This window comes from Hyperolius riggenbachi, chromosome 8 (genome assembly GCF_040937935.1).
Source record: "Hyperolius riggenbachi isolate aHypRig1 chromosome 8, aHypRig1.pri, whole genome shotgun sequence".
Classification (NCBI taxonomy): domain Eukaryota; kingdom Metazoa; phylum Chordata; class Amphibia; order Anura; family Hyperoliidae; genus Hyperolius; species Hyperolius riggenbachi.
Genome location: NC_090653.1, coordinates 25372714 through 25516892, shown reverse-complemented (window position 1 = coordinate 25516892; position 144179 = coordinate 25372714). Strand labels below are relative to the sequence as shown.

At 47.1% G+C, this 144179-nt stretch overlaps 3 protein-coding genes across 17 annotated transcripts in view; 1 reads left to right on the top strand and 2 right to left on the bottom strand.

The window, feature by feature from the left end:
* Positions 1-69492, bottom strand: part of GIPR (gastric inhibitory polypeptide receptor) — a 309157-nt gene extending 239665 nt beyond the window's left edge. For 2 of the 15 annotated variants that reach the window (XM_068250104.1, XM_068250120.1), the window contains exons 1-2: positions 33974-34089; positions 2476-2580 (exon numbers count right to left, since the gene is read on the bottom strand). In XM_068250104.1, the coding sequence (XP_068106205.1) occupies positions 2476-2580; positions 33974-34040 (172 nt within the window). In that variant the 5' untranslated portion in view covers positions 34041-34089. The other 13 variants (XM_068250112.1, XM_068250105.1, XM_068250107.1 and 10 more) reach the window with 13 other exon arrangements.
* OPA3 (outer mitochondrial membrane lipid metabolism regulator OPA3) lies at positions 58535-63783 on the top strand. The gene is made up of 2 exons (XM_068250128.1): positions 58535-58752; positions 63283-63783. The coding sequence occupies exons 1-2, from the start codon at positions 58611-58613 to the stop codon at positions 63594-63596; spliced, it is 456 nt and encodes a 151-aa protein (XP_068106229.1). The 5' UTR covers positions 58535-58610; the 3' UTR covers positions 63597-63783.
* An 11779-nt stretch (positions 69493-81271) lies between the features above and the next one.
* VASP (vasodilator stimulated phosphoprotein) lies at positions 81272-143818 on the bottom strand. The gene is made up of 12 exons (XM_068250098.1): positions 143414-143818; positions 129251-129419; positions 120292-120460; positions 120114-120171; positions 118097-118134; positions 115370-115662; positions 114045-114184; positions 113706-113791; positions 93764-93809; positions 93600-93678; positions 92546-92603; positions 81272-83672 (listed from the first exon to the last, which is right to left on the bottom strand). Exons 1-12 carry the CDS (start codon positions 143416-143418, stop codon positions 83635-83637), a joined length of 1179 nt encoding a protein of 392 aa, XP_068106199.1. The 5' UTR covers positions 143419-143818; the 3' UTR covers positions 81272-83634.
* Positions 143819-144179: the final 361 nt, after the last annotated feature.

Sequence of the window (144179 nt, the reverse complement as noted above, 5' to 3'; positions counted from 1 at the left end):
CGGTGTAATAACCGGGACATATGGGTAAATACAACACGTGAGTTATAATTATGGAGGCATGTATTATTTTAAAACTATAATGGCTGAAAACTGAGAAATATTGAATTTTTTCCGTTTTTTTCTTATTCTTCCTGTTAAAATGCATTTACAGTAAAGTGTCTCTTAGCAAAATGTACCCCCCAAAGAAAGCCTAATTGGTGGCGGAAAAAACAAGATATAGATCAGTTAATTGTGATAAGTAGTGATAAAGTTATAGGCTAATGAATGGGAGGTGAAAATTGCTCAGATGCATAAAGTGAAAACGACTGAAGGCTGAAGTGGTTAAAAACCGTGGGAAAAAGCCCACCGGAGACAGACTTGGCCTAAGGCCTTGTTCACATTATAAATCGCCAAAACAATATCGCAAGCGCTGAGCGATTTATGGAGCGATTTTGAAAGAGCTTTTCTAAGTGCTTTTGTATACCAATGTTTTTTTCACTTCCTGACGTCAGTCAGGAAGTGAACTCCTTGCCTCGGAAATGAATAAATACAATGTATTTATTCATTGTAAGCACTTAGCAATTTCCCTATCCTTTCTATTGAATCACAAACGGTCAGGAAATGGTGCAGGAGCCACGTTTGTGATTGGATAGAAAGCTCATCGCTCGTGTGAGAACACTCACATAGAACAACACTGCAGAGGCGCTTGGAAGTCGATTAAAAATCACCAGCACTTAAAAAAAAGTGAAATTGCTCCAAGTGTGAGTGAACGAGCCCTTACAAGGCTTGGGCCAAAAATTCCTTCCTGAATCCAGGTGGCACTCAGATATAATCCCTGGATCAACTCTGCTGGGAATTACCTAGTAGTAATTATAGCCGTGGATGCCCTTCAATGCAAGGAAAGCATTAAATATAAATAAAATATTTCACATTTTAAAGTGGAGCTGAACTCTCGCACAAGACAGAAGGAAAACAGAGAGAAATGCATCCTGTATGTATTTAGAGAGTTTAGCCTGTCTAATCCCCCCTCATCTGTGACTAATCTCTATTGTAATTTGATCTATCAGCTGTGTCAGTTCAGGAATTTCCTCTGCCACGGCAGAGCAGCTAATTTGTAAACACAGGATGTTAACAATATGTCTGCTTTCATGAAAGCAGGAGGTAGATACACTGCCGATGTGTTGCAGGATTTGTATCAGCTGTAACAAAGAAATGTTTTATTTTCATGGTTATTATGCTGTTGCTTATTTTTTTTAGAGCAGAGAGGAAGTTCTGAGTTCAGGTGCGCTTTAACAACTCTTAGGGCCGGGTTTCCACTGAGCCGGTGTGCGTCTTGTGAGGCTTGCGTCTTAGGGCCGGTTTCCACTGAGACAGAACTTGCAGAGATGTGGTAAGCTGCAGCATGCCGTCCAGAATCGCACCGCCATGCAATCCGGATGGCATGCTATTGTACGGAATAAGTATAGTTTTTCTGTCTGGCTCAGATGCGGGAAAACGGTGCATATCTGTAGGTAGTGAAAATGGGCCCTTAATGTGGCCATACATCAGGTGACTTGGCGGCCGATTGTCCATCCCATTCGATTATTATAATTGAATCGGAAGAATATCGGTGCCTCCAAGTGCATGCCGACTGATAATGCGACCAATGTCGGTTCTGAAATTGGTCGCATAGTCGATCGCGCATACTGCAAGATGTTTGGCCAACTTGCTCGATAAGGTGCGCAGCGGTAACAACATGCAATTTCACAATGATAGAGGAACGTGTCGAAACACCCGGCGCTGTCCCCCTTAATGATAAATGTCAGGCTACCTATACTGGAGAGAAGGGGGGAGGGGTCATCTCGCTACCTATACCGAAGGGGGGCGGCTGGTGACAGTGGCCTGGGACGGTAAAGAGTACAAATCCGGCTCTACCTTTCCGCCACCTCCGCTTGTCTACGCAGGCTCCGGGCGCACTCCATTCGCCATACATGCACGCCCCACGTGGTTTCCTAGTAAGGGGCGTGCATATGATATCAGCTGTCATACACGTGGCCACGTTACTAGGCAACCACGTGGCGTGTGTGTATGATGAGCAGAATGTGTCCGGAGCCTGTGGGGACTAGCAGAGGCGGCAGAAAGGTAATGTATACCTTGCACTGGGCACGTTTTTCATTAGGGGGGCACAGCATCGGCGGCGAGACAGACGGATGTGGCGTGCAAGGCCCATTCCCGAGAGATGATTGGGAATCGGCCTGTGGTGTATGGGCACCTGACAGATCTCTCTCTTTTCAGATTCGATTAGAAAGAGATTTGTCTCTTGGCCAAATCTGCCCATACATCGCTAGATGTATGGCTACCTTTACTGTAAAGAACCCCTAAATAGATGTCAAAATCTTTTTTCCTCCATACGCAGATCATGTCCTCTAGTCCTTTGTACAAGCCTAGGGACACAAAGCTCATCTGCCAAGCTTTTGTATTGCCCTGTGATGTATTTATGCATGTTAATCAGGTCACCTCTCAGCTGTCTGTTTTTCTCCATGCTTGATAAGCCCAGTTTGTCCCGCCTGGTAAGTGAGATCTTCCATCCCTCTGATTGATTTAGTTTTCGGTCTTTGTAACCTAGAAGAAAAGAAGCAGAGATGTCAGGAATTGATACTCTGCAGGTGGAGCTGCACAATGTTCTGCACATTGCTCTGTGCCATCTGTCTGCTGAGTCAGTGCAGCTTACGCACACACCACATCCCAGCCTGCCGAGGCAATCGAGTTACATGGGAACAGAGGAGAAGGTGAGCGAGGGGTACACAGCTGTTACTGACGGTGGCGCTGCCTGCGCTATGCCACAAGTTTACTAAGCAGCAGATCAGGTTTCTTCCTCTGTGGTGCCAGGCTTCTGCCTCTGCTCGGGCCACACCGGCTGCTCTGCTGCCCCTCTGATAATCCTATCACCAGCTTCATGTACTGAGCCGCTCGCATGACCTGCGAATGACAGATCTCCTGGTGGGGACACGTATCAGGAGACAATGGGCAGAGACAGCTTACATAACGAGGACAACGTATAGATTGCAGCTTCTCAGGGGACATGGCCGATCCCTGTACAGAAGTAGGAAATTAAGCCCCATACGCACACTCTACAGCGGTCTTTTATGCAGCAAAATTCTTGAACAACTTTTGTTGTGAAACAAGTTGAGACTGCTAAAAAAAGTATTTTGCTATAATTGTTCAAAAAGCTGATAAGACTGATAAGAAGTCAATCCAACAGTTGTGCTGCATATAAGACCGCTGTTGAGCATGTGTATGGTGCTTAATACTGGCCGAAATGTGGGCACCCCATAGGCACACATATAAATGATACTTTATAGTGTTACATTTGTATGGGTGCCGATAATGATTGTTTTTGCCGGTTTGATTATCGTGTATGGGGGGGGGGGGATTTGACAGACAACGAGATAGGGGTTAAGGCTAGGCATGCGTGGATGTGCCTTTAAGGTTGGGCAGGGGGGATGGTTAAGGTCAGGCATGGGGGGGGGGGGGTGGTTACGGTTAGGCATGGGGGGGGATGGTTACGGTTAGGCATGGGGGGATGGTTACGGTTAGGAATGGGGGGGATGGTTACGGTTAGGCATGGGGGGATGGTTACGGTTAGGCATGGGGGGGATGGTTACGGTTAGGCATGGGGGGAATGGTTAAGGTTAGGTGTGGGGCATGGTTAAGGTTAGGCATGGGGGGCATGGTTAAGGTTAGGCATGGGGAGGATGGTTAAGGTTAGGCATGGGGGCATGGTTAAAGATAGGCGGCGTGGGGGCATGGTTAAAGATAGGCGGCGTGGAGGCATGGTTAAGGTTAGGCCTGAGGGGGATGGTTAAAGTTAGGCGTAAGGGTTAAGTTTAGGTGTGGGTTTGGGGGGTTTAAGAAAAAGCATGGGGGGGTCTTTAAGTTTAGGCATTGGGGGATGGTTAAAGTTAGGTGTTGAGGGGATGGTTACGGTTAGGTGGGTGGGGGGGATGGTTACGGTTAGGTGGGTGGGGGGGATGGTTACGGTTAGGTGTGGGGGTGTTTTTAATGTTAGGCATTGGGAGCTTAGGGTTAGGCATCGTTAGGGGGTGCTTAGGCCTAGGCATCAGTAGAGGGGGGGTCCTGTGTGATAGGATTAGGTTTAGTTGTATAATATTGTATAATATTGATATTATTTACAGATATTTTACTATCATAATTTACACTTTCAAAATGTAGAATACTTGTAAATTTACTGATATTCTACCAGCCAAAATTGGGTGATCAAATTTCCCTGCGCCTCTTTTTCATGCACGCTCCTTGTTCCTGGCAGCCAACCATATTTCTTGTTTCGTCCCCGGTGTAAAGGTTACAGTTAGAACAGATGGGTTGCTAAGGGTGACAGCCTACATTTCATATAACAATACACCTGGACAGGCTTATCAAAAACAATACAACTGATGTTAGGGTGGAGCAGATGCCTGGGTCACGGATTCTGATTGGCCAATCCAAGCATCTGACCCACCTTAGTACTATTTTTGCATCAGGTTTTTTTTTCCGGTCCTCACTGGATTGGTTTCTCTAAATCTTCCCCACTGTCTGGTAATTGACATTGCCACTAGTCCCATATACACAGCCCATGCGTGCCTAGGAGGAGGACAAGTGCTGATACTCTCCATAAATGGTTCACCAATGTTGATCCTACATACACGGGACATACATGCCTTTGAGGAAGGCCAATGTTGCACCCCGTGAATGGTGTTCTAACATTGGTCCTACATACACGGGCAACTTCAGTCAAGGCGAGAGTGAGCAGTTGTCAACCTCCATCAAGGGTCCCAGCACTGGTCCCACATACTCAAGGAGGTGGAAAAACTGAGGAAATCTGCTGGCCAATCAGCAGTCAGGACCCGTTCACATCTAAGATTCCCGTTCAAGTGAGAATGGGCCCTAACCCTGTGTTACCACTCCCAATAGAAACCTGCAGCAAGTCTTCACTGTGAGCAGCAACACCTGATTACTGCTGCTTGGCCAGCAAGTGGATTTCCTCAGCTTTTCCAGCTCCCAGTCCAACACTGCTGGTCTCCCATACTCAAGTCACACATGTAGGAGAGTGGTTCTCACTGTCCATAAATGGTACACCATCGGTGGTTCATCATACACAAATTATACATGGCCAGGAGAAGAGTGAGTGATGCTCACTTTCTATAAATGGATTAACATTGGTCCATCATACAAAGGACATGCTGGATGTCCAGAATTGTATGATACAATACACAGTACCATTACATTTGTGAAGTGCTTTTCTCCCATAGAACTCAAAGCACAGATGAACAGTATGTCTCATATCAATACAGGGTCCGCAATAAACTTACAGAGGTCCACAACCTCTTCCTCTCCAAATCCCTCACCATCCTCGCACTCACTGAGACATGGCTCACCCCCTCTGACTCTGCCGCAGAGGCTGCCCTCTCATACGGGGGGCTTCACCTCAGTCACACCCCCAGACCAGACAACAGGACCGGGGGAGGGGTGGGTCTGCTCCTCTCCCCATCCTGCACATTCCGTGTCCTCACTCCACCTTCCTCCCTACAATTCACATCATTTGAGGCCCACACTATCCGCCTCTACAATCCCCTCCCAGCCATTGTTGCAGTCTTATACCGCCCTCCGGGCTCCACACGACAATTTCTCGACAACCTTGCCTCCTGGCTCCCACACATCCTCTCCTCTGACCTCCCCACCATCATCCTCGGGGATTTCAATATACCCATCAATGAACCCAAGAACTCTGTTGCGACCCGGCTACTCACCATAGCCAACTCACATGGCCTAGTACAACACACCAACGCCCCCACTCACACTGCACGTCACACTCTCGACCTTATATTCACTAAATCCACCACCATTGCAGACCTCGACATCGCACCATTTCCACCCTCAGACCATTACCTTCTCGCCTTCAACCTCCTCACGGAAGGCACCTCCAAACTACCCGCCCACCCACCTGGTCGATGGCAGCGAGACCTACGCAAGCTCAACCCTGGCGTCCTTGCTGACTCCCTCCATGGCCTATCCTCCACTCTCCCCACCCTAACCTGTCCTAATCTTGCTGCAGCTCAGTATCACCAAATTCTCTCATCAGCCCTAGAGAAAGCTGCTCCACCAATATTCCGCCGCAACCGACCCCCTAACCGCCAGCCCTGGCGCACTACCCATACTCGCAACCTCCAGAGGGAAACACGCGCCACTGAACGAAAATGGCGGAAAACTCGACTAAACCAGGATTTCCTACAGTACAAGACTAACCTGCAGCAGTTCCACACTGCCCTTGCTCATGCGAAGCAGGAATACTTTACCAAGCTCATCGGAGCACAAGCTTCCAATCCCCGGCGTCTTTTTAGCACCTTCAACTCCCTGCTTAAACCCACACCCCCACCTTCTGTTTCCTCCCTCTCTGCCACAGATTTAGCCACCCACTTCACCAACAAAATAGTCTCCATCCGTCAGGAAATATCCAATCTTCAATCTTCACCTCCCACCTGCTCACAACCTACTCCTTCTCCACCCTATCCTCCCCTCACCTCCTTCACTCCTACTACCACTGAGGAGGTCAACCACCTACTGCAGACTTCCCATACCACTACCTCCCCCCTTGACCCTATCCCTTCTGATCTACTTCAGCCTCACTTCACGGATCTGGCCCCAGTCCTCACTACCATGTTTAACCTCTCCCTATCCACAGGCACCTTCCCCTCAGACTTCAAGCAGGCCACTGTACTGCCTCTGCTCAAGAAACCCTCCCTCGACCCCTTGCTACCCTCCAACTACCGCCCGATCTCCCTCCTCCCCTTCGCCTCAAAACTCCTTGAGCGTCTGGTTCACAAACGCCTGACCCAGTACCTCAATGCCAACTCACTACTAGACCCACTGCAATCTGGATTTCGGCCTGCCCACTCAACCGAAACGGCTCTCACCAAAGTGGTCAATGACCTTGCCTTAGCTAAAGCTGAAGGTAAATACACCATTCTCCTCCTCCTTGACCTTTCAGCAGCTTTTGATACAGTAGATCATCCCCTACTCCTCCAGTCCCTCCAATCCATGGGCATTCACGATCTCGCCCTGACCTGGCTTTCATCCTACCTCTCCAACCGCTCCTTCACGACCTCCTTCAATGAGTCCTCGTCCACCCCCAACCACCTCTCAGTGGGAGTCCCCCAAGGTTCGGTCCTTGGCCCCCTACTGTTCTCCCTATACACATCCTCCATTGGCAAGGTTATCTCCTCCATGGGTTTTAACTATCATCTGTATGCAGATGACACCCAAATCTATCTCCACACCCCTGACATATCCACCACTACCATGGACAAGGTCTCCTCCTGCCTATCTGCCATCTCCTCCTGGATGTCCGCTAGGTTCCTAAAACTAAATCTAGACAAAACGGAATTTATGATCTTCCCACCCCGGTCATCCCTGGACCTCCCAGATGTGCAGGTCACTGTTAACCACACTACTATTCACCCTACCTCTCAAGCCCGCTGTCTGGGTGTCACCCTGGACTCCTCACTCTCCTTCACTCCCCACATCCAAAACCTCACAAAGTCCTGCAACTTCCACCTTCGTAACATCTGTAAGATTCGCCCTTTCCTGACCCCTGCCACCACCAAACTCCTCATCCATGCCCTCATAATTTCCCGCCTCGACTACTGCAATGCCCTTCTGTCTGGACTCCCTAAGACCCGAATAGCCCCACTGCAGTCCATCATGAATGCGGCTGCCAGAATTATCCACTCCTCCCATCGCTCCACCAGGGCGGCTCCCCTCCGTGAATCCCTCCACTGGCTTCCTATCCAGTCCAGAATCAGATTCAAGATATTGTGTCTGACCTACAAATCCATCCACAAAACCTGTCCAACCTACATTTCTGATCTTACTCAGAGATACACACCAAGCCGCTCACTCCGCTCCTCCAATGAACTTCGCCTGACCGTCCCCCGCATCACCCAGTCCCATGCACGCCTCCAAGATTTCTCAAGAGCCGCTCCGACACTATGGAACGCCCTACCTCCACCCATTAGGGCAGCCCCCTCCTTCAACACCTTCAAGAAGGCCCTCAAAACTCACCTTTTCACTCTTGCCTACCACCCCTCACAATTGCTCTAAACCCACAGCCGAACTCTGGTCCCCTACCTCTCGTGTCCCTACCTCTCCCTCTAGATTGTAAGCCTTTGGGCAGGGTCCTCACTCCTTTTGTGTCCTACCTGATCATGCACCTCTATTACTGTGCACCCATGCTATGCATTTGAGTGAACCTAACTTGCCTAACTCTATGCTCCCATCCAGTGACTGACTAAGCATTACCTTGTACTCATACTGTGCTGTGTGATCTGGTTTTCTTGTATTCCTGTATTGTCATATTGCTGTTTGTCACCCCTAAATATTGTCTGTAACCTAAATTAATGTCCAGCGCTGCGTAATATGTTGGCGCTTTATAAATACAACAAATAAATAAATAAATAAATAAATAAATAAATAGGGTTGCAGGGTGGACTGTGTTAGGCCTAGTCCACACTAGGTCCCGAAACTTATCTGTGGCTGCGTTTTTCAGCCCTGATGAAAAACGGAGTCCCGGATACTAATGTTAAAAATAGCAGCCATCTTTACCCAAGAAAAAAACGGATCGGTCTGCGTTTGCGGGGACCCGTTTTCAAAACCTGAACAGAAGGTCTGGATCTGCTGCATTTCACGGACCACGGATACACGGATGGGTAGTGAAAAGCAATGAGAAAATGCATCTCCATCTCCACAGGCAAAATAGCAACAAAAACTGATGAGAAAACGGATAGCCTGAACTTTATTATTGGCCCAAAAAATCCTCCCACTACCTTCCTAATGATAGAGACGTTTTCTGTCCGTTTTTCATCAGTTTTCGGTCTGATGGTACTTCCCCTGATCCCGGACTGCAATGTCCATCCTGCAACCGTGCCTAGTGTGGACCTAGCCTTACAGAGGAAATAGTCAGGTGCAAACCAAACAGGTGGTCTTTCATGCTTCCAGGGATGGAGCTGTCCTGACTGGATGTGGCAGGGAGTTCCAAAGTGTAGGGGCAGCATGACAGAAGGCTCTGGCTCCAAAGGTTTTGGAATGGACTCAAGTTATTATATCCTTTTGATCTAAGATTGTGGGGGGTGTGATGCAGTTGCAATAAATCCTTGAGTTATCCAGGGCCCATATTGCGCAAGGATTTGATGATGGGGTGAGTAGTGCTAAAGTCCAATAATAGCAACCACACCAGAACACCAGAAATGGTCTCTCCTACATAAGTCGCACATGTCCAGGATGGTTGATGGGGTAAGTGGTGCTACATCCCATAAAAGGTACACCAATACCTAGACCTTCATACACATCGTATATTGAGTAGGAAGGAGAGCGATGCCCACTTTCCATTAATGGTACACCAGCAGTGGTCCATCATACACAGGTCATACATGCCCGGGACAAGAATGAGTCATGCTACTTTCTACAAATGTTACACCAGCAGTGGTCCTTGGTCCAGGAGGTGGTGAACTGTGCTGCCCAGCATGAATGGTACACCATCATGGGACCTTCATACAGAGGCCGTACATGTGCAGGTGGGGGCTAGCAATACCACTCAATGAATGGTACATCAACATTGGATCCTCATTCAAAAGCCTTACATGTGCAGTAGGGCAGTATGTGGAGCTCAAACCCAATGAAGGATACATTAACACTGTTCCTTCATACACAGACTATTCATGGAAGGGGTGAGTGGTGCCATTCTCCTAGAATGATACACCAAGTACTGGTCCATGACATGTGTCCTGGAGGGGGAGAGTGGTGTCCACTTTATGTGAAATGTTCACCAACACTGATCCCTTACACACATGCTATAAAGGTCATGGAAAAAGAGAAGAGTTCCTCACTTCATGAATGATGCATCAACACTGGTCTCTCATACACAGGCCATACAGGTCTTCTAGAGTGTGACTGGTGTCCAATTTCCATAAATAATTTACCAACACTGGTCCCCCATACACCGGCCATACAGGTCTTCTAGAGTGTGACTGGCGTCCAATTTCCATAAATAATTCACCAACACTGGTCCCTCATACACAGACCATACATGTCTTCTAGAGTGTGATTGCCTCCAGTTTCCATAAATGGTTCACCAACACTGGTCCCTCATACACAGGCCATACAGGTCTTCTAGAGTGTGATTGCCTCCAGTTTCCATAAATGGTTCACCAACACTGGTCCCTCATACACAGGCCATACAGGTCTTCTAGAGTGTGACTGGCGTCCAGTTTCCATAAATGGTTCAGCAACACTGGTCCCTCATACACAGGCCATACAGGTCTTCTAGAGTGTGACTGGCGCCCAATTTCCATAAATAATTCACCAACACTGGTCCCCCATACACAGGCCATACAGGTCTTCTAGAGTGTCACTGGTATCCAGTTTCCATAAATGGTTCACCAACACTGATCCCCCATACAAAGGCCATACAGGTCTTCTAGAGTGTGATTGCCTCCAGTTTCCATAAATGGTTCACCAACACTGGTCCCCCATACACAGGCCATACAGGTCTTCTGGAGTGTGATTGCCTCCAGTTTCCATAAATGGTTCACCAACACTGGTCCCCCATACACAGGCCATACAGGTCTTCTAGAGTGTCACTGGTATCCAGTTTCCATAAATGGTTCACCAACACTGATCCCCCATACAAAGGCCATACAGGTCTTCTAGAGTGTGATTGCCTCCAGTTTCCATAAAATGGTTCACCAACACTGGTCCTCCATACACAGGCCATACAGGTCTTCTAGAGTGTGATTGCCTCCAGTTTCCATAAATGGTTCACCAACACTGGTCCCCCATACACCGGCCATACAGGTCTTCTAGAGTGTGACTGGCGTCCAGTTTCCATAAATGGTTCACCAACACTGGTCCCCCATACACAGGCCATACAGGTCTTCTAGAGTGTGACTGGCGTCCAATTTCCATAAATGGTTCACTCATAAATGGTCCCTCATGCACAGACCATACAGGTCTTCTAGAGTGTGATTGCCTCCAGTTTCCATAAATAATTCACCAACACTGGTACCACATACACAGAGCATACATGTCACCTGGATAGCGTACTGGTAAGGAAGGCTGTTGCCTTTGATGCAGGATTTGAGCCTTTGACCAGGGGTTCAAATCCTGGCTCACCTCGGGAAGGGAGACTCTGCATACTCTGGAGGCTTCCCCTGTCCTCCTCCACAGGCTTGTTCCAGTGCTGGGACCCCTAAAAATTGCTTGTCAACAGCGCACACATGTGCACTGTTACAGACCAGCTTGGGCTCTGCTGGAAAAGGCAGAGCTCAATCGGAATTGGCTTTTTCCAACGGAGCCCAAGTGGGTTTGTGTTTTTTCGGCTGCTTTTTGAAAGTCTCAGCGCTGGATTGAGCCGGTGGAGGAGGTCAGAGGAAACCTGCACTGGGATTCAGAGGCTTCGCACTTCAGAAGTAACTATCCATTTTGGGGCATTGCTATTCTCCCATGCTTGCTTCAAGTCCACCATATGAGAGGACTGCTTTAAACACACTATCAAATGGAATTAGCCAGGGACATAACTACAGGGGAGCAGCCCTTCCAGCTGCAGGGGAGCCCAGAGTTGTCAGGGGGCCCCAACTCCTACTTCACTCCCTCCTATAAAGGGTTTCATCCAGGTATTTTTGTGGCTACACTTGTTATGAGTCTGAAGATAACAATGTCCAAACTTGTTTTATCACCCTTGTGAGATGGGTCCCCCGGCTGTGAGAGTCACCAGAAGAAGGCAAGGGAAAGGGTATGAACACTGGGGGGGCCTCATGATTTGTAGTTACGACCCTGGAGTTAGCCATATGGGCCTTAGTGAGCCCCATGAAGGTGAAGGAGTTGGGCATGAACAGTTCATTGATATTAATTACCAGGCCCATTTCCAGGGCCAGGCAGACCGTGTGACCGTCCTAGACGCCGTGGCAGAGCGGCAGAGGGGGGTCGCAGCAGGAGGGGAAAATGGGCTTAGCGCTACAACTCACCTTCTGCGATCCACGCTTCTTCAGTCTCCTTCCTCCCAGGCATCTGTCGCGTTGGTAACAGCGCCCCCGTGATGACGTAACCGCGTGTCATCACTGGGCGCTGTTACCAATGTCGCAAAGTAGATTGAAGAAGCGTGGATCATGGAAGGTGAGTTGTAGCGCTATGCCAGCTCTCCCTCACAGCTGCCTAGTTACCTATATTGGGAGCACCTCTGCTTGGCTACACTGGGTGCACCTATGCCCAGCTACCTATACTGAGGCCACCTATACCTAGCTACCTATACTGGGAGCACCTACTCCTCCATACCTATATTGGCTGCACCTATTCCTTGCTACCTATACTGGGAACACCTATGCCTAGCTACCTATACTGGGAGCACCTATGCCTCGCTACCTATACTGGGAGCACCTATGCCTAGCTACCTATACTGGGAGCACCTATGCCTAGCTACCTATACTGGGAACACCTATGCCTAGCTACCTATACTGGGAGCACCTATGCCTCGCTACCTATACTGGGAGCACCTATGCCTCGCTACCTATACTGGGAGCACCTATGCCTCGCTACCTATACTGGGAGCACCTATGCCTAGCTACCTATACTGGGAACACCTATGCCTAGCTACCTATACTGGGTGCACATATTCCTGGCTACCTATACTGGGTGCACCTATTCCTCGCTACTTATACTGGGAGCACCTATGCCTAGCTACCTATACTGGGTGCACCTATTCCTGGCTACCTATACTGTATACTGGGAGCACCTCTTCCTGGCTACCTATACTGGGAGCACCTATTCCTCACTACCTATCCTGCGTGCACCTATGCCTAGCTACCTATACTGGGTGCACCTATTCCTCGCTACCTATACTGGGCGCAACTATTCCTGGCTACCTATACTGGGTGCACCTATTCCTCACTACCTATCCTGCGTGCACCTATGCCTAGCTACCTATACTGGGAGCACTTATGCCTAGCTACCTATACTGGGTGCACCTATGCCTAGCTACCTATACTGGGAGCACCTATACTGTGTGCACCTATACCTAGCTACAGTACCTATACTGGGGGCAGCTATTCCTCACTACCTATCCTGCGTTCACCTATGCCTAGCTACCTATACTGGGAGCACTTATGCCTAGCTACCTATACTGGTTGCACCTATGCCTAGCTACCTATACTGGGAGCACCTATACTGTGTGCACCTATGCCTTGCTACAGTACCTATACTGGGGGCAGCTATTCCTGGCTACCTATCCTGGGGGGACCTATACCTGGCTAACCGATACTGCGTGCACCTATACCTGGCTATGGTAGGGATTCGATTGGGAACTCCTCTGAGGGACAGTTAAGTGACAAGTGTAAAGGTACTGTGTAGCAACTCAAATGTCCGATTATACAGTGATCTGCAGAATCACCAATAATGCGGACTCTATACCAGATTATGTGATGACCTGCAGAATCACCAATAATACTAGTATAGCAGAGAATTACAATAATGTGGTGCTTGGTGCAACAGTAGTACTGAAAGGCTTAGCTGTACCTCTCCAGAGGAGCTGGAGGGCCCTAACAGTACAGAGCCCCTCACCAGAGACAAGGGCCCTCTGGTGAGAGTAGAGAGGTCAGACTAATCGAGTTGGCAACAGAGAGGTAAGTATCGGTACAAAATCGTAAGGCAAGAGAGTAATCGGTAATCAGGCAAAAGGTTCAGCAACAGATAAGGCAGATAGGCAGAAGTACAGAGTCAGGAAGCACGATCAGAGTCAGAGTTAGCCAAGAATCATACACAGGAAATCAAATACAATATAAGCAATGTCCTAGTCTTGGTGTGAAGTCCTTAGCATCAACACCAGGGATCTAGTCTAAGGTCGGAGCGCTAGCACACGAGGTACTGACGACAGCAGACAACCTGCAACTGACAGGCTGCCCGTATATGTAGTGAGAGTACTGTGCAGCCCTGCCCCTGCCACTCAGCCAATCCAGAGACCCCCTGGAGTCAGCTGACCGGCGAGATCAGCTGACTACCCTTCTATCTGCATAAAGCACCTGTCTCCTAGTGCGCACGCGCGTAACCCTCCAGCTGTGCAAGGAGGACAGACCAGAGGAGACCCCACGCTGTAGTTGTGCGGCCGAAGCCGCCGGCTGACATGCGGGCACCGCCCCCATGCCGCTAGTCTGAGCGGCGGTGTCTCCGCAACTCCCTCCAGTCCCATGCAGTAGCCGCGTGGCTGAAGCTGCCGGCTGACACGCAGACACCGCCGCCATGAGGCCAGTCTGTGCGGCGGTGTCTCCGCGACTCCTTACAACAAGACTATATACTCCATACAGCGTTGTCAGCGCTATATAAATACTAAATATTAATATTAATACAGGCTAGTTTATTACCTCCTGAGCAGGTGTTCCAGAGGAAACCGGATGTATGGAGGGAAGACTGGGAAGAAGTGGAATGTTAATCATGTTATTGAGATTAGTGTTGTCCGGATCATCTTTGATCCGAATCTTTTTCGTGAGTCGAATCATCCGAATAATCAAAATGATTGATTCGGATCACAAAGGGGGCGGGGCCAGGAGCGGCACGCCCCCCCCCTCTCAGCGGGCAGCGGGGTCCTGGAAGCAGAGCAGAGATGGATCGCTCTGTTGGAGGGGAGCCAGCCTTGCAGGGAGACAGGTAGATGAGAGAGAGGGGACATGGGTGCCACTGCCAGATATGTGTAGAGCACACATACTGGCTGAAGTGTGCTGCTCATTATAGGCTGTCTGTTCCGTAGTTGTGAACAAATGGGAAACTTGTCTCAGAAGTACAGCTCAGTAACTTTGTGGACAGCTTGCTGGGCTAGAAGGGCAGGCACTGTGATTGCTGTGCAATATGATCCTCCTGCACTGCTCTAAACAGCTGCACTTCACTTCTGGGAATGCTTTGGGGAATGCTTTCTTTATATGTAAAGCATATGATTGCAGCATGTGGGTATTGTGTGCAAACATTTCTGCTCTCTGCTCGTCCCTCCTCCATTCTCTGTCTACTCCCTGTCCACCATCTCCCCCTCTCTGTTCACTGCAGGGTAAGTCCGGTCCTGCTACTCATTTCACCCCCCCCCCCCTCCGAATGCTTCCCTTGTAAAATGATCCGAGATTCGGATCAAAGATCCAGATCTTTTCAATGATGCGATTCGAATCATCCGAATCATTAAAAAGATCCGAACTTCCCATCTCTAATTGAGATTACAGGTGTTGGAAGGAAAGTGAAGAATGTTTGTGCTGGGTGTAGAGAGGAGGGACTAGGATTGGGTGATATGTCCCCAGCACCAAGGAGACGTATAAGCCGAGAAGAGAGATGGCGATGGGATTATTATGGGACGAAGCTCTGTCTAAGGGAGGCTGAGGAGGGGTTGTGTGAGCTGAGAAATAAGTACAGTCCATGGATGGAGAGAAGGCGAAGGTCCACATGCAAATCACTTTTTCTCGAGTTTTATCCTAGGTGATATTTTCACACTTGTGAATAAAATGCCTTTTAACCACTTGAGGACCACAGTGCTAAACCCCAGGCCATTTTTTACTAAACCGGTCACTGCAGCTTTAAGGGCTCGCTGCAGGGCCGCACAACTCAGTACACAAGTGATTCCCCCGTCCTCTTTTCTCCTCACCAACAGAGAAATCCATCCCCCCCCCCCCCCCCCCCCCGCCCCCCCCGATGTTTATTTATTTTGGTACAATTTTTTTTTTTAAATAAAAGTGTGTATTTTACTTTAATTTTACCCGCCCTCCCTCAGCCTATCACTGCCAATCGCTCCTGTGTCCCACAGGGGGACAGCCATGTCACACGGCTGTCCCCAGTACAGCGCTGCTGCAGCGCTGTACTTAGTAAAAAGACGGTGGTTTCGCCGTCTAATAGTCTTTGGGCGGCGAATAGCGATCACCGCTGGGAGACCAAGCAGTAGCCGGCCCTAGGACTTGACGCCAATTGGCGTTAGGCGGTCCTGGGGCTGCCGCCGCGTTCATGCCCATTGCCGTGATGCGGTCGTTACCACCAGCAAGCAAGAAAATACTCAGAATTATTTTGCTAATACTTTTTTAACTACTTTTTGGTACTTTTTCCATTGCGAAATGTTGAAAGGTTATTGGAAAGAAAAGATGAAAAGTTATCTCCAAGGGGAAAACTCAGGTGAAAAAGTGAATAGCATATGGGCCATAAGTCTATGTATCGTGTAGTGTATGTATCATGGCCTTGGGCGGCCAATTTTAGGGGAAGCCGGCAAAACTATTTTGAGCACTTTCTTCCTTGCAGGTTTAAAGGACGTTTTATTGACAAGGGCCCACATGCAATTAACTTATTCTCCTGAGTCTTCCCCCAGGAATTTACCAAAATACTGCACTGCAATTCACTAAGATTCTTACCTCCTGCTGTATTTCATTCAGGTGTTTGATGGATAATTGCAGTGCAGGGAAAATGGATGATAAATGCGATACAGACGGCATAGTTTATTATTATTATACTGAGTAAAGTAAGTAAGTAAAGTGCAGGTCCAAGCAGCTTAAAATTACCATCAAATTTGTATCAGCTGAAAACCATTAGCTTCTTATTTAAAGAGGCTCTGTAACAAAAAATTGTTCCCATGGGTGGTACTCACCTCGGGAGGGGGAAGCCTCAGGGTCCCAATGAGGCTTCCCCCCTCCCCTGTAGCTGCAGGCAGTCCAGTGCTGGCTCCCCCGAAGCCTCCCACAATCCTTGCTTGACAAGCCTGACAAGGTTGTGCTATATTTACCTTCCCTGGCTCCAGCGGGGGCGCTGTTGCGGCTCTCAGCACAGAGATAGGTGGAAATAGCCAATATCCGTCGGGTCTGCTCTACTACAAAGACAAACAGTTATATAGCGCTTTTCTCCTGGTGGACTCAAAGCACCAGAGCTGCAGCCACTAGGACGTGCTCTATTGGCAGTAGCAGTGTTAGGGAGACTTGCCTAAGGTCTCCTGCTGAATAGGTGCTGGCTTGCTGAACAGGCAGGAGCTGAGATTCGAACCCTGGTCTCACATGTCAGAGGCAGAGCCCTTAACCATTACACCATCCAGTCACAAGCACAGGAGACTTGCGCCTGCTCAGTAGAGCGGAGTGGCAGCAATCGGGTATTTCCGCCTATCTCCATGCAGAGAGCCGCTATTACGCCTGCGCCGGGAAGGTAAATAATTACATCCCCGCTGTTCTGAGGGACACAGCGAGACCGCCGTGGGACACAGGAGGACGGGGAAGCCTCGATCGGATCCGGAGGCTTCCCCCACCCGAGGGGAGTACCCCCCAGGGGAACTTTTTCTCATTACAGGTTTCTTTAACTATTATTAATTACTACATAATACTATTGTGAAGATAGGGAAATATGGAAATATGGTTTTATCCTTCTTATTTTCCTGAATAGTGTAATTAACGTTCCCCTTTTCTCTGCTCTGTTTCCTCCCTTCTATCGCCTTCCGGATGGCTGTTAGTTGCTGACAGCTCCAGGCTGGAGACTCCGGACATCTCACTTGTGTCACCGCATGTGATAATCTCTGCGAATTGACATGTTTGTCTCTAGTCTGACCTCATGTGGAAAGAAAGGCTGGCCTGCACTAGGTATGGAGCTCTACCAATCTTAGAAAGAATTAATCTTCAAAAGAATTTATCTTAAAAAGAATTAATCCGCTAACTCTTAAGCTTAGCATTGGGTTAATTGTCAGCAAAACAGACATGGACAGGGTCTCTTACAGTACAGCTTTCAATACATCTCTTGCTTGTCTTGTAAGGCCCCAAATGAGTTTCCCAGTGCTAGATCTGATGGACACACAGTCTCCAGACTAACCTCCCACCCAGCACAAGCACACTGACGCCTGACCCTAACCTCCCCCCCACCATACGAACGCACTAACTGACGCCTAGCCCTAACTCCCCCCCTGCTCAACCTCTTACCTGACGCCTAACCCTAACCCCCCCCCCCCCCCCCCTGTACAAACACCCTAACTGATGGATGAAATGAAGTAGGTAGCGGTGGACTTACCCCTCCAAAACAGGCAGCCAGCTATGTACCGGACCACATTGGTGGACCTTGTTCGGAGTATGTAAATAAACTGATTTTTGCTTAAAACAGCAATTTTTTGTGTCTGTTTTGGAGGGGTAAGTCCACCGCTACCTACTTCATTTTATCCATTTTAAAGATGCCTCACTCCTGCGGTGTACGTATTATAACGCCGCCGGTGAGATAGGTGCAGGGTGAGTCGAATGACAGCTCACCCTGCTGCCGCTCAAATCCCCGGCGGTGCTAAATGCTATTCCCCCTCCAAGCCGTAACAACTCAGAGGGAGACTAGGGCCTCAATTCATCAAGACTTATCGAATCAATTACCGACAGCTCGGTAAAGTACCGAACTCGAAAAGTTGATTTCAGGATTCATGAAAGGTATCTACAGCTGTTAGTGAGCATTCGGTAATCATTCGTTAGTGATGCGATAAAACGGAAAAAAATGCAATTCATGAAAATGAAAGTGGGCGTGGTTTAGCGTTACATTTAGGATTAGTTATCTCCTTCACTGCTCTGTCGTTATTCCTGTCAGATCATTGCTGACAGAGAAGATGGAGCCATTTGAAGTGGTTATGTATCAGCTGAGAGTGATTCAAAGGCGCAGAAGGGCAAGAAGAAGGTCTAGAACCATATCCATTTGCAAGAGAATGGATTTATTTGCTATAACAGGACATCTGCATTTCTCTTGAATCATCTTGTAAGAGAACACAGGCAGTGCAAAGGTTAACTAAATTGCTAGCTGCACTACATTTTTTTCAGAAAAGGCTCCTATCAAGCCACAGCTGGTGAAATTGTGGGATTGTCCCAAGCCACTTCCAGAATTCTGGTCCGGGTGTTAAGCCCTATTCAGAATGTTGCTATGTGGTGTTCAAAAGGACTGCCTTTTACCCACAATTCCATGGGAATCTTATAGCCTTGTGTTAAATTACCGCTGTAAAATGGAAATATCGACGTTACCGAATGGTTACCGCATTGTTAGCGATATTTTATCGAAGTTACACCAAATGTGGAAAAACCTTGATGAATACAACTAGAAATCGATAAACTTCGAATTCGGTAATTTAACGAACTGGAAAAAGTTATCGCAAAGACAATGATGAATTGAGGCCTATAACAGGGATACAGAGGAGCCAGAAGAATAACAAAGTTTACATTTGTGGAGGCAGTGGTGGACTTAAAGAGACTCCGTAACAAAAATTACATCCTGTTTTTTATCATCCTACAAGTTCCAAAAGCTATTCTAATGTGTTCTGGCTTACTGCAGCAAGTTCTACTATCACCATCTCTGTAATAAATCAATGTATCTCTCTCTTGTCAGACTTGTCAGCCTGTGTCTGGAAGGCTGCAAAGTTCTTCAGTGTTGTGGTTCTGTGATGCATCTCCCTGCTCCAGGCCCCTCTCTGCACACTGCCTGTGTATTATTTAGATTAGAGCAGCTTCTCTCTTCTCTCTTATCTTTTACAAGCTGGATAAATCCTCCTCTGAGCTGGCTGGGCTTTCACATACTGAGGAATTACATACAGGCAGAGCTGTCTGCACTCTGCAGGAAGAAACAGCCTGACACTTCAGTGGAAGATAGCTGCAGGGGGAAAGAAACACACAAATGATCTCTTGAGATTCAAAAGGAAAGCTGTATACAGCCTGCTTGTGTATGGATGTATTTTCTATGTGTGGACATACTGTACATCAACCTACTTCCTGTTTTGGTGGCCATTTTGTTTGTTTATAAACAAACTTTTTAAAACTGTTTTTAACCACTTTTAATGCGGCGAGGAGCGGCGAAATTGTGACAGAGGGTAATAGGAGATGTCCCCTAACGCACTGGTATGTTTACTTTTGTGCGATTTTAACAATACAGATTCTCTTTAACTCCTCCAAACAGACACAAGATATGCCAACAAAGTTTAGCAGACAATTGGGTGTGAAGCAAGCACCCAGGAGAGGAAGTTGACGTGCTATGACTCCCAGTATCTCTGCACTGGATACTCCAACAAGCCAACGACAATCAGTAGTATTAAAGCTCTTTATTGTGCTAAAAGCAGCATGAGGTCTTGCTGTAACAGCTATCACAGCTTTCTTCCTTGTTAACAAAGTTTAGCAGAACAAATTTATTGACATACTCCAGGTGAAAATGCAATGCGTTTCGCAAGTATGACCCGGCTTCATCAGGCAATAGGTAGGAGAAGGTACAGTGCAGGTCTGTAGCTGGGCCAAGCACCTTTGCCAGAGGGAGAAGTAATTTGTGGTCCGGCGATTGACAGAACCCCCAAATACCCTTGCACAGGGGGCGTATGAGCGCCCAGCTTCGGCGATCAGTGCAGAAACCACCATCTTTGCTACTGCACAGTGGGTGGCACTGAGCCGATGCTTTTTCCGTCGACCCCAAGCGACTCCGTGTAACTGCACAGGTGCAAGGAATCCGGTGCAGCACAGCTGCGCTCCCGTTCTTAGATCGTTGGTCTCGAGGAGGACATGGGAACATCACCAATTGCTAAATAATCCCCATAAACAGAAAAGGAACAGCTTTTCACTGTCATGCGAGGACGCAAAAACGGTCTCCTCGCAAGGTGACACAGACGCCTCACCTCGGCGTGCCGGGCAGGGGGCGTGGCTGGCACGCACACAGACCATACACAGAGATGGAGAGATTGGCCCAGGCACCTTTTGTTGGCACAACAACTAACGCAGAGATAAATCAGCCGAATTCTCGGTTACGCTGCAGGCGGGAGGCGAGGGGTTAATGTTCCCCCGTCGTGCTGATGCCAGCATACCTGCGCCGTCAGCAGATGTAGTGCAGATGTCCTAACGCCCGCACTATACGGGAATGGGGTCATGTGAGGGAGACACGGCACGTGCAATGTACAGGAGGACACGGCAGGAGCAATACACAACACTGTGCTATATACTGTACAGGAGGACACAGCAGGAGCAATACACAACACTGTGCTATATACTGTACAGGAGGACACAGAGTGAGAAATACACTGTGCTGTATACTGTACAGGAGGACACAGCAGGAGATTTACACAACACTGTGCTGTATACTGTACAGGAGGACACAGAGTGAGAAATACACTGTGCTGTATACTGTACAGGAGGACACAGCAGGAGCAATACACAACACTGTGCTACATACTGTACAGGAGGACACAGCAGGAGATTTACACAACACTGTGCTGTATACTGTACAGGACGACACAGCAGGAGCAATACACTGTGCTATATACTATACAGGAGGACACAGAGTGAGAAATACACTGTGCTGTATACTGTACAGGAGGACACAGCTCTGTGTCCTGCTGTGTGAATGCTTCACTTTCCCCTTCATTATCAATGTTGGCTGTCCTCACTATTATCTGTATCCAAACTGATCCTGATCGATCATGTTATCGATCGGGAGCAGATCGGAGATTTAGGAAATAATTGTCAGATCCTGTCAGTCGGACGGGAAATTGCATTATGTGTACCCAGCATGATGTCCTACCATATTATTATACTGTATTGTGCATGACTGAGGGAGAACTTTCAGGAATCCCCCCATTTGAAAATCCTGGGTTTGCCCTTGCATCTACCAATTTCTGCAACAAGCATGCCCAATCAACGATTCAACTGATTTTGTGCCGAAATTACTCGAGTCCATAAATTCGGCATGCTGGAAAAATCTCTGTCGAAAGCGATCAATCACGTGTGTGATGGTAGCAGTTACCATACCGCGATGGCAGACGAATGTGACAACATCCTGGCCGCTGTTCCCCCGATGCTAGAGTAGTATAGAAACTCATCTGTCCACTGACGCGACTCCAGGCTTTGTCCACCGTCACTCCCGTGTGGCACCAGGTGGGTGTGAACGTCCCACGTGGTGGTGCTCGGTGGTGACAGCGGAGGAGGCCAAGAGTTGTGGCAGTGGTGAGACAAGTGAGATTTTACACTATGAGGCATGGGGGGTGGAAGGTCAAGTACACTTAAGGGCGGCCAGGCAGGAAGCGTTGTTAGCCCCCCGCCCCCAGTGTAAAATGCAGGGCTGCGGAGTTGGTACAAAAATCATCTGACTCCGACTCCTCAGTTTATGAAACCACCAACTCCAACTCTGATACCAGATACCCAAAATAGATTCGACTCCAACTCCTTAGTCTAATTCTTACTAGGGCCGTGGATTTGGTACAAAGATCATCCGACTCCTGACTCCAGGTGTCCAAAATTGCTCCGGCTCTGACTCCTCGACTCCAAAACACGGGTAAAATGTGACACATTTTCACATTAAAGGGGCAGTTTAGTGAAAATTATTTTCCATTAACCCCATATCAGTTATTTAATATGGAGAGCATACATTTCTTCATAGACCTTGTGTTAAAAAAGTAGATGATAACACCTTCTGCTTTTTAAGACAGCTGAGCTACGTCATTAGCATGCTAAGCGATGACTTCACTGATAGTAGCAGACACTCCATCTGATTTATAACTGCTGGCTCACTCACTACAGAGAGTTAACGCAAACGGCTAACGTTTGCGTTAACCAAGGTAAAAGTAAAGTCCATAGACTTTCATTTTACCTTTCACACCCGACGCCGCGTTTCGATGCGTTGCGGTTCCGACGCACCCAGGCACAGTTTTTCATCCAACGCACCCGCGAGCCAGCGTTTTCCGTCGGGTTTAATTACAAGCTACCGCCGCTGATTGCGTCGCACCGCAGATACCCGACGACACGCCGCAGGCAGACAACGCGTGCAGGAGAACGGCTCCTGCACGCGTTGGCTGATGTGAAAGAGCCCTTAGCATGCTAATGACGCAGCTCGGCTGTCTTAAAAAGCAGAAGGTGTTATCATCTACTTTTTTTTAACACAAGGTCTATGAAGAAATGTATGCTCTCCATATTAAATAACTGATATGGGCTTAATGGAAAATAATAATTTTCACTAAACTGCCCCTTTAACTTCCATGGTAACTACGACGTCCGAAGCTGAGCGCTCCTTATATGAGCAACTCTGCGTTGTTACGTCACTCTATGTCACTCCTTGACTGGTTTACGCTCAAATAAGGGGTGTTTCTAATTTCTTGGCCACTCGGTGTATATATACCTGTATCATGTGTTTATGAACTTATAGGCTGGGGATGGCTGGAGGGCTCCTTATCAGTGTCTCTGTGCTGCAGTGTCTCTGTGCTGTCATCCTGTGGTGGGTGGACCAGAATGAAGGATAGAGATTAGAATGCAGCAAACGCTTCCAGTATACAATCTCTCTGAAGACCATTTACAAAGCTGACACTCTGGTTACGCTCACAGAGCAGCTGGATTTGCATGATGAATTAAGCATAACTTGAAGTCATTAGTCAAAGTTGAGAAGTTTCATGTTCAGCGCTGTAGGGGGCTTTGTACTGTTTATGTCTGACGGAAAAATTCCAGCTGCCATCCAAAACTCTAGTGCAGCCTGTGAATGCTGAGAGATGCTGAGATGGTAAGGAAACTGGAGGCTGTGACTGCTGAGAGATGGTGAGGACACTGGAGGCTGTGACCGCTGAGAGATAGTGAGGACACTGGAGGCTGTGACCGCTAAGAGATGCTTAGAGTTGGTGAGGACACTGGAGGCTGTGACCGCTGAGAGATAGTGAGGACACTGGAGGCTGTGACCGCGGAGAGATGGTGAGTACACTGGAGGCTGTGACTGCTGAGAGATGGTGAGTACACTGGAGGCTGTGACTGCTGAGAGATGGTGAGGACAATGGAGGCTGTGACTGCTGAGAGATAACGAGGACACTGGAGGCTGCGAACCCTGAGAGATGGTGAGGACACTGGAGGCTGCGATCACTGAGAGATGGTGAGGACACTGGAGGCTGTGACCACTGAGAGATGGTGAGGACACTGGAGGCTGCGAACCCTGAGAGATGGTGAGGACACTGGAGGCTGTGATCACTGAGAGATGGTTAGGACACTAGAGGCTGTGATCACTGAGAGATGGTGAGGACACTGGAGGCTGCGAACCCTGAGAGATGGTGAGGACACTGGAGGCTGTGACCACTGAGAGATGGTGAGGACACTGGAGGCTGTGACCACTGAGAGATGGTGAGGACACTGGAGGCTGTGACCACTGAGAGATGGTGAGGACAATGGAGGCTGTAACTGCTGAGAGACGGTGAGGACACTGGAGGCTGCGAAGCCTGAGAGATGGTGAGGACAATGGAGGCTGTGACCGCTGAGAGATGGTGAGGACACTGGAGGCTGTGACCGCTGAGAGATAATGAGGACACTGGAGGCTGTGACCGCTGAGAGATGATGAGGACACTGGAGGCTGTGGCCACTGAGAGATGGTGAGGACACTGGAGGCTGCGATCACTGAGAGATGGTGAGGACACTGGAGGCTGTGACCACTGAGAGATGGTGAGGACACTGGAGGCTACGAACCCTGAGAGATGGTGAGGACACTGGAGGCTGTGATCACTGAGAGATGGTGAGGACACTAGAGGCTGTGATCACTGAGAGATGGTGAGGACACTGGAGGCTGCGAACCCTGAGAGATGGTAAGGACACTGGAGGCTGTGACCACTGAGAGATGGTGAGGATACTGGAGGCTGTGACCACTGAGAGATGGTGAGGACACTGGAGGCTGTGACCACTGAGAGATGGTGAGGACAATGGAGGCTGTAACTGCTGAGAGACGGTGAGGACACTGGAGGCTGCGAAGCCTGAGAGATGGTGAGGACAATGGAGGCTGTGACCGCTGAGAGATGGTGAGGACACTGGAGGCTGTGACCGCTGAGAGATGATGAGGACACTGGAGGCTGTGACCGCTGAGAGATGATGAGGACACTGGAGGCTGTGGCCGCTGAGAGATGGTGAGGACACTGGAGGCTGTGACCGCTGAGAGACGGTGAGGACACTGGAGGCTGTGACCGCTGAGAGATGGTGAGGACACTGGAGGCTGTGACCGCTGAGAGATGGTGAGGACACTGGAGGCTGTGACCGCTGAGAGATGATGAGGACACTGGAGGCTGTGACTGCTGAGAGATGGTGAGTACACTGGAGGCTGTGACTGCTGAGGGATGGTGAGGACAATGGAGGCTGTGACCGCTGAGAGATGGTGAGGACACTGGAGGCTGTGAACCCTGAGAGATGGTGAGGACACGGGAGGCTGTGAACCCTGAGAGATGGTGAGGACACGGGAGGCTGTGACTGCTAAGAGATGGTGAGGACACTGGAGGCTGTGACTGCTGAGAGATGGTGAGGACACTGGAGGCTGCGAACCCTGAGAGATGGTGAGGACACTGGAGGTTGCGAACCCTGAGAGACGGTGAGGACACTGGAGGCTGCGAAGCCTGAGAGATGGTGAGGACAATGGAGGCTGCGAAGCCTGAGAGATGGTGAGGACAATGGAGGCTGTGGCCACTGAGAGATGGTGAGGACACTGGAGGCTGTGACTGCTGAGAGACGGTGAGGACACTGGAGGCTGCGAAGCCTGAGAGATGGTGAGGACAATGGAGGCTGTGGCCACTGAGAGATGGTGAGGACACTAGAGGCTGTGACCACTGAGAGATGGTGAGGACACTGGAGGCTGTGACTGCTGAGAGATGGTGAGGACAATGGAGGCTGTGGCCACTGAGACATGGTGAGGACACTGGAGGCTGTGACTGCTGAGAGATGGTGAGGACACTGGAGGCTGTGACTGCTAAGAGATGGTGAGGACACTGGAGGCTGTGATCACTGAGAGATGGTGAGGACACTGGAGGCTGTGACCGCTGAGAGATGGTGAGGACACTGGAGGCTGTGATCACTGAGAGATGATGAGGACCCTGGAGGCTGTGACCGCTGAGAGATGGTGAGGACACTGGAGGCTGTGACCGCTGCGAGATGGTGAGCACACTGGAGGCTGTGACCGCGGAGAGATGGTGAGGACACTGGAGGCTGTGACTGCTGAGAGATGATGAGGACACTGGAGGCTGTGACCGCTGAGAGATGATGAGGACACTGGAGGCTGTGACCGCTGAGAGATGGTGAGCACACTGGAGGCTGTGATCACTAAGAGATGGTGAGGACACTGGAGGCTGTGATCACTGAGAGATGGTGAGGACACTAGAGGCTGTGATCACTAAGAGATGGTGAGGACACTGGAGGCTGTGACCGCTAAGAGATGGTGAGGACACTGGAGGCTGTGACCGCTGAGAGATGGTGAGGACACTGGAGGCTTTGATCACTGAGAGATGGTGAGGACACTGGAGGCTGTGACCGCTGAGAGATGGTGAGCACACTGGAGGCTGTGATCACTAAGAGATGGTGAGGACACTGGAGGCTGTGATCACTGAGAGATGATGAGGACACTGGAGGCTGTGACCGCTGAGAGATGATGAGGACACTGGAGGCTGTGACCGCTGAGAGATGATGAGGACACTGGAGGCTGTGACCGCTGAGAGATGGTGAGGACACTGGAGGCTTTGATCACTGAGAGATGGTGAGGACACTGGAGGCTGTGACCGCTGAGAGATGGTGAGGACACTGGAGGCTTTGATGACTGAGAGATGGTGAGGACACTGGAGGCTGTGACCGCTGAGAGATGGTGAGGACACTGGAGGCTGTGACCGCTGAGAGATGATGAGGACACTGGAGGCTGTGACCGCTGAGAGATGGTGAGGACACTGGAGGCTGCGAACCCGCTTGCGTGTAGGAGGTCAGGGGCTACCGTATACACACCTGATTATCGTCTGAGGCAGTCATTATCGGCCGCTTAAGTCAACTTTAATCAAGCAAGCTTGAGAGGTGGTGAAGACACCACATCCTGTGAATGCTGAGAAATGGGAGGACATCTGAGCCCCCACCACCTCACAGCGTTCACAATGTCCTTACCATTTCTCAGTGTTCAGAAGCCCCAAAGTCCTCATCACCTCACAGTCTCAGTGTTCAGAAGCCCTAAAGTCCTCATCATCTCACAGTCTCAGTGTTCAGAAGCCCTAAAGTCCTCATCATCTCACAGTCTTAGTGTTCAGAAGCCCTAAAGTCCTCATCATCTCACAGTCTTAGTGTTCAGAAGCCCTAAAGTCCTCATCACCTCACAGTCTTAGTGTTCAGAAGCCCTAAAGTCCTCATCATCTCACAGTCTCAGTGTTCAGAAGCCCTAAAGTCCTCATCATCTCACAGTCTTAGTGTTCAGAAGCCCTAAAGTCCTCATCATCTCACAGTCTCAGTGTTCAGAAGCCCTAAAGTCCTCATCATCTCACAGTCTCAGTGTTCAGAAGCCCTAAAGTCCTCATCATCTCACAGTCTCAGTGTTCAGAAGCCCTAAAGTCCTCATCATCTCACAGTCTTAGTGTTCAGAAGCCCTAAGGTCCTCATCATCTCACAGTCTCAGTGTTCAGAAGCCCTAAAATCCTCATCATCTCACAGTCTCAGTGTTCAGAAGCCCTAAAGTCCTCATCATCTCACAGTCTTAGTGTTCAGAAGCCCTAAAGTTCTCATCATCTCACAGTCTTAGTGTTCAGAAGCCCTAAAGTCCTCATCACCTCACAGTCTTAGTGTTCAGAAGCCCTAAAGTTCTCATCATCTCACAGTCTTAGTGTTCAGAAGCCCTAAAGTCCTCATCACCTCACAGTCTCAGTGTTCAGAAGCCCTAAAGTCCTCATCATCTCACAGTCTCAGTGTTCAGAAGCCCTAAAGTCCTCATCATCTCACAGTCTTAGTGTTCAGAAGCCCTAAAGTCCTCATCATCTCACAGTCTTAGTGTTCAGAAGCCCTAAAGTCCTCATCACCTCACAGTCTTAGTGTTCAGAAGCCCTAAAGTCCTCATCATCTCACAGTCTCAGTGTTCAGAAGCCCTAAAGTCCTCATCATCTCACAGTCTCAGTGTTCAGAAGCCCTAAAGTCCTCATCATCTCACAGTCTTAGTGTTCAGAAGCCCTAAAGTGCTCATCATCTCACAGTCTTAGTGTTCAGAAGCCCTAAAGTCCTCATCACCTCACAGTCTCAGTGTTCAGAAGCCCTAAAGTCCTCATCACCTCACAGTCTCAGTGTTCAGAAGCCCTAAAGTCCTCATCATCTCACAGTCTCAGTGTTCAGAAGCCCTAAAGTCCTCATCACCTCACAGTCTCAGTGTTCAGAAGCCCTAAAGTCCTCATCATCTCACAGTCTTAGTGTTCAGAAGCCCTAAAGTCCTCATCATCTCACAGTCTTAGTGTTCAGAAGCCCTAAAGTCCTCATCATCTCACAGTCTCAGTGTTCAGAAGCCCTAAGGTCCTCATCATCTCACCGTCTCAGTGTTCAGAAGCCCTAAGGTCCTCATCATCTCACAGTCTCAGTGTTCAGAAGCCCTAAAGTCCTCATCATCTCACAGTCTCAGTGTTCAGAAGCCCTAAAGTCCTCATCATCTCACAGTCTTAGTGTTCAGAAGCCCTAAGGTCCTCATCATCTCACAGTCTCAGTGTTCAGAAGCCCTAAAGTCCTCATCATCTCAAAGTCTCAGTGTTCAGAAGCCCTAAAGTCCTCATCACCTCACAGTCTTAGTGTTCAGAAGCCCTAAAGTCCTCATCATCTCACAGTCTCAGTGTTCAGAAGCCCTAAAGTCCTCATCATCTCACAGTCTTAGTGTTCAGAAGCCCTGAGGTCCTCATCATCTCACAGTCTCAGTGTTCAGAAGCCCTAAAGTCCTCATCATCTCACAGTCTCAGTGTTCAGAAGCCCTAAGGTCCTCATCATCTCACAGTCTCAGTGTTCAGAAGCCCTGAGGTCCTCATCATCTCACAGTGTTTGCAGATCCCAATGTCCTCACCGTTCTTGTCCTTAGAACAATATAAGAGATACAAAGGACCCCACAATCTGTAAATACTGAAAAATACCAAGATCTGTGAATGCTGAAAGATACAGAGGACAGGACCCCACAGCCTGTAGATCAGTGGTCCTCAAACTTAGGCCCGCAGGCCGAATGTGGCCCCCTGAGGCTTTTTTTTACTGCCCCCCACCCCACCCCCACACACACAGAAAATGTATTACTTATAGATGCGGTAAGCTACATTTTTAAATATTGGTGGTCTGCATATAGAATAGCAGTGCTGGCACCACCCATCCTCATGGAAGCCAGAAAGAAGTAATTCCGCTGGTTTCCAGTCAAATTCCACATCAGGTGACACTGCTGTCCAATTGGATTGCAGGTTGTCACCTGGGTATGCTTCACTGTCTGGCCCACAAAGACATCATTTTATGTATACTACGGCCCCCAGCAGTCTGAAGTATGTTGACCCGGCCCTCGACCCAAAACGTTTGGGGACCCCTGCAGTAGATGCTGTAAGTTACAAAGGTCCCCACAGCCTGCTGTAGATGTTGAAAGATACAGAGGACCCCACAACCTGAACATACAGAGGGACACTGAGCCTCTAAATGTTGAGAGATATAAGACCCGACAACCTATGAATGCCGGCGATATGGGAATGCTGTAACCAGTCAACACTGAAAGATAATAAGGTACTGAGGACTCAGAGGACCCCGCAATCCATGAACGAGCACAGGTCAGTCTCTGCAGCTTCAGGCTCTGCTCGCACTTGTCGTTGTGTAAAAAAGCAAATCACATTTGTTTCTGTGCTGATTAGGAAAGGCTGGTATCTCTAAAACCAAGGGCAATAAAAGCATGTGGCAAACAACATTAAACATACAAACGCGAGCAAGTGTTTCTATAGACAACCAAAACACAGAGCGGGCAAGCACCGTCCAGCAGAAATCAAATATCAGCGGTTAATGAATAAGTAAATCCAGAAATGGGCAGAACGGCATACAGTATAATCAGACCAAGAGCAACAAAAAAGCAAAGCCTCAAATACCGCACCAAATCGGAGTTATATGCAAATAGAAATCATTTATAGAACCACAATATCATTACATACATATAAAAACACTTGCACTTTACAGATACTATTTGTACACTGAGTTATGATGATCATTTCTTATGTTACAGTGCTTCATTGTTTACATGATTAAGCACTAGCACTTCCAATATTTCTCTGCTTTTTATATACACTCACCTAAAGGATTATTAGGAACACCATACTAATACGGTGTTTGACCCCCAGAACTGTCTTAATTCTACGTGGCATTGATTCAACAAGGTGCTAAAAGCATTCTTTAGAAATGTTGGCCCGTATTGATAGGATAGCATCTTGCACTTAAAGGGAACCAGAGACGAAGCACCCTTGTGTATTTTACCATATATATCAGTAAGAACATTAGAGAAAACACTTACCATGCTCTCTGTTTCATCCTCACTGCTAAAAGTGTCTGTTATCAGCTGTGATAAGAATCCCGGACTGAGCATTCAGTCTGGCTTTGCAGGGAATAATTATAGCTGAGTCATTATAGCAGAGCCACAAGGGGGCAGGCTTGGGCTTGAAAAGACACCAGAGAAGACAGACTCAGCTATAATTTTTCCGTAGCAAAGCTAGACTGAGTGCTCAGTCGGAGATTCTTATCAGAGGTGATAACAGTCAGATTAAACAGATAACAATGAAACAAAGTGCAGTTACCTTTTCTCAAATAGATCATCAGGGGGCTCTGTATGGCTGATATTGTGGTGAAAGCCCTCCCACAGTGTGATGTCATAACCATGGTCCTGACTGTTCGCTGTCTGTGAGACTTGTTGCATTGTGGGAAATAACAGCTTTTTCCAACTGCCAAGCAAACAGTATCTCTCTACTGTGCATAGAACTCTCAGTTACAAACATTTCGTACGGATCACCTAGCAGGAGCAAAGCTGTCACCACCAGTGATACATTTCAGAATGTAAATCAGGGAGAGGAAAGATTTTACAATGGGCAAACTGACTTAATAATCTATAAATGAATATTGTAAAAAATAAGCAATTTTATTCATTGGCCTCAATTCACTAAGCTTATCTCCTGTCTTTAATAACGTTTCTAGAGTTGTTATCATGGTGACAAGGCATGTAGTATTCAGGAAACATTTTACATCAGGCAAACCTAAAGTTAACTCTTCTGTCTTTAAGTTAACTCTCCAATCCTTAAAATAACTCCAGAGTTAAAGACAGGCTGTTAATTAACTGCATGTGAAAATAACTACAGAGGAGGTAACTTAAGGAATGAAGAGATAAGATAACTCTCTCACTGTGTGGAGGTAAGTTTTCTCTTGCCTTATTATCTACAGCATGATCTTAGTGAATTGAGGCCATTATGTTATTTTCACTTCAGTTGTCTTTTACGCAATACCAGCAGCTCCTTTATTGTTGTCGGTGAAAGGTCACATGTCTGTATGATCTTGGGCATGCAGAGGGTTAATACGTATGTTTCTGTGGCTGTGAGTACTGGAATAAAAGCTTGGTATGAGGCCATTGGGTTTAGGTGGTCGATGTCACGCCGTTCTGTTGTTGGGGGAGGGCACGACGTACTGAGAATGACCTTCTGTTCCAGGACACAGCAGGGCTCATCTATAATGTGGAGACTTTATACGGGTGACCATAGCGACTGACCAAACACCGCCATTTTCTATGCCACGCTAATCCGATGAAAGCTTCCTGATCTATTGTGTGTTGTAGGGAAAGGCTCTGCTTATTGAAGGACTTAGGTAATGCTATTTAGACATAACTACAGCAAATTGCCAGTAAATGAACAGTCTGGAGGTCACTCACACCACGGAGTACTGGGTAACATCACATAAAGCGGTACAGACTATAATAATGTATAACTCTGTAGTAACGCTAGTCTGTTGCCATAATGGCTGAGATGTGACCATACACATCAGATGCTGGCAGAAAGCACCCGTGCACCTGAATTAGGAAAAAGGGCACAGGAGCCCTTACCGGAAAAAGGCCATAGGGGCCTATTATAAAAGCAGAGATTTGCAGCAAAGAAGGCATATTTGGATGCATGACGGTGGCGCCCGCTATCAGGCGCCAAAATTTACCTTATTTGCTGCAAATCGCACCGGCGGCAGAAAAAGGTAAGTTTTGGCGGTAAAGGTAAATGCCTAACCCTAAGACCTCCCTCTACCTATGCCTAACGCTAAAACCTCCCTCTACTGGTGCCTAAGCCTAAGACCTCCCTCTATCATTGCCTAACCCTAAGACCTCCCTCTATCATTGCCTAACCCTAAGGCCTCCCTCTACTATCGCCTAACCCTAAGGCCTCCCTCTACTATTGCCTAACCCTAAGATCTCCCTCATCATTGCCTAACCCTAAGGCCTCCCTCTACTATTGCCTAACCCTAAGGCCTCCCTCTATCATTGCCTAACCCTAAGGCCTCCCTCTACTATTGCCTAACCCTAAGATCTCCCTCAACCGATGCCTAACCCTAAGACCTGCCTCTACCTATGCCTAACCCTAAGACCTCCCTCTACCTATGCCTAACCCTAAGACCTCCCTCTACCAATGCCTAACCCTAAGACCTCCCTCTACCGATGCGTAATCCTAGGAATTCCCTCTACCTATGACTAACCCTAAGACCTCCCTCTACCGATGCCTAACCCTAAGACCTCCCTCTACCAATGCCTAACCCTAAGACCTCCCTCTACCATTGCCTAACCCTAAGACCTCCCTCTACCGATGCCTAACCCTAAGACCTCCCTCTACCATTGACTAACCCTAAGACCTCCCTCTACCTATGCCTAACCCTAAGACCTCCCTCTACCAATGCCTAACCCTAAGACCACCCTCTACCGATGCCTAACCCTAAGACCTCCCTCTACCATTACCTAACCCTAAGACCTCCCTCTACCGATGCCTAACCCTAAGACCTCCCTCTACCGATGCGTAATCCTAGGAATTCCCTCTACCTATGACTAACCCTAAGACCTCCCTCTACCGATGCCTAACCCTAAGACCTCCCTCTACCGATGCCTAACCCTAAGACCTCCCTCTACCATTACCTAACCCTAAGACCTCCCTCTACCGATGCCTAACCCTAAGACCTCCCTCTACCGATGCCTAACCCTAAGACCTCCCTCTACCATTGCCTAACCCTAAGACCTCCCTCTACCGATGCCTAACCCTAAGACCTCCCTCTACCATTGCCTAACCCTAAGACCTCCCTCTACCGATGCCTAACCCTAAGTCCTCCCTCTACCGATGCCTAACCCTAAGACCTCCCTCTACCATTGCCTAACCCTAAGACCTCCCTCTACCGATGCCTAACCCTAAGATATCTCTCTATCGGTGCCTCACCCTAAAACATCCCTCTACTGATGCCTAACACTTAAACACCTCACCTCCCACTAACCTTACACTACCCCCACCGCAATTTGTTTTTTTTGGCAGTTATACAGGGCAGGGTCTAGGGTGGGTGTACATTATGAGGTTTAAGGTGGGAGTACAGGATGGGTGTAAGGTGAGTGTACTTAAGGGGGGGGGGGAGGGGATTGATAAGATGGGTTGTAGGTAAAGGTACAGGATGTAGTGTGGAGTGACTCCTAGATGACCACTGCCTTGCTAAAGAAACTGATGGTGAAGGTGCTGGACTGGCCAAGCATCTCTCAATACCTAAACCCTACTGAGCATCTGTGGGGCATCCTCATATGGAAGGTGGAGGAGCACAAGATCTATAACATCCACCAGCTTCATCATGGAGGAGTGGCAAGCTGTGACTCTCTAGTGACCTCCATGCCCAGAGAGTTAAGCAGTGCAGGAAAATAATGATGGGCACACAAAATATTGACACTTTGAGCAGAATTTTAACATTCTTCACTTAGGGGTGTACTCACTTATGCTGCCAGCGGTTTAGTCCTGAATGGATGTCTGCTGAGTTATTTCAATGGGACAGTACATTTACCCTGTTATACAAGCTGTACACTGACTACTGTACATTGTATCAAAGTGTCCTATCTTCAGTGTTGTCCCATGAAAAGAGATCATAAAATATGTACAGAAATGTGACATGAGCACTCGCTTGTGTGATATATTGTATATGGCTGAGACACAAAGTACTCCGATATTCACCTTGGATTCTCTGTACAGTCACCAATAGAAGTTTCCACTCCGTATAACAGGGGACACTGGAATCCATCAGTGTCTTCAGAGCCCCATAAAAGGTAAGCTTCAGTGACACCTCTCAGGCCTGATACTGGAGCACTTCCTGTTCCTCTGATGGTGAGTCTGCTTCATTCAGAACATTCATCGTCATTGTGCAATGCTAACTCGTCCCCTTCTGAAAACATTCATTGTCATCTGGGGTGTTCCTCCAATCTAATGCTAGGTACACACCATACAATTTTCTGTTAGATTTAACTGCCAGATAGATTTTTTCCAACAGAAAATTGTATGGTGTGTACCTAGCATAAGATGTGGATTATCACCTAACATTTATGTACACTTTCTCCAGTGACACCTGAGAGGTCATCTTTATCACCAGTGATATCCTATGGAGGCCTGAAAGGTCCTTTTTACCTTTCCTAATCTCCTATGTACACTTCAAAGGTCAATTTTATCTCCACCGAGGTACTCTGAGGTCCAGTAATGCTTAAAGTGGATCCAAGATAAACTTTTACTCATTGCATAGTTGTGTTCCTTTCCTATATAGAGCATTCCGCAAGCCAAATACTTTTTTTTTTTGTTTTAATACTCTAGTTCCCTATAAATTAAACTAGCCTTGCCCACAGCTTCTCCAGAGTGCCTTGGCACTCTGAGTCTTAGTAGCAAGGGCTTATGGGAGCTCAGTCTGGGCAGGAGGAGGAGGTGTTACTAACCAGAGATTGCAGAGGCAGAGGGGAGGAGGAGAGGGGAGTGAAGTTTTCACAGGCTGAGGGCTGGTGATGCAGATCAGCTTGCCTGTGTGGTGTGTAATGTGACAAACATAACTAGCTGCTCTCGTTGTATCACAGGAAGAAATAATCAATGGGAGCTCAGTCTGAGTATTTAAAAAACAACGGTTCTGGATACCTGAAGTGACATGTGACATGATGAGATAGACATGGGTATGTACAGTGCCTAGCACACAAAAAACTATGCTATGTTCCTTATTTTCTTTCTCTGCCTGAAAGAGTTAAATATCAGGTAGGTAAGTGGCTGACTCAGTCCTGACTCAGACAGGAAGGGACTACAGTGTGACCCTCACTGATAAGATATTCCCCTTTTTATCTCTAACTTGCTCTCAGAAGCCATTTTCTGCTAGGAAAGTGTTTTATAGTTGGAATTTCTTATCAGTGAGGGTCACACTGTACTCACTTCCTGTCAGGACTGAGTCAGCCACTTACATACCTGATATTTAACTCTTTCAGGCAGAGAAAGATAAAAGGAACACAGCCTAGTTATTTGTGTGCTAGGCACAGTACATACACATGTCTATTTCATCATGTCACATGTCACTTCAGAACTGTTGTTTTTGAAATTGCACAACATGTGTCTGTATTCTGGAGGTAAGTCCACCACTATCTTTATTTTTAAACGTACTTTAAATATTTTACTCTTATTGGTGCCTCTGTATCATCAATCTCAAAATCTAATAATAATACGAAGTCTGCACTGTGACGCTGCTATCCGGTGCATTAGTGCAGGGTTCTGTTTAAAGATCTCTAAACAAACTGACTCATCCTTTGTGAATGCAGAGCAAGCTAATGGCATATGGGGTCAAAGAACCCGGAGCTTTCTAGTGTAATCCTTTGTCAGCAGGGAATGGTCAGAGAGAGGTCTCTGGGTGATGTAAGCTGTGACCGTGAGAACAGAGGCCTGGGTGATGTTCCCGGAGATCCCCCAGACTACGCTCCATGTCTGCCCTGGTTACATTGCACCCCTCCTGCACCTCCCATTCTTCCTGCACCATGCTCTCTCATGCTGAACATGAAGCTAATCGGCCAGCATTGATAGTGGATTAGTCCTGTCGCTACATACAATTTGCACACAAGATGAATATACAGTAGTAGCATCCAGGCCCGGATTTACCTCTCTGGAGACTAGAGGCACAGATGTTCTGGCACCTTAGATTTTTGCCATTCTCACAGAACTCAAGCCAGAGTCCCCACACTTGACACAGTTGGTCACTTGGTGACCGCCGTTACAAATCCAGGAAAAGTGGGCGGGCATAAAACAGCCAATCAAATTTCAGCCATTCATTTTAAATGGTAAAATGTAAACTGCAGCCATTCTTACACTGTTAATCGCAGGGTTTGCAAACTTTGAACACTTGGTCACTGGGTGACTGGGATTAGTATTCAGGAAAGTGGGTGGCACCTACAACAGCCAATCAAAATTCACCTGTTGATTTTCAAGGTGAATATTTAAATTGCTGCCATTCTTACGCTGTTAATAGCAGATGCCTCAAACCTGATACAGTAGCTGACTGGGGGTTCAAATTCAGAAAGGGGGTGGAGCCACAAACAGCCAATCAGATTTGTTTAATTTCAATGGGAATATACAAATTATTGATACCAAGGACCCCAATGCTCATAAACTTGGTAATTGAGTGACTGTATGTAAAGGTTAAAAAAAAGTGGGCGGTGCCAACAACTAAATTTTTTACATGGCAGGGTTCCCAAACTTTGACACAGGTGGCCACTGAGTGACTGGGATTATTAAGAAATTTGGCTGGAGCCTACAACAGCCAATCAAAATTCACCTACTGATTTTCAAGGGGAATATTTACATTGCTACCATTCTTACACTGTTAATGGCAGAAGCCTCAAACCTGATACAGTCAGTCACTGGGTGACTGGGGTTCAAATTCACTAAAGGGGGTGGAGCCACAAACAGCCAATCAGATTTGTTAAATTGATTTCAACAATTATGTTATTGGCAGGGTTCTCAAACTTGACACAGTTGGTCACTGGTATGATTAGATTTAATATTCAGGAAAGTAGGTGGTACAGCAGCCAATTAAAATTCACCTAATGATTTTAAAGGGGAATATTTACATTCCTGCCGTTCATACACTCTTAAAGGGACACTTAAGTCAAACAAAAAAAATAAGTTTTACTCACCTAGGGCTTCCAATAGCCCCCTGCAGCTGTCCGGTGCCCTCGCTGTCTCCCTCCGATCCTCCTGGCCCCGCCGGCAGCCACTTCCTGTTTCGGTGACAGGAGCTGACAGGCTGGGGACGCGAGTGATTCTTCGCCTTCCCAGACACATTAGCACCCCTATGCTGCTATATGGTATATGATATATGCTATAGCAGCATAGATGGCGCTATTGTGGCCAGAAACGCGAAGAATCACTCGCGTCCCCAGCCTGTCAGCTCCTGTCACCGAAACAGGAAGTGGCTGCCGGCGGGGCCAGGAGGATTGGAGGGAGATGGCGAGGGCACCGGACAGCTGCAGGGGGCTATTGGAAGCCCCAGGTGAGTAAAACTCATTTTTTTTTTTTTTTACTTAAGTGTCCCTTTAATGGCAGAGCCCTCAAATCTGGTACAGTCAGTCACTGGGAGACTGAGGTTTAAATTCTGAAAAGGGCGCGGGCCAAAAACAGCCAATCAGATTTGTTTAATTTCAATGGGAAAATGCAACTTATTTATGCCAAAGACCCAAAAGCTCATATAGTGACTGTATGTCAAGTTTAGAAATAGTGGGCGTAGCCAAAAACAGTGGGTGGAGCCAAAGACCCCAAAGCTCATAGAGTGACTGTATGTCAAGGTTAGAAATAGTGGGCGGAGCCAAAAACAACAAACTTTTTACATGGGAAAATATAAACTTTTTCACTGTTAATGGCAGGGTTCTCAAACTTGACAGTTGGTCACTGGGTGACTGGAATTAATATTCAGAAAAGTAGGTGGAGCCTACAACAACCAATCAAAATTCACCTATTGATTTTCAAGGGGAATATTTAAACTGCTGCCATTCTTACACTGTTAATGGCAAAGGTCTCAAACCTGCTACAGTCAATCATTAAGTGGCTGGGGTTCAAAGGGGCGGAGCCACAAACAGACAATTAGATTTTTTGCTGGATAAACTGCTTCCATTCACACAATTTTGATGCCAGGAACCCAAAAGCTCAAAAACTTGCTCATTGAGTGACTGTGTGTCAAGGTTACAAAACTGGGTGGAGTCAAAAATAGATTTCCCTGGGAAAATGTAAACTGCAGCCCTTCTTCACTGTTAATGGCAGCATTCTCTAACTTTGCACAACTGGTTACTGAGTGACTGGGATTAATATTTAGAAATGTGGGTGGAGCCTAAAAAAGCCAATTAAAATTCACCTGTTGATTTTCAAGTGGAATATTAAAATTTCTGCCATTCTTGCACTGTTAATGGCACAAGCCTCAAACCTGGTACAGTTGCTCATTGGGTCACTGAGGTTCAAATTCAGAAAAGGGGGCAGAGCCACAAAGACACAATCAGATTGGTTTCATTTCACTGGGAAAATAGACCCTTTATGGTCCATACTCACGGGCTACAATTGTCGCCCGCAACACGCGGTGCGCGCGTGTTGCGGCGACAGGTAGCCCGTGAGTATGAGGCGCAACACGGGCGTGCACCCCGAACCGTCGCTCGTCGCCAGGCGATTGGTGCGGTCAATCGCCTGGCGACAGTTGCCGCCGCAACTGTTGCTAGTCCGCGTGAGTATGCGGACTAGCGACAGCAACATAATAGAAAATCCACGGCGCTTCCGGCGAGGGGGAGGAACGTCGGTGACCGCTTCTATCGCTTCAGTAATCCCTCTTCCGCGTGTGTACGCGGAGGGACCTGGCGACGAGCTGTCGCCGAACCTGTCGCGCACACGCGCCCGTGTGCTGGCGACAGGACAAAAAGTAGCCCGTGAGTATGGGCCATTAAACTCTCCTGCAGTAAAATCTTATCTCAAGCTGTCTCTGTTTCTTCTCGCTGTTTAGGTGCTTCAGAAAACAGGACTGCATTCAACCCTGTACCGCAAACGCTAGAGGTTTTTGAAGAGGTTTTTAAGAGCGATTCTAGGCATGTTAGAGATGTTTTCTAAACATGCCAAGTGGTTTTTGGAGCATTTTTGTGTAGCAGATATCAGATATTGTTACAGTGAAGCTGTTACTGAACAGCTTCTGTAACAAAAACGCTTGGAAAACCGCTCTGATGTAGCGTTTTTCAGAGCGGTTTTCCACTTTCCTATACTTAACATTGAGGCAGAAACGCCTCAAAAATGCTGCAGGACCCGAGTGTGCATTTGGGAGAAAAACGTGATGCTGTAGTGTGCTCTATCCCATTGACTAACATTAGCCAAGCGGTTTTCCCCCTGAAAGCGTTTTAGGCCCGTTTCCACTAGTGCGGTGCGATTTCTTTGCGGAAAACGCATAAACGAATTTGCATGCGGATGCGAATTTGCATGCGAATTTTCATGCGATTTCGTGTATTTTTGTAAGTTTGAGATTTTAACCATGCCAGTGCGCTTTTACATTGATTTTACACAAAAACGTATGCAAATGCGCATGGAAAATTCGCATAGGGAAAACGCATGCGAATCTCCTACTAAATACATTACATGCGAATCAAATCGCACACCAGCCTTGCGGTGTGCGAATTCTGATGGCTCCGCTGTGCAGATTTTTCCTGCACAGTCCATCGCACAGATTTCCTGACAAGTGGAAACGGGCCCATTGACTATTATTGGCTATGCGAATTTGTATGCAGAAAACGCATGCAGATTCGCTCTAGTGGAAAGGGGCCCTTAAAAACGCTCAGAATCGCTCTTGGTGTGCACCAGCCCTTACATAGATAACAACTGAAATGTTTTAACTCTTCCGGTACTGGAAAGCAATATGAGACTCTAGTCTTTTCTACTAATGTTCTATTTCTTAGCTGTAATACACATACTATTCATTATATCATACATTTATTTTAGCTTCAGGTTTGCTTTCAAGTATAGATTACTCTGAGAGTTCTACACAGTGCTGGAGGAACGTGTTCAGCAGAGGAAATACAAGCAGCAGCATTACACACTGCGCTGCCTACACATGTAACCGCAGCTTCAATCCCTTTTTTGGGATTCTGAAATAACTCCAGTTGTGTTGAGCTGAACTTGGCAATGGCTCTAAGGGGATGAACATGGAAGTGGACTGAATATGGTGACAAATCGTTCTGGGAAGCAGAGACTGATTACATCAGGTGACACGCATATGGCGTGGGAGTGGCTGCATCACATGTTCTTCCACACCAGAGAGAAGGACTACTTACATTCATGTCAAGGTCACGCCAAGTGCTCAAAGGCATTAATATGCACATATTTACAAGGATGCATTCAAGAGGCACCGCATGGCATACAGGAGAATATACTAAATTATTCAGGATGCCAAATTTGACGTCAATTATCCTGGTTTCAGGACCAAAATCACTTCCTATATCTATGCTCTGTATTGCTATATATTGGTGTGTAACTCCGCCCTCCCAGTGATGCATGATGTCACAGAGCCTTTTCATCCCAGCACACTCTGGGAGACTATGTGTTGTTTCTGCTCACTTCGGAACACACCACACACATTCCACAGTGATGCACCTTGCAGCAGTAAAGACGTCGGCACCGGTTATATATTTAAGAATGGCATCCCCTTCACATGTATGGTACATACCATATGAACCTGCAGTGTCCTTCTCTGTCCTCATGTCCTCCACTGTCCCCCTGTGTCCTCCGCTGTCCCCTTACGTCCTTTTCTGCCTACTAGGTCCATGTCGCGCTGTGTCCCCGAGCGCAGTTTTAATAGGCTAGAAGTACGGTAACCTGAATTACTTTGTTTTTACATGAGCTACTCATCGAGTGCAGTGATTGGCCTCAGTGACCGAGCCATGATATCGCCTGGAGGACACACGAGGCGGAGGAGGACACTAAAGATACACGGAAGACATGATAATTGGGGGGGGGGGTCCTAAAAACGCTCGTGCACCATGGATGCACCAGGTTTCGTATTTCTTTTTTCCCTTGTTTTTACCCTCTAAACCTAGGTGTGTCTTATGGTCAAGGGCGTCTTATAGTGCAATAAATACAGTCATCTATAAAATAATATTGTAAAAAATAAGCTATTTTATTTAGTAATGTGGGTTTGATGTGGCTGTGTAAAATGTAAAGCTACAGGCTTGCTATACACCAGCGGCTCTGGATGCTTGCTTGGCTTAACAAGGGTGAAAAGGGATAATTTGCATATTCAGTAGCAGTGTATTGTGGGTATTTATGGATGTTCTCCATAAATATATCTGAATTATTGCAGATTTCCTTCTGTTTTAAGAAGGCAAATTACACCAAGCTTTGCTTATTTTAGTAAGAGGGCTTTTTGGTCCCTTTTATCCCCCTATACATTCCTAGTAGTTTGGGTCACCCTGAGCTGCTTGGTTACTGTGTTTATTCAGTAAGCTATATTAACCACTTCACCACTGAGGGGTTTTACCCCTTGAGCACCAGAGCAATTTTCACCTTTCAGCGCTCCTTCCATTCATTTGTCTATAACTTTATCATTACTTATCACAATGAAATAAACTATATCTTGGTTTTTTTCGCCACCAATTAGGCTTTCTTTAGATGGGACATTATGCCAATAATTATTTTATTCTAAATGTGTTTTAATGGAAAAATAGGAAAAAATGTGGGAAAAATCCTTATTTTTCAGTTTTCGGACATTATAGCTTTTAAATAATGCATGCTACTGTAATTAAAATCCATGAAATGTATTTGCCCATTTGTCCCGGTTATTACACCGTTTAAATTATGTCCCCATCACAATGTTTGGCGCCAATATTTTATTTGGAAATAAAGGTGCATTTTTTTCATTTTTGCGTCCATCCCTAATTACAGGCCCATAGTTTATAAAGTAACAGTGTTGTACCCTCTTGACATAAATATTTAAAGAGTTCAGTTCCTAAGGTAACTACTTATATTTGTTTGTTTTTTATTGTAATTTTTTTTTTCCTTTTTATTACAAAAAAAAAAAATACATTGGGGAGTGTGGGAGGTAATTAGTTAATTTATAGTGTAAAAGTACCGCTGGTGGTAAAGTGGTTAAAGAGAAACTCCAACCTAGAATTGAACTTTATCCCAATCAGTAGCTGATACCCCCTTTTACATGAGAAATATGATGCTTTTAACAAACAGACCATCAGGGGGCGCTGTATGACTGATTTTGTGCTGAAACCCCTCCCACAAGAAGCTCCAAAACAGCTAGGAGCAGCTACATAACCTGCCCACAGTAAAAATGTCATCATGTAATAAATGTCAAAATGTGAATCTGGGAGAGGAAAGATTTTACAATGAGCAAACACTGACTAAATCATTTATACATAATTATGGTAAAAAATGAAGCACTTTTTTTACAACATTATTTTCACTGGAGTTCCTCTTTAAGTAAACTTCTTCTATAAGCCTTTTTTGGGGAGTGAAAATATCCAATGAATCTGTCTATGGAAGGACATTTACAATTGTCCCTGTTAATCTGCCTTAAATAACACCAGAAGTGAGAAGGAAATGGAAGCTGCCATACTTATTTCCTTTCAAACAACGCAGATTGCCTGGCAGCCCTGCTGATCCTCTACCTCTAATGCTTTCAGCAATAGCCCCTGAACAAGCATATGCAGACAGGGATGAGCTCCTGATCAAATTTGGATGAAATGCGAATGAGTTTAATTCAGTTTTCATCCTCTAATTAGTGCAGCTGAGCGTGTGTGTGTGTGTGGGGGAGGGGGGTAGTGTAAAACTTACACTGCAGCCTTCTTCTAGTTCCCATGCTGTGTTCCAAGCTGTGTCACGTGACTACTATGCTCCTTGAACCCGGAAGGAGGAAGTGTTTGTAGTCAGGTGTTTCTGACATTATTGTCAGATCTGGCAAGATTAGCTGCATGCTTGTTTCTGGAGGGATTCACACACTACTGCAGCCAAATAGATCAGGCGACTGGTGTTGTTTAAAAGAAAATACATGTGGCAGATCATAAGGGGGGGGGGGATGGGTCTGTGTGGCGAATATTATGGTGAAACCCCTCCCACAGTGTGATGACTTCACCATGGTCCAGACATTTTGCTGTCTGTGAACCTTGTTGCATTGTGGGAAATAAACGCTGTTTCCAGCTGCCAAGCAAGCAGTATCTCCCTCTGTGCATAGAACTCTCAGTAACGAACATTCTGCACAGATCATCTGACAGAATTGATGTCACCGCCAGTGATACGTTTCAGAATGTGAATCAGGGTGAGGAAAGATTTTGCAATGGGCAAACACTGACTAAATCTATAAATGAATATTGTAAGAAATAAGCACTTTTATCCATGATGTTATTTTCATTACAGTTCCATTTTAAAGCATACACCAACACTGTCTCTTCTTCCCCAGGCCGCTGGTCATGCTTTTACTGAAACTGACAGTTAGGTTAATGTACATCAGATGGCGAGCCTGCCACTCGCATGATTAAAGCACACCTGAACTGAGAGGAATATGAAAGCTGACATATTTATTTCCTTTTAAACAATGCATGTTGCCTGGCTGTCCTGCTGACCCTCTACCTGTAATGCAGTACTTTAAGCCAGTGTTTCTCAACACGTGGTTCGCGGACCCCAGGGGGTACGCGAGACCCCAGCCGGGGGTACGCAGCCAGGAGGGGGACTCAGTGCAAAACGGGGGAGCATGCTCACACATAGCGGCGGGGAGGGGGTCCACTCCCCCCTCCCTCACCTGGGCTCCCCCGTCAGCGCTTTCCCCCTCCGACACATTAACACCGGCAGCATGGTAAAAGGAACGTGGACTTACTTCCGCGTTCCACGCCGGAGATTCTTCTCTGTTAGCGATGACGCTGCTTCCTGTTTATCAGGAAGTTGCGTCAGGCTCAAAGAAGATCGGACCTCCAGCGTGGAACGCAGAAGTTTGCGTTCCTTTCACCATGCCGCTGTAATGTGTCGGAGGGGGGAAAGCGCTGATGAGGGAGCCCAGGTGAGGGTGGGAGGGAGTGGACCCCCTCCCCGCCGCTATGTGTGGGCATCGCTCCCCTCTCATGAGCTGCGTCCCCCTCCTGGCTATACTTGGGGCACCCACACCTAGCTGTACTTGGGGGCACCTATACATATCTATACTGGAGGCACCCATGCCTGGCTATACTAGGGGCACCCATACCTAGCTGAACTGGGGGCACCTATACCTAGCTATACTCGGGCCACCTATACTTAGCTATACTGAAGGCACCTATACCTGGGGGAACCTATACCTAGCTATACTGGGGCCACCTATACCTTGCTATACTGAGGGCACCTATTCCTAGCTATACTGGGGCCACCTATCCTGGGGGGCACTTATACCTAGCTATACTGGGGCCACCTATACCTAGCTATACTGAGGGCACCTATACTGGGGGGCACCCATACCTAGCTATACTGGGGCCATCTATACCTAGCTATACTGAGGGCACCTATACTGGGGGGCACCCATACCTAGCTATACTGGGGGCACCTATACCTAGCTATACTGAAGGCACCTACACCTGGGGGAACCTATACCTAGCTATACTGGGGCCACCTATACCTTGCTATACTGAGGGCACCTATTCCTAGCTATACTGGGGCCACCTATCCTGGGGGGCACTTATACCTAGCTATACTGGGGCCACCTATACCTAGCTATACTGAGGGCACCTATACCTAGCTATACTTGGGCCACCTATACTTAGCTATACTGAAGGCACCTATACCTGGGGGAACCTATACCTAGCTATACTGGGGCCACCTATACCTTGCTATACTGAGGGCACCTATACCTTGCTATACTGAGGGCACCTATTCCTAGCTATACTGGGGCCACCTATCCTGGGGGGCACTTATACCTAGCTATACTGGGGCCACCTATACCTAGCTATACTGAGGGCACCTATACCTAGCTATACTTGGGCCACCTATACTTAGCTATACTGAAGGCACCTATACCTGGGGGAACCTATACCTAGCTATACTGGGGCCACCTATACCTTGCTATACTGAGGGCACCTATACCTTGCTATACTGAGGGCACCTATTCCTAGCTATACTGGGGCCACCTATCCTGGGGGGCACTTATACCTAGCTATACTGGGGCCACCTATACCTAGCTATACTGAGGGCACCTATACTGGGGGGCACCCATACCTAGCTATACTGGGGGCACCTATACCTAGCTATACTTGGGCCACCTATACTTAGCTATACTGAGGGCACCTATACTGGGGGGCACCCATACCTAGCTATACTGGGGCCACCTATACTTAGCTATACTGAAGGCACCTATACCTGGGGGAACCTATACCTAGCTATACTGGGGCCACCTATACCTTGCTATACTGAGGGCACCTATACCTTGCTATACTGAGGGCACCTATTCCTAGCTATACTGGGGCTACCTATCCTGGGGGGCACTTATACCTAGCTATACTGGGGCCACCTATACCTAGCTATACTGAGGGCACCTATACTGGGGGGCACCCATACCTAGCTATACTGGGGGCACCTATACCTAGCTATACTGGAGGCACACATGCCTGGCTATACTGGAGGCACCCATACCTAGCAATACTGGGGGCACCCATGGCTGGCTATACTGGGGGCACCCATACCTAGATGTACTGGGGCACCCATGCCTGGCTATACTGGGGGCACCCATGCCTAGCTATATTGGGGCCACCTATACCTAGCTATACTGAGGGCACCTATACTGGAGCAGGCACCTATACCTCGCTATCTATACTGGGGGCACCAATACCTGGGGGGTGTATACGCACGCGCACACACGCACACACGCACACACACACACGTGCGCGCGGCACTTGGTAGGGGGTACTTGGCTCAAACTGAATTGCGATAGGGGGTACTTGGCTCGAAAAAGTTGAGAAACACTGCTTTAAGCCATAGACCCTGAACAAGCATGCAGATCAGGGGTGTGATTTAGACGCTATTGACCTGTAAGATCAGCCAGACTGCCAGGCAGCCGGTATTGTTTAAAAGGAAATAAATATGGCGCCCACCATATCCCTCTTATTTCAGATTCCCTTTAAAGGGAACCAGAGACGAAGCATCATCATGTATTTTACCATATATATCAGTGGGAACATTAGAGAAAACATCCACCTTGCTTTCTGTTTCATTCTGCACTGCTCAGCCTGCTTCTAATTAGCCCTGATGAAATCCCCGACTGAGCATTCAGTCTGGCTTTGCTCAGGAATATTTATAGCTCAGTCTGTGTTCTCTCATGTCTTTTCAAGTCCAAGCCTGCCCCCTGCTGGCTCTGCTCAGGAATCATTATAGCTGAGTCATTATAGCAAAGCCAGACTGAATGCTCAGTCGGGGATTTTATCAGGTCTGATAAGAAACAAGCTGTGCAGTGCAGAATGAGAGCAGGGTAGGTGTTTTCTCTAATGTTCCCACTGATATATATGGTAAAATACATGAGGGTGCTTCGTCTCTGATTCACTTTAAATGGGAAACAAGCATAAACCCCGCACTAGCACGAATTTATGAGGCAAGTTTTGGGAGATGATCAGATCTTGTAGACATCAGTAAGACACGTTTCGGAAGCCAACTCTCCACAATACTTATTTAAAAAATGGATGGACAATTCTCTCTCATACACTATGCAAAAACAAGGCACTACCAATTTCAGATTCAGGTCTCAATACAGGCATTAATGTTTCAGAAATATAGGCAAGTCTAAGACCATCAAGGGCGCAGGAGCCCTTTCGGAAAAAAACAGCGCCACCATAGGTGCCTATTAAAAAAGCCACGATTAGCGGCAAAGAAAGGAAATTAGGGAGCGCGATGGCCGCTATTGGGTGCCTCCAGGCGCAGAAATGTATCTTCTTTGCCACAAATTGCTGCTTTCATAACATATCGGTGGCCGATAGAATCCTGGGCACCGCGGTTTGCGGAAATGCAAATAGCGGCTTTGCGGAAGGTGACAAAATTGACCTTGTTGGCTTTGCAGTAGAGGGGGGAGGAAAGGTTTTGGGGGGGAGGGGGTTAGGCACCACCAGGAGAAGTTAGGGTTAGGCACCACCAAGGAGGGTCTTAAAGGGACACTTAAGCCAGGAATAAAAAAAAGTTTTACTTTCCTGGGGCTTCTACCAGCCCCTGCAGCCGTCCCGTGCCTTCGCGGTCACTCACGGAGCCTCTGGTCCCCCGCCGCTAGCTAGTTTCGTTTTGGCTGACATGCCGACAGGCCTGGCCACGTGTATTTTTCTTTCCATTGCCATCCGCAATAGCATCCTCCGCCTGTGCAGGATGCTACTGAGGACGGGAACATGAAGAAGGATATGAGTGGCCAAACCTGCGCAGGTGCAGAAAGCCCGCCGACTCCCTGTCAGGGTCTGTTAGCAAAAACGAAATTAGCTGGCAGTGGGGGACCGGAGGCTCTGTGAGTGACTGCGAGGGCACGGGAACGCTGGAGGAAGCTGGTAGAAGCCCCAGGCAAATAAAACTGATTTTTTTATTCCTAGCCTAAGTGTCCCTTTAAGACTAGGCACCACGGGGGCGGTCTTAAGGTTAGGCACCACTAGAGGGGAGTCTTAGAGTTAGGAACCACCATGGGCAGTCTTAGGGTTAGGGCACCACCAGGGGCAGTCTTATAGATAGGAACCACCTGGGGGGGGGGTGGCTTCTTAGGGTTAGGAACAACCAGGGGCAGTGTTAGGGTTAGGAACCACCAGGGGCAGTCTTAGAGTTAGGAATCACCAAGGGCAGTCTTAGGGTTAGGAACCAACTGGGGGTGGGGGGTCCTTAGGGTTAGGAACTAACAGGGGTAGTCTTAGGGTTAGGAGCCACCTAACCCTAAGACCCCCCTGTCTTAGAGGCACCACCCGGGGGCATCTATGGGTTAGGTACCACCAGGGGGTGTTCTAAGCTGGCCACTAACGGTCCGATTTCTAGCGAAAAATCATTCGATCGATCAGAAATTCTGATCGGACGAAAAATCGTTCGTTACACCATCAACTTACCAATCATTGCTTCCTATCTATCACGACCAACAAGAAAATCCAAATTTTGGTTCGATGAAAATTCAATCGGACGATTGTTTTTATAATCGTTCATTATCGATTGTGCCCATCAACTGAGATTATTTACAACCAATCCGATCAGAATTTCTGATCGCTTGAACGATTTTTCGCTAGAAATTGGACCGTTAGTGGCCAGCTTTAGGGTTAGGCACCAACAGGGGTGGTGGTTAGGGTTAGGCATCAGTAGAGGAAGGATTCTGTGAGAGCAGGGTTAGGTTTAGCCGTAGTAAAATATCAGTAAATATTACCGATATTTTACTATAGGAATTCAATAGTAGAATATCGCTAATTTGAGAAATATTCTACTAGCAACAAACCCCTGTGCCCCTTTTCCAGGTGCCTTTTTTTACATGTATGTGGAATAGGTCACGTCCAGCAGATGAAAGAGAAATCAGTGCGGGATGCTGGTGTACAAACACTCCTTCATGTCTTACCAAACCCATCGATACAAAACTCACTGCCCTGGGATATCAGAGTGTGGTTCAAAGCTATGGGTCTCTTCAACACACTTCTATGCACTAAAGGCCTGGAACCCACTAGGAGCGCTTTTCTGAGCACTTTGGGATTTGAAAAGCTGCTTGCTAATTTAATGCTATGGGTGTGATCCCACTACAGCATACATGTCAAACTCTGGCCCGTGGGCCAAATCTGTCCCTCAGAGCCATTAAATTTGGCCCTTAGGGGGTTTCGCCACTTTGCATTATGTTTGACCCACTCTAAACCACCAGGGAAGCTATTTTGGGGGGTGAAGCCCTAGAGCACCAGGGAAGCCATATGGGGGAGGGAGGGGGAAAGCACTAGACACCAGGGAACTGTATAGGGAAGGGAGGACCGCTAGACACCAGGGAACTGTATAGTGGAGGGAGGACCACTAAACACCAGGGAACTGTATAGGGAAGGGAGGACCGCTAGACACCAGGGAACTGTATAGGGAAGGGAGGACCGCTAGGCACCAGGGAACTGTATAGGGAAGGGAGAACCGCTAGGCACCAGGGAACTGTATAGGGAAGGGAGGACCGCTAGACACCAGGGAACTGTATAGTGGAGGGAGGACCACTAAACACCAGGGAACTGTATAGGGAAGGGAGGACCGCTAGACACCAGGGAACTGTATAGGGAAGGGAGGACCACTAGGCACCAGGGAACTGTATAGGGAAGGGAGGACCGCTAGACACCAGGGAACTGTATAGTGGAGGGAGGGGGTCACTAGACACCAGGGAACTGTATAGGGGAGGGAGGACCGCTAGACACCAGGGAACTGTATGGGGAGGGTGAAGGCCACTAGACACCAGGGAACTGTAAAGGGAAGGGAGGACCACTAGACACCAGGGAACTGTATAGGATTTGGGGGGGGGGGGGGCAATTAGACACCGGGGAACGTTATAAGGTGGCCAGTAGACATTGAGGCCCGCGGCTAAGTGTCAGTGTTCAAATTCGGCCCACTTTGTGTTTAACACCCCTGCATTAGAGGGATGTGATTTTATAAAAATTATCCATAGCATTGCATTAGCAAGAGCTTTTTTCAAATCACAAGCGCTTAGAAAAGGCTGCTAGTGGGTTTGAGCCCAAGGACGTACCACGTATACTTGTTGAAGAAAGCCCTCACTTTCTGGACGTCTGTAACCACGCCCACCTGGGGTGCTACCTCCGCCCACTGAGGGTCTTCTCAGAGTATTGGGAAATTCCAAGTAAGAAAGCCATTCCACCTATATCACATCCCCCTGACATTCCAGCAATGTATCTGCCATTGACTCCTTATGTTTACCAGGGGCAATTCTCATTGTGAGCATTTTCAGATATTTCAGACAAAGCCCTGTGTATACAGCATGTTCCAGCCCACGGTCCTTAAAGGGGTATTGTCACCATCAACTTTCAACAGCAACTGGTCTGAGTGTATAGAGTGATAAAGATGCTAATCCTGCATTCAAAACTCGCAAAACGTTTTCTGTCGTTATGGTTTGGAGTTATCACATACTTTAGGGGCACTGGCCCTTTAGTAGTCAGTGCCAAACAGTTGAATGCTGGGAGTTCTTTTTATCTATAATACATTCCTCCTCTTCCATTTATTTACCTGCCTAGCTGCTTATCTGAAACACGATCCCCTGCTCACTTGTGTTTACAAGCAAGGCTGAGGTGACTCAGCGATTGGAGGAGAAAAGAAAAAAAAAGACAGTGCAGTTGTTAGTGTACACCTTAGTGGGAGTGTCTGAAGACTCTGGGAGGAGGGCAGCTAATGAATACGCAATTAGCAAGAGAAGAGGGGGGGGGGGGGGGGGAAACAAGAGTCAGGGAGGATATGATGTCAGCATTAGCTTGGCAAGATGGCCACTGCCTAGAGTAGGATTTTCTGTTTTCCTTTGTAAAATTCACAGGAATCATTATGTGGATAGCACAATACATCTGTTATGTAAGTAGAAGTAGTATTTATCTACTTATATATGTGTTATTTATTTCTAGGTTAGCATGGGTGCCGCTTGTTCTTTAAAGTGAAACGGAGGTGAAAATAAACTGACAAGATAAACAATTATATTTATCCTCCTACTCAAAAAAATGACTTTTCTGGGGGGGCAGCAGCGGCCCAAGGCCATGGTCTATGAGGCGTTTGCAGAAACGCAGCCCTGGCCATGGTGGTCATGTATCGTTCCTACTGACTAAAATGGAGGTCTTATTCATCCAAGAAAGGAAATAGACTATTCTGTTTAATCAGGGATGGTGTCCCTTATCTATGAATCTATTTCAACCCCATCTGTGACAATATATTATTTATATCTTCTTCTGGGCTTCCTCAGAACACAAATTCCTTAAAAGGCAAGTCCCTCAGATTTGGCACCATGAAACAATGTAAAATATTGTGCCTCGGGTTCTTTCATCTGCGGTCTTAATATCTTCCCTATGATCATTTTATTCTTTATCTGTGCTTAGTCCTCTCAACACACAGAAGATAAAATGGATATTTCCAAACAGTAGAGCACATATGCAGTTGAAAAATTACTAAAAGGTCTATTTTTATGCATTTTATCACCTTCAGAACTCTCAAGTCTATAAGTACGTTCAACAAACGCCAATGCACATCAATAATTTTGATGTACTTCTTTTAAATAGTAGAGTCCTGCTGGGTGTTTTTAGACCAAGCCCAGGTTCCCTGGAGAACTTTGACCTTAGACTACAGCTTGTATTTCTTTGGAAGATGTCTTTGGTTTTTTGTCTACCCTCCTTCTGCCCATTTCGGAGGTTGGTTCTCTTGTTGTCATGTCCGGCGAGGTTGGCCACTAATCCATGATATTGGAACTTCTTAATAATATTTACAACTGTTGTTACAGGAACATAAAGGTACTTGTAGATGGTCTTATAGCCTTGGACTTCTCTATAATTTCTTTCTGCTCTACTCGGACAACTCATTGCTTGCTCTGGAGTGATTGCCTTCTTTCTCCGTGATCCCTTTTATCCTGTACAAATCTCCTCCTCCTTTACCTCAACCAACACAGCCCCAAACCATCATATTCCTCCACCATGCTTCACAGATGGCATCAAACACTCCTTCAGCATCTTTTTATTTGGTCTGTGTCTCTCAAACTTAGTTTAGTGTGACCATAACACCTTTTCCAGTCTTCTTTTGCTTTCTTTTAACCTTTTCTTTTTATTGACCATACGGAAATATGACTTTGTCTTTGCAACTTGACATAGGAAGCATCCTGGAATGAGCCCCTCATTCTTGACTCTGAGAAAATGTTTTGCTATACTATTTAATGTATACCGGACCAGAAGCAAAACTACTTAAAAGGTACCTGAGATCAGTGCAGGTCCCTCAACGTCGAGACTCGCTACCGGTAATTTCACAAGTCAGCACCAGTCGGCACAGGCGCCTCGCGCGCTCCCCAGTCGTGCTCCCGCAGCCGGAGAGCCTTCTGCCCATGTTCAATAGTACTGTGCAGGCGCAGAGCTCTCCCGGCGACAGGACCGCAACGAGGCGCACGCGAGGGGCCGCGCATGCACAGTAAGCCCAGACTTCAGAAATTACCAGGCCTGTCGCAGAGGATCCAGGCAACAGAGGAGGACAGTAAGGGACCAATCAGCCTAAAGGGGGCTGGAGGAAGCCTCAGGTATGTATAAAACACTTTCTTTTACTGATCTCAGGTTTACTTTAAGCCCAGAGCTATGTTCAGGATGGCTTGCGCCAGCGCAGAACAAGGAGCCGAAGCTCAAGCTTGGCAGAATAAGCCAAACCTGTTCAGCTCCGTGCTACTGCAGCGACAGGAGCAATCTGCACAGCGTGGCCGAGCTCTGTCAACAAGCTTCCCTCTGGGATATCCACTGGCTTCCCTCTACTGAAGTAAGTACCCATTTGGGGCACTTCTTTCCCTTTAAGTACACTTTAAAGAGAAACCGTAACCAAGAATTGAACTTCATCCCAATCAGTAGCTGATACCCCTTTTCCCATGAGAAATCTATTCCTTTTCACAAACGGATCATCAGGGGGCTCTGTATGGCTGATATTGTGGTGAAACCCCTCCCACAGGAAACTGCCAGGACCATGGTGCTGACATCACACTGTGGGAGCATGGTTGCATTATGGGAAAGAACAGCTGTTTCCAACTGCCAAAAAAGCAAGCAGCATCTCCTTCCACTGACATCACCTGCCAGCAGTAAAAATGTCACCATGTCATAAATGTCAGAATGTAAATCAGGGAGAGGAAAGATTTTACAATGGGCAAACACTGACTAAATCATTTACACATAATTATTGTAAAAATCAAGGACTTTTTTTCATTATGTTATTTTCACTGGCGTTCCTCTTTGATTCACATTTTCACACAGGAAGACAAAAAAACGGCCTTGCCGTAACGTTTGGAGAAGAGACGGGAATGGGAGGGGGATAGGAGGGAACATCTCGTAAGACCTCCTCTTCCTGTCTGAAATTTTGACTTTAGCCAAAAGGCCCGAGGGGAGAACGAGAAGAGGAACGGACGATGCACAGAGGTGCGTGGATCCAGCATGAGTGTAGCATTGCCTCCGGTCAGGTGTGCTTTCACAAAGCTGCTGGTTCTTCTTTCTATTGTGGTTACAGCCAGTTTACGCTGCTCTATGAGAGGTACACAGCCCTATGAGATTCCTGACAACAAGAACAGACTGATGGGTTTCAGAAGAAAGTTCTCGTTTCTGGCTGTCTAGCCTGTAATGGAAGCCACAACTCTGGATGTTCCACAAGCTCAACCAGTCTAAGGAAGGCCGATTGTACGGCCGCTCACAACAATCTTCATCTGTGCTACAATAATTGCAAAAAGGTTTTCTAATTATCAATTAACCTTTTTAAATTATAACCGTGGATCAGCAGACAAAAGCATTCCATTACAGCACGGGACTAATTGTTGCTGATAATGAGTCCCTCTGGAGACCTCTGTATATATTCCATTAAGAAAACAGACGCTTACAGCTGCGAAAGTCACTTACAACGTCAGCAATGTCTACACCGCATTTCTAGCCAACTTGATGCTATTTTAAAGTGAATCCGAGGTGAGAGGACTATGGAGGCGGCCATATTTATTATCTTTTAAGCAATACCAGTTGCCTGGCTCAGCTGCTGATACTCTGTCTCTAATACTTTTAGCCATAGACCCTGAACAAGCCTGCGGCAGATCAGGGGTTTCTGGCATTATTGTCAGATCTGACAAGATTAGCTGCATGCCTGTTTCTGGTGTGATTCAGATACCACTGCAGCCAAATAGATCAGCAGGGCTGCCAGGCAACTGCTATTGTTTAAAAGGAAACAAATATGGCAGCCTTCATACCACTCACACCTTGGGTTCACTTTAAGGACCAAACAGATTGCTTTTCTTTCAAAAACAATAAATTAGGTGACCTCAAACTTTTGAATGGTAGTGAATACACACAACCTCCCTATAGGGCCGAGCGATGTCGCCTGAATGATCAGGTCCTGATCCCTGTCAGGCGACATCCATCTAACGTGAACAGGCCATAAAGCATATACAGCATATCCAGGCTATAATGCAAATTTACAAGATTCTCTTCTTCTGTAAAGTTATATTTACCTGCCATGTTTTCTTGATGTAAATCTGTACCGGGGGATCTGTATCCGGTGACTTCCGTGGCTTAGCCCCGCCCCTGCCGAAAAAATGCCATTAGTTTTCTGTACTTGAGACAGAGAAAACAAGACAAGACTCAGAACATTTATTTTTGGTGAAATTTGTCTTCTTAAAGCTAATGTAATCCCGTATTAAAAAGAAAAAAAAGTCAGATACTCACCTAAGGATAGGGAAGGCTCGGTCCTAATGAGACTTCCTTCTCCTCTCCCGGTGCCCCGATGCTGCGCTGGCTCCTCCATTCACATCCCCCGCCGAGGGGACTTCGGATGTCTTCGGGAGCCGAGTCCTCCCGAAGACAGGTGGCACACGCGAGTGCGTCATAGAGGGCGTGCGGGCAGTGTAGAGCAGCAAGTCTTCGGGAGCACTCGAGCTCCCGAAGCATTTCCGAAGCCTCCCTTCGGCCGGGAGACAGTGGTATTTGGCCGAGACGGCCGAATACCGCTACGGGTGAGCCAGGACAGCAGCGGGCACCGGGAGAGGAGAGGGAATGCTCTATGGGACCCAGAGCCTCCCTCTCCTTAGGTGAGTATCTTACGGGTTCCCATTAGCTTTAAAACAGAAGGAAATTTGCAATAATTCAGCTATAAGTGAACATTTGTGCAGGGCTGTGGTGTCGGAGTCGTGGAGTCGGAGTCGTGGAGTCGGGCAATTTTGGGTGCCTGGAGTCGGAGTCGGGAAAAAATGCACCGACTCCGACTCCTAATGAATTTGTAACTGTAATTAAAATAGAAAATATGATAAAATGTTCTATTTCTCAGATAATAGTCATTAAAAATAATGTATATATACAGTAATAGCTGTGCTTTGTCCACAAAAATGAAATAAACCAATCAAAATTAGTTACTTGTGCTGCTTCAATAAAGCAGTCCCCGTATTTTTAAGGTCAGATATACATATCTGATTGTGACTGTATATATGATGTGTACACAGGAATCTCGTATATATACTAAATAACATCTATGCTGTAAGAATAAAGCCTGATGTGTAGCCGTGTCACTAATAGAGATGGTCAACGAGATGGAAATAATTCCGCATTGATGCTGATTTATGCAAATGTATGCACTCTCTTTGCTCATGAAATCAAATAATTTAATATGTTATTAAAATTTGGTTTGGTGAGTACAAATTAAAGGGTAACTGAGACGGATGAAAAGTAAAGTTTTATACATACCTGGGGCTTCCTCCAGCCCCCTTCAGGCTAATCAGTCCCTCGCTGTCCTCCACCACCCGAATCTTCTGCTCTGAGTCCTGGTAATTCAGCCAGTCAGCGCAGTCCGGCCGCATGCCGCTACCACAGCCAGGAACATTCTGCACCTGCGCAATAGTGCTGCGCAGGTGTAGTATACTCCTGGCGGCGGAGTGTGTGCATGCGCACTACGCCCGACTGGCTCAAGTACCTGGACTCATAGCAGAAGATCCAGGTGTTGGAGGAGTACAACGAGGGACTGATTATCCTGAAGGTGGCTGGAGGAAGCCCCAGGTATGTATAAAACTTTAATTTCATCTGTCTCAGGTTTACTTTGTTACACAGTAGTACTATACTCTACATATGCACTCCCCACAGAGCTGCAGGGAATCCACTGAGAATGTTGTGCACATTGAACACAGAGGTGTTGTCTATCGCCCATAAACCTAGTTCAGATTGTGCATGAAGAATGTGTAATAGAGGAAGAATCTCCTTATTCCCCTGCAGAGTACCTGCACATCATTTTTAGATGTACCCACACTTACATTGCCTAGGGCCTGATAGATGTTCTTTGTTCCGGTTTGTACCTTTTACAAGTACTCTTACCAAGGACTAGTTTTAGTCTAAAGGGAATAAATATAGTAGTCTACATATCCTTCTCACTTCAGTTGTCTTGTAAAATTCCTAAGCGTTGGCAGTTAAGAGACGAATTTCATGTTACATACTTTTAATCAACAAAATTGTAATATGCAAATTAGAGGAGTCGGAGTCGTGGAGTCGGAGTCGGTGGAATCCTAAACTGAGGAGTCGGAGTCGGTGGATTTTTGGACCGACTCCACAGCCCTGGATTTGTGGTTACCCACAATGCACCACTACTGAATATGCAAATCATCTCTTTTCACCCCTGTAAGCCAGGAAAGCATCCAGAACCGCTGGTGTATAGCAAGTCTATAAAATATTACACAGCCACACCAACTCCCACATGTAGACAGCCTGTTTCGGACTTTTGGTCCTCATCAGTACATGGCAGGGATTGATATGGCTGTATGAGATAGGGCTTGGACCAGCACAGCAGAGTAACCAAGCAGCTCGGGGTGACCCAAACTACTAGGAATGTATAGGAGGATAAAACAGACCGAAAAGCCCTCCTACTAAATAACTTTGTGAAATTTGCCTTCTTAAAACAGAAGGAAACTTGGAATAATTCAGCTATAAGTGAACATTTGTGATTACCCACAATGCACCACTACTGCATTTTCTCCTGGCAGCCAATAGGGCGCACTTGGTAGGCAGTAGCAGCGTTAAAGAGTCTTGCCCAAACCAAAGCAGTTTTTAAGTGGCGGGGACGGTGCTACATGACAGAAGTCGCGGGACACCGGGACTGATTTACAACAATAAGACCGGGCAGGTCATTAAAACTTTACAGGAGAAGAGGGACCTGTAAACTTGTATTATAGGCTGGACATCTGCTCTAAGTGCAGCGGAGCTCCCATTGGCCTCAATTCACTAAGCGCAAATTAAAAAACAACTTAGGAGCGCTATGCACTCTACGTTCCATCGTGCTACATGGCGTGCCTTCCTTAGTTATGTTAGCTGCATTAAATGCTGGGTGCTGCAGTTAAAGGGGCACTATGGCGAAAAATTTTAAAATTTAAAATATGTGCAAACATAAACAAATAAGAAGTACATTTTTTCCAGAGTAAAATGAGCCATAAATTACTTTTCTCCTATGTTGCTGTCACTTACAGTAGGTAGTAGAAATCTGACAAAAATGACTGGTTTTGGACTAGTCCATCTCTTCATAGGGGATTCTCAGCAAGACTTTTATTCTTTATAAAAATATTCCCTAAAAATAATTGAAACAATGATGCTGGCCAGCTTCCCTGCTTGCTACACAGTTGTTTGGCAGTTGGACAGAGCAACTGCCATTCACTAAGTGCTTTTGAAAATAAATAAATCCCTGAGAATCCCCCATGAAGAGATGAACTAGTCAAAAACATGTCTCTTCTATCAGATTTCTACTACCTACTGCAAGTGACAGCAACATAGGAGAAAAGTCATTTATGGCTCATTTTACTCTGGAAAAAAACGTATTTCTTATTTGTATGTTTGTACATATTTTAAATTTTACAATTAAGTATCGCGACTGTGACACTTTACTAGCGTGGCCACTACTATATTAAATAACATAGTAGCAGTCGCACTAGTGAAGCGATATTTAAAGCAGCACCGGCATTTAAAGGGGCGTGCGTAACTATGGAAGGCAGCATGACCATGCTTAGCGTTTATGCCGCTCCTAAGTTGTTTTTAGCTGTTTCCGTACAGAAAACAAGCACCTCGATTGGCCACGCAGTTCAGGGCGGAGTCTGTCTACATACATCGCATTCTGGCTGTCCCCCTCCCAACACCACAGAGCAAGAGCGCCCCCACCAGTTGGGTATGAGGTAATGGTATAAGAGTTAGCAGACACACTTACTGTATAACACACCTTCTATATGTCGCTCAGTAACAGTAGATCCAGTAGTACATCACAAGACAGAAGTATTCTGTGACACTGCAGGAGGAAACAGACAGAACCAAAAACGTTTTCAACATTGATCCCTTTGATAAGTTCTGTGATAAGTAATCAATCAGATGGAGAATCTTAAAGGACAACTGAAGCGAGAGGGATATGGAGGCTGCCATATTTATTTCCTTTTAAGCAATACCAGTTACCTGGCCATCCAGTTACCTGGCCAGTTACCTGGCCACCAGTCAGGGGCCAAGCCACGCCCCTGACACACCCCTGATCATGCCCCCAGCACACCCCTAGTCACACATACCATAAAGATTTTATAAGAAAAATATGTTGTTTTATAATTCAAACCACACTGGTCCTTTCTATCCTGGTTCATTTTCCTTCATAGTAATACTTTAAAATTAGTAATATATCAATTTCAAGGTTGGGAATAAAGTTTAGAGTCAATCAAACCCATTTTTTAGGAGAGAAACATATATTTACATAGAAAGAGGGACAAAGTCCTGAAAGAGGGACAAATGATGAGGAAAGAGGGACAGGGCTCCCAAAGAGGGACAGTTGGGAGCTTTGCACTAGGTTCTCCTCCTCACCCCCTTCCTGCCTCTGCTGAGTTACACTTTCACCCACCCCTTGGCTTGCCCTCCTCTGGGGAGTGTCATCCTCTACCATCACCTCTCCCAAGCTTTAGCTGTGCTGCCTCTGGGGGCAGTACTATCATCGCCCCTCCCCTTTCCTCAGGTACTCGTCGAACTGTGAGGAGGAACCCCGCCCGCGTCTCCGCCCTGCTGGCACTGTCTGGCAGGTGAGGGGGAGTCACGTGGTACAACTTTGACAAGGGAAGGGGCGAGGCTCGGAGGCGGAGTCGGGAATCACGTGGTGCGGAATTGTAGTGACGTGAGGGAAGATGGTGGTCGGCGCCTTCCCCATAGCGAAGCTTCTGTACTTGGGGGTCCGGCAGGTCAGCAAGCCGCTCGCCAACCGCATCAAGGCCGGAGCCCGGAGGAGCGAGTTCTTCCGCAACTACATCTGCCTGCCGCCCGCCCAGTGTGAGCCAATCTCCGTGCTGCTGCTCCGCACGTGACAGCAGAGGTCACCCCGGGCAACCGGTCACGTGTCCTGTGCTGCAGCGCGCTGACTGGTTGCTCTGGGTAACTGTCTGCTCCTGTCCTGTGTGTGTTCCCCGCTTCCTGTCCCCTCTACCTCGTGTGTGCAGGAGGGAATACTAATTATGGGGTTCCCAGTAAACTTTAGGGCCCTCCTAGTAACCCGCACCCCGTTTACCTCTGCTGTTCCCTTCAGCCAGGGAACCCCCACGTGTCAGGGGTCCTCTAATAGTTGTGGCCATCATGACATTCTGTTTCCATAGCAATGGCCACAGTATAGACATCTGCTGCTAGTAGTGCCAGCCTCCCCAGTATAGCCATCCTCCACCCCCATGTGTAGGGAAGCAGGGGGTCCTTCTAACCACCCATCTTAGCCTGCACCGGTAGTCACCATTCTCTTGCTTGTCTTCCTACTTCCAGGTGTGTTTGCGTGTGCGCACGCATGCTTGTTGCGTTCCAACATCACTCCAATGTTTCTTCCATCTGGCTTTGAAGGAGGAAGTACTGGAGTGATGGAACGCACAGTGAAAGCTAATGGTGGCCAAACATTTGGCGGCCGATCGACCATCCAATTTGATTATCATAATTGGATCGGATTAAAATCGGTGCCGCCATGAGCATGCCCGATGGACGATGCTGCAAGATGTAGGACCAACAGGTTTCGTGGATGGGGTGCGTGGCAGTAACAGCGTGCGATATCGGGAACAAACGTGACAGAAATCCGGGCGCTGTCCCCCATAGTGTAAAATTTGTCCCGTGCAGTATACTTTACCTGTCGGTGATTGCCGCTGTCTCCGTCCTCTGTCCACATTCACGCGTATTCCTGCGCGTGGTTACACTGACAACCATGTGGGGCTCCTGTACGAGGACGGAGCCAGCAACGAACCACGACTGGTTAATTATGCTGCACGGGGCACATTTTACACTGTCCCAAGGGTGATTTCTGGGAGATTTCATTCTGTGGTGTATGGGCCGGCAACAGATCTTCGATCAGAGAGAGATCTGTCTCTTGGTTGATCTGCCCATACATCATCTGATGTATGGGCACCTTAATTTTATACCATTACTTGTGTCCTCGTAGTGCCTGTATACTGGAAGCAGGTGCAGAGTGACAGGAAGCTCTCTTCTGGTTATACCTCATTCCTCCCAGCCTCCTTGCTTGTAATGATGTGTTGCTGTGTCGACGGCTGATGCGTTTTTTTTGGAAATGGACACGAACTGCATGGCTTTCCACTGGCCCGATACCTCTGTGAGTCACTCTGACGGCATTGGAGCAGTGGAAAGCCGCTCACTTAGGGAGGGTCCATTTCTAAATGATGCATCAGTCGTCACCATGGCAATGTGTCAGTAGGAGCAAGGAGGCGGGGACAGCTCCCTGTTGTTCCGAATATGTTGTATCCAACGCAGGAGATTTGGGCGCAGCCGGCACCACCATAGGCCGTAATAAGAATTATGGCTGTAGCGGAGCTTCGTCACTTCGGGGCTGTCAGAAGATGGAGATGAAGTTGCTTTTAAAACACTGTAATTCGGCCACCAGTAATAGCTGACAGCCGAATTACATCATTCCCTACCATCCATGTGGACCTGGAGGGGGACTAGTAATTAAAGGGGAACTGAAGAGAGACGTATATGGAGGCTGCCATGTTTATTTCCTTTTAAGCAATACCAGTTGCCTGGCAGTCCTGCTGATCCTCTGCCTCTAATAGCTATAGCCCCTGAACAAGCATGCAGCAGATCAGGTGTTTCAGACTTTAAAGTCAGATCTGACAAGACTAGCTGCATGTTTGTTTCTGGTGTTATTCAGATACTACTGCAGAGAAATAGACCAGCAGGGCTGCCAGGCAACTGGTATTGATTAAAAGGAAATAAATATGGCAGCCTCCGTATACCTCTTACTTCAGTTCCCCTTTTAACGCAGCCAGGACTTTTGCAGGAGCAGGGTAAAGGCTCATACACACATCAGACTATAGTCTTTGGAAAATGAAAGATCACAGACCAATCTTACCCCCTTCCATGTAGTACGAGAGCCATACTCTACACAGTCTATTCTATGGAGCTGAACTCCCCATCAGAAAAAAATCTTTGCAAGATGCTGCACACACAGATGCTGTACAGACACAAAAGATCAGTATCTGCAAAAGATCTGTTCCTGCCAAAGATCCGTTCCTGCAAATTGCATTCATTGTCTATGAGATCTACAGATCATCATACACACCTTGTTTAACTGACATTCATCTGCAGATCAGACAATCATCTGCAGATCTGAAAATCCATCCTGGTGGATCTGATCTGCAGATAAATGTCTGTTAAACAAGGTGTGCATGATGATCTGCAAATATCATAGACTATGAATGCATTTTGCAGGAACAGATCTTTTGCAGATACTGATCTGTTGCATGTCTACAGCATCTTTGTGTGCAGCATCTTGCAAAGATTTCTGTCTGATGGGGAGTTCAGCTCCATAGAATAGACTGTGTAGGTATGGCTCTCATACTACATGGAAGGGGGTAAAATTGGTCTGTGATCTTTCATTTTCCAAAGACTATGGTCTGATGTGTGTATGAGCCTTAAGCTGTATATCAGCTGTATCCTGGTACTCCTGTTGTTCTGCACCTTCTTCTGGTATACAGGTACATCAAGGACACGGGTAACTGTATAAGACTATCTTCTATTAATAATAAAGTGGTGGAAGGGAAAAATGTTGCACTAATACTCTTGTATCTAGCAATAGGTAACTGAGAGGGATGTGGATGTTTCCTTTTAAACAATACCAGTTGCTTGGCAGTCCTGCTGATCTCTTTGGCTGCATCACACTCCTGTAACAAGCATACAGCCAATTCAGTCTGACTTCAGTCAGAGCACCTGATCTGCATGCTTGTTGAGGGGCTGTGGCTAAAAATATTAGAGACACAGAATCAGCAGGAGAGTCAGGCAACTGGTATTATTTTAAAAGGAAAAATCCAGATCCTTCTCAGTTTGTTTCCTTTCAGTTATCAGTTTCATTCCCCTTTAAAGAGACTCTGTACTAAAAAGTCCCCTGGGGGGTACTTACCTCGGGAGGGGGAAGCATTAATGAGGCTTCCCCAATCCTTGACAGCTGCAGGCAATCCAGCGCTGGCTCCCCGGAAGCGTCCCGCAATTCTGGCTCGGCAAGCCTGACAATGCTTGATCTATTCTTCCCTGGCTCCAGCGGGTGGCGCTGTTGCGGTTCTCGGCACGGAAATAGCCGATCTCTGTTGGGTCCACTCTACTACGCAGGCGCAGGAGATTTGCACCTGCACAGTAGAGCGGACCAGCGATCGGCTGTTTTCGACTATCTCCGATCGGAGAGCCGACACTGCGCCTGTACTGGAGCCAGGAACGTAAATATTTACATCCCTGCTGTTCGGAGGAGCACAGCGAGACCACCGTGGGACACAGGACAAGGGGGCAGGCTTGGGCTTGAAAAGACATCAGAGAAGACAGACTCAGCTATAATGATTCCTGAGCAAAGCCAGACTGAATTCTCAGTTGAGGGTTTTATCAGGGCTGATTAGAAGCAGGCTGAGCAGTGAAGAATGAAACAGAGAGCAGGGTAGGTGTTTTATCTAATGTTCCCACTGATATATATGGTAAAATACATGAGGGTGCTTCATCTCTGGTTCACTTTAAAGCAGGAGGATTAGCCATACTATGCCAGGAAAGAAAACACACACACACACACACATATATATATATATATATATATATATATATATATATATATATATATATATATATATATATATATATATATATATATATATATATTTTTATATATATATATATATATATATATATATATATATATATATATATATTTGATCTACTTACATAACACATGCATTGTACTGTCCAAATTTTGATTTCAGTGAATGTTATATAGTAAATGAAGAGACTTCTGTTACTGGTGGGGGCTATGTCTTTTGCCCACAGTTTAGGCTAAATTCTGATGTCATTTCTGACCTTTACTTTTTTTTTCTTTTCTCCAATCGCTGAGTCACCTCAGCCTTGTTCGTAAACACAAGTGAGCAAGAGATCGTGTTTCAGATAAGCAGCTAGGCAGGGAAATAAATGGAAGAGGAGGAATAGATTATAGATAAAAAGAAACCCCAGCATGCAACTGATTGGCACTGACTATTAAAGGGCCAGTGCTCCTAAAGTATGTGATAACTGCAAATCATAACAGCAGAAAAAGTTTTGAATGCAGGATTAGCATCTTTATCCCTTAATACACTCAGACCAGTTGCTGTTGAAATTTGATTTTTATGGTGAGAATTCCACTTTAAAAGGAAATGCATATGGCAGCCTCCATATCCCTATTCAATTGTTCTTTCATGTAGATAGGTGAGATAGATTAGGTGTTATGCCCCATGCAGATGATTGTACTATTCTTTGTAGATGTATTGGCTTGGACAGTATATGCTGGTGACTCATATTGGTCATGTTTTGCAGTTTATCACTGGGTGGAGATGCGGGCGAAGATGAGGATTATGGGATTCCGCGGAGCTGCCATTAAGCCCCTGAATGAGGAGGCGGCAGCTGAACTGGGGGCGGAGCTTCTGGGAGAGTCCATCATCTTCCTAATAGGAGGCGGCTGTATGGTGGCAGAGTACTCAAGGCAAGCTTCAAATTCTCGCAGGAAAGAGGAGGAGCAGGAGGCCAGACTGAGCTCCATGGAGACAGAGATCGCCCGCCTGGCACTCCTCACAGATGAGCTGGAGGCTCGGGCGCGGGCCGCAGAGAGGAAGCAGCTCGCCGCAAAGTAAGCGTCGAAATATCGGACAGAGAACTTCACCTTTTGCCTGCTTTGCCAAGAGCAACTGTGGAATTACACCAGCCTCAGAAGTGAAGGCCGAGAGGACTGTGGTGCTATGGATGGAGGCTTCCCCCCCTCCTCTGCTGTGGATGTGGCCATTGTGTATATATATTGGAAATAAAGGGACCTTATTGTCATTCTGAGTGTACGCTCAGTAAGTGCAAAGCAAGGCATGCATCTATACGTGCACATTGCATAATCACTGAACACACTGCACACACTCGCGTAATATGGGATGCATTCACTGTACACAATAATGGCCAGTCACTGCACTCCCACAGCAGCAGGGAGTGCAGTGATTGGCCCCAATGACTGAGCTGTGGACCCGCCCTCGAGAACATCGGTCGGCTCCTATTAAGATGGGAGATGTGAGCAGCGTGATTATCGATCTAGGGCAGCACCCCACGCCTGATTAGTAGATGGCTTCTGCAGCTAATTCCTTTTGAACGGATCAGAGCAGCTTGACAAGAAGCGTAAATATAAACGGGGGGGGGGGGGGGAGTCCGTAAGATGCCACTGCAATATATATATATATATATATTTTATTCCCCTTAGTTTTTGTCCTCCAAACCTAGGTGTGTCTTAAAGTCTGCAAAATGATACTTTTCCTGGTCCCTTAGAGTTTGCTATAAAGGGATTCTACTGTATTTGGTGAGAAGCATAGCTTGGCCATCGGTTGAAAGGGAATGACTTAACCATTTCAGCCCTCGGACGTTTTTCACCTTATGCATCCAAGCAATTTTGACCTCCCATTCATTCGCCAATAACTTTATCACTACTAATCATAATGAAATGATCTATATCTTGTTTTTTCCACCACTAATTAAGCTTTCTTTGGGTGGTACATTTTGCTAAGAATTCTTTTTTCAAAATGCATTTTCACAGGAATATTAAGAAAAAAATGGAAAAAAATCATTATTTCTCAGTTTTTGGCCATTATAGCTTTAAAATAATACATGCTACCATAATTAAAACCTATGTATTTTTTTTGCCCATTTGTCCCGGTTATTACACCATATAAATGATGTCCCTATCACAATGTAAGGCACCAATATTTTATTTGGAAATAAAGGAATTTTTTTCAGTTTTGCGTCCATAACTATTTAGAAGCTTATAATTTAAAAAATATTAGTAATACACCCTCTTCACATTCATATTAAAGTTCAGACCCTTAGGTAACTATTACTAACTAATTTTTTTTTTTTCATTAAAAATTTTATTTGGCTAATTTTTGGTGTGGGAGATAAACCATTAATTTTAAATGTAATAATATGTGTTTATTTAATTAAAATGTGGATGTAGTTTTACTATTTGGCCACAAGATGGCCACAGTCAAAAAAATTGTTTTTTTTTTTTTTTTTTTTTAGTCCTGGAAGCGAACAATTTCGCTTCCAGGAAGTATATGGAGGACTAGATTTTTTATTTTTTTTCTTCAGAATGATTGCAGCTTCTCAAAGAAGCCGTCGGGTCTTTCTACCAGGGACTTGGATCAATGAATGTTGATGTCCGGGCTAACGGGGGTGGCGCGGGAGCGCACAGCAGCAGCCAAATGGATGTATCAGTCACGTCCAGTTGGCTAAAATGGTTAAAGGGGAACTGCAGTAAGAGGTATACGGAGGCTGCCATATTTATTTCCTTTTAATCAATACCAGTTGCATGGCAGCCCTGCTGGTCTATTTCTCTGCAGTAGTGTCTGAATCACACCAGAAACAAGCATGCAGCTAGTCTTATCAGATCTGACTTTAAAGTCTGAAACACCTGATCTGCTGCATGCTTGTTCAGGGGCTGTGGCTAATAGTATTAGAGGCAGAGGATCAGCAGGGCTGCCAGGCAACTGGTATTGATTAAAAAGAAATAAATATGTCAGCCTCCGTATACCTCTTACTTCTGTTCCCCTTTAAAGGACAATTGTAGTGAGAGGTATATGGAGGCTACCATATTTGTTTCCTGTTAAACAATACCAGTTGTCTGGCAGCCCTGCTGATGTATTTATCTGCAGTATACATAGTTAGGTTGAAAAAAGACATCCGTCCATCCAGAAAAAAAAAAAAGCACCATACTTAACCCGCATATTCTCCTATTGATCCAGGGGAGGCTGGACAGCCTTACAAGGCCTGGGCCAATTAGCCTTAAAAGGGAAAAAAATCCTTTCCGACTCCTGATGGTAGTCACTCTCCTGGGAATTACCTAAGAATTATAGCCATGGATGCCCTTCAATGCAAGAAAAGCATCCAAGCCCTCTTCAAATGTAGATATAGAGTTTGCCATGACTACTTCCTGAGGTAAGATATTCCAGATTTTAACCACCCTCACTGTGAAGGACCCCTTTCTAAATAGATATTTTTTCTCCATACGCAGATCATGCCCCATTGCCGTTGTACAACCCTAGGGACAAAAAGTAGTGTCTGAATCACACCAGGAACAAACATGCGGCTAATCTTGTCAGATCTGACAATGTCAGAAATCTCTGATCTGCCTTTATCTTGTTTAGGGTCTATGGCTAAAAGTATTAGAGGCTGCCAGGTAACTTGTATTGCTTATAATGACAAAAATATGGCACCCTCCATAACCCTCTCACTTCAATTGTCCTTTAAGAGTGCATGCTAGTTGGAATAAGTGAGTTTTGATGGAGTGCTTAAATATTTCAAAGGTAGGAGAGTGACAGATGTGTTTTAGAAGGGAGATTTCAGAGGTGTGAGGCACATGTATGTGTGAATTATCATACTACATGGAGGTGGTAGAATTGACCAATCATTGGCCAGACAATATTAGATATGTGTATGCACCCTTAAGGTGGCCATACACTGGTTGATTTGCCATCAGATTCGACCAACAGATAGATCCCTCTCTGATCGAATCTGATCAGAGAGGGATCGTATGACCATCTTTACTGCAAACAGATTGTGAATCGGTTTCAGCCTGAAACCGTTCACAATCTGTGGAATACTGTGCATACATTACCTTTTCTAGCCGTCCCCTAGTCCCCGCTGTCTTCTTCTCCGCTCCGGGCTCAAGACCGTTCCTGCAGCTACCGAACTTCTTGTCCAGGGGAAGTTTAAACAGTAGAGGGCGCTCTACTGATTAAACTTCCTGCCGGGGCAGGAAGTTGTGTAGCTGCAGCCGGTCCGGAACCCAGCGCGGAAAGAAGACAGCGGGGACTTGCGCTGGCCGGAACAGGTAATGTATACCCGCTGTATTGCGTCGGTCGTCGGGCATTCGAACACCGCTATCGACGCACTCCTGACCCACCAGCAATCGAGAAAAATCTTCCGCACACTGACCGATCGATGGGAACGATCGATTTCGGATGGAAATTGATCGTTCTGTCAGTGGTGTGTGCGGCGATTTTACAGCCGATTCGCTCACTGTGATCGAATCGGCCGTATATCGGCGGGAAAATCGTTAGGTGTATGGGCCCCTTTAGGCTAGGTCATTATGTTGGACTGGCAACATGTATGATCTGATGTACGCTCTGCTCTGTCTGACCATATACTTATCTGTTAGTTTCTGTAACATGTATGATCTGATGTACGCTCTGCTCTGTCTGACCTTATACTTATCTGTTAGTTTCTGTAACATGTATGATCTGATGTACGCTCTGCTCTGTCTGACCTTATACTTATCTGTTAGTTTCTGTAACATGTATGATCTGATGTACGCTCTGCTCTGTCTGACCTTATACTTATCTGTTAGTTTCTGTTGTGCGCCTTTTGACAACAGACAGCAATGGAGACCTGATTCGAGAGATGTCTGTGGGAGGAGTTTTGAGAGATAGGATGTAGCACAACTCTATAGACTCATTTCATCTGTGGTGTCCAGGAAAGACTGCATTCCACAACATAAGCTACATTGAAAATGGACGTGTCTTCACAGATCATACAGACAACATAGATTCCGTCCACATGTCCATTCATCTGCTTGGCTCTGTTTGGACAACATTCTGTTTCCATGTCTAGTGTGAACCTAGCCTGCAAGGAAACCTTAAAGTGGACCTGAACTCTTGCACAGGACAGAAGGAAAACAGAGAAATGTATTTAGAGAGTTTAGCCTGTCTAATTCCCCCTCATCTGTGCCTAATCACAACTTGTAAAATAACTCTCCCCTGTGTCACATGACTGCCACGGCATAGATGACAGATAAGCCCATAGGAAAGCACAGCCTGTAAACAATATGTCTGCTCCCATGACTCAGGAAGTAGAAACTGTGCAGATTTAGTTTAGGATTTGTATCAGCTGTAACAAATACATGCTTTTTGTTTAAAGGTCATTATGCTGTTGTGTATCTTTTAGAGCAGAGAGGAGTTCTGAGTTCAGGTCCACTTTAACGAAAAAAAAACAAAACCTGATTTAAAGCGGATCAGAGATGAAAAACTAACTATGACAAGTAACTTGTCTATATATCTTATCTAAAGCCTTTGCTACATGGAGTGCCAAGGCACTTTGAGCTGTGGGCGTGGCCTGTTTAGTTTATAGGGAATTAGAGTAATAAAACAAAAAAGTATTTGGCTTGAGGAATGCCCTATAAACTATGAAACGAACAATTATGCAATAAGTAAAAGTTTATCTCGGATCCACTTTAACTTAGCTGGTGCTTCTACCAGTCTCCTGCAGCCGCCCTGTGCCTGCGCTGTGACAAAGCAATTCTCCAGTCCCCCGCAGCAACCGCACCATCTAAAATCAAATTCATTATTTGGGCTTTTCCACGGACTGTTGAGCTGTGTGCTCAGCAAGCAGTTGCCAGGCAGTAGTAAGCAGTTACCAGGCAGCAGTGAGCAGTTGTGAGAGTTTGAGAGGCATTTCACTGCCTATCAACAGTTCATGGAAAGGAGGCCTTAAAGAGAACCCGAGGCGGGGTTCTTACATCGCAATCCTTATACAGAGGCTGGGTCTGTCTATAGAGCCCAGCCTCTGTTGCTAGTTAGTTTCCTCCAAAGACCCCCCTGCGCGCTGCGAGACCCCATAAATCACAGCCGCGCTATGCGGCTGTTTTTACCTCCTCCTGTCAGTCTCGGCTGCTCCCCCGCCTGCTGAATCGCTCCAGTCCCCACCCTTCCCTCCAATCAGCGGGGAGGGAACGGACGCGGGCGGGGACCGGAGCGATTCAGGAGGCGGGGGAGCGGCGAGACTGGCATTAGTGAGATAAACACAGCCGGCTGCGACAGGCTGCATGTCGCCAGCACGGCTGTGTTTTATGGGGTCTCACAGCGCGCAGGGGGCTTTGGAGGAAACTAGCAACAGAGGCTGGGCTCTATAGGCAGACCCAGCCTCTGTAAGAACTCCGTCTCGGGTTCTCTTTAAAGTTCTTTAAAATAAAGGCATTTAAATAAAATCAATGTTCAGCCTGCTTGATGCGATGATTTGAAACGCCTGTGCCTCATCAAGCAGACTGAACATTGTTTTTATGGAGATGCCTTTATTTGAAAGAATTTTAAAGAATTTGATATTAGATGGAGCGGTCCTTTGGCATTTATTGAAGATTCCCTGTGACTCCAGGGCCCATATGCAATTCACTTTTTCACCTGAGTTTTCTCCTAGGAGAGATTTTTAAAAATCTTTGTAAAATAACTTTTCAGCATTTTACAATTAAAGTACTAAACGTTGGTAAAAAAAAACGACTGTCAAAATTATTGAATATTATCTTGCTTGCTGGGAGCTTAAAAGGCATTTTATGACAAGTTGGGAAAATATCACCTGGGTGAAAACTCAGTAGAAAAAGTAGAAAAAGTGAATTCCATATGGCCCCAGGGGTGGTCACTGCACATCATCCCCATTGGTGCTGTAACATTGGATATTCCATTCCTTTTCCCATGAGAAATCTTTACCTTTTCTTGAATGGATCATCAGGGCATGGTGTGATGTCATGACCATGTACCTGACAGCTTCCTGTCTGTGAAGCTCATTGCATGGTGGGAAAGAGCAGCTGTTTCCTACTGCCAAGCAACCAGTATCTTCCTCAGTGCATATAAATGTATATCTTTAAAAAGAACAACAAAACAACCTTTTAGCCTATCGCATTGTTAGGGGGTGTGGCTATAGATAATTGCAGTTGGTGCTGTCTTTTCCTTTTCATATCTGCCAGTAGTAAAGATGATGACGTGCAGACTGATTGTGGCTCAAACAATATGACCAAATGACATGGCGAATATCAACCATTTCTTGATCTATTTTCTATTTTTTAACTTCTCACTTTGCAACTTCTCACTAAAGTTCCTCTTTAAACCTTACAAAGGAAGTCACTATAGTCAGTGCATCAATACCCATCACTTCCGATATTACGGCACAAGATCCCCTTACTGCATTTTCCGCACAGGAAAACAGAACCAAAGTTAAAGTGAACCAGAGATGAAGCACCCTCATGTATTTTACCATATAGATCATGGGAACATTAGAGAAAACACCTACCTTGCTTTCTGTTTCATTCTCCACTGCTCAGCCTGCTTCTTACCAGTCCTAATAAAATCACCGACTGAGCATTCAGTCTGGCTTTGCTATAATGACTCGGCTATAATGATTCCTGAGCAGAGCCAGCAGGGGGCAGGCTTGGACTTGAAAAGACATGAGAGAACACAGACTGAGCTATAAATATTCCTGAGCAAAGCCAGACTGAATGCTCAGTCGGATTTTATCAGGGCTGCTAAGAAGCAGGCTGAGCCATGAAGGATGAAACAGAGAGGAGGGTAGGTGTTTTCTCTAATGTTCCCACTGATATATATGGTAAAATACATGAGGGTGCTTCATCTCTGGTTCCCTTTAAAGGACAACTGAAGTGAGAAGACTATGGAGGCTGCCATGTGCATTTCCATTTAAACAATACCAGTTGCCTGGCAGCCCTGCTGTTCTATTTGGCTGCAGTAGTGTCTGAATCACACCAGAAACAAGCATGCAGCTAATCTTGTCAGATCTGACAATAATATCAGACGCCCCTGATCTGCTGCATGCTTGTTCAGGGTCTCTGGCTAAATGTGTTAGAGGCAGGGCAGCCAGGCAACTGGTATTGTTTAAAAGGAAAAATATGTCAGTCTCCATATCCTTCTCACTTCAAACATAAAGGAATATTTTAAAAGCATTTAGGGCCTGTCTGAAAAAGTATCACCTAAGTATTGTCTTGTTTGCTGGTGGTATAAAAGGCATTGTATGAGAAAAAGAGAATTGCATACAGGCCATTGACTCTTTCCCTGAACTCGATGGAATTCTCAATAAAAGCCTTCCAAAATTATGAAATGCATTGTACTTCAATTCACCACAGGAACAGATGACAAAAAGATCTAAAAATACTGAAGCAGCAAACTTTGAAAACCAGTATTTGTGCCATTCTCAGAACTTTTGACCAGGACTGTAGAATGAGCAAATCTCTGCACCCCTCTGTAGGTGCTACCAGGAGCAGCATAAGTCAGCATCCTGATATGTGTGTGTTTCCTCCCAGCACGCTGGTTTCCTCCCACAAACATAGATAAGTCAATTGGCTTCCCCCTAAATTGGCCCTAGACTACGATACATGCACTACATGATACATACATAGACATAGGACTACGATCCATATTAAATACTGGAGAACAGGTTATTTAATGTGCATTTACCCCTTTAAGGGGGAGCAAAGGGTGCCAATATCCTTAACAACCAAACAAGGGAACCAATTTCTCACAATGCTTCATAATTTATTGATTCAGTATACAAACCCCGCAATAAACAACCCCTACCCCCCTAAAAACAATGCCTATATTGGATTGGAGCGCTCCCCATTCACACCAACACATGCACATGCAAAAATAATAGGACTACGGTAGGATTAGATTGTGAGCCCCTCTGAGGGACAGTTAGTGACAAGACAATATACTCTGTACAGCACTGCGGAAGATGTCGGCGCTATATAAATAAATAAATGTCACACAAGGTTGCTGGTTACCTCGTCTCTCATCCCCCGCATGTATTGAGTGGCTGGATAGTGTAATGGTTAAGGGCTCTGCCTCTGATGTAGGAGTCCTGGGTTCAAATCCTGGCTCTTCCTACTCAGTAAGCCAGCACCTATTCAGTAAGGAGTTCATTGGGCAATTCTCCCTAACACTGCTACTGCCTACTGAGTGCGCTCTTGTGGCTGCCTCGCAAGCGCTTTGAGTCCGACAGGAGAAAGGCGCTATACAAAAAAAGGAATTATTAATTATTATTATTGCCTCACCTGTACCTCTGTCCTGCGGGTGCTTCAGAGGAAGCCAGCCATGTATTACACTGAAGAAAAGAACAGCATCCAGCAAAGCTGTTAAAGGGGAGCTGAAGTGAGAGGTATACGGAGACTGCCATATTTATTTCCTTTTAATCAATACCAGTTGCCTGGCAGCCCTGCTGGTCTATTTCTCTGCAGTAGTATCTGAATAACACCAGAAACAAGCATGCTAGTCTTGTCAGATCTGACTTTAAAGTCTGAAACACCTGATCTGCTGCATGCTTGTTCAGGGGCTATGACTAATAGTATTAGAGGCAGAGGATCAGCAGGGCTGCCAGGCAACTGGTATTGCTTAAAAGGAAATAAACATGGCAGCCTCCATATACCTCTCTCTTCAGTTCCCCTTTAAAGCTACATGAATAGACATATAATGATAGATTAGTGAGTTGGGACAGTTTTTGCATTGTGGGATGCCACATCCCACCGCAACACAAAACATGACAAACATGACTCTGTGACAGAGTGAGCCGACAGTCATATGCATAACTTCCCCCCCCCCCCCCCCCTGGGCAGGAAGTACAGCACTAGGATTCCCGTTGGTCCTGCACATGCCCGCTGCAATGCACCGCACTCCATTGTTTACACATAGTGCATCACCCATAGACTTCCTTTACCCCAAGCACTGCGCATTAAAGGGAAGCAGGGGTGAGAGTGATATGGAGGCTACCATGTTTATTTCCTTTTAACGACTGTTCCATGCCAATTGGCGTGGTTGCAGCAGCAGCCCCAGGACCGCGTAACGCCAATTGGCGTGAAGTCCTGGGGCGGGATTTTGCAGGAGATCGCACGCATCTCCCCTTGAATGATGAAGCTCTGCTCAGTCATCAGTTTCGCCACTAGGAGACTGTTAGACGGCAAAACCGCCATCTAATAGGACGGTACAGCGCTGCGATCTAAGGTAGCGCTGTACTGGTAACAGCTGTGTGACACAACTGTTCCCCTGGGAGGCACAGAAGCGATCAGCTGTCATAGGCTGATGCCTATGACAGCCGATCGCAGTGGTTGGCTGGGGGGGGGGGGAATAGTAACATTTATTTAAAAAAAACAACCAAACATGCTGGCAGGCATCAGAGCCCGCCAACAGAAAGCTCTGTTGGTGGACAGAATGATGGCCTTCTGGACAGCAGTTAGGTTGGCAGACTAAAGGTGTGTACACATGTACTATGGCCGCCAACGACGGGTCCGGCAGACCCTCCCGCTGGGCGGACTTTCAGGCCGAAGAGAAGGCCAAAGATAACCTCCACTCACATCATACATATAGCTCACAAACACACACTATACATATAGCGCACACACACACCATACAGGTCCTCAAAAAATTAGCATATTGTGATAAAGTTAATTATTTTCTGTAATGTACTGATAAAGATTAGACTTTCATATATTTTAGATTCATTACACACAACTGAAGTAGTTCAAGCCTTTTATTGTTTTAGGCTGCTTACACACAGGGACGTTACAGGCGCACGTTAGTGCAGCCTGTAACGCTCCCCCAACGCACAGCAATGTAACACAAGTGGGCTGTTCACACTGCCCACGTTGCGTTACATGTAACGCTGCACGTTGTAGTAAAAGTGCAGCATGCTGTGCGTTCTACGCGGCTTTAGCCACGTTAGACTGTTTGCACATGCTCAGTGGGGGGCGGAGAGGAGGCGGGGAGATGCCGCTACAGTATCCGCGCACATGGCTACTTAATATGCACTGCACTGGCGGCCGCTGATTGGCCGGCGGGACCACGTGATGCGGATATTGATGATTTTGGCATACAGCTCATGAAAACCCAAAATTCCTATCTCAAAAAATTAGCATATAATGAAAAGGTTCTGTAAACAAGCTATTAACCTAATCAACTAATTAACTCTCAACACCTGCAAAAGATTCCTGAGGCTTTTAAAAACTCCCAGCCTGGTTCATTACTCAAAACCGCATTCATGGGTAAAGGTGCGTACACACATGCGACTATAGTAGTTTGAAACGATCGTTCCCCGATCGTTTCAAACGACCATCGTTTAAAAAAAAGCAACCAACGATCATTAAGTCTAACGACGGACGAGCTAGATCGTTAAAAACGAACGATCTAGCTTGGCGGATTTTTACCAACGACGATCGTTTGCAAAAGTAGTACATCGTTGGAAACGGTCGTTCGTACTAGGCTTGACATGCGCATTTCGCTATTTCTCCATGAAACTTCATTTTTATGCGCAAGCGCAATAGTTGCTTAACGTGATATAACGTTCGTTCTAACGATCAGATCGTTACACACAATTTAAAACTAACTTTACTTAGGTCGTTCTTTCATCAATTAAAAGTTCGTTCGTCGTTCTCAACGAACGATCGTTGTCGCATGTATGTACGTAGCATTAGACTGCCAAAACTGCTGTCCAGAAGGCCATCATTGACACCCTCAAGCAAGAGGGTAAGACACAAAGAAATTTCTGAACGAATAGGCTGGTTGTTCCCAGAGTGCCGTATCAAGGCACCTCAGTGGGAAGTCTGTGGGAAGGAAAAAGTGTGGCAGAAAACACTGCACAAGGAAAAGAGGTGACCGGACCCTGAGGAAGATTGTGGAGAAGGACCGATTCCAGACCTTGGAGGACCTGTGGAAGCAGTGGACTGAGTCTGGAGTAGAAACCTCCAGTGCCACCGTGTACAGGCGTGTGCAGGAAATGGGCTACAGGTGCCGCATTCCCCAGGTCAAGCCAGTTTTGAACCAGAAACAGCGGCAGAAGCGCCTGACCTGGGCTACAGAGAAGCAGCAGCAAAAACAGAATGACTGGGTCTCCACCTGGATTTGTGCAAAAATGCTGGTTTATTGTACCATAGTAATAGAAAAAACACACGACGTTTCGGCCAGCGGCACAAATCCAGGTGGAGACCCAGTCATTCTATTTTTGCTGCTGTGAATGTCACACACCTAAGAGGGATCCAGGTGTGGACTGGTTGACTCCCTGGTATATCTATTATTTTGCGGTAGAGCTGAGGGATCACTTTTCTTGCTACAGAGAAGCAGCACTGGACTGTTGCTCAGTGGTCCAAAGTACTTTTTTCGGATGAAAGCATCTTTTACATGTCATTCGGAAATCAAGGTGCCAGAGTCTGGAGGAAGACTGGAGAAAGGGAAATGCCAAAATGCCTGAAGTCCAGTGTCAAGTACCCACAGTCAGTGATGGTCTGGGGTGCCATGTCAGCTGCTGGTGTTGGTCCACTGTGTTTTATCAAGGGCAGGGTCAATGCAGCTAGCTACCAGGAGATTTTAAAGCACTTCATGCTTCCATCTGCTGAAAAGCTTTATGGAGATGAAGATTTCATTTTTCAGCACAACCTGGCACCTGCTCACAGTGCCAAAACCACTGGTAAATGGTTTACTGACCATGGTATTACTGTGCTCAATTGGCCTGCCAACTCTCCTGACCTGAACCCCATAGAGAATCTGTGGGATATTGTGAAGAGAAAGTTGAGAGACGCAAGACCCAACACTCTGGATGAGCTTAAGGCCGCTTCCGAAGCATCCTGGGCCTCCATAACACCTGAGCAGTGCCACAGGCTGATTGCCTCCATGCCACGCCGCATTGAAGCAGTCATTTCTGCAAAAGGATTCCCGACCAAGTATTGAGCGCATAACTGAACATAATTATTTGAAGGTTGACTTTTTTTGTTTTAAAAACACTTTTCTTTTATTGGTCGGATGAAATATGCTAATTTTTTGAGATAGTAATTTTGGGTTTTCATGAGCTGTATGCCAAAATTATCAATATTAACACAATAAGGCCTGGTTCACATTCGCATTCGCTGTCCAGATTCGCCTGATCGGATACGGACCGTATACTGTACAAACGGAGCGTACGTTCCGCATAGCAATGCAAAGTCTATGCGGACGTTCACATGCGTCTGTTCCGTACAGAACGGAGCCGGATCGGATCCGGACACTTTTCCAACATGCGCTATGTTTGGGTCCGGATCATCTGGCCCACGCACCCGGACCGGATCCTGACCCGAACATGCGGCCATGCTGCAATGAGAAACGGATGTTTCTCCTCACACTGGCAATAGGACCGGATGCTTCCAGCACCGGTCCTATGCCACTTGGGGGGCCCGGACTACACGCCGGTATCCCCCATGCTTGCAGTGCCTTTCTGGCACTGCAAAGTATCTAGTTCCGGCTACTTTATTGTAGCCGGAACTGATACATTCCGGATCCGCAACTTGTGGCCACCGCAGAGACCCGTACCCCCGGACACTTGCGGACTCGAACCGCAAGTGTGAACGGGGCCTAAAAGGCTTGAACTACTTCAGTTGTGTGTAATGAATCTAAAATATATGAAAGTCTAATGTTTATCAGTACATTACAGAAAATAATGAACCTGTACATATAGAGCACACACATCATACATACACCATACATATAGCGCACACACACACACACACCATACATATAGCGCACACACACACACACACACACCATACATATAGCGCGCACACACACACACACACACCATACATATAACGCGCGCACACACACACACACCATACATATAGCGCGCGCACACACACACCATACATATAACGCACGCACACACACACACACCATACATATAGCGCGCACACACACACCATACATATAGCGCACACACACACACACACACACCATACATATAGCGCGCACACACACACACACACACCATACATATTGCGCACACACACACACCATACATATAGCGCACACACACACACACACACACCATACATATAGCGCACACACACACACACACACACCATACATATAGCGCGCACACACACACACACACACACACACCATACATATAGCGCACACACACACACACACACACACCATACATATAGCGCGCACACACACACACACCATACATATAACGCGCGCACACACACACACACCATACATATAGCGCGCGCACACACACACCATACATATAACGCACACACACACACACCATACATATAGCGCGCACACACACACCATACATATAGCGCACACACACACACACACCATACATATAGCGCACACACACACACACACCATACATATTGCGCACACACACACACCATACATATAGCGCACACACACACACACACCATACATATAGCGCACACACACACACACACACACACCATACATATAGCGCGCACACACACACACACACACACCATACATATAACGCGCGCACACACACACACACACCATACATATAGCGCGCGCACACACACACACCATACATATAGCGCACGCACACACACACACACACACACACACACACACACACACCATACATATAGCGCGCACACACACACACCATACATATAGCGCACACACACAGGGCCGAGGCATAGGCTGGAGAGGCTCCAGCCTCAGGGCGCAGTGTAGGAGGGGGCGCAGAATTCATTCAGCTGTCATTCCTAATTGTGTTTGAAGCAGAAATAAATAAGAAAAGGGGATACATAGCAGTGACTGCAAGCCAGATAACTAGATATTAAGGTGTTGGGGAGGTTGTGGGCCCTGTGGCCCTCTTAGTCTAATAGCAATCAGTGTGTGACGGCTGGGGTGGGAGGGATGGAGGGGCGCACTTTGGTGTCTCAGCCTTGGGTGCTGGAGGACCTTGTCCCGGCTCTGCACACACACCATACATATAGCGCACACACACACACACCATACATATAGCACACACACACACACACCATACATATTGTGCACACACACACACACCATACATATAGCGCACACACACACACACACACCATACATATAGCGCGCACACACACACACACACCATACATATAGCACACACACACCATACATATTGCACACACACACACACACACACACCATACATATTGCACACACACACCATACATATTGCACACACACACCATACATATAGTGCACACACTCACACACACACCATACATATAGCGCGCACACACATACACCATACATATAGCGCACACACACACACCATACATATAGCGCACACACACACCATACATATTGCACACACACACACCATACATATTGCACACACACACACCATACATATTGCACACACACACACCATACATATTGCACACACACACACCATACATATAGCGCACACACACCATACATATAGCGCACACACACACACACACCATACATATAGCGCACACACACACACACACACACACACCATACATATTGCGCACACACACACACCATACATATTGCGCACACACACACACACCATACATATAGCGCACACACACCATACATATTGCGCACACACACACACACACCATACATATAGCGCACACACACACACCATACATATTGCGCACACACACACACCATACATATAGCGCACACACACACACACACCATACATATTGCGCACACACACACACCATACATATAGCACACACACACACACACACCATACATATTGCGCACACACACACACCATACATATTGCGCACACACACACACACACACACCATACATATTGCGCACACACACACCATACATATAGCGCACACACACCATACATATTGCGCACACACACACACACACCATACATATAGCACACACACACACATACATATAGCGCGCACACACACCATATATAGCGCACACACACCACATATAGCGCACACACACACACACACACCATATATAGCACACACACACACACACGCCATACATATAGCGCGCACACACACACACGGCATACATATAGCGCACACACACACACACACACACACACACACGCCATAGATATAGCGCACACACACACACACACCATATATAGCACACACACACACACACGCCATACATATAGCGCGCACACACACACACACCATACATATTGCGCACACACACACACCATACATATTGCGCACACACACCATACATATTGCGCACACACACCATACATATAGCGCACACACACACACCATACATATTGCGCACACACCATACATATAGCGCGCACACACACACACCATACATATTGCGCACACACACACACACCATACATATTGCGCACACACACACACACACCATACATATAGCGCACACACACACACACCATACATATTGCGCACACACACACACACCATACATATAGCGCACACACACACACACACACCATACATATTGCGCACACACACACACACACCATACATATAGCACACACACACACACCATACATATAGCACACACACACACACCATACATATAGCACACACACACACATACATATAGCGCGCACACACACATACATATAGCGCGCACACACACCATATATAGCGCACACACACACGCCATACATATAGCGCACACACACACACACCATATATAGCACACACGCCATACATATAGCGCGCACACACACACACGGCATACATATAGCGCACACACACACACACGCCATAGATATAGCAGACACACACACGCCATACATATAGCGCGCACACACACACACACCATATATAGCACACACACACGCCATACATATAGCGCACACATACACGCCATACATATAGCACACACACACACACACACCATATATAGCACACACACACGCCATACATATAGCGCACACACACACGCCATACATAACACACACACACGCCATACATATAGCACGCACACACACGCACCATATATAGCACACACACACACGCCATACATATAGCACGCACACACACACACCATATATAGCACACACACACACGCCATACATATAGCGCGCACACACACACACCATATATAGCACACACACACACACACACCATACATATAGCACACACACACGCCATACATATAGCGCGCGCACACACACACACGCCATACATATAGCGCGCACACACACACACACCATATATAGCACACACACACACCATACATATAGCACACACACACGCCATACATATAGCGCACACACACACGCCATACATATAGCGCACACACACACGCCATACATATAGCGCGCACACACACACACACACACACCATATATAGCACACACACACACACACCATACATATAGCACACACACACGCCATACATATAGCGCACACACACACTGCAGCAGGGGCTCGTGGTCATGCTTCCCAGCATTGATACAAGCACTTAACCTCACCGACTGCGTCAAAGTGCCGCCACAGTGTCGTCGTATTGGGGAAACTTTGCCGCAGTCAGTGATTTTAAAAAAGGAACTGTAGTGAAAATAACGTTATAAATTAAATTGCTGAAATGGGGCCCTAGGCAAGATAGCAGTTTTGCCCACCGCAGATGGTCACTGTCTTTTTTTAGTAAGATTTGATGAAGGGGTAGCATCCACTAGGCCCCTAGACTTTGTACAGGCCCTAAGCACCTGCCTAGGTTTGCCTTGTGAATGATCCAGCTCAGAGTGTAAACCCTCACTCTCACTAAATGCAGCGCACAAGCATGCTCACTGCTTGCATATGTACTCGCAACAGCACATGCACCTTGTATGCACCCTGATTTTACACATGCACACACAAAACCTCTGCTCACTACACACAGCGGACACACACAACCTCTGCTCACTAAACACAGCAGACGCACAGTACTGCTTGTTCACTACACACAGCGGAAACACACGATTGCTTGCTCACTAAACACAGCGGACACACACAACTGATTGCTCACTAAACACAGTGGACACACATGCAACTGCTTACTCACTAAACAACGGACACACACGACTGCTTGCTCACTAAACACCGCGCACACACACAACTGATTGCTCACTAAACACAGTGGACACACATGCAACTGCTTACTCACTAAACAACGGACACACACGACTGCTTGCTCACTAAACACAGCAGACACACCCATCTGCTTGCTTACTAAAACACAGCGGACACACACATCTGCTTGCTTACTAAACACAGCGGACACACACGACTGCTTGCTCACTAAACACAGTGCGCACACACACAACTGATTGCTCCCTAAAAACAGTGGACACACATGCGACTGCTTACTCACTAAACACAACGGACACACATGACTGCTTGCTCACTAAACACAGCAGACCCATATCTGCTTGCTTACTAAACACAGCAGACACACACATCTGCTTGCTTACTAAACACAGCAGACACACACATCTGCTTGCTTACTAAACACAGCGGACACACACATCTGCTTGCTTATCACAGCGGACACACACATCTGCTTGCTTACTAAACACAGCGGACACACACATCTGCTTGCTTACTATACACAGCGGACACACACATCTGCTTGCTTATCACAGCGGACACACACATCTGCTTGCTTACTAAACAAAGCAGACATACACGACTGCTTGCTCACTAAACACAGCAGACACACACGACTGCTTGCTCACTAAACACAGCGCACACTTTTTGTATTGTAGGCAAAGTTTATTTCTAGAAAACTGGTTATAAAATAAAAAAAGGTCCGATATACATATATATTGGCATAAAATATTCCAGAAGCCGCTTCTCCTGAATGCCGCCTGGCGCCACGTGTGCCGTGTGCAGCGCCGGGGGGCCTTCCAACCGTTCTGTCCGCCATCCAGTGTGTGGCCCTAATAGTCTAACACCTAATAAAGCCTTTACCCGCCACCTTTAGAAACCACCAAGCTGATTCTGCTGCGCTACAATTATTGTACAAAAATTGAAATGATTTAGAAATTATAAAAAAAACCCGTTAATAATTATCCCAGTAAAAATTCTATTGGTCGAAGCTTGCAGCCTCTGCTAACCCGTTTCAAATGGCTCTGCAGCATACGTTGCAAGAGCAGGAAAGGCAGCCTACGGAATGCAGCGTAGGAGTATGCTGTATGGGGGAGGGGCGTCTACAGACTGGTGCAGGATTAGGGTGTATATGGGGGAGGGGCCTCAATGGGACCGGGATTAGGAGGTACAGAGGAAATGTATGTCTATGAAGTGTACGAGATTAGGGAGGGTAGAGGAAAGGTGCTCTTAGAGAATGTGTGTCTACAGGGATATATTGGGGATTGGAGTATGTGGAGGGAAGGTGTGTCTATGGAATGGGGCTGGGATTAGATAGCAGTAAGGGGTGTCTACTGAATAGGGCGAGGGATTGGAGGGGGGGGGGTGTACCACAGAAGGAAGGTGTGTCTATGGAATGTGGCGTGGGATAGTAGGAAGGAGGTGTATATGGAATAAGGGGTGGGTCTATGGAATGTGGCGTGGAATAGTGAGAAAGAGGTGTATATGGAATAAGGGGTGGGTCTATGGAATGTGGCGTGGGATAGTAGGAAGGAGGTGTATATGGAATAAGGGGTGGGTCTATGGAATGTGGCGTGGGATAGTGAGAAAGAGGTTTATATGGAATAAGGGGTGTGTCTGGAATGTGGCGTGGAATAGTGAGAAAGAGGTGTATATGGAATAAGGGGTGTGTCCGGAATGTGGCGTGGGATAGTGGGAAGGAGGTGTATATGGAATAAGGGGTGTGTCTGGAATGTCACGTGGGATAGTGGGAAAGAGGTGTATATGGAATAAGGGGTGTGTCTGGAATGTGACGTGGGATAGTGGAAAAGAGGTGTATATGGAATAAGGGGTGTGTCTGGAATGTGGCGTGGGATAGTGGAAAAGAGGTGTATATGGAATAAGGGGTGTGTCTGGAATGTGGCGTGGCATAGTGGGAAAGAGGTGTATATGGAATAAGGGGTGCGTCTGGAATGTGGCTTGGGATAGTGGGAAAGAGGTGTATATGGAATAAGGGGTGTGTCTGGAATGTGGCGTGGGATAGTGGGAAGGAGGTGTATATGGAATTAGGGGTGTGTCTGGAATGTCGCATGGGATAGTGGGAAAGAGGTGTATATGGAATAAGGGGTGTGTCTGGAATGTGGCGTGGGATAGTGGGAAGGAGGTGTATATGGAATTAGGGGTGTGTCAGGAATGTGGCGTCGGATAGTGAGAAAGAGGGGCATATGGAATTAGGGAAAAGAGGTGTCTGGAATGTGGCATGGGATAGTGAGGAGGGGCATATGGAATTAGGGTGTGTCTGGAATGTGGCGTGGGATAGTGAGAACGAGGGGCATATGGAATTAGGGAAGAGGTGTGTCTGGAATGTGGCATGGGATAGTGAGAAGGAGGGGCATATGGAATTAGGGTGTGTCTGGAATGTGGTGTGGGAAGGAGGTGCACATGGAATTAGGGAAGGGGCATGTCTGGAACGTGGTGTGGGATAGTGGGAAAAGGTGTATATGGAATTAGGGGTGTGTCTTGAATGTGGTGTGTGATAGTGGGAAGGAAGGGAAATTAGGGAAGGGGTGTGTCTGGAATGTGGCGTGGGATAGTGGGAAGGAGGGGCATAGGGAATTAGGGAAGGGGTGTGTCTGGAACGTTGGGCAGTGGATGCTGGAAACAGAATGCAAACATGGTTTGGAGACGGCAGATGATACACATGTTCTGTAATGTTCTAAGGATCTGGTGCTGTACATAGGCTGGGGGGAGGGGGGGTTCTGAGGGATCCAGTGCTCACTAATGGCAAATCTATGGCGGAAATGGAGTCATGAAGGGGGAGGGGGGCAGCAGGCAAACATCTGAAGGTGCAATTGCTTAATTCGGAAGGGGGATATATGGCCATACTGGTAATACAGTAATGGATACATGAAGGGGGGGGGGGGGGGGGGTTCTAAAAGCCCTCCAAGGTGCAGCTCAGCAGGGGAAGAATGCTGATCCTGATTTAGAGCGCAGTAGGTGGAGCCTGAGTCAGAGGGAGGAGTCGGAGCTCACGGTGTACCAGATCTGCGCAGCTCCTGTGCGAATGCTGTAATACAAGGAAGATAATCAGAATTAGATGTTGAATTAAATTCAAGGTATCCCTTAACTACATGTTCCTGGAGTATCCAGTCGATTCCCACTCTGCTCACTGCACAACTCTGCCCCTCCCCCCCATACATACATGTATATACAGGTCATCTTTAGGAGATTACCGATCTCACAGAGGAGCAGCCCACACACATCATACAAGGATTGTACAATCTTCCAGAGTTCATGGTTTTGAGGCAGATTGGAATGTGTGTGGTGAACACACGCTGCTCTCTATGGCGGTGCAATTAATCATACAAACAAAACTAGCCCACAGACAGAGATTCAGAAATGATGTGTCAGTAAAGATCTTACTTCTGCAATCCACCATTAGAGGGAACCTAAACTGAGAAGGATCTGGATTTTTCCTTTTAAAATAATACCAGTTGCCTGACTCTCCTGCTGATGCTGTGTATCTAATACTTTTAGCTACAGCCCCTGAACAAGCATGCAGATCATGTGCTCTGACTGACGTCAGACTGGATTAGCTGCATGCTTGTTTCAGGTGTGAGATTCAGCCACTACTGCAGCCAAAGAGATCAACAGGACTGCCAGGCTACTGGTATTGTTTAAAAGGAAACATCCATATGCCTCTCAGTTCAGGTTCCCTTTAACAACCTATCAACTAAAATATGCTTAACTAGTTAACCACTAAGGGTTTTTTCCCCTTTAGGACCAGCACAATTTTCACCTTGTCAGTCAATGAAGAGAAGGAGGAGGCGGCACTAGTTGCTACTGGCAGCCTTAGTGGGGGTCAGTGGCAAAGGCTCAGTGTGCCTCCGGACAATAGCAAATGTGTACAGCAACAAAATAGTAAGGTAGAGTCCGGGCACCAAAAAGCTGCAGAATCCACGTTTATTTCATCCCCACATACCGACAGAAAAAGGTGCACAGGGCTGGTCTAACAGCCGTTTCACAAGCACAAAAACACTTGCTTCCTCAGAGACGGGTCTCTGAGGAAGCAAGTGTTTTTGTGCTTGTGAAACGGCTGTTAGACCAGCCCTGTGCACCTTTTTCTATGTGGGGATGAAATAAACATGGATTCTGCAGCTTTTTGGTGCCCGGACTCTACCTTACTATTTTGTTGCTGTACAATTTTCACCTTTCAGCGCTCCTTCCTTTTATTCGCCAATAACAACGAAATGATCTATATCTTGTTGTTGTTTTTCTCGCCACCAATAAGGCTTTCTTTGGGTTGTACATTTTGCTAAGAATTTTTATTCTAAATGCATTTGAATGGGAATACTGTGGATAAAAGCCACACTTTATTTGCACATTTGTCCCGGGTTATTACAACGCTTAAAATATTTCCCTAGTACAATGTATGGTGACAATATTTTATTTGGAAATTAAGGTGTATATTTTCCTTTTTCCGTCCATCGCTAATTACAAGCCCATTTTGCAAAAACAACAGTAACATACCCTCATGACATCTAAAAAAAAAAAAAAAGTTCAGTCCCTAAGGTAACTATTTATGTAAAAAGCTTTTTTTTTTTTTTTTTTTTTTTTTTTTTTTTAATATACACAAATGTTTTATTTTAGTAACTGTGGGAGAGTGGGGAGGATAAGGGGTTAATGCATGTATGTGTTACTTCAGTTTTTTGTCAACGACTGCAGGCATCTCATTGATGCTGTGATCACGTCACCGGCATTTAAATCGGTGAATGGGAACGGAGTTCCCGTTCACTGATCACCAACGAGTGGCAACAAGAACGCGAGTGGGAGCGTCTGCAATTGTGAGCGGGGGGTGCGCACAGCGGCAGACAAATACAGTGTTCTCCTCAGAACGTTTTTCCAGCCGGGTGGCTTGGAAAAGTAGCCGGGTGGGACGCAATGAGAGAATGCAAAGCTGGCTCTTTTCTGCGCAACTCTGCTTACAGCATAGGAGGAGGTGAGCCGATGACAGCCGGGTGGTCACCAAAACTAGCCAGGTGGAGCACCCGGCTAAAACAACCTGGGGAGAACACTGAAATATCTACGTCACTGGGACTTCAGATGAAGTCTTGCAAGGCGTAGATATACTGCTGTGCAGTAAGTAGGAAAAGCCCTGGGTCAAACTACTGCAGAAAAACCTCACCATTGTGGGATGGGAGGAGGCAACTGGTATTGTTTAGAAAGAAATCAACATGGCAGCCTCCATTTGCCTCTTGGTTTAGGGGTACTAGGCAGATGCCCTGGAGGTTACCAATAGATCTGCATATAGAACACCTTTGTATAGCTTTTAAACAGGTGTATAAATACAGTCCAAATGCTTACAAATCACGTGGAACCCACGCACACTAGAAAATATACCTGCTGTTTGAAACATATGTTGCCATGTGGTTTAGCGCATTGCGCGCTAAAACCGATTGCGCCACTCTCCCGCCAATGTAGCCCACTCGCTCTGCTGTCAGCATGACAGCAGAGCTCCATAAGCCGGTCAGACCCTGTGAGCCAATCACATTGGCTCACAAGAATCACAGGGTCAGTAGCCAATGAAATTGGTTCCTGACCTGCTCGCTGAGCTTAGCCATCATAGTGCCAGCAGAGCGAGTGGACTTAAGAAACAGGAGAGCGGCATGAACGTCGAGAGAGACGGGCCTGTGCAGTGTGACGACGGTGAGCCCCATTTTCAGACCAAAAAGTCTCTGGTCCTTAACCACTTGATGACCCACCCTTTACCCCCCCTTAAGGACCAGCGCTGTTTTGAGTGATCTGTGCTGGGTGGGCTGTGCAGCCCCCAGCACAGATCAGGTTGCAGGCAGAGAGATCAGAGTGCCCCCCTTTTTTCCCCCCTATGGGGATGATGTGCAGGGGGGGGGTCTGATCGCTCCTGCCTGCCTGGGTGTTGCGGGGGGGGGGGGGGGGCACCTCAAAGCCCCCCTCCGCGGCGAAATCCTCCCCCTCCCTCTCCTACCTGGCCCCCCTGGCGATCGAGGCTGCACAGGACGCTATCCGTCCTGTGCAGCCAGTGACGGGACGTCCCCTGTCACATGGCGGCGATCCCCGGCCGCTGATTGGCCGGGGATCGCCGATCTGCCTTACGGCGCTGTACAATGTAAACAAAGCGGATTATTTCCGCTTGTGTTTACATTTAGCCTGCGAGCCGCCATCGGCGGCCCGCAGGCTATTCACGGAGCCCCCCGCCGTGATTTGACAGGAAGCAGCCGCTCGCGCGAGCGGCTGCTTCCTGATTAATCAGCCTGCAGCTGGCGACGCAATACTGCGTCGCTGGTCCTGCAGCTGCCACTTTGCCGACGCACGGTATAAGCGTGCGGTCGGCAAGTGGTTAAAGTGGAATAAAACTCTGACATAACATTCAATATAAATGTGTTTTCCTACTGTTTATTACCCATACAGTTATTATATTTGCTTTTGTGCACAAGTAATCTGTCTGCTTACAAATTACAAGTCCCAAAGTACAGTTTACCTGCTCTGAAAGCTGCCATTGCATTTTATTGCACAGCTGCTGCATTTATATATTAAAATCAATCTAGAGATTACTTCTCAGCTGCACATATTAGAAGCAGAGAGAGCTCTGTTTCAGCACTTTGCTAAGGTTTACACTCCTTTGTCAGATACATTTAGTAAACAAAAGATAATATCAGCTCTTTGGATGAGGCCAGAAGCTGCCCACTGACGCAAGTTGCTTTGCACTAAAGAATAAAGTGCTGATTAACCGTTTGAATGCTGTTCTGCTACAATTATTTTTGTTGTAGTAGGTTTATGGCTGTAAATAATCTTTTAGAACAAAGGAGAAATGCTGAGTATCATACCATCATAAGGGGCCAGAGACTGCTGGTCTGGAAGCTGCTAATGTGCACTGCAGTGCAACACACAGGGTGAGGGTAACCTGCACAGTCACCGTACATTGCAAAACTGACGCCTTCGGAAAACTGTGGCAAAGGGCACAACATGAGCCTGGAATCATTCTGCTGTGTTATTTTTAGGCCTACATGCTCAGGCTGAAATCTTTTGTTCTTAATGGAGTAAAGAAAAAATAATTTAGGATTTTTTTTTATTATTATCTTCATTAATTTCCATAACTGACAATTTGCACACAGAAATCATCATTATTATTATTTTTTTTATAGCAATTAATTTTTGTAGCTTTAAAGCGATGACTTCTTACTTTTGGTTGTACACTATTCTAGGGCCTTGCTCACACTATGGGCATTGCCTTACATGCATGGCATTTGTTACAAACCGCATGCGCACATTTCTAACAACCTAATATCTTACGGCCTGGTATTTGCGTTTACGCTTGCATCATCTAGAAATGCAACGTAGACAGCGCATTAGGATAACCTAATCACGACCAGGATGAGGCAGAGGCTCGGGAGGCACCAGCCTCTGGGCGCTGAGCCCCGAGGGCACACCTGTGCCACCCCGAGTGCCCCCGCTTGTACAGTGATTGCAGAGTCGCAAGCAGACCTCTGTAGAAATGCTGCAGAAGTTACTCACCTATTGGTGTAGGGATCTCCGGCCGTGTTGCAGTGTCTCCTCTCTAGGACTCCCTCTAGTGGCAGCTCTCATTACATGCACCGCTGGAGGGAGTCAGGAAGGACATGCTGCAATATGGCTGACGTAATCCTGGCGCCAAGGTAAGTAACTTCTGCAGCACTTTTACAGCACTCTGTCTGTGACTCTACATGTTGGTGGGCTACATCTGGCTGTGTAACCTGGGGAGGGGACTGCCCTATACTGGGGTACATCTGGCTATATAACCTGGGTGGGGAAGGGGTACCTAATACTGGGGGTACATCTGGCCATCTAACCTAGGGAGGGGGCTGCCCTATACTGGGGGTACATCTGGCTATATAACCTGGGTGGGGAAGGGGTACCTAATACTGGGGGTACATCTGGCCATCTAACCTAGGGAGGGGGCTGCCCTATACTGGGGGTACATCTGGCTATATAACCTGGGTGGGGAAGGGGTACCTAATACTGGGGGTACATCTGGCCATCTAACCTAGGGAGGGGGCTGCCCTATACTGGGGGTACATCTGGCTATATAACCTGGGTGGGGAGGTTACCTAATTCTGGGGCCACATCTGGCTACCTATACTGTGGAGAAGGGCACTTTGGAATCTCCACCTCTAGTGTTGGAGAATATTCTTCTGACCCTGAACACAATCTATTATAATGCAGAGTTGTTCAGGGAGTGCATTTGCAAATGAATGTGAATGAAGCCTATTTTTTTTTTATCACTTCTTCCTCTTCCACTTTTGAAGTGAACCAGACTTCTTGCTTTTCCACCTTAGCCTTGTCACTGGCCGATAAGCTTGTATAAATATCCGATCTTGTGAAATGAAATTTCGTTCTCACAGCGGAGTGCATATTTTATTAATAGCTTAGATTAAGAGAGATCACATTACTAAAGCCATTTCCTGAAATGTTCCCTAATATGAGCATGTCTGACAATCGGCCGTGTTTATCGCCGTTTGCGGAGCGAATGTCAAGGCTTGCCGTTGGCTCCGCCCCCAGGGAGGTGACCCCCCCCCCCGTGTTGCTGAATGGTACGGCCCATGTTGACATAGAATGCCTGTGCTGCAGGACTCGCCGTATGCTTTGCGTTAGTGGCAGGAAGGGGAAGTGTCTGCGGAGCGTGAGAAGCAGGATTTTGGTATTTTAATGGCTCTTTGTTTGTGTTTTGTTCTTCTAAATAAACTTCCTCATTGAAGGCAGATTCATCTCTCCTGTGACAGGGAGGCTTCGGCCACACAGAACATGAGAGGGAATGGAGCTCAGAGGACACACCAGTGACATCTGCACATTCCTAACAGAGAAACTACTTTAATCATTAAAGGACAACCGAGGTGACAAGTGACATGATGAGATAGACATGTGTATGTACAGTGCCAAGCACACTAATAACTAGGCCGTGTTCCTTTTTTTCCCCGATCTCTGCCTGAAAGAGTTAAACATCAGGTATGTAAGTGACAGTTCCTCTACAATCTTTATAGTTCCTGACAATTCTGACATGTCAGCTGGGGAGAAAGTGGAAGTGAATGCAGAAAATACACTCTCTCCGTTTCCACCCTTCCTAATTTTCACATGGCAAATTCTACTGCTAGAAAATACCCCAAACATATTCTTTGGCGTTTTGCAGTTAAAACGATGTCACATACGCCTTATTTCATTACCCAGTGGGCATTGAGCAGACTGTTAACCCTTGGGTGCTCATCTGTTTTTTAGCATGCGTGTGTTCGTGTGTTAAGAGCACCGCCTTTGACATGGGAGACCAGAGTTCGAATCCTGGCTAGGGTCAGTACCTATTCAGTAAGAAGTTCGGGGCAAGACTCCCCAACACTGCAGGGTGGCCTCCTGAGCGCTTTGAGTCCGACAGGAGAAAAGCGCTATACAAATGTTCGGATGTTCGAAGTGCCACAAGCGACACCATTTTGAAAAGCAGACACCCAGTGCTATTTCAGTATGGGTAGATAGAGAACAGAGGCGCCAACAGGATAAGAAACTAACATTTTTAAAATGTGCTTGGTAGGCAGCGGTGGACTTATCTCCTAGAAGCAGACATAAATACCGTCAAATTTCGAAAATACACAAATGTTATACTCCCCAAAAAGTTGCAACGCGTTTCACAGGTATAACCTGCTTCATCAGGGATATAAAACAGTAAGTTACACAGAGGCGCCTGGTTTCATCACTGACAACTTACTGTTTATACCCATCTATTGCCTGATGAAGCAGGTTATACCTAACTACCTAAATACCAGCCACTACCTATAGCAGGTAGTGGCTGGATAGTGTACTGGTTAAGGGTACCGCCTTTGACATGGGAGACCAGGGTTCAAATCCTGGCTAGGGTCAGTACCTATTCAGTAAGGAGTTCAAGGCAAGCGTTTTGCAGTTAAAATGTCACATACACCTTATTTCATTACCCAGTGGGCATTGAGCAGACCGTTAACCCTTGTGTGCTCATCTGTTTTTTAGCATGCGTGTGTGCGTGTGTTAAGAGCACCACCTTTGACATGAGGGACCAGAGTTCGAATCCTGGCTAGGGTCAGTACCCATTTAGTAAGGAGTTCAAGGCAAGACTCCCTAACACTGCAGTGTGGCCTCTTGAGCCCGTCCCAGTGGCTGCAGCTCTTGAGCGCTTTGAGTCCAACAGGAGAAAAGCTCTATACAAATGTTCGGGTTATTATTATACCTGCGAAATGTGTTGCAACTTTTTTGGGAGCATACAATGAATTTGTGTCCACCCCTGGTGGAGGGGCGATATACCCCCTTCTTTTCCGATCTACAGAGAGCGACATCTTAATCCTGAGTGGGGACAGGTCTAATCTCCTCACCTGCCTATATAGTTGTTACCTGGAGGGTAACCCTGGTTTGTGAGTATACTGTATTATTCTCACTTATATTAATTCACTTCCAGTACAAACTACACTATATTCGGCTTTCTGTGTTCCTTTTGTATTTCAGTATGGGTATTTTGTGTCTTTCAGTCTTGTGGGTTTCCTAATATTTTCCCAAATCTTGTTGCTAAATTTTTATTTTCCTGACAGGTAAGTTATAAAACACTGGGAACGGTTTTCTCCAACTTCTCATGATACTCTACATGGTGACAGTTATGAGCAGAGTCAGGGTCCTTACTTTGTCTTACTCAAGACCATGGAAGGAGTCATTACACCATTAACCTCCTTAGCGGTATGCCCGACACTGTCTCGGGCATACCGCTGGCTGGCCCCACGAGTCCCCCAGTATAATTTTAACTTATCCCATGCCTGTAATAGCTTCAGCTAGCACTAGGCTAGCTAGCAGTGGTGGCCGGCATCCCCCCGATTACCCGCTAAATACATTACTCCCCCTGGATCCAGCGATCGCGCAGCCTCCCTGCACATCTCCGGTCCTCTCTATGGGGAGGATCGGGTCTGCGCATGACATCATGACGTCGGTGACGTCATGTGCGAGAAGAGTGGAGCTGTCCGGGAGGCTGTGCGATTGCTGGATCCAGGCTGGGTAATGTATTTAGCGGGCGATCTTAAGGATCATCAGTAATCGGGGGGATGCCGGCCACCTCTACTAGCTAGCCTAGTGCTAGCCAGAGGCAGGACAACGTCCTTCAGCTCCCAAGGCTGAGACACCAAAGTGCGCCCCTCTATCCCTCCCACCCCAGCTGTCACACACTGATTGCTATTAGACTAAGAGGCGCCACAGGGCCCACAACCTCCCCAACACCTTAATCTCTAGTTATCTGGCTTCCAGTCACTGCTATGTATCCCCTTTTCTTATTTCTTTCTGCTTCATACACAATTAGGAATGACAGCTGAATGAATTGTGCGCCCCCTCCTACACTGCGCCCTGAGGCTGGAGCCTCTCCAGCCTCTGCCTCGGCCCGGCCCTGGTGCTAGCTGAAGCTATTACAGCCATGGGATAAGTTAAAATTATACTGGGGGACACTCGGCTGCAAAACCTCCTGAGTGGCATAACGCTCAGGAGGTTAAGGATGAGCAAGTGAGAAATTCAGTTTCACCTGAGGTAGAATTGAACATGAGTGGACGCGGGCTGTGGCAGAGGGCTTTAACTCACATTGGTCGCCACCTCTGTCCTCAGCGCTCCATGCTGCTCTACATCCTCCTGACACTTCCTCCTTAACAGCCAGAAGTAGTCTGAATTTATAGGCCTGTTAGGGCGAGCCTGACCCCATTATAGTCATGGGCGGAGTCAGATTCCTCACATTGTCCTAATCATGGGCAGAGTTTGCGTTCTGACTCTATTCTAATCAGGAGCAGAGCCATAATCCTGGAACTGGCTCTCACATGCTATCCAATAAGAGCCACAGACCTAACACCATGTGATCACAACCATCAGACTTGAGAATTAGTCACACCTCACCTTCAATAATCTCCTCTTTCATCTTCTGCAACTCTTTCCTGATATCATCCAATAATTCCTGCAGAAGAGACAGTTCATTATTCATATCGGCATCATCATCAAGTCACCCACCAGTCACCAAAACATCAGCCACTCCCGACACCCACCAACATCATCCCCTTGTCTCTTGCACCCAACACTCCCCACTATCACCACTCTGCACCATGTCCAGAACCATTAACACCATACGGCCACCTGAGCACCACCCTTACTAGTAACATCATCCCATCCCTTGCACCCAATCGTCACCAGTATACCCAGAACATCCCTTGAGCTCAACACTTACCAGTAGAATCATTCCATCACCTGTCCCATCAATATCCCCACCATACCCCCTGAACTCACCAGTATCACCACCCTATACCTACCACCCACAGGTAACCTCACCACACCCCCTGAACTCACCAGTATCACCACCCTATACCTACCACCCACAGGTAACCTCACCACACCCCCTGAACTCACCAGTAACTATCCCTAGCACCAACATGTAGCCCCATCACACCCTGAGATCACCAGAAACCACCTTGCCCCCTGCATCCACCAGTAACATCGCCATGCCTCCTGAGCTCACCAGGAAAATAACCCCGCCTCCTAAGCTCACCAGTAATATACTGCTACCTGTGTGCAACACTTTCTAGTACCATCATCCTGTCGCCTGCACCTAGCAGTAACATCACACCATCCCCTGCACCCACCAGTAATATCCAGGGATGTGGAGTTCTATACAAAAATCATCCTCCAATTCCTTAGCTTATGAAACCAGCGAGTCAGACTCCAAGTACCCAAAATCACTCCGACTCCTCCACTCCACAGCCCCGGTAACATCACCCTATCCCTATAAACCACTAGTAACATCACCACACCAGAGACAGTGATACCAGCAGTGCAGTGTCCCATAACAACCAATCCAGCGCCACGGTGAAGGTAGACTTTGGTTGCTATGGGTAACCATGTCTCCTTATTGCTCTCAGTACTGTGTAATGAGTTGTAGTTCATCCATGTTACAGGGTACCTGTTTCAGCCTCTCCATGGAATCCGGTGACTCCTCTGAACTGGGAGGTGTCTCAGTACTTCCGACTGTCGACTTCATCCTGAGGAAACAGAGAGATGTGAGGAGAGAACAAACACCCGACAGTCACCTGAACAATACATCGCCACCAAGATGGCTGCTGTTACCTTGGCAACGTGGTGCTTCCTTTCTCCCAGGGCCGCCGAGCGGGTTCTGCAGAGAAGGGAGATGCGTGATGAGTGCTGCCAGATGACATAACGGCACAGTAACCTGCCTCCCCTCCCCCATGATATACTGCCCCGCCCCTTGCTGGTGAGACCTGCCCACATACTGCCCATTCCTGGACCTGAACTCTTGCACAGGACAGAAGGAAAACAGAGAAATGCACCCTGTATGTATTTAGAGAGTTTAGCCAGTCTAATTCCCCCCTCACCTCTGCCTAATCACCAGTGTAATTTGATCTCTCCGCTGTGTCAGCTGGCTGCCTCGGCAGAGCAGCTAACTTGTAAACACGGAGGTTAACAATATGTCTGCTTCCATGAAAGCAGGAAGTAGACACTGTAGATTTATTGCAGGATTTGAATCAGCTGTAACAAAGAAATGTTTTTCTATAAAGGTCATTATGCTGTTGCTTATCTTTTAGAGCAGAGAGGAAGTTCTGAGTTTAGGTCCGCTTTAACCCCCAACTATGCGTCTCAAACTCCTACCCATTTACTTACAGAGAAGCCAGTCCCAACCGCAAGCCTGATTTCACTTTCAAGCTGGTGTGTGGTAGCCGATTATAAAGAATAAAGAGGAACTGAAGTGAAACTAATGTAATGATTAAAATTATATATATATAAAGAAATGAAAAGTCTCAGAACAGTATCATTTCAATGGTAGGTTTATTTTAACAGTGGCAGGTAGCACATCAAAAGGAAAATCGAAAAAATAACCTTAAATAAAAGATAGCAACTGATTTGCATTTCATTGAGTGAAATAAGTTTTTGAACCCCTACCAACCATTAAGAGTTCTGGCTCCCACAGAGTGGTTAGACACTTCTACTCAATTAGTCACCCTCATTAAGGACACCTGTCTTAACTAGTCACCTGTATAAAAGACACCTGACCACAGAATCAATCAGTCAATCAATCAAGCAGACTCCAAACTCTCCAACATGGGAAAGACCAAAGAGCTGTCCAAGGATGTCAGAGACAAAATTGTAGACCTGCACAAGGCTGGAATGGGCTACAAAACCATTAGCAAGAAGCTGGGAGAGAAGGTGACAACTGTTGGTGCGATTGTTCGAAAATGGAAGGAGCACAAAATGACCATCAATCGACCTCGCTCTGGGGCTCCACGCAAGATCTCACCTCGTGGGGTGTCAATGGTTCTGAGAAAGGTGAAAAAGCATCCTAGAACTACACGGGAGGAGTTAGTGAATGACCTCAAATTAGCAGGGACCACAGTCACCAAGAAAACCATTGGAAACACATTACACCGCAATGGATTAAAATCCTGCAGGGCTCGCAAGGTCCCCCTGCTCAAGAAGGCACATGTGCAGGCCCGTCTGAAGTTTGCCAATAAACACCTGAATGATTCTGTGAGTGACTGGGAGAAGGTGCTGTGGTCTGATGAGACCAAAATAGAGCTCTTTGGCATTAACTCAACTCGCTGTGTTTGGAGGAAGAAAAATGCTGCCTATGACCCCCAAAACACCGTCCCCACCGTCAAGCATGGGGGTGGAAACATTTTGCTTTGGGGGTGTTTTTCTGCTAAGGGCATAGGACAACTTAATCGCATTAACGGGAAAATGGACGGAGCCATGTATCGTGAAATCCTGAACGACAACCTCCTTCCCTCTGCCAGGAAACTGAAAATGGGTCGTGGATGGGTGTTCCAGCACGACAATGACCCAAAACATACAGCAAAGGCAACAAAGGAGTGGCTCAAGAAGAAGCACATTAAGGTCATGGAGTGGCCTAGTCAGTCTCCGGACCTTAATCCAATAGAAAACCTATGGAGGAAGCTCAAGCTCAGAGTTGCACAGAGACCACAACGAAATGAAGACACGGCACTCAGGAGCTGTGTGCAGCCACAAGCTGTATTGAAGCAGACAGTACACTACATGTTTCTGCCGTGTCTTCATTTCGTTGTGGTCTAATTGTTTGCAGGGGTGGTGTACCTGCATGACACTGAGCACCGACTGGCCGACTTATGGTTGGTTTATACCCAAGGTGAGGAGTTTTGTTTTGCATGAGTTGCACAGAGACAGCCTCGAAACCTTAGGGATTTAGAGATGATCTGCAAAGAGGAGTGGACCAACATACCTCCTAAAATGTGTGCAAACTTGGTAATAAATTACAAGAAACGTTTGACCTCTGTGCTTGCAAACAAGGGTTTTTCCACTAAGTATTAAGTAAGTATTAAGTCTTTTATTGGTAGAGGGTTCAAAAACTTATTTCACTCAATGAAATGCAAATCAGTTGCTATCTTTTATTTAAGGTTGTTTTTTCGATTTTCCTTTTGATGTGCTATCTGCCACTGTTAAAATAAACCTACCATTGAAATGATACTGTCCTGAGACTTTTCATTTCTTTGTCATTGGACAAACTTACAAAATCAGTGAGAGGTCAAATAATTATTTCCTCCACTGTATAATATATAATGTGGAAAATTCCACATAGCTAAACAGCCTAGGCTAAACATTACTGGGAAGGCGGGGCTATATACCAATATATAGGAAGTGTATATGATGCTGCATCCAAGAAAATGACCATAAAAGTGTGTGTCCTATTTTACTGCATTCTACATGTCACTACAGGACCTCTAGAGTGGGAAAATTCATCTCTCAGGGCTTGTTCACACTAGGGGCGTTTTCGCTTTTTTTTTTTTTTTTTTTTTTTTAAGCGGCAGCGATTTTGAAAATCTCCCTAAAAGCGCTTGTGCAATGATTCCCTATGAGAGAGTTCACATCTGAGTGGTTCGATTCCAATCCGCTCAGCAAAGCGCTGCCTGTACCATTTTGGGGGCGATTTGCCTATAATGGAAGGTATAGGGAAATCGCAAAATGCTTGAAAAGGCGCTTTTCCCAGCGCTTTTAAGAATAAATACATTATATTTATTATTTTCCAGGTCAAAGAGTACACTTCCGGACTTGCGTCAGGAAGTGGAAAAACTAATTGCTCTGCAAAACAGCTTTGAAAAGCGATGTACAAAATCGCAACATGCAAGCAAGCGGCGGGAGGGGGAAAAAAAATTGTGCAAAAAAATTAAAATCGATATCATCAATTTCGATTTTAGATGTGAGCAAATCCTCAGTAATATGGAATAAGAGGGCAGCTTATATGGTAGATTAGGAAACTTTGAGGGTGCGTTTCCACTAACGCGAATTCGCATGCGTTCCCCGCATGCAAATTCGCATAACCAATAAAAGTGAATGAGCCTGTGTCCACTTGTCAGGAAAACGGAGCGTTTTCTTGTGCAGGAAAAATCTGCTCAGCAGAGCCATCCGAATTCGGACACCGCACACACACATGCGATTCGCATACAATGTATTTAATAGGGAATTCGCATGGTGTTTTTTCATGCGAATTTTCATGCGAATTCGCATATATTTCGCATGGAATCAATGAAAAAGCACACAGGCACTGACATGGTTAAATTCGCACACATCGTCATCCATGCGAAATCGTATGCGAATTCGCGGTAAAATTTGCATACAACCGCATGCGATTTCGCTCCTGCATGCGAATTCGTCCGCGGAGAATCCGCGGCGATTTCCCACCGCACTAGTGGAAACGCACCCTCACGGCCTCTCCAAGGTAACACCCCTCTCTGTCCTAAAAGGTCAGTGGGCCGGAATTATACGGAAAGACTTTCCTGGTTTGGCTGCCTGCTTTACTTATGCCTGTATATATATGAGAAACAGATCGGTTACCATAGTGATTTTCAGCCGCTATTTCAAGAAGTTTCTGTTCTGCAGTGAAAAGTCATATTTTAAAGCAGGATTGTCAGCCACAAAATACCCACTCACTGCTCTGTGTTTATTATTATGCAGGCTACATGCAGTCTGCATCGCAAGGATTCCAATATAACCAATCATAAGGTGGCAGCCCGCAGACTTACCCTGCATTGCAAGCATTCCTATCTATTCAGAAAGGTTTCTGCTGTAATATATCTTATCTCTTATCTCAGCCTGGCCATTGCCAACAAGAAGGAAGCTTGTCCTAACCCCTCCCACATTACTGCTCCTTCCTGATTGGCTGATGGCAGTTAAAGAGGAACTCCAGTGAAAATAATGTAATTTTAAAAAGTGCTTAATTTTTACAATAATTGTGTATAAATGATTTAGTCAGTGTTTGCCCGTTGTAAAATCTTTCCTCTCCCTGATTTACATTCGGCCATTTATCACATGGGGACATTTTTACTGCTGGCAGGTGATGTCAGTGGAAGGAGATGCTGCTTGCTTTTTTTTGGCAGCTGTAAACAGCTATTTCCCACAATGCAGTGAGGTTCACAGACCGGAAACTGTCAGGACCATGGTCCATGGAGGGGTTTCACCACAATATCAGCCATACAGAGCCCCCTGATGATCGGTTTGTGAAAAGGAAAAGATTTCTCATGGGAAAGGGGGTATCAGCTACTGACTGGGATGAAGTTTAATTCTTGGTTACAGTTTATCTTTAAATGTGACATGTGGCTGAGAAGGGAAATACTCCTCACCCCTCTGCAGAAGCTGCTGAAATCTGATCTATGCTGAGCTAACGTGTTTACAAAGCAAGCTAGATATGACAGTGATTCTTGTGCCTAGATATTTTAGCTGCGACTGGCCGGTATCCCACTGCTGAAGGCAGAAGCTGGGAGATGGAGTGAGAGGGGTCCAAAGCAATCTTAGCTGCTCTCTTTATGCACCTGTTAGGGTCCTTTTTCACTTACTCAGTTGCTCTCAGTTACAACTAAAAGACAACTGATTTTTAAAGTTATCTCAAGGTCTTCCCATTATACACGTTTTAACTGAAAGCTTTTTCACAATACACTCATATGGAAAAACGCAGACTAACACATACATTAAGTGTAAAAGGGCCCTTAGCGTAAACATCCTTCAGGGAAGGTGAGCTACAGCCAATTATCCTTTCCACTGTTCAGATGATGCGCTGCAGTCTCCCCTTCTCCCGGAGCAGGAGCTGAATTAGACTGTCAGATGACGTCATGATGACATCATATGCAAATCTCAGGGATACACTTGTTACAATACACTTCACTTTATCTCAATATGTCAAATGATTCATGTGCATCCGCTGAGACAGAGAAGATGGAACATTCAGGTAATCCATAAATGTCACACTGTTCCAGTAAACAGAGGGAAAAAACGAAAACAAAACAAACTTTTGACAAATGATAAATTCGGGTTCATCCCTCAATGTTTCTTCAGGTTCTTAAACGGGAGAACATAGACACAGAAAGCTAGGCTGTGAATAGTAATTTAGTTACCCGCCAGTACCTCAGGAGGAATACTGGCTGCTGGAAAAGGCATCTGCAGGGACAGCCATATTATCTCAGGAAAAAATACAACACATATAAAAGTAGATATCTACTGGTTGTACTTACATAACATATGCATCATACTGTCCACTTTTTGATCTCAGTGAATTATATATAGGAAATAAAGAGAATTCGGTGCCTGGCATTTGCCATCTTAAAGCGGAATATAACCCTGCATTTCAACTTTGCTCTAAAACATTATTTACAGTATATTATATGCAACCAGCATTTTTTTTTTTTACTAGACCAGCATTGGAAGGGTTACACAGAGCTTTAAAGTTCCTTTAGATTTCTGCAGACGCATCCGAAGCTGAAATAGATACATTTTGTTTACATAATGTATCTAAGTGTTGAATGTGACTCATCTCTCTCACTGAAGCTGGCCACTAACGGTCCAATTTCTAGCGAAAAATCGTTCGAGCGATCAGAAATTCTGATCGGACGAAAAATCGTTCACTACACCATCAACTAAACCAATCATTGCTTCCTATCTATCACGACCACCAAGAAAATCAAAATTTTCGTTCGACATAAATTCATTCGAGCGACATTTTTTTCACTCGTTCATAATCGATTGTGTCCACCAATGGAGATTATTTACAACCAATCTGATCAGAATTTCTGATCGCTCGAACGATTTTTCGCTAGAAATTGGACCGTTAGTGGCCAGTTTTAGAAGGAGCTTGGACGACAGCCAAAGAGTGTGTGTTTATCAATAGATACATGTAACTAAATAGAATGTATCTATCTGAACTTCTGCATATCTCTCCAGGACCTTTAAACCTCTGTGTTTAACCCTTCCAATGCTGGTCTAGTAAAAAAAAAAAATGCTTTTTGCATATAATATGCTGTAAATAATATTTTAGAGCAAAGTTGAAATGCAGGGTTATATTCCGCTTTAATTCCCTCTGACTGAAGCCAATCCTGGTGTCATTTCCTCCCTTCTTTTTTTTTTTCTCCTTGAAACTGCCCTGTCATAGCTAGCTCGCTTTGAAAACAAATGTGAGCACAGGTATGGATCATATCTCAGCAGCTCACTGAATTGTCCCCAGACAATCAATGAAAAGCAGGTATAAGGGAGGGGTGATGACAAGCTTCCTTTTCATTGGCAATGGCAAAAATAGAGCCAGGCTGACTGAGATAAGATTTATTACAGCAGAAATATTTCTGAATAGATTAGAATGCTTGCATTGCAGGGTGAGGTTCCAGGCTGCATACCGTGTTTCCCCTAAAGTAAGACATCCCCTGAGAATAAGCCCTGGCAGGAATTCCTAGCATACTTGAAATATAAGACATCCCCCGAATGTAAGCCCTAGCAGCAGCCCACATGACACCAGCAAGTCATGCTCAATACAAAGCCTGGATACAGGAGAGCAGCAATATAATGTGAATTCTACAGTCCTGTATATGTGTCAGGCAATTTGTGTTTTTGTTGGAGCCAGCCCTCCTGATCTGTCGTGAAAAGCATCAGCAGCACTTCACCTTTTCCCAGGACACACAGCTTATCCTATCATAGTTCTGAGGAGCCTGACAGAGTTCTCTGCCTGCAAGAAATAGACTCTTACCCACATAATCAGCAGAATCAATTTCTTGTAAGTGAGAGCCAATATCTGCAAACCACAAGCTCTGTGCATGCTGCTTGTGTTTCAGCATGGCATGCAGTATATACATTTTGTATAGGAAAACTGCCAGTGTTTCCCCAAAAATAAGACATCCTCTGAAAATAAGCCCTAGCACATCTTTTGGAGCAAAATTAGTATAAGACAGTGTCCTCGATTTATAAAAGCAGTGCAATAAAAAAAAAAAATCTGCGAGGCTTCGGCTCCCTGCACAGATGACTCACACAGACTTCGGCTCCCTGCACAGATGACTCACACAGACTTCGGCTCCCTGCACAGATGACTCACACAGACTTCGGCTCCCTGCACAGACTCACACAGACTTCGGCTCCCTGCACAGACGACTCACAGAGACTTAGGCTCCCTGCACAGATGACTCACACAGACTTCGGCTCCCTGCACAGATGACTCACACAGACTTCGGCTCCCTGCACAGATGACTCACACAGACTTCGGCTCCCTGCACAGACGACTCACACAGACTTCGGCTCCCTGCACAGACGACTCAGACTTCGGCTCCCTGAACAGACGACTCACAGAGACTTCAGCTCCCTGCACAGACGACTCACAGAGACTTCGGCTCCCTGCACAGACAACTCCCAGAGACTTCGGGTTCCCTGCACAGATGACTCACACAGACTTCGGTTCCCTGCACAGATGACTCACACAGACTTCGGTTCCCTGCACAGATGACTCACACAGACTTCGGCTCCCTGCACAGATGACTCACACAGACTTCGGCTCCCTGCACAGATGACTCACACAGACTTCGGCTCCCTGCACAGAGTTTCGTCTCCCTGCACTTTGCAATGTTAAGATCTCACCAGAGGTGTCAGTAGCTTGTTAAGACCTCACCAGAGGTGTCGGTAATTATCATCTGGCTTACCGCTTGTTGAAGGCTTTATGAATTGACATTTGCTGACAATTTACTGACATGTGTTGGAGGTAACTACAGCCAAGTCGGTAATTTATCTCCCTGCTCGGTAATTGTAGCTTTTCATGTGGTAACAGCCTTTATGAATTGACACTTTGCTAAGTGCTCGGGAAAACTCGAGAAAAGTCATCTGTTTTCAGCATAACCGCATGCAGTGTAAAGCATTCCATTCCACACATGCCAGTGTCTTATTTTTGGGGGAAACACAGTAATAGACACAGTGCAGGGGGTAAATGGCATTTGATTTTGTGGCTGACAATCTCTCTTTAAGGTGGTCACTAACCATACAATTTGCAGAATGTTTACAAACGAACGGATATGAGCGTTTGGGACCACTAATGGAAAAAAAATCTCCTAACCAAATCGATCAGATTGACAGGATCAATCCGAAAATCGGATCGATTTCATTCATCTGATTGGTTAGGAGATTTTTGTCCATTAGTGGTCCCAAACGATCGTTCAGCAAATTGTATCATTAGCAGCCACCTATAGAGACAGCTAATGAGATTCAGATACACCATGTAAGTCAGATTCTATGTCCAAAACGAGAAAAAGATCGGACTGAGCAAAAAATAAATAAATACATCCATTTTCCATTGATATCTATTTGGCAAAAAAGTCAGAAATCTGATCTGGATTTAAATACAAAACAATCACGTATGCTAGCTTAATTCTATATCAGATCAATCTCAGACATGAATATCAATCTTTTTCTCGATTGGAAATAAAACTGAAGTAAAATTGCATGATGTGTACCAGCCTTTAGGCTGCTTTCACAGTAAGACGTTACACACAACATCCTGGTGGGAAAGAGGCCTAAAGTGTAACTGTCGGGCATAAAATAAAAAATCAATTATTTATTTTGATCTGGTAAACAAGTAATAAGGATGCTAATCAGGCAATCCAAAAGTTAAAATCACTATTACTTTTCTTGTTGATAAATGATCATTCCCCAGTTTCCCTGACTTATGTGGTACACAGAAAATTTGGTACACAAAAGAGAAGTTGCAGTGCATGCTGGGTTGTCCTTTTATGCTTCTCTACTTCCCCTCAGACTTAACTAATGCTGCCTGATTGGCTGAAGCCTCTTTCCCTCCTGTTTTCCCCTCCCACACATCTGTTCCTCGCGCATTGGCCAAAATTTCTCAGGCTGAAACATGCACTTTCTATAGTGAAGAGCGGGCAAATCAGGCAGAGGAAACTAAGGGCGGATATTGCATCACGACTGGCTTCAAAATAGCCACAGTAAATATGGAAACTGTCTAGAATAGGATTCTCTACTTTTCCTTAATAAAATTCACAGGAATCATTATGTGGATAGCACAATACATCTGTTATGTAAGTAGAACAAGTATTTATCTACTTATATATTTGTTTTTTTCACCTTAGATAGTATGGCTGACAGCTCCTCTTTAACCACTTGAGGACCACAGACTTACACCTCCCTAGTGACCAGGCTATTTTTTTTACAATTCAGTGCTCTGAAGCTTTAACAGCTCGCTGCAGAGCCATATAACTTAGCAAACAATTGAATCCCCCACCCCTTTTCTGCCCACCAACAGAGCTTTATGTTGGTGGGCTCTGATCGCTGTTGCAGGGCTTTGTTTTTTTTTATTAACTTATTTCTTATATTATTTTAAATAAAAATGACTTTTCCCCCCTTTCTCCCCTCCCTGCCTCCGCCAGCCAATCAGGGCAATCCTCTCTTATAGGCACCAGCCTATGAGAGGGGAACGCGATTAGAGCCTCCCAAGGGGACAGCCGAGTGACACGAACATTAGCAAAGAAAACAGTCTCACATTTTGCATCATTCTTTAATATTTGCAGTTTACAGAATTCATTACAGAATTACACTCTGCATTTTAAACAATGAAACAGAGCACAACTAATGACCCTTTGAACTTCACTGCAGTAAAATCTTATCTGAAGTTGTCTTTCACGATTTGATATATTAGTGCTTCCGAAAATAGCGCTGCTCTCTGACTACATTAGCCGAAGAGCTCAGAGAAGCTCTTTTGCATAGATAACAACTGAAGTTTCTTAACTCTTCCTGTACTGGAAACAATACGAGACTATTTTCTTTGCTACTAATGTTCTATTTATTAGCTGTACTACACATATAATTCATCATCTCATACGTTTATTTTCACTTCAGATTATCTTTAATAAGTCATATTTTCATCTCATTGTCAATCTATTGTCTGCATAGACTAGTGACGCTCTCCTCCTGGGCCTGGCGGCATCGTTTAATTATTGAAGCGTTTATGTCGTGACTGCGTCCAACTAGACCAGACACCTGTAGCCTTCCCTGCAGCTCTCCTGTGATCATAAAACAGCCATTTCCAGAGTTCATGATCAGTTAACTCAATGGCTTTTCACATCCTTAGGAAGTAGAACAGTAGTAAAAAAAAAATAAAAAAAAAAAACAAAAAAGTAAATGGGACAATGGTCTAAGGCAAAGCTTGGGGTTTCATGGGAGCAGCATCTCCTGACATCAAATAGGAACTTGGTACCCCTGTACCACCAGGCAGAGCATCATCAGATGGATATAATCACCCCTTCACCAGGGCATTTAGGACAGTTAAGGGCATACGTATGAAATCACCGCCGGGAGACTTGGGCGCAGAATACAGCCGGTATATGGCTTATCCTGCTGCTGCACAAGTCCCGGCGGCGTTCATTACTGTTCCCCCTCCAGGTCCTCGTGGATAGTAGGGAATGATATAATTCGGCTTCCCGCTATTGCTGGAGGTCGAATTATTGTGTTTTAACCTCCCTGGCGGTTTATTAAAATCCGCCAGGGGGCAGCAAATACGTTTTTTTTTTCTTTTTCATGTAGCGAGACAATGTCTCGCTACATGATAGCCGCTGCCGAGCGGCATCCCCCCAGCCCCTCCGATCGCCGAAGGCGATCGGAGATCAAGGGATCCCGTTCAAAGAACGGGATCTCTTGGAGGGCTTCCCCCGTCGCCATGGCGACGGGGCGGGATGACGTCACCGACGTCGTGACGTCAAAGGGGAATCCGATCCACCCCACGGCGCTGCCTGGCGCTGATTGGCCAGGCAGCGCACGGGGTCTGCGGGGGGGGGGGGGGGGGGGCGGCTGCGGCGACGCGTATAGCGGCGGATCGGCGGGTAGCGGCGGCGATCGGAGGTTACACACAGCTAGCAAAGTGCTAGCTGCGTGTAACAAAAAACAAATTATGCAAATCGGCCCAGCGGGGCCTGAGCGGTGCCTCCCGGCGGCATAGCCCGAACTCAGGTCGGGCTTACCGCCAGGGAGGTTAAAAGTAACTTCAGCTCCATCTTGTGACAGCACCGAAGTTACTCCCTGTGCGCCGCTATAGCTGTAATTCCTATTACAGCCTAGGGTGGCGCCGGCTGCGCCCAAATCTCCTGCGCTGAATACAATGTGCTTGCAGTAGAAGTAGACATCCATCCATCAACTTGGTGGCCGATCGGATAAAAATCGGTGCCATGAAGAGCATGCCCGATGGACAATGCGACCAATTTCGGGCTGAAATTGGTTGCATGTATTGATCGGATGTCCTGCAAGATGTCAGGCCTTTGCAGTCGATGGGGTGCACGGCGGTAAGCGTGACCGATATCGGGACAAGTGATGAAACACGGCCCATGGGGGGCGGCAAGGCGGCGTCACAAGGCTGATTCCCGAGAGATTTTATGCTGAAATTGATCAGGAATCGGTCTGCTGTGTATGGGCAGCGGACAGATCTCTCTCTTATCAGATTACATCAGAGAGAGAGCTGTCTCTTGGTGGATCTGCCCGTACATTGTCTGATATATGGCTACCTTTAGGAGAGCTTCTAGATCTGAACTTAAAGGATGACTGTAATGGACCATCTCCCAGCATGCATTGCGGTGGGCATGACTGCCAACATCAGGAAAATGCGATATACTGTGGGGAGGAGATTGCGACCACCATATGGACAAGAGGCCACATGAGCAGCCCCCAGCAGGTAAGTAATGCCTCTCAAATTTAACTTTTGGATTGCCTGGTTAGCATCCTTATTACTTGTTTACCAGATAAAAATAAAGAATTGATTTTTGATTTTATGCCCGACAGTTACACTTTAAGGGAATTTGCCTTAATCACGAGCAAAGTTTGTGTCTTCCCAATGTGGGGTGTCATGTGTGGCTCTGTCTTCAGGACAAAGAGAACCACATCCCAACACTTAAAGCACACCTGAAGTGAAAGGGATATGGAGGCTGCCATATGCATTTTTTTAACCTCCCTGGCAGTATGATTATTTCCAGTTTTTAGGGTCTTTTCAGCACGTTTCAGACCCTAAAATCGGGGGAAAAATCATGCCGCCAAAATGCCTGCAGCAGCCCCTGCTGTCACTCACCTCCCTGAGCTCCTGTGCTGTATCTTCCCTCCATCCCTCCGGGTGGCGCTGTAACCCTGTAGTGAGATCACCGACATCGATCTCACCAGAGCAATTCAGAGCCTCGGAGGACAGGAAGGAGAACGGCTACCGACGTCTGTATCCCCCGGGAGGGGAGTAAAAACGCCTGCTGCGCACTATAATCTGCACTGAGTTCCTGGCCGCTAGCCAGGGAATTTAAACAATACCAGTTGCCTGGCCGCCCTGCTGATCTCTCTGGCTGCAGTAGTGTCTGAATCCCCCACCTGAAACAAGCATACAGCTAATCCAGTCAGATTACAGTCAGAGCATTTGATCAGTTGACTGAAGCATGCTTGTTCAGGGTCTATGGCTAAAAGTATTAAGGACTATTTCCAATAGCCGAGAATCTCTGCCATTTTTTGCAATTTCGGATGCAGAATCATTGTCTATTGAAATCAACAGGCTGCATCCGAATCGTATGGCCAAAAAAACATGCATGGCAAGGCTATAGGTTGCAGCTTCACAACAGTACGGGTGCTACGTCTGATTCGGAAACGGACGCGACACCCAGTGGAAAGAGGCCCTTCGAGACAGAGGATTAGCAGGACAGCCAGGCAATGAGCATTGTTTAAAGTGGAATACATCCGGAAGCCTCCATACACCTCTCACTTCGGGTGTCCTTTAAATTTACATTGTAAAAAAAAAAAAGCAATTTTATTCATTATGCTGTTTTCACTACAGTTCCTTCTTTAAAGATTATTTAGTCAGTGTTTGGCCATTGTAAAATCTTTCTTCTCCCTGATTTACATTCTGAAATGTATCCCTGGTGGCAACCTCTTTAGTCCTGCCAGGTGATCTGTACGGAATGTTCCTTACTGAGAGTTCTATGCACAGAGGGAGATATTGCTTGCTTGGCAGCTGGAAAAAGCTGTTATTTCCCACAATGCAACGAGGTTCACAGATAGGAAACTGTCAGGACCAAAGTCACGACTGTGAGAGGGGTGTCACCACAATATCAGTTATACAGACCCCTTTATGATCTACTTGACAAAATGTAAAGATTTCTCGTGGGAAAGGAGGTATCAGCTACTGATTGGGCGGAAGTTCAAACCTTTGTTTAAATGTCCTCTTTAATCCTACCGTTTGCACTAATAGATGAATTTCACCAGGTTAAAAGTCTGTAAACTGATTGTAGTAATAAAGAACAACATGTGAAAGTGACTAGGCTACTCAACACATTTTGTACCTTATTCCCAAACATTTAGCTACGCCGCAGCGGGGGCGAGGCATTCCGCTGCTCTGTAGGTGGGATGATGTCATCCAGACGTATAATGGACTTTGTACGCTTGATAAGAGGTCCAGAATAGTCACTGAAGTTGATAGCTGTATTGTTTTTGTAAGGGGAAGTCCCAGGCCTGATAAGTACAAGATCAGCTCATCAGGTGGAAACGGATTTCTTTTATGAGAGTTCCCCCTGCCAGAGTCGCTTATTTCTGACCATGTCCTGATCTGTATAACGAAGACAATGAGGTAAAAAGGGCACCCAGGTTTAGATAACCTCACCTCCTTCTGAAGATCACATGAGTGTAGCCCAGTGATAGGCAAACTTGGCTCGCCAGCTGTTAAGGGACTACAAGTCCCACAATGCATTGCAGGAGTCTGACAGCCACAGTCATGATTCATAAAGGCAAATGCATTGTGGGACTTGTAGTTCCTTAACAGCTGGAGAGCACAGTTTGCAGATCACTGGTGTAGCCAAAAATACTGTATTTCTATTACAGCATTATCAGAAACGACAAGTTTTGCGAGCCACACCGACTTCCTCGGGGTATAGAAAAGAACCTGAACAGTTTAGTGCCTGTGATTAAGCTGTACTGCTTATCATAACACTTTGATAGTAATGAAACCCAAGCGATCGCTCGGGAGGCGGTAAGCCAACACCCACCCTGCCTGCCAAACTGGTTATAACTGTTTAATATTTCACCGAGTGTTTCCTTTCGCTGCTTTATCTTGAACAGGGAAAGTGTTGAAGAACACGGAAGACTTCTTTTATTCGGGTCTCACTACAAAACTCTGTCACATCCCCTTGGAGAGCAACAAGTGGGGGGGGGGGGGGGGTGGAGGGTACTCCATATATAAAATATAACAAGTTCCTGTTCTCTGTCCTCAATCGTACAAGGATGTGGTTGTACGTTTTCCTTGTTTATGCAGGTCGAGTTGCCCAGTGATGGCTCGTTACAGGGTTATTTAAAGGACAACTGAAGTGAGAGGTATATGGAGGCTGCCATATTTTATTTCCTTTTAGTCTATACCAGTTGCCCAGCAGTTCTGCTGACCCTCTCCCTTAAAGAAATCCCGATGTGGGTTCTAAGAATCCTAATTGCACACAGAGGCTGGGTCTGCATATAATGCCCAGCTCTGTTACTATATTGTTCTTCCCCAGACACCCCTATGCTCTGCTGTCCCCCATAAATCAAACGCCGTGCTAGCGACACGCAGAATGTCAATAGCAGGCTGTTTACCTTTGCACTGCCACTCTCGCCGCTTCCCCGCCTCCTCTATATCGCCGCTCCCCGTCTGCGTCCCTTCCCTCCAATCAGCGGGGAGGGAACTGACGCAGGCGGGGAGCGGCGACATAGAGGAGGCGGGGAAGCGGCGAGACTGACACATCCAGAGGTAAACAGCCTGCTAGCGATGTTGCTAGCACGGCGTTTGATTTATGGGGGACAGCAGAGGGCAGGAGGGGCCTAGGGGGGGGGGGGGGGAACAGTATAGCAACAGAGGCTGGGCATTATATGCAGACCCAGCCTCTGTGTGCTAATAGGATTATTACAAGCCACCTCAAGTTCTCTTTAATAATTCTAGCCATACACCCTGAACAAGCATGCAGCAGATCAGGCGTTTGACATTATTGTCAGATCTAACAAAATTAGCTGCATGCTTGTTTCTGGTGTGATTAACACACTACTGCAGTAAAACAGATCGGCAGGGCTGCCAGGCGAGTACATTTGAAATCGGCGCCAGTATATGGCTGATCCTGCTGCTGCACAAGTCACGGGCCGTGTTAATTACTATTCCCCCTCCAGGCCGCCATGGATAGTGAAATAATTCGGCTTCCATTGATTGCTGGAGGCCGAATCATTGTGATTTTTAAGCAACCTCGGCTCCGTCTTCTGACTGCACCGACGTTACTCACTGAGCGCTGCTATAGACCGATTCCCATTATAGTCTATGGCGGCGCTGGCTGCGCCCAAATCTAGCAGCGCCGATAAGCACTGCTCCGCTGCCAGGCAACTGGTATTGTTTAACAGGAAATAAATATGACAGCCTCAATATTCCACTCACTTCAGTTTTCCTTTAAGCGTGGGGGGAAAAAAAATCACTTTAACTTAGGGCTTCTTGCGGCCCCCTGGAGTCATCCTGTGCCTGTGCCGTCCTTTAAGACCCTTCAGTGGGCAGCAGTCACCCTCTAACACAGGCATGGGCAAACTTGGCCCTCCAGCTGTTAAGGAACTACAAGTCCCACAATGCATTTGCCTTTATGAGTCATGACTGTGGCTGTAAGACTCCTGCAATGCATTGTGGGACTTGTAGTTCGTTAACAGCTGGAGGGCCAAGTTTAAGGGGACGCAGTGAGGAGGCACGTGGCCGGCCAGCTTTGAGGGGGTCGCCACTGTTGGCTGTAGGGTCTTGGAAGGATGGCGCGTGCTGTGACGCCGAACACTGGAGGAGGCTCGTCGGTCTTCACGATATCAACGTCTTTAACACTGTGCAACCGATCGAACACTCGCAACCGAGATTTTGTCAGTATTCCCAATCAATCCTTTTGACAGATCTCGACCCAAAATTGTGAGGCAGGGCTTGTGCGTGCCGCGTAGCGCCCGAGTTTGGCGCAGCTATAACAGCAATGCTATAGTCCGCACTAGAGGCCTGCGCGGGTCCAATTATTCAAACCCGCACCCGACCCACACCCGCAGCTCGCTTTCTGGTAAATCTGTTACATAATCAAAACGGGTACCCCAACCTGACCCGCATTTTGGGTAACCCACAGGTACCCAACCTGATGCCCTGCGCGGGTCTAATTTTCAGACCTGCACCCCCATTACCTGACCCACAACCTGCGTTCTTGTGAATCTGGTACCTGCACCCGCAGACCTGCTACCCGCACCCCAATTAAAGTAAAAAACGGGTACCCGAACCCGACTTGCATTTTGGGTAACTCGCAGGTACCCGACCTGATGCAGGCCTCTAGTCCGCGCCTCTGCTTACAGGTAATGCGGGGATCCAGAGATCACCCTTTCCCAGAGAGCTGCTATGACTCGGATGGTGAATAGAAATTAGCTCCGCCCATAATTATGCGGCAGCAGGGTGCGCCATCATTCAGTTCTCCTTGCGCCAAAATGAAAGGCAGCCGCAACAAATGTACGCCGAAATTGATCAAGTGGTCATGTTGCAGCTCCAGTTCTGTTCAGATTCGATAAAATGATCGAACCGCAATATCAAGTAGTGTATGGGCACTTTTACGATTTGCCTAGTTGTCCATCTGTTTAGACCCGAGGGAAGTATGTAAATATTGGTTGCTTTACTTTGCTAAAGTTTGTGTTTACAACGACTAAAATGCCTCTTTGGAAACCCAGGGAGGCCACATAACGACTTCCGAGTAATCTCTCAGCGAGATCGCACCGTCTGACACACAGACAGCCACAAAATGGAGATGTGAATCAGAGATGTGCATGAGATGTGGTGTGAGGAGCTGTGGTCATTTCACAACATGAGTCACTGAGCAGCGGCAGCAGGCCGCACTCGCCTTTATATGTAGAAACAGGAAATATCAGCACTGTGAGGTAATACAACATTGTGTCAGGAGTAGAGAGGGGGGTTACATCACAATGTTACACACCAGTACTTCCTCCATCCCGGATACAGGCGGAGCAGTGAGGTAATAACGCTATGTGTGTCTGCCAATAAAGGGATTACCTCACAGCCCTGCACCTCTATCGCCTCCATGCCAGGTGATCAGTCCACACTTGACTTCAATGTCATTTCCCTTGACTCTGATATTGACTTTGAACCGCTTCCGGACCACGCTAATTGAAATCTACGCTGTTTGGCAGCGGTTATCCCTGCCAGGGCGTACATTTCATTTAGCCTGCAGCACACTCCCGCTGATCATGCCGCTCATTCGGTCCTGAAGCTCACTCGCTTCGCCTTTGCTATAAAGACAGAGCTGTATGAGCCGGTCAGGAGTCGATTGCATTGGCTCCAAACCTTGTAATCAATGTGACCCAATGAGATTGGCACACAGTGATCACGGGGTCAAAAGCTAATGAAATGGGCTCTTGACTGTCTCACAGTGCTCTGCCAGCATACCGACAGCAGGAAGAGTGAGCAAGTGGTGCGATCGGCAGTAGCGTGAGGTGGGCTAATTAAAATCTATGTCCTGGCAGGGATAACAGCTCCCAAACAGGGCGTAGATTTAAATTAGCGCAGTTCGGAAGCGATTTAAAAAAAAAAAAAAAAAAGAAATACAGCATGAGGTAAAAATCTTGTTATGCAGTTTTCGGGTCATTTACCAAAGTATTATGACTTTTTTTTTTCAGGTTAAAAGTCCTATACATGAAATGCGGCATTTCACCTACCCTTTAAATTTTTACCGAACAGGTCTTAGGCCCAGTGCACACCAAAACCGCTAGCAGATCCGCAATACGCTAGTGGTTTTTGTGGAGCTGATTTCAGAGTGATTCTAGGTATGTTTAGAGAGGTTTTCTAAACAAACCTAGCGGTTTTGGGTGCGTTTTTGTGTAGCAGATTACACATATTGTTACAGTAAAAGCGGTTACTGAACAGCTTCTCTAACAAAAACGCCTGGCAAACTGCTCTGAAGTAGCGTTTTTCAGAACGGTTTGCGGTTTTTCCTATACTTTACATTGAGGACGAAACTCTTCTGCAAACCGCAAACGTGCAGCAGGAGGCACGTTTGCGGCGGGGCAAAAACCTCAAACCGCCGGTGTGCACCATCCCATTGCAATACATTAGCCAAGCGTTTTTACAGGCGGATGCGGCCGGCGGATCGCTCCAAAAACCGCTCAGTGTGCACTAGGCCTTAGGCCAGGTTCACAGTGGTCAGCTGCATAAGGCACATGTTATAATGACTGAACTGCAATGGAAACTAGGCATAGACTTGAATACAAAGCCTGCATGCAGTGAGTTAGAATAATGCAATCAGTACAGTGCAGTACTGTGAACAGGCCCATATAATTGTAATGGCAGTGAGATGACATGCAGACGCAACTGATCACTATGAACAGGGCCTTAGTCAGTTAAAGAGAAACCGTAACAAAAAAACTGAACTTCATCCCAATCAGTAGCTGATACCCCCTTTCCCATGAAAAATCTTTATCTTTTCACAAACTATTCATCAGGGGGCTCTGTATGGCTGATATTGTGGTGAAACCCCTCTCACGTTTTTAAAATGCTTTCTATGCCATTTCTGATTTCCTTACATATCACACACTGACAAGCACTGCAGAAATAAGCAGCGCACACGTGTGCTCAGGCCCTAGCGGAGGCAGGCGAGCAGCACAGACTTCCTCTTCCCCCATGAGAGAGACTGCAAACATGAACTGAAAAATCTACACAAACAGGGGAACAAATAGCAAGCAAGTCCTTATTACAGTAGATTATCGTGGTTTTTTTTTTTCAGCACTATGCAGAAAAGCAGATGCCTCCTGAAAATGCAGCAGCTCCATTGAAAATCATAACATGCGTTTTTGCATGCGATTTCGCATTGTGGCAAAGCGCTGGTGAATTGCGCTAGGGTGCATCCGTCAAAGGCAAGAAAATTGTCCCTGCCCCCCTTCCCTCAAAAAAGCCCACACCATATACAAGTCTCTCTTAAAGTGAACCTTAAGCCAGGAAAAAAAAAAAAAAAATATATGAGTTTTACTCACCTGGGGCTTCTACCAGCCCCCTGCAGCAGTCCTGTGCCCTCGCAGCCACTCACTAATCCTCTGGTCCCCCACTGCCAGCTAGTTTCGTTTTTGCCGACAGGCCCGTCAGGACTGGCCACGCATAGCTTTTTCCGCATTCCCGACTGTAATTAGCGCTATTGCGGGCCGAAACGCGTACAAAAATACGCGTTGCCGCATTACGAACGCATAGTGAGTGGCTGCGAGGGCACGGGACTGCTGCAGGGGTCTGGTAGAAGCCCCAGGTGAGTAAAACTCATTTTTTTTTCTGGCTTAAGTGTCTCTTGCCGATTATCAGCACAATATTTTCCTGAGATGCCTTCATTTGATCAGATTTTTACAATCGAATTGTACAGAACACCACGCAGTATGTGGAGAAAATCAACGTGAAATGGATAGACGATTGGTGAAGGATGGGACTGGCTGGTATGACTGCCCATCATTCCCAATCACAGGCCCGATTCCAGGTCTACTTGCGCCAGGAATGTTAATTACACACAGCTCCCCCTACTGCACAGGCGATGCATTACACAAATGAGGAATAGTGAGGAGATGAAAAAACGCAGGACACAAATCACTAGAGAAGTTTTTTGCCAGCAGATTTGATTTACTCCTCCCACATTCGGTCCCTGGGTGGTCGTATATTGCTATTAGGTGGATTTAGTTTAGAGTGGGCTAACAGTAGGTCATTACTCACCATTTTGACTCCTCCCACTCTGAATATCATTATCGTCCTGCGTGACAGTGGGGGCGGGGCGCTCTCCCTGCTGTGACATCTTTTTCCTACAGAAAGAGAAGACAAGTTATGATTGGTTATGCCAGCTATTGGCTGTTTGCACAAGTGCTGCTGCAGTTGATTGGTCCATCTCAAAGCTGCATACATTTGCATAAAATTAGCATAACGTTTGCATCAACTTGAAATTATTAGCAACTCATTGACCATCCCTAGAATTTACTATGTAAACAAACAAGGCTCTGATCTGGATTGGATGGTGAATGGTGATGCTGAGGCGCACTGTATGGAAAGACGGGTTACCTGCGGGCGAGCTTTGCGTTCATCTCCTCCATCAGTCCGCCGCCGCCTCCTCCACCGCCTGTTGCAGCCCCTCCGCTGGTGCGGCTCACGTCCGGTTTGGCTGGACCAGCACTCACCGGGGATGTTCCTGCACCGTCCTCCTGTATAAATGGGACAATAGTGAGAAGTGTTCGGGGAAACAAGTCTGCGCTGCACGAGGGCCAAATACAGGGAAGCACCAAGGCAAAGGCAGTCACTGCGCAGGCAGAAACAAAGCAAGGGAAATACTAGGCAAAGGCAAGTCAGGCAGGTGCTAAGTGAGGGACGAAGCCGGAGAGGTGTCATGTGCCGGCTGAGGAGGTGCTTAGCAAGGGCCGAGGCCGGGGAGGGGCAAGGGCAGAGGCGGTGCCAGGCAAGGGCAGAGGCGGTGCCAGGCAAGGGCAGAGGCGGTGCCAGGCAAGGGCAGAGGCGGTGCCAGGCAAGGGCAGAGGCAGTGCCAGGCAAGGGCAGAGGCAGTGCCAGGCAAGGGCAGAGGCCGGGGAGGTGCCAGGCAGGGACCAAGGCCAGGAGGCACTAAGCAAGAGCAGAGTCCAGGGAGCTACCAGGCAGACAAAGGGAAAAAGTAGTTTCACTGGCAAATAAGAACACATCAAGTAAACAGTTCTATGTGGCGTTTGCAGGAAAGGACTCTGAGGAACAAACTGGAATTCTGCCAGAATACAATTCATCATTTAACAGAATTCTGATCAGTTGATTGGAGGACACCATGGCTTCAATTCACAAAGCATTAGCCCAGCTACGCAGAAAACAGCTGATTCTACAGAACATCTTATCAAATATCAATTCACAAAGATTAGAGCATGCTGTAAAACCAAGTGAGATGATAAGTATTTATCTCCAGTCTAGAGCTGTAGATAACCAACAATCTGCATTTGATAAAATATTACAGGAAAAGGAGACAGTCAATAGGAGGAGCCACCCATCCTGCTACTCCCTCCATTGGTGCCGATATACTGCCGGGCGGGACAATTGTAATTCCCCCAGGGAACGGAGAATATTGAAAGGGATGCCTCTCACTATTGTAATGCTCTCACAGCACAGAAGTGGGGGAACATCACATAGCAGGATACAGAGACCTACTCCACAGCTGGTCAGATTTCTACTAATTAACAAACAGGTCTTAACAAACAGCCCTTAGTGAATTGAAGCCGGTCAGTCTAATCGTTTTAAATTTTACCGGTTGAGTAAAAGTATCTCTCCTCCCCGTAGAATTACTCTCCACCCCCTGGAACAGTTTCCTCAGTAACATGCTCCTCCCACACTCATGCAACATTAAATACACTCACCTTCGCCACCTTCCTCAGCTTGGCTGCAGCCAGCGCAGCTGCCAATCCCCCGGCGCCACCACTACCAGCTCCACCCCCAGCCCCTCCAGTTGGCAGAGGAGGGGGAGGTGGAGGACCACCCCCAGAAGGAACAGGAGGACCACCTCCAGAAGGAACAGGAGGACCACCCCCAGAAGGAAAAGGAGGAGCCCCTGGAGGAGGTGGAGGACCCCCAGGAGCAGGTGGTGGTCCTGGTGGGGGTGGGGGACCAGGCGGGGCTGGAGGACCAGCTGCAGCTGGAGTAACTGGAGCAACTGGTGGAGTAAAAAGAAAAAAAAAAAATCAGGTAAGAGAGTAAAGCCACCAGATGGAAATCAAAAACATGACATCATTATTCATCATCATAATCCCAGCCCCCACAGCCACACCACCATAATGTATGGACAGTTTACAGGACCTCCAACTATATATTATAGGTGGAATGGTTGGTTTAGGCCTCTTTCCCACCAGGACGTTGCTTTTTAGGGGACGTTATAGGTCGCATAACATGCCCCTAACGCAACGCCTGGTGGTGTTGGAGGAGGGCGCTACCTAGAGCTGCGTTAAGCACCGCCTTTTTTGTCCTATGCGCTGCGGAGACCACGCGATCGGAACCCTCCGCATCACGTGGTCCCGCCAGCCAATCAGCGGCCGCTCCAGGAAGTAAATACTGCACGTCACACAGTGCAGTGAATATTAATTAGCCATGTGGCTTGCTCCAATAGCGGACTTTCCCCTCTCCTCACATTACTGAGCATGTGCAAACAGCCTAACGCGGCTAAAGCCACATATAACGTACAGCATGCTGCACTTTCTTAGAACGTCCAGCGTTACAATGTAACGCAAGGTGGGCACTGTGAACAGCCCATTGATTTTTCATTACTGTGCGTTGGGCTGTGTTACAGGCTGCTCTAACGTCAGCCTGTAATGTCCCACTGTGAAAGCAGCCTTAGATCAGTTGTGTGCAAGCTACGACCTCCGGTGCCTTTTTAGTGGCTCCCAAACATTTTAAAATGTATTAGTTGTGGCCCACAGGTGTTCAGGGCGCCTGCATGAAAACAAACAAAGGGCCAGTGCACACCAAAAAGCACTAGCATAACAGCAAATGCTCAGCGCTTTTGGAAGTGATTTTTTTCAGAGCTATTGTAAGCATGTGCCTGGTTATTTTCGAATTATGCCTAGCGACTTTTGGATCATTTTGGTGTATCGTTTTTTAATTTTTGTTACAGTGGAGCTGGAACTGAACAGCTTCTGTAACAAAAACGCTTGGAAAATCGCTCTGATCTAGCGCTTTTCAGAGTGATTTTCCACTTTCCTATACTTAACATTGAGGCTGAATTGCCTCAGAAATCAGCAGAAATGCTGAAGGACCCACGTTTGGGAGAAAAATCACATCGCTCTGGTGTGATCCAGCCATTCAAATACATTAGCCAAGCACTTTTCATAGCGCAAGCGTTTTTAAAAAGGCTCAGAAGCGCTCTTGGTGTGCAGCAGCCCAAACACCATACTCACCGGAAACAGCCACCTGCAAATGTTTTGGAGGGGGGTTCTCTGCCCAATTATGCTATATATTGATGCAAATATCTCTTCCATTGATACCTGTTGAACACTGCCATCTGCCTGTTGGCATTGTGTGGATATCTTGGAATTTAACGGTCAATCAAAGGTTGCTACATGTCATTCTTATCTGACTACAGTTAGTATTATTTACATATCTATCTCCAAAAGTAGCTCTTAAAGGGAACCTGAGGTGAGAGGCTACCCTCTTTATCCCCTTGTAAACAATGCCAGTTGCCTGGCAGCCCTGCTCATCTTCTGGCATACACAGTGTCTGAGTCAAAAACCTGGAACAAGCATATGGCTAATCCAGTAACACTTGAGTCAGAGTACGTGATTTGCCTATGCTTGTTTAGGGTCTATGGCTAAAAGTATTAGAGGCAGAGGATCAGGAGGACTGCCAGGCAAGTGGCATTGTTTAAAAGGAAATAAATATGGCAGCATCCATATCCCTCTCACCTCAGATTCCCTTTAAAGGGAACTCACAGTAAAAGTGATATGGAGGCTTCCTTAAAAAAAAAAAAGTTGTCTGACTGTCCTGCTATTTTTGGCATCAGTTGTGTCTGAATCACACACCTTAAACAAGCATGCAGCTAATCTTGTCAGAAACACCTGATCTGCAGCACACTTGTTCAGGGTCTATGGCTAAAAGTATTATATAGAGGCAGAGGATCAGCAGGACAGCCAGGCAATTGCTTTGTTTAAAAGGAAAAAAAATGTCAACCTTTGTAACACTCTCACCTCAGGCTCCCTTTAAGTTTTATTACTTCAACCCCCCCCCCCCCCCTTTCCCAGCAGTCTCAAAACCATCTGACTGGTTCCTGGTCTAAAAGGTTTGGGATCTCCTGGTTTAGATGGATGGATGGTCCGGTTTGGGAGTCCTGCATCAAAGGACAAGCAGTGATTTCCAATCAATTTTTGAACAACTGATTTCACCCAAAGTATTTGCACAATGCAGAATGCAAAATATTTGTTCTGTCTGTACAATCCCTGTCAGTCCCTAATAAGAATAATAATAGAACTGGATCAGATGAACATCTGTTTGCGGGTTGTTGTCCATTTGTGGCGGCCCCCTGATTTCCTGAACCTCTCATGTAGAGAGAAGACTCCTCCCCCTTACAGCTACAGGTTGAGAATCTGTGATTGGCTCACCTGGACTTTGGATTCGGACCTCTGGTTCTGGCTGTGGTCTGTGGAAAGAGGAGGAAACAGGTCAGACACATTATTACAACAAAAATATTGCCGTCAGTCAACGAGATCCCCAAACACAAGCCAAAAGTGACTAATGTGTTACTGAAGGATCTCAAGAGATTTTAAAACATCTCATGTAAGACAGCCTTAAAGGGGAACTGAAGAGAGAGGTATATGGAGGCTGTCATGTTTATGCCCTTTTAATCAATACCAGTTGCCTGGCAGCCCTGCTGGTCTATTTCTCTGCAGTGGTATCTGATTAAAACCAGAAACAAGCATGCAGCTAGTCTTGTCAGATCAGACTTATAAGTCTGAACCACTGAAACACCTGATCTGCTGCATGCTTGTTCAGGGGCTATGGCTAATAGTATTAGAGGCAGAGGATCAGCAGGGCTGCCAGGCAACTGGTATTGTCTAAAAGGAAATAAACATGACAGTCTCCATATACCTCTCTCTTCAGTTCCCCTTTAAAGGACAATTGTAGTGAGAGGTATATGGAGGTTGCCATATTTATTTCCTTTTAAAGGGAACCTGAAGCGAGTACAATTATTTTAAATAAACACATGATGTAGCTGCAAATGAATATTACATACAGTTCCTCTCAGAAGCTCACCATTTTCTTCTTACAGTGACCCCTTCCAGTTCTGACAAGATTTTGTCAGAACTGAAATAAACCAGTTGCTGTCAGTTATATATAAGCAGCTGAATGTGCAAGGTAATGTCCATGTTTCCCTATGGCTCAAGTGGGTGATATTACAGAAAGCTGTTAGGGGGTAACGGACATTTTTAAAATGGAAGACAGAGAATTCCTTTGATCACAGTGGACAAATGGGACGCAGGAGAGGAGAAAGGGAGAACTCATGTTAATCAATGGGCTAGTTCACACTTAATAGGTTTTTCGCGCACAGAAAAAAATAAAACGACTTCTGCATCATGATTTTTCCATATTTTGTCAGTTTTCTGTATCAATTACATTAGCTGCTGTGAAAAAAAACGCACACGTTTTTCTGCATAGCAACACACTTGGTGTACAAAAAAAAACAAAAAAAAAAAAAACATACGCAGAAAAACGCACGTTCCCTGCCTGAGAATCCCCCATAAGGAGATTAACTGGCTCAAAACCTGTCGGTTCTGTCAGATTTTAACTGCCCACTTTTTTTGCGACAATGGTCCTTTAGGCTACTTTCCCACCAAGACGTTGCGTTTTAGGGGATGTTATGGTCGCATAACGTGCCCCTAACGCAACGCATGGTGGTGTTGAAGTTGGACGTCAGATTGAGCTGCGTTATGCAGCTCTCAAAGCAGCCGCTCCAGGTTAGTGATAGGAAGTTCGGATCTTTTTAAGGATTCGGATCATTGAAAAGATCCGGATCTTTGAACCAAATAATTTGAATCATTTTACTAGGGAAGCAGACTGGGTGAAATGACTAGCAGGACAGGACTTTCCCTGCACTGTACATTCTGTATGTTCCTGTTTCTTCCAGACAGACATCCACTGTGAACCGAATCTTTCATTGTGATGATCTGGATTATTCGACTCACAAAAAAGATCCGAATCAAATGAATGATTCGTTCATGATCCGGACAACACTACAGTCCCACCACATTCTCCACAGTGCAGTGAATATTAATTAGCCATGTGGCTGGCTGCAGCGAAGGAGGAGGGGAGACCTCCTCCTCCAACATTACTGAGCATGTGCAAGCAGTCTAACGCGGCTTAGGCCAGTATAACGTACAGCATGCAGCACTTTGTTTAAACGTGCTGCGTTACTATGTAACGCATTGTGGGCACTGTGAACAGCACATCTTATTTTATAGTGCTGTGAGTTAGGCTGCGTTACTGGCTGCTGTAACGTGGGACTTTAACGTCCCCCTGTGAAACCAGCCTTTGTAACGTGGGACTTTAACGTCCCCCTGTGAAACCAGCCTTAAGGACAGGAGACAGAGGTTAGTGTTAGGATAGAAGAGCCACCATTACCTTCTGGGGGGCTCTGGTTCCTCGACTTTGGGGCCATTCAGAGGAGCCCAACCAGCACCTGCAAAAAAACCATAGTCACAAGGTGAGTTACAGGACATGTCCCCAAACTGATCACATGACACAGACTGCCACATTCTGATTGGATGAGCTTCACAGATCATTTTGTAAAATAACTCACCTGTCTCTAGAGCCTCAAGGGCCTGTGTCATTCCCATGGCAAACTGCCCCGCCTCCTCCTTGCTGCTGAAGTTCAGCCCCCACACCTGCCGGGCGTCCCGCCATTGATGGAAGTTGGGCGTCGCCTGGTTGTACTTCAGTCCTCTAACCAGAGGGCAGTTTATCACCACCTGCGAGGGGCAGAGGAGAGCGAAAGCACAATTACCCAGAATCATTTGCAAGACCCACGCAGGATATACACTTGCGGGTGGGTGGGATGGGGTTAAATTTTGATAGAAAGCACCACACCCATGGGTCGCATTAGGATGGATCCCCTTTGAGGAGGTCCTCCCAGATCCCAATTAAAGGACAACTGAAGCGAGAGAGATATGGAGGCTGCCATATTTATTTCCTTTTAAGCAATACCAGTTGCCCGGCTGTCCTGCTGATCCTCTGCCTTTAGTACTTTTAGCCATGGCCCCTGAACAAGCATGCAGCAGATCAGGCGTATTGTCAGATCTGGCAAGATTAGCTGCATGCTTGTTTCTGGTGTTATTCAGACACTACTGCAGCCAAATAAATCAGCAGGGCTGCCAGGCAACCAGTATTGTTTAAAAGGAAATAAATGTCAGCCTCCATATCCTTCCCACTTCAGGTGTACATTAAAGCGCACCCAACCGAGGTGACACCACTCAAACAACATTGAGGCCCCAGATTACACTATGAAAACGGAAGCCAGATTTGATGCACATAGCATTCTTTATTGCAAGTCCAAGCTGCATAAAATTAACATAAAATTTGTATCAGCTCAAAACATTAGCATCTTATTAACTATTTATAATCACGACCCAGTAATGTCGATTTGTGCTATATAACAAATGTTAACTACTTCCGGTCTGTGTTGGTGGAAATGTACGTCCTGCAGGTAGCTGCGCGTCTCTGACGGGACGTAGATGTCAATTGCTTTGCCGCGCTCTCCCGATGATCGCGCCGCTCTCCACCTGTCGCAGGCCCCTCTCTCTGCTGTCTGTATGACAGCAGAGCTTGGTGAGCCAGTCAGAAGACAATTTCATTGGCTCCTGACCGTGTGATCATTGAGGCAATCCTATTGGCTTACAATGATGGACAGGGTCGGGAGCCAATGAAAGTGGCTCCTGACTGACGCACACAGCTCTGCCGTCATAGTGACAGCAGACAGAGGGGCCTGCGGCGATGGGAGAGCGGCGTGACTGGCGTGTATGTGCAGCGACTCATCGGGAGGCGCCGTTTTGTGGTACCAGCAGTCTGTGGTCCTTAAGGGGCCAGAGACTGCTGGTACGCAAGAGATTAACTCCTTCCCGACTGGCTAACGCTGGGGGTGGTGGGAGGGTGGCGCCCCCAGGACCGCCTAACGCCGATCGGAGTCAAGTCCTGGGGGCGGAGATTAGTGGGTAATGTGCGCGCATCCCCGCAGAGTGGCGGAGCTCTGAAATAAAAAAAAAAACAAAAACACTTCTTTCGGTTGTACAGCGCTGCGATCTAGTGCAGCACTGTACAGGGGACAGCTTAGGCCCCGTTCACACTTGCGTTTTGGCATGCAAACGGACCGGATCCGGATCAGTCCGTTTGCATCAGGCATGCATCAGGCTGCCATCCGGATCCGTGTGGTAAAAATAGCGAAATTACTATTAAAATTGTTGGGGTCAGCAGAAGGTGCACCTGTAGAATCAGGTTCCTCCGCTGTAGGCCTCACCTCCACCTCCGACATACTGCCAAACAGCTCCAGCACGTCTGTCCCTGCTGCTCCACTCCAGACATGCTGGGCCCATGTGTCCCCATCCGAAATGGCCGCTAGAAACCGCATAGGAAGTGGGGTAGAACGTCAGGTGTTTGTAGCCAGTGTGTTCTGTGCTTTCCGTTTCCCATTGGTTTCTATTTCCGGATGGTGCAGTCAGGCTCCGGTCCGGGTGCGTGGGCCTGATGATCCGGACCCGAAAAATAGCGCATGTTGGAAAAGTGTCCGGAGTCCGGATCCGATCCGGCTCCGTTCTGTACGGAACGTACGCATGTGAACGTCCACATAGACTTTGCATTGCTATGCGGAACGTACGTTCCGTTTGTACAGTATACGGTCCGGATCCGATCAGGCGAATCCGGACAGCGAACGCTAATGTGAACCGAGCCTTAGTGACAAAGCTGTCCCCTCGAATAGCTCACAATGTGATCCCCTCTTGTAGGCTGATGCCTATGAGAGGGGATCAGTGACTGGATCTCGGGGGGGAGGTTTGAGGAGGAATGAAAATAAAATTTTAAAAAACGAAATTTAATTTAAAAAAATACAATTAAATTTAAACAAAACAAAACATTAAAAAAAAAAAAAAAAAAAAAAAAAAAAATCACAGCAGCAATCAGATGCCACCAACAGGAGGCAAGATTAATTTGTCGATCAGAAGCAGATTGGACATGCTAGAAATTATCGATCGGCCCCTCAATCTGATGGGAAGATTGCATGGTGTGTATAAGCCATAACATCCTTCTGTATCCTCACAAATGGCTGTTTGGCATCTTACCAACAGCTCCAGGTTGGAGATAAAATACAAAACATCTAATTTGTGTTACCGCATGTGTTAGCCTTTGTGAAGTGACGTTTGAGGTATTTACCTCACTAGTTTGGTTATTTACCTCACTAGTTTGGTTATTTACCTCACTAGTTTGGTTATTTACCTCACTAGTTTGGTTATTTACCTCACTAGTTTGGTTATTTACCTCACTAGTTTGGTTATTTACCTCACTAGTTTGGTTATTTACCTCACTAGTTTGGTTATTTACCTCACTAGTTTGGTTATTTACCTCACTAGTTTGGTTATTTACCTCACTAGTTTGGTTATTTACCTCACTAGTTTGGTTATTTACCTCACTAGTTTGGTTATTTACCTCACTAGTCTGGTTATTTACCTCACAAGTCAGTAACGTAGTATTCCATGTGGTAACTCTTTGTGAATTGAGCCCAATGACTCCAGTAATCGGTACAGACACTGAACCACATACCAGATTTTGCCGTTAAGAAGAGTCTTTCCAATTGGCTGATCTGTGGCTGGCAGTGGACAGTTGCCATTTGCAGCAGATCGGGGAGAGGGGATTGTAATGTGTTTGTGGGGCAGAAAGTCTGATATCACCAGATGGGTGACCCCCCCCCCCCCCCACACACACACACTTGTACAAAGTGGACGGTTTGCAGTGAAGCTGCTGAATGACGCCATGCACTCACTGGCTCCAGCCGACCCTATGGGCGTCAATTACCTAAGTGTCACCAGAAGGATCACAGCCCTGTGACAAATTCTCTCACCGAGAATAATAGTGATCACACTGATAATAGTGATAACGCTCCATAGACATCAGGGGCTAGTGCTGCAAAACCCACAGAATCACTTGTAGCCTGAGGGAAGGTGTGTGTGTGTGTGTGTGTGTGTGTGTGTGTGTGTGTGTGTGTGTGTGTGTGTGTGTGTGTGTGTGTGTGTGTGTGTGTGTGTGTGTGTGTGTGTGTGTGTGTGTGTGTGTGTGTGTGTGTGTGTGTGTGTGTGTGTGTGTGTGTGTGTGTGTGTGTGTGTGTGTGTGTGTGTGTGTGTGTGTGTGTGTGTGTGTGTGTGTGTGTGTGTGTGTGTGTGTGTGTGTGTGTGTGTGTGTGTGTGTGTCAACACTCGGATCGATCAGCCAGAGGGACAGGAAAGACAGAGGAAGCCATCTTATAGTCGTGCAGACATATTATTGGAGCCTCAGACCCACTTAGAGAACTATTCCAGGATCTCCACATTAATATTTCACAAGCTGTACAGTTTATAGCTGAACATTCCAGAAGAGAATGCCAGCCTGACTACGGCACAAACGAGGCACATGTTCAACATCTGCTGCCGCCACAGGCAGGGCACTGAGAGGAGCGCAGCACCCCAGGGCAGGGCACCGAGAGAAGCACCAGACCCCAGGCAGGGTATACAGAGGAGCACCAGACCCCAGGCAGGGTATACAGAGGAGCACCAGACCCCAGGCAGGGCACTGAGAGGAGCGCAGCACCCCAGGCAGGGTATACAGAGGAGCACCACACCCCAGGCAGGGTATACAGAGGAGCACCAGACCCCAGGCAGGGCACCGAGAGGAGATCTGTACCCCAGGCAGGGCACCGAGAGGAGAGCTGTAACCCAGGCAGGGCACCGAGAGGAGAGCTGTAACCCAGGCAGGGCACCGAGAGGAGAGCTGTAACCTAGGCAGGGCACCGAGAGGAGATCTGTACCCCAGGCAGGGCACCGAGAGGAGATCTGTACCCCAGGCAGGGCACCGAGAGGAGATCTGTACCCCAGGCAGGGCACCAAGAGGAGAGCTGTAACCCAGGCAGGGCACCGAGAGGAGAGCTGTAACCTAGGCAGGGCACCGAGAGGAGATCTGTACCCCAGGCAGGGCACCGAGAGGAGAGCTGTAACCCAGGCAGGGCACAGAGAGGAGAGCTGTAACCCAGGCAGGGCACCGAAAGGAGAGCTGTAACCCAGGCAGGGCACCGAGAGGAGAGCTGTAACCCAGGCAGAGCACCGAGAGGAGAGCTGTAACCCAGACAGGGCACAGAGAGGAGAGCTGTAACCCAGGCAGGGCACCGAGAGGAGAGCTGTAACCCAGGCAGGGCACCGAGAGGAGAGCTTTAACCCAGGCAGGGCACCGAGAGGAGAGCTGTAACCCAGGCAGGGCACCGAGAGGAGAGCTGTAACCCAGGCAGGGCACCGAGAGAGCTGTAACCCAGGCAGGGCACCGAGAGGAGAGCTGTAACCCAGGCAGGGCACCGAGAGGAGAGCTGTAACCCAGGCAGGGCACCGAGAGGAGAGCTGTAACCCAGGCAGGGCACAGAGAGGAGAGCTGTAACCCAGGCAGGGCACCGAAAGGAGAGCTGTAACCCAGGCAGGGCACCGAGAGGAGAGCTGTAACCCAGGCAGAGCACCGAGAGGAGAGCTGTAACCCAGACAGGGCACAGAGAGGAGAGCTGTAACCCAGGCAGGGCACCGAGAGGAGAGCTGTAACCCAGGCAGGGCACCGAGAGGAGAGCTTTAACCCAGGCAGGGCACCGAGAGGAGAGCTGTAACCCAGGCAGGGCACCGAGAGGAGAGCTGTAACCCAGGCAGGGCACCGAGAGAGCTGTAACCCAGGCAGGGCACCGAGAGGAGAGCTGTAACCCAGGCAGGGAACCGAGAGGAGAGCTGTAACCCAGGCAGGGCACCGAGAGGAGAGCTGTAACCCAGGCAGGGTGCCGAGAGGAGAGCTGTAACCCAGGCAGGGCACCGAGAGGAGAGCTGTAACTCAGGCAGGGCACAGAGAGGAGAGCTGTAACCCAGGCAGGGCACCGAGAGGAGGGGTGTACTACAGGCAGGGCACCGAGAGGAGAGCTGTAACCCAGGCAGGGCACCGAGAGGAGAGCTGTAACCCAGGCAGGGCACCGAGAGAGCTGTAACCCAGGCAGGGCACCGAGAGGAGAGCTGTAACCCAGGCAGGGCACCGAGAGGAGAGCTGTAACCCAGGCAGGGCACCGAGAGGAGAGCTGTAACCCAGGCAGGGTGCCGAGAGGAGAGCTGTAACCCAGGCAGGGCACCGAGAGGAGAGCTGTAACCCAGGCAGAGCACCGAGAGGAGAGCTGTAACCCAGACAGGGCACAGAGAGGAGAGCTGTAACCCAGGCAGGGCACCGAGAGGAGAGCTGTAACCCAGGCAGGGCACCGAGAGGAGAGCTTTAACCCAGGCAGGGCACCGAGAGGAGAGCTGTAACCCAGGCAGGGCACCGAGAGGAGAGCTGTAACCCAGGCAGGGCACCGAGAGAGCTGTAACCCAGGCAGGGCACCGAGAGGAGAGCTGTAACCCAGGCAGGGAACCGAGAGGAGAGCTGTAACCCAGGCAGGGCACCGAGAGGAGAGCTGTAACCCAGGCAGGGTGCCGAGAGGAGAGCTGTAACCCAGGCAGGGCACCGAGAGGAGAGCTGTAACTCAGGCAGGGCACAGAGAGGAGAGCTGTAACCCAGGCAGGGCACCGAGAGGAGGGGTGTACCACAGGCAGGGCACCGAGAGGAGAGCTGTAACCCAGGCAGGGCACCGAGAGGAGAGCTGTAACCCAGGCAGGGCACCGAGAGAGCTGTAACCCAGGCAGGGCACCGAGAGGAGAGCTGTAACCCAGGCAGGGCACCGAGAGGAGAGCTGTAACCCAGGCAGGGCACCGAGAGGAGAGCTGTAACCCAGGCAGGGTGCCGAGAGGAGAGCTGTAACCCAGGCAGGGCACCGAGAGGAGAGCTGTAACTCAGGCAGGGCACAGAGAGGAGAGCTGTAACCCAGGCAGGGCACCGAGAGGAGGGGTGTACCACAGGCAGGGCACAGAGAGGAGGGGTGTAACCCAGGCAGGGCACCGAGAGGATGGGGTGTACCCCAGGCAGGGCACCGAGAGGAGGGGTGTACCCCAGGCAGGGCACAGAGAGGAGGGGTGTACCCCAGGCAGGGCACAGAGAGGATGGGGGTGCCCCAGGCAGGGCACAGAGAGGAGGGGTGTACCACAGGCAGGGCACAGAGAGGAGGGGTGTAACCCAGGCAGGGCACCGAGAGGAGGGGTGTAACCCAGGCAGGGCACCGAGAGGATGGGGGTACCCCAGGCAGGGCACCGAGAGGATGGGGGTACCCCAGGCAGGGCACAGAGAGGAGGGGTGTACCCCAGGCAGGGCACCGAGAGGAGAGGTGTACCACAGGCAGGGCACAGAGAGGAGGGGTGTAACCCAGGCAGGGCACCGAGAGGAGGGGTGTACCCCAGGCAGGGCACAGAGAGGATGGGGGTGCCCCAGGCAGGGCACAGAGAGGAGGGCCGTACAGCAAAGAGGACACAGAAATACGGAGGGGGGGGCTTGTGGTACGACACTGAGCATCACCCTTGTGGTAGATGTGCTGGGGGCACGTGGCTGGTGGTCACTACTGAGCCTCAGCCTTGAGGTAGATGTGCTGGGGGCACGGGGCTCGTGGTCCGACACTGAGCACCAGCCTTGAGGTAGATGTGCTGGGGGCACGGGGCTCGTGGTCCGACACTGAGCACCAGCTTTGAGGTAGATGTGCTGGGGGCATGGGGCTCGTAGTCTGATACTGAGCCTCAGTCTTGCGGCAGATGTGCTCGGGGCTTATGGCTCGTGGTCAGACACTGAGCACCACCCTTGTGGTAGGTGTGCTGGGGGCACGTGACTCGTGGTCAGATACTGAGCCCCATCCTTGTGGTAGATGTGCTGGGGGCATGTGGCTTGTGGTCACCACTGAGCACCAGCCTTGAGGTAGATGTGCTGGGGGCAGGGGGCTCGTGGTCACCATTGAGCCCCATTCTTGTGGTAGATGTGCTGGGGGCATGTGGCTTGTGGTCCGACACTGAGCACCAGCCTTCAGGTAGATGTGCTGGGGGCACGGGGCTCGTGGTCACCACTGAGCACCAGCCTTGAGGTAGATGTGCTGGGGGCACGTGGCTTGTGGTCCAACACTTAGCACCAGCCTAGTGATAAATGTGCTGAGGGCATGTGGCGCGTGGGCAGCAGCACCAGCATCAGGCTCTGCAGCCAGGCAAAGCTCAGAGACAGATCTGCAGAGCTGCTCGACGTGTGAAAGCAGAAGCATCACTTCTGTGGTGTCCTGAGGTGTGAGATGCCTAGGAAGAAGTGATACCACCATCACAGTCCCATTATAGCACAACGCTTCATAAACTCCTATACATATATAGACATATAGGAAGACACACCACAGAGGAGGAACTAGAAAACTCAGACACGTTACAGGGCCACCAGGAGGATGCAAAACTATGGAGGACACCAGGAAGTTGAGACCCAAAAAAGTGAAAAAGTGGAAAAAGGGCAACAGGAGGCTGCGACACACTGTGGTGACACCAGGAGGCTGTGACCCGCTGTGGGGACACCAGGTGGTTATGACACACTATGGATGGAACCAGGAAGTTGAGACGCAAAAAGGGATGGAGACGGGGGTGCACAAGGAAGCTGTGACACTATACACTATAGGGGTGCCCGGTGGCTGTGACACACTAAGGCCTCAATTCACTAAGCTTTATCAAACACATTATCGAACGTTTGACAATTTACCTCATGGGTAAAGTCTAATTTTGAATTCACTGAGGTGTTATAGATTTAGTGAACGTTTTATCGATAAAACATTTAATAAATATAACACTTTAGTGAATTAAAAATTAGATTTTAGCCATGAAGTAAATTTTCAAACATTCGATAAAGTGTTTGATAAAACTTAGTGAATTGAGGCCTATGGAGGGAACCAGGAAGTTGAGACAAACTATAGTGTGGCACCAGAAATCTGAGACACTACAGTAGCACTAAGAAGTTTAGACACACTGTGGGGGCACGAGGTAGTTGAGACACACTATATGGTAGCACCAGGAAGTTAGAACACACTATGGGGGCACCAGGAAGCTGAGATGCACTGTGGGTAGTGTGGGCAGTGGGAAGCTACAAAACAATATGATACCAGGAAGCCATGTCACACTGCTGGATGGGGAGGGGGTGCTGGGAAACATTATGGGGTGGGGGGTGGGGGGTTACCAACAAGGAATGACATAAGGGAGGCTGAGGGACACTGAGAAGCACAGTTATTCTTGTCCTCAGGTTGGCACCCAGCACACTGAAGCTACCTGCCTGAAATGATCATTCGTAGTCATGGTGCCACCCACGGCCACAAGGGCCTGGGCCTAGGGCAGCTGCTTCTCTATGGGACAGGGGCTGCAAATGGAAAAGGGAGGCTACAGATGGGGAACAACACCTGGAACTGGGCGATCTGATGTCAAAAGGTAGCTGTATGAAAAAGTGGGGGCGGGGCACAAGAAAGTTTACCCATTGGCAGAAAAGTATAAATCCCACCTTGTGCCATGCACGCTGATCACAGCGCCATTTGTGGAACCCACATTATTATCTACCAGAGAAGCACACAGAGTGGGCCTTACCTGGTTGTCCTGCATCTTTCTCCCCACCACACGGAATGACTGCGCTGCCGGATTGTAGAAGATCTGGACTCGGCTGAATCCGGCAGCCCCCGTCCCGGCGTTAAGCCACTTCTTATTGGCATCATCATAGACCATAACCGTGGCTCTCGCCGTTATCACCGCCGTCTCGCTGCACAACATGGAGGAGAGGAAGGGCAGAGGTTATCCGGTGCACTTTACTAATATCGCATACATTTCCCAGAAGTCTGTGCTCTCCATCTACACATCCCATTACTGGGTTCCTTTATACTAGCATTACCAACACGAAGCAGGCTTTCACCACTAGTACAGGTTAGTATGTGTTGCATGACTGGGCCACACCCCTTTAGCACCTGCTCCAGTCTAGTTTATTTAAACCTCTAGGATAATGAGTGTATTTCCATGTGCGGGAGTATGTGACATGTAGGAGTATTTGTTTTAAAGCCATGTGACCTGCCTAAAGAACTGGAGCTCTCCTGATCCTCATACCTGAAGTGAGAGGGATATGGAGGCTGCCATATTTATTTCCTTTTAACCTCCCCGGCGTTTAATTTAGGCAAGATTTTTGTACCAAAAAAGGAGGTATCCTTTTTTTAAGCATTTTTTTTTATATTGTAAGCATTTTTGCGGCCTGCTTGCAAGTTGCGGTCTTGCAAGCTGTCTGCAAGTACGCGTGAAATATAATTACAATCGGAATTTTTTATATTAGGTCCAATACAGATGTTTGTTTTGTACCCAATAAAAAAAAAAATTGGATTTAGCCGCCCGATTTGATGATGCTGCATGCGCCCGACACCAGGGAGCACATGCAGCATCATCAGAGGAACATTGCGCCCGATTTGATGATGCTGCATGCGCCCGACACCAGGGAGCATATGCAGCATCATCAGAGGAACATTGCGCCCGATTTGATGATGCAGCATGCGCCCGACACCAGGGAGCACATGCAGCATCATCAGAGGAACATTGCGCCCGATTTGATGATGCTGCATGCGCCCGACACCAGGGAGCATATGCAGCATCATCAGAGGAACATTGCGCCCGATTTGATGATGCAGCATGCGCCCGACACCAGGGAGCACATGCAGCATCATCAGAGGAACATTGCGCCCGATTTGATGATGCTGCATGCGCCCGACACCAGGGAGCACATGCAGCATCATCAGAGGAACATTGCGCCCGATTTGATGATGCTGCATGCGCCCGACACCAGGGAGCACATGCAGCATCATCAGAGGAACATTGCGCCCGATTTGATGATGCAGCATGCGCCCGACACCAGGGAGCACATGCAGCATCATCAGAGGAACATTGCGCCCGATTTGATGATGCTGCATGCGCCCGACACCAGGGAGCACATGCAGCATCATCAGAGGAACATTGCGCCCGATTTGATGATGCAGCATGCGCCCGACACCAGGGAGCACATGCAGCATCATCAGAGGAACATTGCGCCCGATTTGATGATGCTGCATGCGCCCGACACCAGGGAGCACATGCAGCAGCATCAGAGGAACATTGCGCCCGATTTGATGATGCTGCATGCGCCCGACACCAGGGAGCACATGCAGCAGCATCAGAGGAACATTGCGCCCGATTTGATGATGCTGCATGCGCCCGACACCAGGGAGCACATGCAGCAGCATCAGAGGAACATTGCGCCCGATTTGATGATGCTGCATGCGCCCGACACCAGGGAGCACATGCAGCATCATCAGAGGAACATTGCGCCCGATTTGATGATGCTGCATGCGCCCGACACCAGGGAGCACATGCAGCATCATCAGAGGAACATGTGGTCGCCGAGGGACAGATAGCAACGAACGTGGAAGCAGAGATGGCAGAGAAGACATCGGGAATGCGCTCACAGGGAAGCCGCGAGGTGTCGGCGAGGGATCCGCACGCCAGCGACCCCGCAGGTGACTCATTGTAATTGCTGGATGGGCCAGACTCACCCTTACTATTACTAGGTAGATTGTTATGGATGAGTCAGGCTCATTCTTAAAGGGAACCGAGCACCACTTTTTTTCTGGTTCCTAATAGGAAATAGGGAGGATCACAGATATCCACAATTTCCCGAGTTTATTCAAATTTATGCAAATTTTTATGCAAATATGCAGCTTGAAACTGAACCTGGGTTTAAATTGGTACGTTTTCAAACTGCATACATTTGCATAAAAATTTGCATAATTTTGGAAAAAATTGCATCTTATTGATCATTCCTAATAAGAACATAGTAGGTTCATAATAGGAGTTGCCATGTTCCCCCTCCCCTTCTAGCTTCCCATTATTTAGAGGAAGGTGTGAAGATAGCATCTGTGACTTCTCTAAACTCTTTGTAGCACAGTGTCCTATCTACCCACCCCCCTGCTGATGAAAGTGCAACTATTGTGTGCAATAAAGAAATACATCAGTCCAATAAGGAAACTTCTGAGGTCGGCAGGCCTCGGAAGTAGCGAGATAAAACCCTTGGCTGAACTTTTAAATGTAAAAAGAAGAGGTAAAATGGAACCTTTTTTTATTATTTATGAGCCACATTGTTGGCATGCATATTAAATGTGCTATTGAGATGCTTTGAGTGCTAAAACTGGTGCTTGGTTCACTTTAACGCTAAGGAGGTTAAAGTAAACCCAAAGAGACCCAAAAGTATATAAAAAAAAAAAAATGCCTGGGATCCTCCAGAAAAATCACAACCGCTCTCCTCTTCATGCATGACTACGCACCTCCTGTAACGCTCGCTATCTCCTTTTGCTAAGTCAGAGCTAGCGTGACTTAGAGTAGCATATCGAGCGCTATAAACTTATTCCTGCTAATTGGCAATGGCGGCAGCTCCCCACGTCCTGCCCTGAGCCCCTGCGGGTCCAATCACACTTTGATTGGCCCAATAGGCTGCCTGTCAACTTTCCTGTCTGCCTGTCACTTCACAGGAAACTTGACAGGCAGCCTATTGGGCCAATCAAAATACGGGGATAATGTTCTTTAACCTCCCTGGCGGTGCATTTCTGTCTGGAATTAGGAGTCAAAAGTGGTAAATTTTTTTTCAAGAATTTTAGGCCTCCAAGTCCTAACCAAAATATAACAGAATGAAGACCTGGTAGACATTCTGCATATAAATATGAAGCCTCATCTACACGAGGCAATTTGACTTATCAATTGAGCTGATGCGGCTCGATTGATAAGATCCGTCAGGTCGGATTCCGCCACCGCCGATTCCCTGCTCATTCCCCACGAGGGGACAATGGCAGGGAATCGAGCAGAAGATAAGCAGCGCCGGCGGGGACGAGCGGGGCATCGAATCCAACTCACGCGCGGGCGAGTAGGGACGCGGCAGGTACACGCGGGGATGCGGAAGAGGCGATCCGGCGGCAAATCGAGCCGCCGGATCGCCTGGAACAAAAAATATATATGTATACACACACACACACACGTAGATATAGCCTGTCTGATCATCTTTTTTTTTTTTAAAATGAGTTCCTCCCTCCGCCCCCGGGTGACGTCACGCCGCTCCACCACGCTGATTGGCCGCAGGGTCCCCGGAACCTGGCGACCAGAGAAGCCGCAAATAGCCGGGGAGGGAGACTGGAGTTGGTTGGAGTCCCACTTGCGCACGCGACTCCAAAACAATGTGTAAGTATTGAAATTCTCTACCCCGACCTCAACTCGGGCTTACCGCTCTGGGCTACTTTGTCAGGTCAGGGTTCAGGTTGGGGTTACCGCCAGGGAGGTTAAAGTGATTGGACCCGCAGGGACTCAGGGCAGGACGAGTGAAACTATCATCTTTGCCAATTAGCAGCCATAACGTCGTAGCGATCGCTATGCTACTCTGATAAGGCACGATGACTCTGATAAGGCACGCTAACTCTGATAAGGCACACTAACTCTGATAAGGCACGCTACACGTGCAGTAAGGGGAGCAAAAGGAGATAGCGACCGTTACAGGCGGTAACACTCTATTTGTTATAGTGAATCAACCCCTAGGTTTTTTACATTATTTTTGCCTTGGGTAAAATTTAAACAATACCAGTTATCTGCAGTAGTGTCTGAATCACAAACCTGAAATGCAGCTAATCCAGTCAGACTTCAGTCAGAGCACCAGATCTGCTGCATGCTTGTTCAGGGGCTATGGCTGAAAGTATTAGAGGCAGAGGATCCGCAGGTCAGCCAGGCAACTGGTATTGCTTAAAAGGAAATGAATATGGCAGCCTCCCTATCGCTCTCCCTTCAGTCCTCCCTGCTGTATGGGTAGAGGTGTAACTACAAATCCCGACTCCCCCCAGCAAAACTTTGACAGGACCCCCCAATGTTTATGCTGGGAATACACCCTGAGATTTTTGGGCAGATAGATTGCTCGATAGATCATTTCTGACAGGTCCGGTCTGATTTCATTCGTTTTTCTGATCGAATGGAAATCGACCAGAAAAACGATTGGAAAAAAAAAAACAAACAAAAAAAAACCCCTCATTGTGTATTCCCAACATCATACCCTTCCCTTGTGTCGTGTATATAATGTATAGACCGCACTATAGGCCTCCCTCCAGATGGGAGTACCTGTGCGTGTACAGTGCTGTGTATATGATGTATAAGGCACACTCTATATCCCCCTTGAGCTGTTAGTGTGTGTACAGTGCTGTGTATATGATGTACTAGGCACACTATATATCCTCCTCCAGCTGTCAGTGTGTGTACAGTGCTGTGTATATGATATACTAGCCACACTCTATACCCCTCCAGCTGTCAGTGTGTGTACAGTGCTGTGTATATGTACTAGGCACACTCTATACCCCTCCAGCTGTTAGTGTGTGTACAGTGCTGTGTATATGATGTACTAGGCACACTCTATATCCCCCTCCAGCTGTTAGCGTGTGTACAGTGCTGTGTATATAATGTACTAGGCACACTATATATCCCCTCCAGCTGTTAGTGTGTACAGTGCTGTGTATATGTACTAGGCACACTATATACCCCCTCCAGCTGTTAGTGTGTGTACAGTGCTGTGTATATGTACTAGGCACACTATATACCCCCTCCAGCTGTTAGTGTGTGTACAGTGCTGTGTATATGATGTACTAGACACACTATATATCCCCCTCCAGCTGTGTGTGTACAGTGCTGTGTATATGATGTACTAGGCACACTATATATCCTCCTCCAGCTGTTAGTGTGTGTACAGTGCTGTGTATATGATGTACTAGGCACACTATATATCCTCCTCCAGCTGTTAGTGTGTGTACAGTGCTGTGTATATGATGTACTAGGCACACTATATATCCCCCTCCAGCTGTTAGTGTGTGTACAGTGCTGTGTATATGATGTATAAGGCACACTATATATCCCCTCCAGCTGTGTGTGTACAGTGCTGTGTATATGATGTATAAGGCACACTATATATCCCCTCCAGCTGTGTGTGTACAGTGCTGTGTATATGATGTATAAGGCACACTATATATCCCCTCCAGCTGTGTGTGTACAGTGCTGTGTATATGATGTACTAGGCACACTATATATCCCCTCCAGCTGTTAGTGTGTGTACAGTGCTGTGTATATGATGTACTAGGCACCCTATATATCCCCCTCCAGCTGTTAGTGTGTGTACAGTGCTGTGTATATGATGTACTAGGCACACTATATATCCCCTCCAGCTGTTAGTGTGTGTACAGTGCTGTGTATATGATGTACTAGGCACACTATATATCCCCCTCCAGCTGTCAGTGTGTGTACAGTGCGGTGTATATGATGTACTAGGCACACTATATATCCCCCTCCAGCTGTCAGTGTGTGTACAGTGCGGTGTATATGATGTACTAGGCACACTATATATCCCCTACAGCTGTTAGTGTGTGTACAGTGCTGTGTATATGATGTACTAGGCACCCTATATATCCCCCTCCAGCTGTTAGTGTGTGTACAGTGCTGTGTATATGATGTACTAGGCACACTATATATCCCCTCCAGCTGTTAGTGTGTGTACAGTGCTGTGTATATGATGTACTAGGCACACTATATATCCCCCTCCAGCTGTTAGTGTGTGTACAGTGCTGTGTATATGATGTACTAGGCACACTATATATCCCCCTCCAGCTGTCAGTGTGTGTACAGTGCGGTGTATATGATGTACTAGGCACACTATATATCCCCTACAGCTGTTAGTGTGTGTACAGTGCTGTGTATATGATGTATAAGGCACACTATATATCCCCCTCCAGCTGTTAGTGTGTGTACAGTGCTGTGTATATGATATACTAGGCACACTCTATACCCCTCCAGCTGTTAGTGTGTGTACAGTGCTGTGTATATGATGTATAAGGCACACTATATATCCCCTCCAGCTGTGTGTGTACAGTGCTGTGTATATGATGTATAAGGCACACTATATATCCCCTCCAGCTGTGTGTGTACAGTGCTGTGTATATGATGTACTAGGCACACTATATATCCCCTCCAGCTGTTAGTGTGTGTACAGTGCTGTGTATATGATGTATAAGGCACACTCTATATCCCCCTCCAGCTGTTAGTGTGTGTACAGTGCTGTGTATATGATGTATAAGGCACACTATATATCCCCCTCCAGCTGTTAGTGTGTGTACAGTGCTGTGTATATGATATACTAGGCACACTATTTATCACCCTCCAGCTGTTAGTGTGTGTACAGTGCTGTGTATATGATGTACTAGACACACTATATATCCCCCTCCAGCTGTCAGTGTGTGTACAGTGCTGTGTATATGATGTATAAGGCACACTATATATCCCCTCCAGCTGTGTGTGTACAGTGCTGTGTATATGATGTACTAGGCACACTATATATCCCCTCCAGCTGTTAGTGTGTGTACAGTGCTGTGTATATGATGTACTAGGCACACTATGGGCTTGATTCACAAAGCGGTGATAACTCAGTTATCACGCCTAAAAGACTTTAGGCGTGATAACCTTTGCACCACTGAGTTATCACCGATTTTTGCTGTAACTCGCGCGAAGTTTCCGCGCGTAGGTGCGCGCGCAAAGTCCCATAGGGCTTAATGGGAGCTTCGCGCGAAGCGGGGACGCTGCGCGCGCAAAACTTTGTGCGCGGAAAATTCGCGCGAGTTGCTTCTTATCATGCCTAAAGTGAGTTTAGGCGTGATAAGAGGCTTTTCACTGGCGTGCAAACACTTTGCACCGCTTTGTGAATCAAGCCCAATATATCCTCCTCCAGCTGTTAGTGTGTGTACAGTGCTGTGTATATGATGTACTAGACACACTATATATCCCCTCCAGCTGTTAGTGTGTGTACAGTGCTGTGTATATGTACTAGGCACACTATATCCCCCTCCAGCTGTTAGTGTGTGTACAGTGCTGTGTATATGATGTACTAGGCACACTATATATCCTCCTCTAGCTGTTAGTGTGTGTACAGTGCTGTGTATATGATGTACTAGGCACACTATATATCCCCCTCCAGCTGTGAGTGTGTGTACAGTGCTGTGTATATGATGTACTAGGCACACTATATATCCCCCTCCAGCTGTGAGTGTGTGTACAGTGCTGTGTATATGATGTACTAGGCACACTATATATCCCCCTCCAGCTGTGAGTGTGTGTACAGTGCTGTGTATATGATGTACTAGGCACACTCTATACCCCTCCAGCTGTTAGTGTGTACAGTGCTGTGTATATGATGTACTAGACACAGTATATATCTCCCTCCAGCTGTAATGGCCCATACTCACGGGCTACTTTTCTGGCCTGTCGCTAGCACACGGGAGCGTGTGCGCGACAGGCCGGCGACAGCTTGTCGCCAGGTCCCTCCACATACACACGCGGAAGTGGGACAAGGGATGGCGACTGAAGCTGTCGCTGACGTTCCTCCCCCCTGCCGGAAACTCAATGCTCCAGCTATTGGGTTGCTGTCGCTAGTCCGCATACACACGCGGACTAGCGACAGTTGCGGCGGCGACTGTCGCCATGCGATTGACTGCCGCCAATCGCCTGGCGACAGCAGCGACGAGCGACGGTTCGGGGTGTGCGCCTCATACTCACGGGCGACCTGTCGCTGCAACACGCGCGCGTCACGTGGTTGCGGCGACAATTGTAGCCCGTGAGTATAGGCCATTAGTGTGTGTACAGTGCTGTATATATTATATACTAGACACACTATATATCCCCCTCCAGCTGTCAGTGTGTGTACAGTGCTGTGTATATGATAGACTAGGCACACTATATATCCCCTCCAGCTGTCAGTGTGTGTACAGTGCTGTGTATATGTACTAGGCACACTATATATCCCCCTCCAGCTGTTAGTGTGTGTACAGTGCTGTGTATATGATGTACTAGGCACACTATATATCCCCCTCCAGCTGTTAGTGTGTGTACAGTGCGGTGTATATGATGTATTAGGCACACTATATATCCCCCTCCAGCTGTTAATGTGTGTACAGTGCTGTGTATATGATGTACTAGGCACACTATATATCCCCTCCAGCTGTTAGCGTGTGTACAGTGCTGTGTATATGAGGTACAAGGCACACTCTATACCCCCTCCAGCTGTTAGTGTGTACAGTGCTGTGTATATGATGTACTAGGCACACTATATATCCCCCTCCAGCTGTTAGTGTGTGTACAGTGCTGTGTATATGATGTACTAGGCACACTATATATCCCCCTCCAGCTGTTAGTGTGTGTACAGTGCTGTGTATATGATGTACTAGGCACACTATATATCCCCCTCCAGCTGTTAGTGTGTGTACAGTGCTGTGTATATGATGTACTAGGCACACTATATATCCCCCTCCAGCTGTTAGTGTGTGTACAGTGCTGTGTATATGGTGTACTAGGCACACTATATATCCCCCTCCAGCTGTTAGTGTGTGTACAGTGCTGTGTATATGATGTACTAGGCACACTATATATCCCCCTCCAGCTGTTAGTGTGTGTACAGTGCTGTGTATATGATGTACTAGGCACACTATATATCCCCCTCCAGCTGTTAGTGTGTGTACAGTGCTGTGTATATGATGTACTAGGCACACTATATATCCCCCTCCAGCTGTTAGTGTGTGTACAGTGCTGTGTATATGATGTATTAGGCACACTATATATCCCCCTCCAGCTGTTAGTGTGTGTACAGTGCTGTGTATATGATGTACTAGGCACACTATATATCCCCCTCTAGTTGTTAGTGTGTACAGTGCTGTGTATATGAGGTATAAGGCACACTCTATCCCCCCTCCAGCTGTTAGTGTGTACAGTGCTGTGTATATGATGTATTAGACACACTATATATCCCCTCCAGCTGTCAGTGTGTACAGTGCTGTGTATATGATGTACTAGGCACACTCTACCCCCTCCAGCTGTCAGTGTGTGTACAGTGCTGTGTATATGATATACTAGGCACACTATATATCACCCTCCAGCTGTTAGTGTGTGTACAGTGCTGTGTATATGATGTATTAGGCACACTATATATCCCCCTCCAGCTGTTAGTGTGTGTACAGTGCTGTGTATATGATGTATTAGGCACACTATATATCCCCCTCCAGCTGTTAGTGTGTGTACAGTGCTGTGTATATGATGTACTAGGCACACTATATATCCCCCTCTAGTTGTTAGTGTGTACAGTGCTGTGTATATGAGGTATAAGGCACACTCTATCCCCCCTCCAGCTGTTAGTGTGTACAGTGCTGTGTATATGATGTATTAGACACACTATATATCCCCTCCAGCTGTCAGTGTGTACAGTGCTGTGTATATGATGTACTAGGCACACTCTACCCCCTCCAGCTGTCAGCGTGTACAGTGCTGTGTATATGATGTACTAGGCACACTCTACCCCCGCCAGCTGTTAGTGTGTACAGTGCTGTGTCTCTGTGATGTGTGTTATGTAGCGATATGGGAAACACAAAACCACAATGTCTCATAGCTCTGCTTCCCCTTCCCTTACATCCCCTGTTGTGGTTTTATCCTTATAAGGCTGCAGGAGGGAGACGGAGATCGCACTGAATGCCGACAGGGTGAAGCAGAGGGGGGACCGGAGGCCTGAGGCACGGGTGTGTGTGTACTGAGGGGGTCTGCCTGTATACTGCCTGCTATATATACACCGTGTGTGTGTGTACCGAGGGGGTCTGCCTGTATACTGCCTGCTATATATACACCGTGTGTGTGTACGTCTATGTATATACATGCACAGCACAGACTCGCACACATCAGCACTAGACTAGGGCAGGGAGAATAGCTTGTGAGCTCCTCTAACAGACAGGTAAATACAGGATTATTCAGTGTAAGGCACTGTGGAAAGTGTCAGCACTATAAAATACATAATAATAATTATTATTACAGCAAGTGGGGCAGTGGCTCTGTGTGTTATAAGGAGGGACTCCGCACCTCTCAGCAGATCCTCAGTGACTCAGAGACAGAAATGGAACTGCTGATGATGGTGACAATACAAAATATGGGGGGGGGGGGGGGGGGGGGTCAGTATGGGCAATGGCAAGGTGTGCAACCTAGAACCCCCCCCTCCCCAATAAATTGGGTAATCAGAGGTGACCTGCAATTCTGGACTGGATAATCTATTCACTATCTGCTATTAACAGGCAAGTGACAGCCCACTTCTCCAGGGTCATATCAGAATATAGTAGTGGTGGCTGAGAGGTTAGTTAATCGGCATTCACTGCATCATGAAGTCAATTGTAACACTTCCATGTAGCATGCGGACCAACAGATTGTGCAGGTGAGCTCTCATACTACATGGAGGTGGTGTAATTGTCCAATTATTGGCCATTTCAAATTGAATGTGTATACCAGGCTTAAAGCCTTGCACACATTTAAATTATGATTGGCCAATCACTGACCGATTTTCCTGCCTCCATGTAGTATGAAAGTCATCAGATATTGAATACTTTGAGCAGATTGTGTACATAAACCCTCATACTACATGGAGGTGGTCAGATTGATCAGCGATTGGCGATTACAGTTTAGACTGAGTTATTTGTGCAGATCTATACTCTTATTTCTGGTACGTCTGTCCTACCACACACTGACCACCACCACAATATTGATTATGTCATTGATTGGCCAACTGTAACTGAAAGTGTGCATCGGGCATTAAGTTTGCTCACGTCTGCATCAACTTGGGAGTTATTTGCATCTCATTACCCATCTCTTGTCCCCAAAAATTCCCGCACCTCTCACTATGATCCGATATGGCCCAGGCTGTCCTCTGCAGATGCTGCGATTGATATCGCACACAGTCTATCAGTCCGATCCAAGTCCCTTTTTCTCCCGGGTGATATTTTCACATGTTATAATATAAAACGCCTTTTAAGCCACCAGCAAGCGTTTTGGCATTTTTTGTCGATTTAACGCCAAAAATTTACCATTCACACGTGGCGATTTTTTAGCGATCATGTTTTGCGGTTCTATAGCACTAAAACGCGATCACTGGGTAATCGCCTGAAAATACAAAATGCAGGCTACACGTTTAGCTTTCTTGGCGATTTGCGGCGATTAGCGCAAATCGCCCAAATGAGAAAGGGCCCATAGACTTTTATTACCCCAGTGCTTTGAAAAGCGATAGCGTTTGAGCGTTTTGTCGAAATCGCCGGCAAAACACTCAAGTGTGACTGGGCCCTGAAGGCTTGTTCCCACTGCAAGCGGTTTCGGCTTTTTTTTCGCCCGTGTGTGGTTTTTAAAAACGCCCCCCGACCAAGTGGACAATGAATGTCTATGAGAAGGTTCATATCAGGGCGTGTTGTGTGCTGTGCGGCTAGCAAAGTGGTGCGTGTACCGTTTTGGGGGCAATTCCGCCTCAATGGAAAGTATAGGAGAAACGCAAAACGCTCACAAAACCGCTTTGTGTAGCGATTGCGTATTGTATTTATTGTATTTATTTTTTTCCGGGTCAAAGAGTTCACTTCCTGACTTACAAAACCATTTGGAAAAAACGCTTAGAAAACCGCTAAACACAAAAACGAATTGCCCACCCAAGCGCCGGGAATCGGAAAAAAAAAAAAAAAAGAATGCCTCAAAAAAGCCTAACGCGGACTGACACGCGAAGGGAAAGCAATGTGAACAAGGCCTGATAGAACTTTTTCACCAACTTGTTGGCACTTTTTTAATTGTATTCTCCTGAAAAGTTATTTCAAAGAGAAGATTAAAAATTATCTTCTAGGAGAAAACTTAGGTGGCCATTCATCTAGCGAAAATGGGCAGATTCGACCAAGAGACAAATCTCATCGAATCTGATTAGAGAGAGATCTGTCCGCTGCCCGTACACCGCAGGCTAATTCCCGACCAATTTCATGGTGAAATCGATCCAGAATCGGCCTTCTGCGCCGCATCTGCCACCTCGCCCAGCACTGTCACCCTAATGTGCCCCCCTAGTACACAATGCATTACCTGTCTGTCCGCCGCTGGTGGCTGGATAGAGTACTCGTTAAGGGCTCTGCCTTTGACATGGGAGACCAGCTTTCAAATCCTGGCTAGGTCAAGTATCTATTCAGTAAGGAGTTCAAGGCAAGACTCCCTTACACTGCAGGGTGGCCTCTTGAGCGCGTCCCAGTGGCTGCAGCTCTTGAGCGCTTTGAGTCCGACAGGAGAAAAGCGCTATACAAATGTTCAGATTATTATTATTATTATTATTATTATTATTATTATTATTATTACATCCTTCGTCCATACACACACCCCATGTGGTTCCCGGGGTACACGAGCATGCGTGTGATGTCACAGACGCGCCCACGTAACTCTGGCAATCACGTGGGGTGCGTGTATGGACGGAGGACTGCACCTGGAGCCAGCGGCGGACAGAGACAGGTAATGCATAGTGTACAAGGGGGGCACATTGCACATTAGGAGGGCAGCGTCGGGGGGTTTCGTCGCTCGCCTGGATATCACTCACTGTTACCGTCTTACAACTGACTGAGCATCTTGCAACATGTCCAACCAATTCAGGCCCGAAATTGGTCGCATAGTTAATCGGGCATGCACTTGGTGACACTAATTTTCATCCGGTCATGGTCAAATCGCCCGATAAGTCGCCTGATGTATGGCCACGTTTAGGAGAAAAACTGAATTATGTTGGGAATAAACGGTTCGTTTCTGGCGTTTGATTCTACTCTCGATCGTTTTTGCCGCTCGATTCTGCAATCGATTTTCTTATCTTTTTCCATTCACTTCTATCAGGAATGGAGCATCGAAAGAATCGAAAGGGAGATCGGACATGTCAGAATTTATCTATCCAACCACCTAATCACCTCAAAAAACGAACCATGTATTCCCAGCATTAGACCGGAGCCCTCTGATTCACAAATGAGGGCTGAAACGCGTTTATCAATCTGTAAACAAACATAAGTAATAATATACAAGCACAGACAGCGCTGCAATCTAAAGGTCCGTACACATGCTAGATAAAAGTCTGTGTAAACAAAACGAACAACATCGCTCCAACGACATTACCCAGCAAAAAGAAACAAAAAGAAGTAGTTTAAACGACATTGTCCACACAGAGATTCCAAACGATTGTCTGTTTGAATACTACACGGAAAAGGAAAAAGGAAACGACATTTCACACGACATTCGTACACACTGGTCAACTGCACAATATCTGTCTAATAATCTTCTGAACTGATTTGTCAGTTGGATTGGGCAGAATCTATGATATATCGGTCTCTACTTTATTTTTTAAACAGATTGCTGCCTGATATGGTGATATCTGACGTTTCAAATGACCATTATCTACTGTGTGTACAGGGCTTAGGAACCCTGCAAAGAAATATTGACCAAATGACATCAACAAATGAACTCAGCCTGACCTGCAGCGGATCCGCTGATAATCCATACTGACTGATCATTATACATATACAGCCGAGATTTCCTATGTACACACACTGAATCATTCATGTCCCCAGGAGCTGACAATCTAACGTCCCCACCACAGCCCATTCCACAGAGGGGGGGAGGGGGAGCCAGGTGGCCTGCCAGTGTGTCTCTGGGGGATGATGGAGGAAACGGTAACACCCAGAGGAAACCCACAACCTGTAGGCACACACCTTATCTATAGACACACACACACGCACACTCTGCATACATCACATTCTATACACACAGGTATAGGGCACAGATAGCCGGGGGAGGGAGGGGGACATGCAAGAACATGACAAGTATGAGACTCACCTCATGGTGCAGAGAGAGAGGCGCCCCCTGCAGGCAGGAATGTGTCCCCTGTGCTGCCCTCACCTATCCCAGCATATCCCCCACCCCGGACAGTCCTCTGATACAAAGTATCACTGCTGTGCCTGATACAAAGTGTCACCTCCTGCCTGTCCCCTCCCTGCTGCAGTCACCTCCTGCCTGTCCCCTCCTGCCTGCCCCGAGCCTCAGTCTCCTGATCCCCTATAGATCTCAGCCTGCCCCCCTATAGATCTCAGCCTGATCCCCTATAGATCTCAGCCTGTCCCCCTCTACACCCCACTCTGTCACTTTCCACACCTGATCCCGCCCGCCTGTCACTTTGGGGACCCCAGTCTGTCTCTAGACCTCAGTCTCTCTCTCTCCCAGGCTGTCACTTCCTCTCTCTGGGCTCTGCCTTCCCTTAAAGGAACCACAGCTGATCTTACACGTGCCCCTCCTCTTCCAGGGTGACATCAGCGCAGGGCTGTGCCCCTCCCCCACCGCCTGTCTGCTTGCTGCCCCCAGGGGGGTATGTAAAGTGCAGGAGAGGGGAGGGGGGCAGGAAGGGGAGACTTACCTGGCGATACACAGGGGAACTCGTGTATGTGTGATGATAATGAGACCTCCTGTAGTCCACAGTGTTGCCCAACAATGGCAGCATGTAGCCTGGTATACGTGCAGGACAATGCTGGGTGTATACAGGAAATCAGGGAGGGCAGGAGATAGTGCAGGGTGAGCACAGTATATAGGAGGTAATGCTGGGGATACA

What these genes read in the sequence shown, in the direction of transcription:
- OPA3 (XM_068250128.1), top strand. Translation starts at nt 58,611, where the DNA reads ATGGTGGTCGGCGCCTTCCCCATAGCGAAGCTTCTGTACTTGGGGGTC. An exon ending in CTGCCTGCCGCCCGCCCAGT is followed by an intron (nt 58,753 to 63,282) that starts GTGAGCCAATCT and finishes CATGTTTTGCAG; the next exon opens with TTTATCACTGGGTGGAGATG.
- VASP (XM_068250098.1), bottom strand. An exon ending in GAACCAGAGCCCCCCAGAAG is followed by an intron (nt 118,135 to 120,113) that starts GTAATGGTGGCT and finishes CTCTTTCCACAG; the next exon opens with ACCACAGCCAGAACCAGAGG. An exon ending in GAAAGAGGAGATTATTGAAG is followed by an intron (nt 83,673 to 92,545) that starts GTGAGGTGTGAC and finishes CTTGTATTACAG; the next exon opens with CATTCGCACAGGAGCTGCGC.